The sequence below is a fragment of the Apium graveolens genome, chromosome 2 (genome assembly GCF_009905375.1).
Source record: "Apium graveolens cultivar Ventura chromosome 2, ASM990537v1, whole genome shotgun sequence".
NCBI classification, from domain to species: Eukaryota; Viridiplantae; Streptophyta; class Magnoliopsida; order Apiales; family Apiaceae; genus Apium; species Apium graveolens.
The window spans coordinates 150,896,955-151,041,133 of NC_133648.1; the positions used below are offsets into that span (position 1 = coordinate 150,896,955).

The 144,179-nt window shown below is 36.7% G+C and overlaps 7 protein-coding genes and 1 non-coding gene across 8 annotated transcripts; 2 read left to right on the plus strand and 6 right to left on the minus strand.

Annotated features, from left to right (window-relative positions):
• Positions 1 to 41,850: 41,850 nt before the first annotated feature.
• On the minus strand, positions 41,851 to 41,957 carry LOC141709524 (small nucleolar RNA R71). The gene has a single exon (XR_012570095.1). It is a non-coding gene; the product is annotated as a small nucleolar RNA R71 (small nucleolar RNA).
• Positions 41,958 to 56,232: 14,275 nt separating this feature from the next.
• Positions 56,233 to 59,653, minus strand: LOC141694519 (uncharacterized). Its single transcript, XM_074499223.1, has 4 exons — positions 57,907 to 59,653; positions 57,537 to 57,805; positions 56,497 to 56,661; positions 56,233 to 56,409 (listed from the first exon to the last, which is right to left on the minus strand). Exons 1-4 carry the CDS (start codon positions 59,651 to 59,653, stop codon positions 56,233 to 56,235), a joined length of 2,358 nt encoding a protein of 785 aa, XP_074355324.1.
• Positions 59,654 to 73,676: 14,023 nt separating this feature from the next.
• Positions 73,677 to 74,090, minus strand: LOC141694535 (heat stress transcription factor A-4b-like). Its single transcript, XM_074499224.1, has one exon. It carries the CDS (start codon positions 74,088 to 74,090, stop codon positions 73,677 to 73,679), a length of 414 nt encoding a protein of 137 aa, XP_074355325.1.
• A 2,181-nt stretch (positions 74,091 to 76,271) lies between these two features.
• On the minus strand, positions 76,272 to 78,712 carry LOC141694551 (protein trichome birefringence-like 43). Its single transcript, XM_074499225.1, has 5 exons — positions 78,432 to 78,712; positions 78,190 to 78,361; positions 77,078 to 77,253; positions 76,806 to 76,964; positions 76,272 to 76,723 (listed from the first exon to the last, which is right to left on the minus strand). The coding sequence occupies exons 1-5, from the start codon at positions 78,710 to 78,712 to the stop codon at positions 76,426 to 76,428; spliced, it is 1,086 nt and encodes a 361-aa protein (XP_074355326.1). The 3' UTR covers positions 76,272 to 76,425.
• A 4,640-nt stretch (positions 78,713 to 83,352) lies between these two features.
• LOC141694568 (uncharacterized) lies at positions 83,353 to 88,539 on the plus strand. The gene is made up of 6 exons (XM_074499226.1): positions 83,353 to 83,824; positions 84,146 to 85,119; positions 85,225 to 87,206; positions 87,345 to 87,489; positions 87,729 to 87,809; positions 87,880 to 88,539. Exons 1-6 carry the CDS (start codon positions 83,353 to 83,355, stop codon positions 88,537 to 88,539), a joined length of 4,314 nt encoding a protein of 1,437 aa, XP_074355327.1.
• An 8,287-nt stretch (positions 88,540 to 96,826) lies between these two features.
• On the minus strand, positions 96,827 to 98,251 carry LOC141694599 (ATP-dependent DNA helicase PIF1-like). The gene has a single exon (XM_074499227.1). The coding sequence runs from the start codon at positions 98,249 to 98,251 to the stop codon at positions 96,827 to 96,829; it is 1,425 nt and encodes a 474-aa protein (XP_074355328.1).
• A 10,524-nt stretch (positions 98,252 to 108,775) lies between these two features.
• LOC141694615 (uncharacterized) lies at positions 108,776 to 111,653 on the minus strand. The gene is made up of 5 exons (XM_074499229.1): positions 111,532 to 111,653; positions 110,629 to 111,431; positions 110,205 to 110,535; positions 109,098 to 109,415; positions 108,776 to 109,016 (listed from the first exon to the last, which is right to left on the minus strand). The coding sequence occupies exons 1-5, from the start codon at positions 111,651 to 111,653 to the stop codon at positions 108,776 to 108,778; spliced, it is 1,815 nt and encodes a 604-aa protein (XP_074355330.1).
• A 10,458-nt stretch (positions 111,654 to 122,111) lies between these two features.
• On the plus strand, positions 122,112 to 122,552 carry LOC141694661 (uncharacterized). Its single transcript, XM_074499230.1, has 2 exons — positions 122,112 to 122,333; positions 122,427 to 122,552. The coding sequence occupies exons 1-2, from the start codon at positions 122,112 to 122,114 to the stop codon at positions 122,550 to 122,552; spliced, it is 348 nt and encodes a 115-aa protein (XP_074355331.1).
• The last annotated feature ends 21,627 nt before the right edge of the window (positions 122,553 to 144,179 follow it).

The following is a 144,179-nucleotide window of genomic DNA, read 5'->3' on the forward strand; positions in this document are numbered from 1 at the left end:
ATGCCTGCCATGAGAACCACAGCTAGGAAACGGGTAGGAAATGGCCAGCTGTTCCGTAGATTGTTGGTGCTATACCTCAGGTAGTCAGAATAAGCTGGATTAGTTTTCAGTTGTTTATAGTTCGGCTTATTATAAGTATGGTTTATGTAAGATAAGAAATAAGAAACGTATATTTGGCTGGCGGACTAACCTTACCTAAAGGTCACTCCCCGGTAAGACTAATTATATTTGGGTTGTAATAAAATTTCTCTAGTAATGATGGTTCGTTTCCAAGACAATAACCTGTAAGTGTGTGTGTGTTAAGTTTCGGGTCGTGAAGCGTGAGTATTTACATATTGTAGTGTGAGTTGTGCGAGTTTAGATGGCGTGGCTTCCGAGACTCCTGACCCCGGGTTTTGGGGCGCCACGGAAATGGTATCAGAGCCTTAGGTTATCAAATCTTGGAAATGATAGGATATAAAATACGTAGACCTAAGAATAATAAAACAATCAATTAGAGCTCAAGTCGAGTTCATCGTCAGGCTACACGGATAGTCTTGACTGTTTTACCCTCAAGGGAATTCCAACTCTAAGTTAGTAATACCTTGCCTATTGTGTCAGGTACCAGTGGAGCCTAGGAGGGAGGTTGAACCTGTTAATGATGTCATGATTCCTGAGCGTGACCCTATTCCCGAACCAGAGAGCCCACCCATTGTTAATTCAGACGATGACCCTACTGAGGATGTCCTAGAGGAGGAAACTGAGCTTCCTGGCCCCGTAGCTAATGGCGTAGTATGGAGAGATGTAGAGATGTACCCACACCAGGCTATTCGCTCTCCTAAACCACCCCCAGGGATCCAGAGCCCTATGTGCTATACTGATGACGTTGATGAGGAGGCGATACGCGCACAGTTCCATGAGGTCCATGACATATCCTTTAGCGACCTAGATTCACCTCTACCACCACCGGCGACCATGCATGTAGTCGTACACGACTGGATAGTGGGTCAGCTTAACACTGAGATCACTGCGGCATCTGCTCGCATTGCTGAGTTATGCCAGGCACTGACAGCTGAGAGAGCCACCCGACTAGAATACCCAGGAGATTTCAGAGCTGCTTCTCCAGCCATAGCCCGTAGAGAGATTGATAGGATCGAGCTCCGTACTAGGGTTCAGATGAGGATGACATCAGTGGGAGGATACATCCCGGTAGTGGATGCAGATATGATGATTGCAGGAGTGATGAGGAGGGTGTGTGACCTCACTCGCAGTGATAGTGACTGAGAGATTAGTGACTAGATGTAGACCTTGAAGAAGGATGAGTGACTTGTCACCAATTTTAATAGGATTGCTAGTAGTAGATAGCGTTCCTAGCCTTTCAGGGTACACGTCTTATGTATTTTCATTTCAGTATTTAGAACTAGTAGTGATAGATTGTAATCAGGCATGTATGAACTCGGCTAGTTGTTTCATCCCCAAGATATAAATGGGAGATCTTATGAATATATATCTAAGCAGTTATTAAGAAATGATGTCTATATTGCTGCACTTTATAAAACCTGTTTAATAATAAATGACATGCTTACATATGAATAAAATAACCCAACTGGTATAATCATGTGACCAATTTTCTTTATCAGAATAATGCCACTCCGTAGAAGAGGAACCAGGGCACAGCCCGCAGAGTCTGTTAACCAACAACGAGGTGACCCAGTAGTAAATGAGGAAAGTGAAGAAGACCTAGACTATAATGAATATGATGAGGAAGAATATATAGAAGAAGAGGCTGAGGATACCCAACAGGGAGAGAACCCCATGAATGAATTTATGGAACTGCTAAGAGCAAATATGAACCAACAGCCTATTCCACCACAGCCCCATGCTGCCCAACAGACTGCAGCTACTGCCTTTAGAGCCTTCAAATCCCTCAAACCCCCAGAGTTTCTAGGATCTGCCGACCCCGTTGAAGCATGGGCCTGGCTCAAAGAAATAAAAAAATCCTTCGAGATAATAGGTGTTGAGGAACGACATAAGACCATTTTCGCTTCTTACATGCTGAAAGGAGAAGCTAACTATTTGTGGGAGTCCAAACGAAACCTAGAAACTGATGTTGTGATCCCATGGGATAGATTTACCCGACTGTTCTTAGACAAGTACTTCCCTAGGTTCATGGAAACCCAGATGGAGATTAGGTTTCCGGAGTTGAAACAGGATAAGATAACTGTGGCAGAATACGAGGCCAAATTTACTGAGTTGTCTAGATTTGTGCCTGAGTTTGTGAATACCGAAGAAAAGAAAGCGCGAAGGTTTCAGCTTGGTCTGAAACAGTGGATACAGAATCGAGTAGCAGTGTTAGAGCTGACAGACTATGCCACCTTAGTACAGAAAGCCTCGATTGTTGAAGCTGGCAGTGAGCAGATTGTGAAAGAAAAGGAGAATAGAAAGAGGAAGATAGGAAGCCAAGGAATAGGAACCGGGAGTAGGAACCTTCCAAGCAGGTTCATCAGGGGAGCGGTGTCCCAACCTGCACGAGGCCCCGGATTCAGAATGGCCCCGAGTGAGAGCGTTGGCCAGGGCGGTGGACAATCTAGGGAAACATTTCATAGCCAACCACGTGCCCCAATACCAGGGTCTCAAACCTGTAAGAAGAGGCACCTTGGAGTGTGTACCCAGACAAGAGCCCCTCTGAGATGTTACCTGTGTGACCAAATCGGGCACCTTGCCAACAACTGCACCCGGCCCAAAGTAACGTGTTTCCAATGTGGAAAGGCAGGACACATGAAGAGGGATTGCCCAATGTTGAAGCCCCCAGCCTCAGGAATGAGCAAAGCTGCATCCAACCGACCTCCAGCCGCTAGGACCTTCAACATGACTGTTCAGGATGCTGTCCGAAACACTGACGTGATAGTAGGTACCCTTTTGTTAAATTCCGAACATGCAAATGTCCTATTTGATTCTGTAACAACCAAGTCTTTTATATCTCAAGATTTTTCTAGAAAGTTAAAACTTAATGCCATACCCTTACGTGAGGTACTACGAGTGGAAATAGCAAACAAAGAAATAATCTCTGTAAATCAAGTATACCATTAGTGCAAGCTGAAATTAGAAGGGAAGATCTTCGAGGTCGACCTAATACCATTCGCATTAGGAGAATTTGATGTGATCTTAGGAATGGATTGGTTATCCAGTAACGGAGCGCAAATAGATTGTGAATAGAAGAAAGTTAATATAAGAGTGCAGAATGAAAAAGAAGTAGTGTTTAAAGGTCAACGACAGAACCAAAAATTTCTGACCATGCTTCAAGCAAAGAGATTGTTAAGGAAAGGTAACGAGGCCTATTTGGCTTATGTGATATATACCAAGAAGGAGGTCCCCAATATACAGGACATACCCATAGTAAACGAATTCGAGGATGTATTTCCAAAAAACTTACCAGGATTACCACCTGACCGAGAAATAGAGTTCGCTATAGAGTTAGCGCCAGGGACAACACCAGTATCCAAGGCCCCATATAGGTTAGCCTCAGTTGAGATGAAAGAACTAGCTTCTCAACTGCAAGAATTATTAGATAATGGAATGATAAGGCCCAGTGTGTCGCCATGGGGAGCGCCAGTACTATTCGTCAAGAAAAAGGACGACATCATGAGATTATGTATAGACTATCGAGAGCTGAATAAACTAACTATTAAGAATAGGTACCCTCTTCTCAGAATTGATGACCTATTCGACCAACTCAAAGGAGCTATACATTTTTCCAAAATAGATTTAAGAACAGGATATCACTAGTTGAAAATCAAACCGGAAGATATACCGAAGACTGCTTTTCGCACTAGGTGTGGACACTATGAGTTCTTAGTCATGTTGTTTGGGTTAACCAATGCACCCGCAGCCTTTATGGATTTGATGAACAGAGTGTTCAAAAAGTACCTGGATATATGTGTGATAGTTTTTATAGATGATATTCTGATCTACTCAAAGACAGAGCAAGAACATGCAGAACATTTGAGGATAGTCTTAGAAATCTTGAGGAATGAGAAATTTAATGCCAAGTTCTTGAAGTGCGAATTTTGGTTGAGAGAAATTCAGTTTTTAGGACATGTGGTGAGTAGCAAAGGAGTTTTAGTTGACCCTGCCAAGATAGAGGCTGTATCCAATTGGGAAAGACCAACAACCCCAACAGAGGTTAGGAGTTTCGTGGGTTTAACAGGATATTACCGAAGATTCGTACAAGACTTTGCTAAGATAGCCGGTCCACTGACTAGACTTACCTGGAAGGCAGAAAAGTTCGTATGGATGGAAAAATGTGAGGGGAGTTTTCAAGAACTGAAAAGGAGGCTGGTGTCAGCACCAGTGCTCGCTCTTCCCGATGGAAAGAGAGAGTTTGTGATATACAGCGACGCATCGCTTAAAGGATTAGGATGTGTACTAATGCAGCACGATAAAGTTATAGCGTATGCCTCTCGGCAATTGAATGAATATGAGAGCATATACCCTACGTATGATCTAGAATTAGCAGCCATAGTATTTTCCCTAAAAATTTGGAGACACTACCTATACGGTGAGAAATGCGAGATCTACACTGACCATAAAACCCTAAAATATATTTTGCTCAGAAGGAACTGAAAATGAGACAGAGGAGATGGTTAGAGTTGATAAAAGACTACGAATGTGAAATTTTGTATCACCCGGGTAAAGCCAATGTGGTGGTTGACGCCCGTAGTAGGAAGAAAAGACTCAAGATGATAATAACATCGGAGGAATTAATTAAGGAATTTGAGAAGATGGAAATTGACGTGAGAGTGACTGGTAAGGGAAAGGAATGATTATTTGAGATTAAGCTAGTACCAGAACTGACTGAAAAGATACGAGTATGTCAGGAAAAGAAGATGAGTGAGGAAAAAGGGACATTGACCGGTGAAGAAGTGAGATGCGAGAAGGATGAGAAAGGGATCATGAGGTATGTGTCCCGAATTTGGATTTCGAATATGCAAGAATTAAAGGATGAGTTGTTGCATGAAGGGCACATCTCTAGATATTCAATCCACCCAGGAAGTACGAAAATGTATCGTGACCTTAAGGAATATTATTGGTGGCCTAACATGAAGAGAGAAGTAGCAGAGTGGGTCAGCAAGTGCTTGACATGCCAGAGAGTGAAGGCGGAACACCAGCGACCTAGTGGACTGTTACGACCCCTAGAAATTCCGGAATGAAAATGGGAACACATAGCCATGGATTTTGTGACAGGCTTACCAAGGACAAATACTAATCACGATGCTATATGGGTTATCATTGATAGACTAACCAAGTCCGCACACTTCCTACCAATCAACGAAAAGTACACCGTAGACAAGTTGGTAGATATTTACTTGAAGGAAATTATAGTAAGACACGGCGTTCCTGTAGCCATAGTGTCAGATAGAGACCCGAGGTTTAATTCCCGATTGTGGAGAAGCTTCCAGGAATGTGTAGGCACCAGACTAAACATGAGTACCGCTTACCACCCCCAGACTGATGGACAAAGCGAAAGGACTATACAGACCCTAGAAGATATGTTGCGAGTGTGTGCCATCGATTTCAAAGGAAATTGGGATGATCACTTACCCCTGATCGAATTTTCTTATAACAATAGCTATCACGCTAGCATAGGAATGCCCCCGTATGAAGCTCTTTACGGGAGAAGATGTCGCTCTCCCCTGTGTTGGGATGAAGTTGGAGAACACAAGATATTAGGACCAGAGTTAGTCCAGCAGACCAGAGAAATGGTAGGACTCATCAGGAAGAGACTGGTAGCAGCCCAGGACAGAAAAAAGAAGTACGCCAACCAGACCAGGAAGGATAGGGAATATGAAGTAGGAGATTCTGTGTTATTGAAGGTATCTCCGTGGAAAGGAGTGATGAGATTTGGAAAGAAAGGGAAGCTGAGTCCCAGATTCATAGGACCCTTTGAAATTTTGAGGAGGATAGGACCTCTAGCTTACGAGCTCGCCTTGCCTCCTAATTTGCAACAAGTACACAACGTGTTCCACGTGTCCATGTTGAGAAAGTACCATGCCGATGCCCGACATGTAATAGAGTACGAGCAGGTAGATTTATAACCAGACCTGACCTACATCGAGCAACCAGTTAGGATAATGGACCAGAAAGAACAAGTGCTGAGAAATAAAATGGTGAAGCTAGTTAGGATCTTATGGAGAAATCAAAATGTTGAGGAATCAACTTGGGAACTTGAAGACACAATGAGGAATAGATATCCCCACTTATTTTTTAATTGATTCCGGGACGGAATCCTTGTTAGAGGGGAAGACTATAATAACTCGAATTTTTGAGACCTTGTAAAACGTTTAATGAATAGTAACCCTGACAGACGGGAAAAACTTTTGAGCCCACACTATATAGTGCATGAGAAAATGAGTTTCAGAATTGATATTACGACTATGCGTACCAAATGAGTGTATGTAAACGCTATTAGTTTTCGAAGAAAATGAACTTTGAAAAACGACCGTATTTACAACTTATCGAGGATTACGGGAATCACAATATAATTACGAGATTAAAATCCTACAGATTTATATTCAAGTAGGATAAATAAAAATATATGGAATAAATACGAAAGGAACTTCATTGCGAACCACTTACGAGTAAGTATTACGGAGAACGTTTAAGTAACCGAGCGAACGCGTAAACGATTAATTAAACGTAACGCACTAACTAAATCATGGTAAGGAAGTAACCATGGTTACTTCATCAAATAGTGAGCTAACCATAGGATGACCAAGCTAGCTAGCAAATAGTGTGCTAAGGAGCTAACCTTGTAGTTTAGCTTGTAAGCTAGCAAGCTACAAAGATATGTCCATGGATTTGGCAACAAAGAATAAACCTAGAATGCTATCCTAGAATCAATAAAATCAAGTTGCAAAGATATCAAGTCACCTTCCAAGAAGCAACCTAGAAATCATCCAAGAGAAGCAACCAAGTAATATAAATACCCCCCCCCCTCACAAAGCTTCCATTCGGCAATTTGAAGAAAAAAAAGGGAAATGGGAATTCAAAACTCCAAGCTCTAGTTCTTGTAAAATCACCCAATTAATTTCCAAGTCTCCTAGCAACTAAACTAAGGTAAGAAAAATCTTTCATCTCTTTTTATCAAGGTTTGATGGGTGGAATAAATTCAAGAAACTCACTAGTGAATAGTGTGAATAGTAACCTCTCTTTGGTTTCTTGATTTCAATGGTGGTTTTAGGTTCTAAAAATCATACCAAGCACTTCCAAGCCTCCACCATCCTCAAGAACACATCTCCAGCTTTCAAAAAAGGTAAAAAATCTTTGGCCTAACTTTATTTAAGGTTCATTTTTAAGATCCATTTAGTAGGTGTTAGTAAACCTAGCTTACTAAGTATTATTGATGAAATCTTGATGATTAAGTTAAGTAGATTTAAGGTTGGTTGTTGTTGCCTCAAGAACATGATGTTCTTGAGAGTAGTTTGTGTGTTGATGATGATATGATGATTGTTGGTGGTTGTGTTGATAGTTAAGGCGTAAACGAAACCCCGATCGTAAACGTAACTTCGTTAAAACCAACAAACCGTAACTTTAAGTTTCTGCAGAAAGTCCCGAAGTTGTAAACTGTAGATTCTTGAAAAGTAACCTTTTTTAGGATAGGAAATGTTATAAGGATCGTTTAGGCGCTTGAATCACTTGATTCCGATTTACGGATCAAAAGTTATGGTCGTTTTAGTAAAAGTGATTTACGCGATAAAAACTGCTATGAATTAAGAATTTTGAAAATATAAAGGATAGACTTAAAAGTATTAATAAATCATGAAATTTTTACAGAGAGTAATATATTGATTTTCCTAACTGTCATAAAAATTTCAAGTGAAAATAATTATTTTTCAATTTTATAAAAATGTCGGAGCCGAGATCGCGCGAGTAGAAACCGTAAGAATCTTTAAGCGGAGCCGACAACGATAATGAGAATGAACTCAAGATACTTAGGAAAATGAAGTGACCATAAAGTGATTATGACTTAAAAGAAATTTTAAGGTTAGTATGAGTTGAGAGGGTGTATAATGAGTAGCACATGAGTGCGAGTTACCGTAAGTTAGGACGGAACCTAACGAAATGAAATATGTTTATGGTTATAGATTTCCGAGCGGAACCTAGAGCATCCTCCACCTCGAGATACCCAGGAAAGTTTACAAACCCAACTCCATTTTTACTGTTGTGTTGTGAAAGGATTGTTTTACTATCATCGCTTAAATACCATGTTTGCAATGATGCGTAGTTTTTGAAATTTTCACATAATATAGCGATGTTGTACGATAAGTATATATAATGAAATGTTATTTCGCTTTAAGTATGACATATTATATAAGACCGAGGGTCGGTCGGGATTTAAGATAAAAACCCGAAAATCATTCTGGAGATATTGTAGGACGGGTATAAGTCCAAAATAGTATATTTTAAAGGGACTCATCGTCCATTTACAAAACATCAAAACACCTCGAACTTTTAAAACGATTTCCCAACGAGCATATTCCCTCAACTATATTTTATTGATTCGGATAATAAATATTATATACGTATTCCTTTATTATATGAGTAGTATACTTCAACGTTTATTTATTCAAACTCGATTAATCATTATAGATTATTAATTATGTAAACACAAACTAGTCGAGGAATATTATTTAAATAAATCTTTTAAAGAGTAAACTCATTCGAGGTATGATTAATATCAAGTATCATTTAATTAATTATAGACTGTTATTTATTTAATTATTATTTATTAAAGGATTGTTATTGATTTAAAGATCATAGATCCTGATATACTTTCTGATTTAGAAGTATTATTCGAATAATTTCAGATCGTCGGTGAATATTATCCCGACTTATTATTATATTGAATATAGTTTCGAGAAGAAACTTTTTCCCCTTATTAATTATCTGTTGACAACGGTCAACTCACATCCTTAGTACTTCGTCCGAAATTCTCGGAAGTACGTATATACATATATATACACTTATATCTTAAAGAGATAAACTATTTCTATCAATAAGAAAAACACTTGGGGAACTTCGATGTGGTTCGAGTTCTCGAGATTGATAGAATTCTTTTAAAGGACAAGGGAGGGGTAGACTCTGGTACTATGTGTGCTAGATGGGCTACCAAAGGTACCGCAGGAGAAGGTACTCAGTGTACTCAGGAACTTGTGAAGTATGTGCATACCCGAAAATGGGACACGTAGCCTGTATGCGGCAAGGGTGATACCTGAAAGATGACGGTTTCGTCCTTTTACTAGTAGAAAAGGTTACTATTTCCGTAGTACGACTGATCATCGTATGTGGTGGCTCCAGTGAATGTCCAAATTCTTCCAATTGGAATTGAGATGCAATACCGTAACCCAAGCCTAGGTGTTGGGATTACTACTAAGGTATTCGCAGGTTATAAAAACCCCTTAAAGAATTGTTTTCGTAAGAAGGTGTGTGACACCAAGGAAAAATTACTTTCGAATAAAACATATATATAATATATGATGTTATCATACAGTCATTTTCATACTGTACATTATTATTCTGAGCATTATAGCTCACACTTGTTTTCTTAAATTGACACAACACAACAGTGAATCAAGATGCCTGCCATGAGAACCACATCCAGGAAACGGGTAGGAAATAGCCAGCTGTTCCGTAGATTGTTTGGTGTTGTACCTCAGGTAGTCAGAATAAGCTGGATTAGTTTTCAGTTGTTTATAGTTCGGCTTATTTATAAGTATGGTTTATGTAAGATAAGAAATAAAAAATGTATATTTGGCCGGCGGACTAACCTTACCTAAAGGTCACTCCCCGATAAGACTAATTATATTTGGGTTGTAATAAAATTTCTCTAGTAATGATGGTTCGTTTCCAAGACAATAACCTGTAAGTGTGTGTGTGTTAAGTGTGGGGTCGTGAAGTGTGAGTATTTACATATTGTAGTGTGAGTTGTGCGAGTTTAGATGGCGTGGCTTCCGAGACTCCTGACCCCGGGTTTTGGGGCGCCACATAAAAGATAAGGAAGAAAATACCACACGAGAGATTTATCTTGGTTCACGATGGCGCGGCCTTTAATAGATTCGCTCACCCCTACTTCCAGTCCCCGAGCTTCTCTCCAGGACCCGAGTTTTTCCCTTAAAATAACCTTTCTCCTTACGTAGGCGGAGAAGCCTTTACAACCCCACAAATATCTGTCTTGGTGCGTAACTCTGGGTTACCACCTCAAAATAAATGTGCAAATCTACATAACCTATCTTAGATAATAACACTCTGTTATTTCTTTAAAGTTGATGTAGAACCCTTGGTGTAGTTTTTATCTTTCTAAGCTTTTACCGGTCTTGGATCTCAATAGTTGGTCTTGGGTCTTTCCTCTTCCTCATGGTGCGAAGACTACTAACTCCCTTTTAGTACGTCTAGGACTTGGGTCTTAGAACGAGAATCACCTCACTATAATTCACCTCACTGCAAAACGAAGAAAACAATATTTACGAAACAATGCCCGCTATAGATATAAAAAAATTGGACTAGTAAGATACTTAACTAGACCGGATGACGTACAAATATTCTTAAACGAATATTTGTGTATACTTTTCTTTAGATTAAATGAATGTTAAAGTATACTTGGTATTACTTCGTTTTGAATAATATATCTTATTTCCGAAGTAATAAATATATCAAGTCCTTTGTGAAGGGTTATAGCTTTCAGATCTTTGATAAAATAATTTCTCATTTTATATAGTCGTGTGTAGACTTTTATAAATCGAGAACGTTACACTTATTCTTTAACTATTTGTACTTATAAAATATTTGGCTGAGAGAATAAAATATGCTTAACTTAAACAAAATATATCACAAAATATAAGAGCAGAGTTTAAATTATATTAGCACAATTTATATGTGTATATATATAATATAATATAAGCTTTAAGTTTTTCCCACAAAACACTGAAGATGCTAGTAAGGGAAGTCGCTTAATTCTTATACGATTATATATATACTTATATTTACTTAAAAGCTTTAAAATCTTTCCACGAAACACTAGAGGTGCTGGTAAGGGAATCCAATTAAATCTTTTAACTAAATATAATAAATATGTTGTTGAGTGGCATTTATGACACTTTATAACGCTCCATTGAGCTTTGAATTGGTGTTATTGTACTCAATTTATTGGTGTTTTAATGTGTTTTCTAGTGTTTTTGCATTTCAGGCATTAATCCGGAATTCAGGTGAATTAGCATTTATTTGATGCTAATATGGTATTAGGATGGTGTCCAATGAATTAAACTCGTGAAGACCAACTCATTGCAGCAAGAAAAGAAGAAAAAGTAGATTTTCCAGAAGGTCGATGCGCCCGCGCTGTCATAGCATGGCCGCGCCCGAAGTATAGAAACACAGCGCGTCCGCGCTGACCAAGCGCGCATCCGCGCTGACCAAGCGCGCGACCGCGCCGGGTTGGGATTTCTAAATCTTGATTCTTATGGGCTTTTGATTGGAGGAATTCTACTATGCATTGGCTGCTATATATATATATATATAAAGGTCATTTTTTATAAGGAGACATACCAGAGCACAAGGAGAAGGCGTAAGAAGACTGTTTTAGCATAATTCAATGAAGGCGAAGAAGACCTAGTTTATACTTGTGATTCTTTGTTCTAAGTTGTAACTTTGGGTGCTAGTTTTCTTATTCGTAAACCTATACTCTTGTTTCGTACTTGGTTTATTAATTATTCAGTATAAAGACTATGTTTATTATATCATGCTTTCATCGGAACCCATATTGATGATGAGTCCGATTATGGGCTAATCGTTATTATGGGGTTCTAGCGGATTTATTTATGGATTTCTTTAGTTAATTTCTTTCGATGCCTTAGTGTGTGGTGATTGTATGATAACCTAGTTTTGGTTGTGCTTATTCGTCTTATGAGTGTCGCGAACTTATAAGATAGCGTGTTAATCTTTAATGAAGCGAAAGTGAATTTAAGGGTTTAGAAGTAGCCATGCTAGCATAGGTTCATGTGTTATTGATATGCATGATTTGTAGGTAATTTTACCCATATTACTTTCCCTATGTAATCACAATAGATAACTTGTGCATTAAACCATTATGTTGTCAAATTCTATAGACATATAGGGTCTCAATATAGTTGGTGTCTATTCAGCTTCTATCTCTTTTATGGATGTCTGTTAGTATGGTACTCGTACAATGAAAGTTGGCATTTATCAGTTTTGTGTTATCTGATTAGTGTCATCATTATTACATGCTAAGGTTAAGAACGAAAAGGCTATTGAATGAAGTATTTAATGAAGTTAGAATCCCATGTTTGTGTTATATATTATTCAACTCTCTTTAATCTCTTAGTTTATGTTCTCTATTATAATTCTCAATAGTTAATCATAGTATAATAAAAAACCAATTTGTTATTCGTCTTAGCATTGAATAATAGCCATATCATTGTTGCATAAGTGCATAAATCACAAAGTTAATCTAACCAGTCTCTGTGGGATGAACTAAAAATAATTCTATATTACTTGTGATCGCGTATACTTGCGTAAATTATTAGCGCGTGCTTAGCGACTAACATATGTATATATAGATATATAATATAAGCCTTAAGTTTTTCCCACGGAACACTAAAGGTGATAATAAGGGAAGTCGCTTAAGTCTTGTTAAACAATTATAACAAATATATCAATATATGGCCAAAATAAGTGCGTTTAAGTTTAAATAATAAAATGCTAGCTTTGTAATTTAATTCCCACAAAACACTAAAGCTGCTAGTTAGGAATATAAACCAAGCGTTGTATGAAATTATCACTTTGTGCTAGAAGTGTATAATTTGTAAAAAACAATCCTTGTACGGATTTATTTTTATTTAAGTTATTATATATAAGAGCTTGTAGAGATGAAGAGAAGGTGGTACTAAGCTTCTTATATGAATATTAAGTGTAGTCGGTTAAGACTCAGACAAAAGCTAAGAGGTTTACCACTTTTAAGAGATGAACGGAAAAGTTCATCGAAAAAATTCGTCGGAGGTTCGGCCGGATTTTGGCTTGTTGGTCGAACTTGGGCAGCCCTTCGGGAGGCAAGTAAGTGGTGTGGATGAGCTTTGCTTTGGTTGATGGAGCTTGGTTGGTGGAACTAAGCTTGAAGATCAAAAACCTTGAATATATGATATATATTTATGATAGAGAAGGTTTTTGAGATGAAGTATTTGGGTTTGGATTTATGATATATATTCTTTAAAATGCTTAGAAATTAATTAGCTCTTAGCTTGTGTAAAAAATGGTTGGGGTGGGTGTTTATTTATAGAAGGAGTTAGGTGAAGGGAGTGTTGAGATTGAGTTAAAATGAATGGTGGATGAAGAGAGTGGTGCGGATTGTTGAGGTGGATGATAAGGTGTGTTTGTTTGCAACTTGCATATAGGACAAACAAGAAAAATCCCAGCAACTATTAATTATAAAATAATGTGTAATATATAATTAATAATGTCAAAGATTACCGGAGATAACAATGTCATTAGCATCTCTGATCAAAGTATGAAGCAAGTCAAATGGACATCTGATCTGAGTAGAAGATTAATGAACAATTATTTTCAGTAATCAGTTAAGCTTGGGGTCAACCCTGAGTAAGTTGTATTGTTAACTAAATTTGTATTTTGTACTTGTAACACTTAAAGTCTGTTAAAATGCAAAGGAGCAGACTGGAGTCTTTTTCCTAAAACAGTATCAAGTCTAAGGATTCTATCTGGAAGAAGATCAAGAAGATCATGCCTCAGAAGAATTTTGAAGAAGCTTGGAGTTGAATAAATCTGTTTGGTAAAAAATACTCTAAGTCAAGATCTCTACAAGTCACAGATTTAATGTTATAGAGAAGTCATTCGAGAACTCTAGAATGGCTTATCGAGAAGTCATTCAAGTTGCACAGAGTACCGACGGATGAGGAACATCCATCGAAATAGTAGTTTGGCTAGCCGATGGATGACTGCTGTTAGGCACATCCATCGGGATACAATCACTACTCGACGGATGAGAAATATCCATCGGGATAGAAGAAATGAATGAATTCAGAGTAGAGAAGTCAGGAAAGCTACTAGAGAACTCAGGAAGATATCGACAAGAAAAATTGAAAAAATGAAGATTGGAGATATCGACAAGTCATTCCTTCACTAGAAAACGTAGAGTTATCGACAAGTCTACATTCAGTAGAGAACTCTGAGTTATCGATAAGTCAAAGTGAAGACTAGAGATCTCGACAAGCTGAAGACCTCTACAAGCCAAACTTAATATGGAGTGCTAGAGATCTCGATAAGCCTATGTACTTATCGAGATGTCAAGTGTTCTATTATTTAAAACTGGAGATCTCGAGGTACAGTCTCAAAGTACAGAATTACAGATCAGTTCAATATCCAAGATAAACAATCAACAAACAATCCTACAGTTGGATAGACAAATCTACAAAAAGCAGCTTGAAGAGTGTGCAAGATCAATGGTAAAGATTAATTGATAGAGGAAGATTAAAGTGAACACGGGATGCTAAAGATATGCTAAACCAAAAATGGAAGATTTGCTTTTCTATAAATAGAAATGATAAGTGACAGTTTAGAAAAGCTAATAGCATGTTTATTATCAATGTGTAAACTAGCAGTTAACTGAGTTATAAAGTTAACACTGGTCCTTTAGTTAGGTGTAACAATTTAGATCAAAACTCTTGTATCACTCTCAAGAAGATGCTGAGCTCTTTAACATCAAAGAGCTTAGAATTTTGTAGCAAAATAGTCTTAATTTTTAATATAAAATTAAGTGAGTTTTGAAGATCCGTGTTTTTTATTTTCTGCAAGTTTAGATTCTGCATGAACACTTTTCTATACAAGATTTAATTTACTTTGTTCAACCATTAACTTTCAAGAAAAGCCTGAAATCAGAAAAACACATTCACCCCCCCCCCTCTCTGTGTGTGATTCATTACCTAACATAATGGATTTTAGCTTTTTTAATTAAACATTAATTCCTTAATTAATTAAGTAATTAACACCATTAAATTTAACGACTTTGAAAACCCTTTAATAAATACAAGCAAAAATATGATAATTACCTAATTATCATAAAATGATGATCTGCAAGTTTTGGTCAATTTTGGTCAAAGGTAGCTTGGTCAAACGCTCAGTCAAAGTCTTGGTCAAAACCCCGAAAATCTCACCCAAACAAAGTTTCTTGAAAATTTACGAAATTTTAACCAGGTAAAGAAAATACCATTTAAGTGACAAATCCTAAGTTTCAAGATTTTCAAGCAAGTGGAAGTATTGTATTTGGAATTAAATCGATTTAATTAGGGTTCGGTTCCAAATAAAATATGAACGATCTTTTATTAAAGCAGATAGACTTTTTTGGCTCAGTTTGGGCTATAATAAATACTTAGAATATATTTCCTTAAATATAAAATATTTTGAGAGTGTGAAAAATAGTTTTAAGTAATTAAAAGTATTTTCTTCGATAAATAATATATTTGAGATACGAGAGAAAATTACTTTAAAAAATTTGAGGTGGGGGATAAAATGAGATATTAATATTCCTTTATCAATATTAATTTCTAAGAGTGTAAAAATATATCTTTGGATTTATAAATATTTATTGAGTGAAAGATATATATTTTCTCCCTTTAAAAACATCTGATTTTGAAATAAATTTAGCACGAGCCTTCTAAAGAATATCCAAGTTCTGATATTCCTTTTCAAACTTTTTGCATTATTAATCAAGCAAGAGAGACTAAGAAAGATCATATTCCGATAATTCTTTTACGATCTCATTGCTTTGGAGTATATTCCTTTAAAAGTATATATTTTGATTTTCAGCAAATTGGAATATCTCTTGTATTTATATCTAAAATATAAATATATTTTAAAAAACATTTTTGAAATATTTTGCTAGATATGGCTTTTCACTTTGATTATATCAATTAAATTTATGCCTATGTGGAGAGGATATGCGTGTTTTAAATTTTATGTTAAATTATGTAAATACCAAAATAAATAATTAGTCGAAGATGTCCTTTCAATGTTAAATAAGTAAGTACTATATTTAAATTAAAGTTATTAACTAACTTTATGTTAGGTAATGAATAACACACAAAGGGGGTAAATGCGTTTTAGTATTTTTTTGCTTTTCTTGATATGTTTATGGTGGTGAACAAAGTAAATTAAACCTTGTAGTGAAATGTGTTAAAACTGAAATTAAACAAGTAATAGTAAAGAACAAAGATCTTTCAAAACTCACTTAATTTTGTATAAAAATTAAGAATGTTTTGCTACAAAATTTCTAGGCTCTTTGTTGATAAAGAGCTTAGCTTCTTCCTTGAGAGAATACAAGATTTTTTTGATCTAAATTGTTACAACTTACAAAGCATCCAGTGTTTACTTTATAGAACAGTAAACACTGATTATTACATTCAGTAGAGAACTCTGAGTTATCGATAAGTCAAAGTGAAAATGTGAAGAATAGAGATCTCGACAAGCTGAAGACCTCTACAAGCCAAACTTAATATGGAGTGCTAGAGATCTCGATAAGCCTATGTACTTATCGAGATGTCAAGTGTTCTATTAGTTTAAACTGTAGATCTCGAGGTACAGTCTCAAAGTATAGAATTGCAGATCAGTTCAATATCCAAGATAAACGATCAACAAACAATCCAACAGTTGTATTGACAAGTCTATAAAAAGCAGCTTGAAGAGTGTGAAAGATCAATGGAAAAGATTAACTGACAGAGGAAGATTAAAGTGAACATGGGATGCTAAAGATATGCTAAGCCAGAAATAGAAGATTTTCTTTTCCTATAAATAGAAATGACAAGTGACAGTTTAGAAAAGCTTATAGCATGTTTATTCTCCACTGTGTAAACCAACATTTAACTGAGTTATAATGTTAACACTGGTCCATTAGTTAGGTGTAACAATTTAGATCAAAACTCTTGTATCACTCTCAAGAAGAAGCTGAGCTCTTTAACATCAAAGATCTAAGAAATTTTGTAGCAAAATAGTCTTAATTTTTAATATAAAATTAAGTGAGTTTTGATGATCTGTGTTCTTTAGTTTTTGCAAGTTTATATTCTGTATGAACACTTTTATATACAAGATTTAATTTACTTTGTTCAACCATTAACTTTCAAGAAAAGCCTAAAATCAGAAAAACACATTCACCCCCCCCCCCCTCTGTGTGTGATTCATTACCTAACAAGTGGTATCAGAGCAAAATCTGAAAGTAAACAAATTCAAGATCTTGGAAGAATGAATACACAGAAAATCAGCAGCATCAAAATTTATACCTCTGAAAAAGCTAATTACACTCTTTGGAAAAAGAAAATGATGTTGTTTATCAAGATGGCCAATCCACTCTACATTCAGATCCTCAAGAATGGACCCTTCATTCCTGTGGTTAGAGTTGAGGAATCTACAGATGGAGACATAGTTATACCAGCTCATTATGCTCCTAAAGATCTAGCTGAGTATTCTGACCCTGAAAAGGAGAAAGTCTCCCTGGATAGCAGCTTGTAATTGATATTGATTGAGTCACTTGACAATGTGATGTACAACAATATTGTTAACTGTGACACTACCAAGCAAATATGGGAGAAGATTGAAATACTCTGTGAAGGAACTGAGGAGTTTAGATCTAATCAAAAAAGGATATTGAATTCACAGTATGAGGGTTTCATGGATAAGCCTAAGGAAAGCATTACTAATGTGTTTGAAAGATTCAATAAGCTGATAAATGACTTACAGCTTCATGAAAAACACTATGAAGCTGAAGAGGTGTATCTAAAGTTCTTTCTTACTCTTTTTGATCATTTGGAACAGAAAATCTCGGCAATCAGGGAAGGGAGAGACTTGAGCAGAATAACTCTGGAAGTTCTATATGGAATTCTCAAAACCTATGAACTAGATATGATTCAAAGGCAATCATTGAGATCTGGCCAAAGACATGTTTTGGATGGCTCAAGTGCTTTAATAGTAAATGAAGGTCAAACATCTAATGATAAACCAAAATCTCATATTTCAGTTTCCTCAACAAGTGAGCAGAGAACAATTGATTCACAGGAGCAAGTCATACTAGAGTTGGAAAAGGATGAGTTCTATACTCTTGAAGAACTAGATGAGCTAGATCAGTCAATGGCCTATCTGGCTAGAAAATTCTCTAACATTAGAGTAAGGAAGCCAAGATACTTCAAAAGTAAAGGACAGTCCTTTAACAAAGATAGCAGCTGGAAGGAAAAAGGGAAGTACAATTCTGATAGCAAGAATGGCTACAAAACCGGATATGTTGTCAGATTTAATATAAGGTGCTTCAGTTGTGATGAACTAGGCCACTTTGCTACAGAATGCAGGAAACCCAAGAAGGCAAAGAAAGATAAAGCTTATCTTGAACTTGAAGCAAAGTATGAAGCTCTTCTGAAGAAACAGCAAAGCAAAGCTTATATTGCAGAAGGTAAAAGTTGGGATGACTCTGAAAATGATGAAGATGAAGATCTAGGAAACTATGCACCCATGGCCTTGGAGCAAGGAGAGTCATCCTCATCTAAATCACAGGTACCAACTCTTACCTCCACTGATTTAAATGTAAATCAGTATAAGAAAACTGTTGAAAAGATGAGCACAGAAATGTTTCACATTCATACAAGCATGGTTGCTGCTAATGAAGAAGTTAACAGATTAAAAAAGTTAAATGAGAAGCTTGAAAGTGAAAAACAAGAAGTTGAATTATTGACAGTGGAGCTTGAAGCCTTAAAATAAGAAAATGGTTATCTGAAAAATAAGCTCAAGTGTGCAAATGAGATTGAGGCTGTGCTAGGAGAAAAACTGGAGAAAAATGAAGTAAAGTTGAAGTCCTTCAAGAATGCATCTGAATTGGTTAGTCAGTACCATGAGAAAAATAAACCATGTGAAAATATTGCTATTGGTCTTGATTATGATACCTTAAACAGCAAGAAGAAAAACACTGGTGACAGAGGAAAAGCAACTAAGAGTGAAAATGTTCCAGCAATGCTGAAAAATGTTGGGTCACCTGTGTTTAAGACTTGTGAGGTAAACTTTAGTGAAGAAGAATTGATTATCAAGGAAGAAATTGCATATGAGGATAATGAAAAGAGGAATACCAATTCAATTCAATCTTCCAAGATCGAAGAAAATCTTATGGACAATCAAAGTACCAAGACTCTTGTCAAAGAAACCAAGATTGAAGATGTAAGAAAGAAGAAGAAAAATAGAAATGGAAGAATGGGGATAAACAAAAGCAATAATCTGACCTATGTTGCAGATGTTCCTGGAAAGAAGTGTGAAAAATGTGGCTATGCAAATCATCTAACTTACCTTTGTAAAAAGGGTGTTAGTAAGCTAACTAAAGGAGCATGCAAATACAATGAAGCAGATTTAAATGATTCCTACTCATTTGGTGATAAGTTTGATTGCATCCCTTGTAAATTGAATGTGATGAAGAGCTGTCACAAACTGAGAGTTGACCTTAAAAAATCAAAAAATTGAGTCTACATCAGAAAGGGATAGTGCACAACAATCATTGAATCCTATTTTATCTGAAACAAATCACTGTACTTCTGCTAAATCAGTTAACAAGAAGAAAGTACCCAACACTGTTTGGGTCACTAAACATACTTGAATCTCATTGTGTGAAGGGAAAAGTGAAGAAAGTCATATGGATCATTGACAATGGATGTTCCAGACATATGACAGGTGATAAGGCCCTGCTATCACAGTTTGAGGAGAAAGTTGGCCCATTGGTGACCTTTGGAGACAACCACAAAGGATTCACAATGGGATATGGCAAGATTGTTTCTGAAAATGTTGTCATTGATGATGTAGCACTAGTAGCTGGCCTTGAGGTGAATCTTCTCAGTGTTAGCCAATTTGTAGACAAAGGCTTTGAAGTTTTATTCAACAAAGAAGAATGCACATTTAAAGCAAGAATACTGGTGAAATTGCTCTAAAAGGAGCAAGGAAAGGAACCTTGTTTGTTGCAGACTTGGACTCAACAAATAAGAATGGTATTTGCTGCTTCTACACCAAGGCATTAGAAGAACAAAGCAAGCTATGACATAAGAAGCTGTCTCACTTGAATTTCAAGGCAATTAACAACTTAGTCAAAAAGAAGTTAGTGAGAGACATGCCCAAGCTGGAGTTTGCTCAAGTTGAAGTCTGTGAAGCTTGTCAGAAAGGAAATATAAAAAGATCTAGTCACAAGTCAAAAACTGTGAATTCTATTAGTGCACCCTTACAGCTTATTCACATGGACTTGTTTGGGCCAGTGAATGTCTTATCAATTTCAAGGAACAAAGATGCACTTGTGATGGTGGATGGTTTCTCAAGATACACTTGGGTAGAGTTCATGTCCTCTAAATATGAAACTCCACATATCATAATTGAGCACATCAATAAGATAGAAAAATAGGCTGAAGACTACAATTGTGTGAAAAGACTGAGAAGTGACAATGGAACAGAATTCAGAAATGTTACATTAAGTGAATTCTGCAAAGGCAAAGGCATTGTTCAAGAATTCTCAGCTGCCAGAGCACCTCAAAAAAATGGAGTAGTTGAGAGAAAGAACAGAACATTGGTTGAAGCTGCTAGAACAATACTGCAAGATGCCAAGTTGCCAACAAGTTTCTGGGAAGAGGTTGTCAACACTACATGTTATACTCAGAACAGATATCTCATTAACAACACACATGGCAAGTCACCCTACTCAATCATGTCTAAGAGAAAGCCTACTGTAAAGCATATTCATGTGTTTGGAAGCAAATGTTATATTTTGAAAGATAACTCTGAATATGTGGGAAAATTTGACTCAAAGGTTTTTGAAGCAATTTTTCTGTGATATTCACTGGAAAGAACAACCTACAAAGTCTATGTGATTGATCAAAAGAAGATCATGGAAAGCACAAATATGACCTTTGATGATGACAAGTGTCCAGGCTTAGAATGCCTTGATGGTAATGAAGCTGAAGCCCTTGCATTTGAAAACCTCAACATTGATAGTGATTCTGATGGAGAAGAGGAAGTTAATGCACAACAGTTGATGAATGAAGAGACTACTGAACAGGAAAATCATGGGAATGGAAGCTCATCTCAAACACCTGAATTTGATAGCACAAACTCAGGGGGAGAAAGAGAAGAAGGATCTACCAGTCATGCCAATAATGAAGAAAGTGATGAAGGCACAAGTCAACAAACTCACACAAGGAAGTGGGATATAAGTCACTCTAGCGAAGCAATTATTGGTGATCCTACTGCTGGTGTGAGGACTAGAAGTACAACTGCTAATGAGTGCCTAAATGCATGCTTTCTGTCTCAAGTAGAGCCTAAGAAAATTGATGAAGCTCTATTGGATCCTGAATAGATATCTGCCATGCAGGAAGAACTGAATCAGTTTGAAAGAAGCAAAGTCTGGAAGTTAGTTCCTGCACCAAAGAATAGAAGCATTATTGGAACAAAATGGGTGTTCAGGAATAAAATGGATGAAAATGGTATAGTCACCAGAAACAATGCAAGGTTGGTTGTAAAAGGCTACTCACAAGAAGAAAGAATTGATTATGATGAAACTTTTCCTCCTGTTGCAAGACTTGAAGCTATAAAATTTTTTCTAGCATTTGCTGCACATTCAAATTTTAAAGTATATCAAATGGATGTCAAAAGTGCCTTTCTAAATGGTGAGCTAGAAGAAGAAGTTTATGTGCAACAGCCTCCTGGCTTTGAGGATCCAAAATTTCCAAATTTTGTGTATAAGTTACTCAAGGCTCTATATGGACTAAAACAGGCACCTAGAGCTTGGTATGACATACTGTCAGATTTCCTATTGAAGCATGATTTTACTAGAGGAACCATAGACAAGACTCTATTCTACAAGAAACATGGTGAAGATATGTTCCTAGTTCAGATCTATGTGGATTGTAACACCCCCAAATCCGGAGTCAGGGATCCGGGTTGTCACGAGTTCCATTTCCCTTAATAACACCCAATCTTAATAAATAATCAACTACTCTGTACTGTGACCCCACAATAAACACACACACCACAAGTTATAGTCTCAGAGATGAAAACTCAAAAATAACACAAGTCCTTCTATTCCACAATTATAAACCGTTACACCTTAAAAGGGTTCTGAATAAATTTACATATTCCTTGCCATTATTACAATTCATATTATACATAAGTCTGGTTCATCAATAGTTGAAAACCTAGCCTATTGGTAGCTCCTACCTCAGCTACGGCGACATCAACGCTTCCAGAAGACTGCGGAACGTCTCCTAACCTCTTGCGAATCGGGAGCTTGGTCCGGTTCATCTTGTCTATCTGATGTTGTGTGATGAAAGAAGAAAGCAAGGGTGAGCAACAAGCCCACCAAAATAATATGTATAATGATTAACAATATATGAGCCTACTCATAATACTCATGAAAGTCTTGGTCAAAAGAAATGAACCAAGTTTGATATCTTAATGCGATAAAGTCGCAAAATATTCAGTATATATACATATATACTTTTCAAAATATTGGAAGTCCTCTTCCATGCATAATATACACAAAGTCCCAGTGTATAACTGTATAAAAAAAAATATCGTTGCAAGGTGATCTCATATATCTAACCTTGTCTCAACGTTTTTCTGAAAATCTTTGTCATTCATAAGACAATTATTAATTAGATATAAGTTTAAAAGATGAAGCTACAAGATACCCCAATATACTTATATCTTTCCCAAATACTACTTGAACTACCACCGTTCAAGTTATAATCAGTTTCAATAGTTCATCACATAGATGAGACTACAAGACAAGATTTGAATAGATTCAATCTTTGAATATCATTAAAGGAAATGAAGTTATGACATACTTCATTAAGTTCTGATATATATATATATATCCACATATACATCTTCCTTTATACATTTCCTGAAAACCTCTGTCATGATAAGTATGAACAGAGTTTGAAACATCCAATGAATTTTGGAAAGGAAAAGAATTTTGGCATAAACCAGATATCTTGCTGATCAGGCAAAGATACCAATAAGTAACCTTTTCTACTGTAGATGGATGAATTCCTCACCGGTCATCACCCTGGCCGCATTAGGACCTCGCGCTAGACCGTTACCCGGCCCCTCACGCGTTGATGGACTGCCACCCAGCCACTTACACAATAATAGACCGTACCCCGGCCTGTCGCTTATGCCGACTCAATTAGATGGGCTTACTTCCCGAACGTTGGGCAAGTAATCAATTCATTTACCAAAACTGCAACCTCGTTGCGAATATAAAATACACCACAGAGCCGGATTCCCCAGGTTTTGAGCGAGTATTTAAATCCCCTTAAAAGGAAGATCTTAAATATAAAAAAAAAAGAGTTTTGGGATCCACTCTGACTTTTAAAAATCATTTTGAAGACTCGAAAACACTTTAAAGAGTGTTTGGAGTAAAGCTGATTTAATGAAGTAAATCAGTCCCCAGAATATTTAGAAAATGACCGAATATTATTATTTAAATAATATTCCCATAAAGAATAGTCTTTATAAAAATAATTGAAGTAGAAGTATTAAAACTTATACTTGAAACGAGTATTAAATAACCAAAGATATACTTATATGAAAGTATTATCTTTATTTGAATAATCGAAAATAAGTTTGATTATTAACACCTTATTCTTTAATAAAATAAAGAATATATTAAGTAATAAGCGGAGTCATAATACCTCGAATGAATATTATAAATAATATTCATTAAATAAAATAAATGAGTCATACATCCTCAAATGAATATCCAATTAATAATCATTAAATAATATAAACTGAGTCATAACCCTCGAATGAATATTCAAATCATATTGAAATAATAAAATAAACTGAGTCATAACCCTCGAATGAATATTCAAAATAGTATTCAATTAATAAAATAAAAGGAGTCATAAGTCCTCCGATGAATATTCAAAATAATATTCAATTAATAAAATAAAAGGAGTCATAAGTCCTCCGATGAATATTCAAAATAATATTCAATAATAAAATAAAGCTAAAGTTATCGAATAAACCTTATTCGATTAATAGTTTGGAAAACTATAACCATATATATATATATATATAAATATATATATATATATATCCATATCCATATATACAAAATCTACTCGGGATCCTCGACTCCCGGTTTTAGAAAAATATTTTCACCTTTGGGTCCCTATACTAAGGGTATATGCAAATACCGCTTATCTCTAGCATAGGTATTATGCAACGAATAAGTATTTGAACCAACAGATATATAAATCAAGAATACAAACAGGCATGCATATATATACCATATCAGCATGCTTCAATATATCGCAACATTTGCTAATTAACCAACATGCATCTATCGCAAGATAATGCATATACATATATTCATCACAACAACAGTATAACGGGTAGAAAACTTGCCTGAGCGACTGGGGGTTACGAATGGCTCGGGACGAGTCTGGCAACCTATAAGCAACAAGTAAGTTGGAATTAAACCAAAGTCACTTGTAAATCTATACTCTAACCAACTCAGACTCTAACGCTCGTTTTGCGCTTACTGATTTGCTTAAGTCACCCGGGTACCCTCGGCTCCACCATTTTTAATAATTTAACCTTTACGAGTTTTAAGGTGATTCCTTCGCGAGTGTCTTATCAACTGCCTAACACACTCTACATAAATGTTTCATGCTCCGATTAGTCATTTAAGGGCCTTAACCAAGGTTTCAAAGTAAGGCGAGGGGTAAAGGTTCGTTCGCGAAACACCGTTACTTAAAATGGTCGTTTCTCCTAAACCGTGCATCGGAATCGAACGAACTACATATCAAAACGAAGCTTGAAACATGAACTATCCAATCATGGCAATGGTCAGTTCATGGTAGTTAGTGTTCGGGTGCAAAAGTCATGCACAAAACAGTTTAAGGAAAATTGGGCATTACGACGGCTATACCTTAGCGATTCCCAAATTTTACCAAATCAATTCAATATCAAATCACCACCAATCAACACCAAACCAACCACAACAATCCAAACATCAACCACAAACAAACCAACCTACCACTCCACCATTTTCTAAGTCAAAACATCCATGGATCATAATTCTAATACCAAGTATGATAACGGCTCAATAATTAACTACAATAACTTACATACATAACTAAACATGCTTAATCTCTCATTCACTAATTCAACCATTAAAACCTCCATTTACAATCCAAGCTCATACAAACTTATAACTTAAATCAAAGGGGAAAGCTTGGTTATACCTTCTTGGAGCTTCTTAATATCATCAAAGAGCCTTGAAATTCCTAAGAGAGCCCTGATCTAAGCTTAAACAACCTTGAACTTCCAAAAGAAATCAAGAAATCAAAGTTAGTTCTTGAAAGTTACTATTCATTACTATTCATCATCATCTTTGATGAATTAATTAGCTAAGAAAGACATGATTTTTGAAGCTCAAACTTCTAGGATAACTAAGTTATAATATCAAGAAGCCATGGGAATTACCTTGAGAATTATGAATGAGCCAAGCTTGGACTTTGAATTTCTAAACCTCCATTTTTCATGAAAAAGTCGAAGCTACAAGGTGGGGAGAGAAGAAATGAGTTGCTTGGTTGATTACTTGGTTAAAAAATGTGATTAGAATACTTGGTGGAGGTTTAATCTTGGATAAATATCTTGACTAATGCTTGCATCACCATGTTTACCTCACCATCTAGCCACTTGTCTAATTCTTATGGATTGATGATGTCATCTATTTTCTACTCCACTTGATTAATCTCCCTTGCTTCTCTTACAAGCTTGTTTCTTGACCGTTTATTTATTTTACGGTTCGCTTAACTTTTGTTCTCGTTTATCGTTTGAGGGATCATACCCGGGATCTTATTACTTGGGTTCCCTTAACCTTTCTCAATACATCATATTCCTTTTATGATCCTCTCTTATAATCCTTGAATTTAAATCCTTTTAATCATGTTACCTTATACTCAATTCTTTCGGTATCTGGTGGATTTTCGGGAAAAATTAAAGTGTTCGGATTTGGATTCTGACAATCTTTACATACACTTATATACCACATAGAGTACTAATAATATCTCAGAAGATCAATAAAAGAACCCCTACATAGTGTGGTATGAAAAGTTTTCTCATTCAGCAAAAACACTATTCATAAGGGTTTCAAAAATTTCCAAAAATTGGGGTTATTACATGGATGATATCATTTTTGGTTCTACTAATGAGAAGTTGTGTCAAAGATTCTCCAAGCTTATGCAAAGTGAATATGAAATGAGTATGATGGGGGAACTGAGTTACTTCCTTGGACTTCAAGTCAACCAAAGAAGTGATGGTATCTTCATCAGCCAAACTAAATATGTCAAGGATCTATTAAAAAAGTTTGGAATGGTTGATTGTTCACCTGCATCTACACCTATGTCTACTGCAACAAAGTTGGATGAAGATAAAAAGGGCAAGAGTGTAGTTATCTCAAGCTACAGAGGGATGATTGGATCATTGCTTTACTTAACAGCAAGTAGGCCAGACATCATGTTTGTAACATGTCTATGTGCAAGATTTCAAGCCAATCCAAAAGAATCACATTTGATGGCTGTAAAGAGGATTTTTAGATACTTGAAGGGGACTCCAAAATTGGGATTATGGTATCCTAAGGGAACTGTTTTTGAAGCTGTTGGTTACACAGATGCAGATTTTGCTGGATGCAGGGTTGACAGAAAGAGTACCAGTGGAAGCTGTCAATTTCTTGGACAAAGACTTGTATCCTTGTACAACAAGAAATAACAATATGTATCAACGTGTACTGCTAAAGCTGAATATATAGCTGCAAGAAGTTGTTGTGCTCAGGTGCCTTGGATTAGAAATCAGCTAATGGATTATGGCCTAGTGTTACACAAAATTCCTATCATGTGTGACAATACTAGTGCTATATCTATAGTAGCTAATCCAGTTAATCATTCTAGGACAAAGCATATTGATGTGAGGTACCACTTTATTAGAGAACATGCTACTAATGGTACCATTGAGCTCATTTTTGTAGCAACAAAAAAATAACTAGCTGACATTTTTACTAAACCTTTGAATGAAGCAACTTTCACTAGACTTGTAAGTGAAATTGGAATGCTTAATTCTTCATCCTAAGGCAAGAACTCAGCTAATGTTTTGCAGCAGATTAATCTCCAGTCAATCAAAATTAATTTGATTAAATTGGAAATTAACTGAAATATGAATTATATATATTTCAGAAATCTCTGCATATTTGTTTTTCAAATTCGAAATTAACTTGGAATTTTTTTTTTAATTCTAAGTAAACTGCTCAGTTGTTAATTTACATTATTAATATGTAAAATTAACACAAAACAGAATTACAATAACCAAAAGTATATAGAGAACTGAGTTCTCAATAAGTATAAATTGACTTCTCGACAAGTCATTTTAGGACTTCTCGAGTGAGTCCTCAATAAGTCAATTTACTGACTTCTCAAGTGACTTCTCGATAGGCTTAAAATGACATATCGATAAGTCCTTGTAGAGTTCTCTAGTATTGTTCTTTCACAGGGTTCTCTACAAGTACAATCTTTTGACTTATCAATAACTTAAAACTGAGATAATTTAAATTGATAAATTATTTTGGTAAAATACTTTTGGAAAATTTATTCTAATTTTATTTTGAATTTATTCAAATAAAAGTTAGAATTAGTTCAGTCCACTTTTTGGACAAATTGGGTATTTATTTGACATTTCGATAAGTCAAGTTTGAGTTCTCTAAAAGAGTATTTTATAATGACTTCTCGATATGTACTTTATTTTTCAAAATGACTTCTCGATAGACAAACTCCTAATATCTATTTTTGAGTTCTCGACAAGTCATCTACTTTTACTATAAATACCCAGACTTCTCGAATATTTTAACTTGGAATTTCTCGAAATTTTAAGCAAACTGAATATTTATTAATTTATATTCTAACTATATGAAGTTAATAAATAACAGATCAAAAGAAGCAAAAAGTATGAAAAACTGAAATAATTTAATTCATAAATTATGTTCAGCAAAATACTTTTGACATACCTTGTCTATAATTACTCTGACTTATTGACACATTTTCGTGTTTATGTGCTATTTTTTTTAATGTGGAATATGTTAATCTAATGTAAGTAGACTAGTACATTATATCTAATGTTTTGATAAAGTTGATAATGGTTAAATTTATTTGACTGTATGCTGATAGGAGGAGTTATCTTTTGTGTAGGGAGTACTTGTTTATTTGCATGGGGGAATAGTTATCCTAAATAGTGAACTAAGATTCTTGAGTACTTGCATGGGGAATAGTAACTAGTCTTTTCTAACTGTGAAGTATGCTTATATAATTATTACTCTTATTATCCGGGCAACTCAAGAGTCTCTTGGTTTCTATCTTTACTTCCTCTATAAATTAAAACGCTTCACTCTTTATCATTCATCACTACTCTTATTCTCAACAAATATCTAATTTCAAAACTCACCTCATGTTCATCTCTCTCTCTCTCAAATGGATGCCCCAGTCTTCTACAAACTTATTAATGGAGTTTATCAGCCTGTCCATCATCTGGCTGAAGACCAAATTTACTTTGATCCTTTCGGACTTCGTGTCCGTCTCAGGGGGGTTGTTTGCAGCCCCTTTGATATTCCACGAGAGATCTTTGACGAACTCTCGTGGGATGATCAACTCAGCATTCTTTTCTTTAAGATGGAAGTCTCTCTAGAGCTGAAAAGACGTGCAAGGGTAGCTGAGCAGCAACGCCTTCCTGCTCTGGAGTTTCTGGAGAGGATCATCTCTCTTGCACACTCCATGTCCAGAGCTTACCAGCGCAGGGCAGGGAGGTTGGAGGCCGAGAAGAAGAAGCCCAAAATTAGAGTAGTTAGGATTATGATTTACTTGATGTAATCTGAATCTTAATGTACTTTGTGTTTAATAGTAATGAAATTTCTCTTTTTCTTTATCAATTTATTTTTGTTGCTTGATTGTTTGTCATGATTGCCTTTTGTTCACAAATTAATTAATTACTAGTTTTCTTGTCATAATTCTTGCAACTGTATGTCTCAATGCTTATGCCTAATCAAAACTCCAGATATATTCAATGCATTACAGGTTCAACACAATTCACTCAGACAACAACAGGGAATTCAAATTTTCAATCAACAGGTATTTGTGTTAAAATATAGCTAAAACATCTATAAACCAAACTGCAGTTCTCCCAAATACAGCAACACAAACACAAACTCAAACACAATCCCCTCAGGTGACTATCAAAAGAAACATGTTTTACAAAAGGACAACAATTTCATAATGTTCTTCAGATTGTTTTGTTGTTTGAGAAGAGAAACCACCACAAACATGGAAAATTTATCAGTTTTTACTGAATATCCCATGAGTATTCCTAATGCACCTTCATGTGCAAAACAGTCTTCACAGACTGAAAGGTTTGAGGGTAGTACTCCTGAGGGGGAGCTATCTAAATCCTTTCCAATTCAATTGGAGGTTCCTAAAAAGGGAACAACTCCCCTCATAACTCTAGCACAAGCTGCCTTAGCAGTCAAAACTAGAAGTACAATTGCCTATGACAATGTCATGAGAAGGGCAAGTATAGCACATTTATGTGTCAGTGTGTTGCAAGACACACAAGGGTTTGAGGTTGGTGTACATGATAGTAACCTAGTCAAATCCCCTCCAATTCAGTTAGAGGTTCCCACTACAAGTGAGGAACAACACACTCTCAAAACCACAGAGCAATCTGTGAGTCAAACTGTGACCCTAGTCACAGGTGCTCTTAATGATTCACTCACCTCACAACTTCAAGCTAATATTTTCTTTTCTGATGAATTGAGTATGATTAGACCTATATGGATTACCCCTAATCATATGAACACAAACAACTCTTCTCAGCCACCTCTTATTTCTGTAAGTCAAACACAACTGAGCCTTTCATGTGAGAATAAGAGAAAAGATTGAGAGAAAAATAGAGAATAAGAGAGGAAGGATCCTTCCTGGAAAAAGGAGAGGTAGATGATTGTATGGATTTAGTAATCCTTGTGAGGGAACTCTGACTCTCAAAAGTCATGAGACTAGTGCAGTGAGAAGTAGTGAGACTACTTATTCAAAAGAATAGAGATTTTAGTTTTTTTTCTGACAGACTTTTTCTGCAGATCTAAGTGAAACCTCTATTCTATTTGATAAACTCATCACCACAAATCTCACTGAAGCTTGAAGCTGCAGACAGTGTTCTAAATGGACAATGACAATAGCTTGAACAATGTGCATCTAGCTGGATCTTTCTACCTGGAGATAATGTCAAAAAGGGGGAGAATATATCTAAATGCCTGCCAAAACAGCTGATGGATGTTGCCAGATAATAAAATATTCTATTCTTCATAGGGGGAGAGAAGAATAATTCTAAATGTAACTCAACAAAAGAAGACTAGGTGGGAAGATTGGTTTCTGCATTTAGTTAAAGTTTTGACATCATCAATCAGATATTGTGCATAATTTCATAATGAACAAGTTGGGGGAGATTGTAATATATAATTGATGATGTCAAAGATTACTGAAGATAACAATGTCATTAGCATCTCTGATCAAAGTATGAAGCAAGTCAAATGGACATCTAATCTGAGTAGAAGATTAATGAACAGTTATTTTCAGTAATCAGTTAAGCTTGGGGTCAACCCTGAGTAAGTTGTATTGTTATCTAAATTTGTATTTTGTACTTGTAACACTTAAAGTCTGTTAAAATGCAAAAGAAAATACTGGAGTCTTTTTCCCAAAATAGTATCAAGCCTAAGGATTCTATCTGGAAGAAGATCAAGAAGATCATGCCTCAGAAGAATTTTGAAGAAGCTTGGAGTTGAATAAATCTGTTTAGAGAAAAATACTCTAAGTCAAAATCTCTACAAATCACAGATTTAATGTTATAGAGAATTCATTCGAGAACTCCAGAATGGCTTATCGAGAAGTCAATCAAGTTGCAGAGAGTACCGACGGATGAGGCACATCCATCGAAATAGTAGTTTGGCTAGCCGACGGATGACTGCTATTAGGCACATCCGTCGGGATACAATCACTACTCGACGGATGAGCAATATCCACCGGGATAAAAGAAATGAATGAATTCAGAGTAGAGAAGTCAGGAAAGCTACTAGAGAACTCAGGAAGATATCGACAAGCAAAATTGAAGAAATGAAGATTTTAGATATCGACAAGTCATTCCTTCACTAGAATACTTAGAGTTATCGACAAGTCTACATTCAGTAGAGAACTCTGAGTTATCGATAAGTCAAAGTAAAGATGTGAAGACTAGAGATCTCGACAAGCTGAAGACCTCTACAAGCCAAACTTAATATAGAGTGCAAAAGATCTCGATAAGCCTATGTACTTATTGAGATGTCAAGTGTTCTATTAATTTAAAATGGGGATCTCGAGGTACAGTCTCAAAGTACATAATTACAGATCAGTTCAATATCCAAGATAAACAATCAACAAACAATCCAACAGCTGGATTGACAAGTCAATAAATAGCAGCTTGAAGAGTGTGCAAGATCAATGACAAAGATTAACTGACATAGGAAGATTAAAGTGAACACGGGATGCTAAAGATATGTTAAGCCAGAAATGGAAGATTTGCTTATCTATAAATAGAAATGATAAGTGACAGTTTAGAAAAGCTAATAGCATGTTTATTATCCACTGTGTAAACCAGCAGTTAACTGAGTTATAAAGTTAACACTGGTCCTTTAGTTAGGTGTAACAATTTAGATCAAAACTCTTGTATCACTCTCAAGAAGAAGATGATCTCTTTAACATCAAAGAGCTTAGAAATTTGGTAGCAAAACAGTCTTAATTTTTAATATAAAATTAAGTGAGTTTTGAAGATCTGTGTTCTTTATATTCTGGAAGTTTAGATTCTGCATGAACACTTTTCTATACAAGATTTAATTTACTGTTTTCAACCATTAACTTTAAAAAAAAAGCCTAAAATCAGAAAAAACACATTCACCTCCCCCCTCTGTGTGTGATTCATTACCTAACATAATGGATTTTAGCTTTTTCAATTAAACATTAATTACTTAATTAATTAAGTAATTAACACCATTAAATATAATGACTTTGAAAACCCTTTAATAAATACAATCAAAAATATGATAATTACCTAATTATCATAAAATGATGATCTACAAGTTTTGGTCAATTTTGGTTAAAGGTAGATTGGTCAAACGCTCGGTCAAAGTCTTGGTCAACACCCCAAAAATCTCACCCGAACAAAGTTTCTTGAAAAATTACGAAACTTTAACCATGTGTAGAAAATACCATTTAAGTGACAAATCCTAAGTTTCAAGATTTTATAGCAAGTGGAAGTATTTTATTTGGATTTAAATTGATTTAATTAAGGTTCGATTCTAAATAAATTATGAACGATCTTTTATTAAAGTAGATAGACTTTTTTTGGCTCAGTTTGGGCTATAATAAATACTTAGAATATATTTCCTTAAATTTAAAATATTTTGAGAGTGTGAGAAATATTTTTAAGTATTTAAAAGTATTTTTTATGATAAATAATATATTTGAGATACGAGAGAAAATTACTTTGAAAAATTTGAGGAGGGGGATAAAATGAGATATTAATATTCCTTTATGAAATATTAATTTCTAAGAGTGTAAAAATATATCTTTGGATTTATAAATATTTATGGAGTGAAAGATGTATATTTTATCCCTTTAAAAATATCTGTTTTTAAAATAAATTTAGCATGAGCCTTCTAAAGAATATTCAAGTTTTGATATTCCTTTTTCAAACTTGTTGCCTTGTTAATCAAGCAAGAGAGCCTAAGAAAGATCACATTCCAATAATTCTTTTACAATCTCATTGCTTTGGAGTATAGTCATTTAAAAGTATATATTTTGATTTTTAGCAAATTGGAATATCTCTTGTATTTATATCTAAAATATAAATATATTTTAGAAAACATTTTTGAAATATTTTGCTAGATATGGCTTTTCACTTTGATTATATCAATTAAATTCATGCCTATTTAGAGAGGATATGGGTGTTTTAAATTTTATGTTAAATTATGCAAATACTAAAATAAATAATTAGTCAAAGATGTCCTTTCAATGTTAAATAAGTAACTACTATATTTAAATTAAAGTTATTAACTAACTATATGTTAGGTAATGAATAACACACATAGGGGGTGAATGCATTTTAGTGTTTTTCTGCTTCTCTTGATTTGTTTATGGTGGTGAACAAAGTAAATTAAACCTTGTAGTGAAATGTGTTAAAACTGAAATTAAACAAGTAATAGTAAAGAACAAAGATCTTTCAAAACTCACTTAATTTTAAATTAAAATTAAGAATGTTTTGCTAAAAAATTTCTAGGCTTTTTGTTGATAAAGAGCTTAGCTTCTTCCTTGAGAGAATACAAGATTTTTCTGATCTAAATTGTTACAACTTATAAAGCATCTAATGTTTACTTTATAGAACAGTAAATACTGGTTATTACACAGCATGCAATAGCATGTACTAACCCCTATTTTTTGATAATCAAATCTTTCTATTTCTAGCTTAGTGTATCTTTGCTAATCTTGCATGCATGTGATGTTACTCTGTTAGTTAATCTTGGCCTTTGATCTTGTACTCTTCAAGCTGCTTTTTGTAGACTTGTCAATCCAACTGATTAGATCGTTTGTTGATTGTTAATCTTAGATATTGAACTCGTCTGCACTTTGTACTTTGAGTTTTACCTCGAGATCTTCAGTTTGATATATAATGAACTTGACATCTCGATAAGTATAATGACTTATCGAGATCTCTCCTTACTCTATGGTTGTTTTGACTTGTAGAAGTCTATGAGTTCTCTATAAGAGAATTTAGCTTGTCGAGATCTCTCATCTTCATGTCCTCACTTTGGCTTATCGATATCTCTGAGTTCTCTAGTGGCAAATAGACTTATCGATATCTCAGAGATCTCTAGTGATATTTTGACTTGTCGATATCTCAGAGATCTCTAGTGATATTTTGACTTGTCGATATCTCAGAGATCTCTAGTGATATTTTGACTTATCGATATCTCTAGAGTTCTCTAGTGAAGAAATGAATTGTCGATATCTCCAATCTTCATGTCTTCAATTTGGCTTATCGATATCTCTGAGTTCTCTAGTGGCAAGTAGACTTATCGATATCTCAAAGATCTCTAGTGATATTTTGACTTGTCGATATCTCAGAGATCTCTAGTGATATTTTGACTTGTCGATATCTCAGAGATCTCTAGTGATATTTTGACTTATCGATATCTCTAGAGTTCTCTAGTGAAGAAATGAATTGTCGATATCTCCAAATCTTCATGCCTTCAATTTGGCTTATCGATATCTCTGAGTTCTCTAGTAGCTTTCCTGACTTCTCTATAAGTCATTCTGGAGTTCTCGAATGACTTCTCTATAACACAAAATTTGTGAGTTGTAGAGATCTTGACTTAGAATATTTTTCCTAAAACAGATTTATTCAACTCCAAGATTCTTCATAATTTTTCTGAGGAACGATCTTCTTGATCTTCTTCCAGATATAATTCTTAGGCTTGATATTGTTTATAGAAAAAGACTCCAGTCTGCTCTATTTACATTTTTATAGACTTAAGTGTAACAATACAAAATGCAAACTTAGATTATAATACAAATTACTTAGGATTGTCAATTTGAGTTAGTCTTATTATTGTACAGGCATGTCTTGCACAACAATCTCCCCCAATTTGTGAGAAGATTGCTTATCACAAATTCATTCATGTTAACAAGACTAACCCCAAATTTTAATGGGAAATATGATTAATACATAAAAATTGACACAATTACAACATTTATACATTAGGAGATTTCTTGAGTTTAAATAGTTACAACATTTAGGTAAAGATAGTTTTTGCTTCTGTTTCTTCTCTAATGAGATCCCTTAAGTAAACAAGAATTTTAAGTTCTTCTATGATTGGTGTCTCACATAGAGCTTCAACAAGTTTTAGTCTGTCTATTTTTGGATAACCATTTAGCAAATCAATCCTAATTATTGTGAATTTGTCGGCTTTGATGTTTAAAAAATTTTCATCTTTAGAAATTCCGCTCATTCCTTTGGCCTTGAGTTCTTCTGATCTTTTGATGTACATTTTAATGTCCTCATTGTATTTCCTTATCCTCTCCTCAGATTCAGCTTTATTCCTTGCTCTTCTTTCCTCCCTTTCAATCAACCATTCAGCTAAAACAAATCTCCATGCTCTTGTAGCAGTATCCTTATCCTTAAGTAAACTTATCACTCTTTTAATTTATGTAGGAGAGAGTGTGTCCATTAAGGTATAGCCTAGAAATGTGAAGGATCCATCTTCATAGTAGATTCTTACTTCCCTTAGAGTTATAACCCAGTCTCTAACTATTTCACCTGCTAGTTGTTGAAAATAATCTTCATCTGAGATGCACCAGTTTAAAGGTAGAAAATCATTTTGCTTGAAACAATTTCAGATGGCCCTTTCAGTGACTTCCACTATTTCAATAGGCTTAGCTTTCTTAGGTTTCCTCCCAACAGACTTGTAGTTAATTTTGAGTGATGGCTTTACATAGGGTAGTTTTGAGATTTTCTTGAGAAATATTTGGCTTGAGGTGATTGGTATTTTTAGAAAGGTGTTTGCAGTTTGTTTGTATAGGAATTTAGGGTTATAGGTTTGAGGTGGTTTGATGATTGAGTTTGTTGGCATTGAAGGTTGAGCTAGATTTATTTGGATTTTTAGGGTTTGTTGTGGTTGTGATCCATCTTCCTTCTTCTTCCTTCTCCTCTCATCCCCTTTCTTCTTCTCATCATCCTTTTTGTTCTCTTCCTTATTCTTATCCTTGCTTCAATTTGCCTTAGAAGATTGACTTGAATTTGAGCCAGAAGGTTTTTGATCACCTTTCTTCTGCTCATCATCATCCAAGTTGTCCTTATTGATTTGAGTTTTAGGCAAATTGACTTCGGGATTTCTCAGATATCTCCCCAACAGCTTAATCATTTCTTCATCTTCAACAGTCTTATTTATCTTTACTTTCAAATCAGTCGCCAGAACCATGATAAGCTTTTTATTGGCCATGACACATTACTTAGGGATTTGGAAGTGTTTGCAATATTTGGTGATAGCACAGATGTATGCTACTCCCTTGCTAGGCTGTAGATAAGCTTCTGGAAAAGCAGCCACTTGAGCATTCTTCAATTCATTTAGCAAGAGAGTGTCTTCATGAATCACTCTTTGGACTTTATTTATGAGAATTTCCAGCTCAGATGCCCTTCTAGAGATAAGATAGTTAAGGGACACCTGCATTCACCTGTCTACCCCTGAGTCATTTATGTTGACCACAATCCTTCTTTCTTGAGAATTATCCCTTGTTACTAAGATTACTCTTATTGAGTTTATTGTCATGTCCAAAGCTTTCTTGTAAGAGAAGAAATTGTCATTGAGAGAAGCCCTGAGAGCCTTAAGCAATTCATCAAATTTCATGCTTAGACTAGGTCCCTCAGCTGCTCTAATAAGCCTCTCCATTCCAATATCAACTTCTTGATTTTTGCTCTGTTCAACAGCTTGGACACTTTTAGTAGATGATCTTAATAGCCTGCCCTCTATCTCCCCCTTAGTCTTGTTGGCAGGCATGAGAAGGGGAGTAGGAATTTCAGGCCTCACAGCTTCAGGAAGTGCAGGCAATGGTAAGTTGAGCTTGCCCATGATGGCTCCCAAAGCAATAGAATTTTGAATTTGGAGGGTGGGAGTCCACCAAGGCTTTAATGTCAGCCGGTTGACTCTGCACCAGTGTGGTGAGAGCATGCACTTGAGCTATGAGCTGGTCATTTGATGTTTGCAGAGTGGAGACTTGACCTTAAAGTGCTTGAATTTAAAGATTGGTAGATGTTGAAGCAGGCTGATGAGAACTTGTAGATGTTGAGGAGCCAAAGGTTGCTTCCACAGCTTGTTTGATGCCATCCATAAACAACGCAGAATGCTCATATCTGGTCTGGTGAAGCTGGTCCAGCTTGATCTTTGTATCATTTGAATTTGTGATTTACTGTTGGACTACTTCATGAAGAGCAATGAAAGATTGTCTGAGATTTTTGACATCTTTTTCAATAGAAGCCAGATCCATCCTTGCCATTTGATCAGCAAAATGTTTGAACTTTGAAGTGATCTTGACTTGTGATGGTATGATCTCATACATCTTCTCTTTCACTAGTTTCCTGATTTTGTCTTCATGACCAACCAGCTTGAGTTCTAATGCTTTTCCAAAGAGATGGAAAGTTTTGAATTGATCCTCGAAAATTTCATTAATTGCATCATAAACTTTATCAGGAGTCAGTGCTTTAGAATTGCTACCTAGAATAGTCAAATAATCTTCCCTGAACTTAGCTAAAATACCCTCCATCTCCAGATTGTTGTCCTTGTTCAGCCATGCATCACAGTTGCCATCCTATTCAGCCTCATTAACAATTTTGTCTTGTTTCTCTTAGATATCTGTTTGATAGGAGAGCAAAATGGCTTGATAGTCCTGGTTAGACATATCTGAGGTCAGCAACTATTGAGAGGTTTGTGCAAGTCCTGCAAACTGTTCCACCCTAAAATTTTCAAGATTTGATTGAGGTGTAACTTGATGTAGCCAGTTGGAGATGAGGTGTGATTGTTGAGATTGAGATGTTAAGGGTTGTGGAGTTGAATCAGAACCACCTGTGATAGAAGTCACAGTTTGACTAACAGTAGGTACTGTGGTTATGATAAGTTGTTGTTCCACACTAGTTGTGGGAACCTCCAATTGAATTGGATAGGATTTGACTGGGTTACTGTCATGTGCACCAGTCTCAAACCCTTGTGTATCTTACACCACATTGTCACCTAAATGTGCTATTTTTGCCTCCTCTATGACAGGATCATTGGCAATTGTACTCCCAGCTTCAATTGTCAAGGAAATCTCAGCCAGGATTTTGAGGGGAGTTGATCCTGGAATGTGAACCTCCAATTGAATTGGAGAGGATTTAGATAGCTCCCCTTCAGTAGTACTACCCTCAAACCTAACATCCTGTGAAGGCTGATTTGCACATGAAGGTGCATTTGTAATATCCAAGGGGTCTACAGTAAAAACTGATAAATCCCCCATGGTTTTGATGGTGTCATCAAGGTCTACCCCAGCTAGTAGCCTCTCACCATCTGATTGTAGTGTTTGGGTGGTGAGCAAGGTTTCTTGAACCAAGTCACTTGAATGAGCTTGCACTTGAGAATGGATTCAAGTGTCGTATGTGAAGAAGAAATTTGTGAAATTAAGAGTTGTTGTTCAGTAGTGAGTATTGACAGCCCCTCTGAATGGATGAGGGAGCTTCAAAAGATGTGCTTTCACTGTGTGTGCTATCCTTATTTCTTCTACCATACACTTGAATTTAATTAAGTGTTGGATGTGCAGACTCTTTACAAAATTCATTGGGGAGAATACTCTTTTCAATATGTTAGGTCCACTAGGTTAATACAGAGGGGGGTGAATGTATTATCGTTCCTTTTTCAAATAAATTCACAGCGGATAAAGATACTATGAAAAACAAACACAAACACAAGAGCTTCGGGGGATTGATCTTATATTATTAAGAAAAATCTCCGAGTGGGTTGCTTACAAACTTTGTTACAAACGTAAACAAAGCAACAATAACTCTACACACTACAAAAGATAACTTATCAAATGTGTGTATCACTATCATTCTAAAAAGTAATATAACCTATCGGATACAAGCTATCAATACAAGGCTTTAATGCTTTTCAGTGTTCTTATGTAAGACTAGAATTCTGTATAAAATTCAGCAGCACTTCACTTCACAAATTGATGATTTGATAGAATGAATCTCCAAAGGGCAAGAGCAACACTACTGTTTCTAATTGTGATTGATTTTTCAATTCACTGTTGAACTGATATATATAGGTAGGTGAATAGACTGGGAGACGTGGCAAGCTCTCATCCAAGTATTAAATCAATCAGGGTGCAGTAGTCGAATCCACAAGTTGAATTAAAGTTGCCTTGATTTTCAGTAGTCGAATTGGAGTTCAAGAGAGGAAATGACCTTGATTTATAATCTAACACCTCAGAAGTCGATTTGTACCTCAAGGAATTCGACTAGTGACTTTCTAGGCTTTCCACAAGTCGATTGAAATTTTGACTTTGATTAAAACACCAAATAGCCACTAGTCAATTTTTAGGATGCTAAAATTGACTAGTAGAATATGGTAGTCGATTTTTGCACTTCCCATGCCTTAATAACTTTTCTGCAATGCACTCCATTCGACTAGCATTTCCTAGAATCGACTTTTAGATGCATAAGTCAATTTCCAAGCTTGTAGAAGTCAAATTCTTGTTTCTTTGCCTTAGAAAAATCTTTACTTGCATTCCTTTCAACTTGATCTATGCAATCCCTGAGTCATACCACTTCATGTCTTCCTGTCTTCTGAGCTTCGTCTTCAATCTTCGAACAGTCTTCTTGAATACGAATCTCACTTGACAGTCTTTCGAATGATAGTACTTAGTTTCCTTTCACGGATCACTGACGCCTGGTGCAATGGTCTGGTTCACAGATGACTAGTTCTGCTCTCAGGCCTTCGTACTATAGACTATTGATAAGTGGCATTTTATACCACTTAGAACGTCTTAAAATGGCTTAAATTGGTGTCTTGAAATCAAGTATTTTGTGTATTTGATACGTTTTTCTAGTGTTTATGCATTTCAGGGTATTAGTTGCATTTCGGAGGAGGAATCATCAAGAATAAGCCTTGGCATGTGTTCACCATTGCGAGAGGAAAAGAACGGGCAGATTACGGCGAAGAAACGGAGCAAACCTGGAATTTTTCCAGTAGGGTCCTGCGCGCCCACGCAGCAATGCTGAGCGGCCGCGCAGCAGCCTTGCGCGCCCGCGCAGAAATGCTGAGTGGCCGCGCAGGGTCGGGGAAAAAGCTGAATTATTTTAGACTTCTACTTCTGTTTGGCTTCCAACTTCTATATAATCTGAGTTTTATGGGACTATTATATAAGTAGATTTGAGACGTTTTCATAGAGAATATGAAAGAGATTATGTTTTAGATTGTGTTTTGCGCAAGAAGCGAAGGAGATAAGGAAGAAGACCGATTTAGCACACCGCAACGAAGAGGAAGCATATATTCTTGTGATTCTTGTTTCGTTGTAACGTGGATGCTAGTTTTCTTGCTTTGACTTATTTACTCTTGTGACGTACTCTGTTTTAATATAATTAGTTTAGTTATTATTTTCTTGTGTCATTTATCATGATTTCATATGAACCCATGATGGCGATAAGTTCTATTATGGGCTAATCGTGATCATGGGGTTGCAACGGATTTATTATGAAATTCTTTAGTTAATTGTTTAATACTTTAGTGTGTGATGATTGCATGATATCTAGTATTGGTTGTACGTATTCGTCTTATGTGCGTCGCGAACATATAAGATAGGGTGTTAATCTCTTGTGAAGCGACGGTGGATCTTGAGATTTAGAACTTGCCATGCTAGCATAGGTTCATGTACGTTGTGCATGATTAGTGGGTAACTCTAACAGTTTTATTTGCCTTATGTAATCAAAAGGAATAACTTGTGCTTAAATCGTTGTGTTGTCAATTTCTGTAGACATATAGGAACTCAACATAATTGATGACTATTCAACTTCTATCTTAATTGTGGATGCTTGGTAGAATGGTATTAGTACAATGAAAGTTGGCTTTTATCAGTTTCGTGTTATTCGATTAATATCATCACTGTCACATGCTAAAGGTAATAACAATGGCTATAGAAGGAAGTAATAATGAAGTTGTGATCTCATAAGTGTTTTATTATTGATAAATTGAAGTGTTAGTTAAGTGGTTAATTAAGTAGTTAATTATAGTTAATATTTAATCAACAATTTTAAGTGTTATCTTAAAATTGAGAAGTAATCATACATTGGTGAGTGAGTTTAATTAGATAATAACTTAGTCTGAGTCTCTGAGGGAACGAACTAGAAAGTATTCTATATTACTTGCGAACGCGTATACTTGCGTGAATATTAGTGCGTGATTTCGCCCTAACAAGTTTTTGGCGCCGCTGCCGGGGACTCGGCGTATTTGTCTAGTTTATGTACTTACCATCATTGGTCATTAGGACTCAGTGATTAGGACGTAGTAGTTAATTACTCTTTTCGGTTGTGTTTCAGGTACTTTAGCAAGCGTTTATGCAAACTCGTTCTCGTGCTCGCAAGAGGACCTTAGATACAGCTGAGGAGAAAGACGAAGTTCTTGATACTCCGGAGAAGTTAGATTTTGAGGATTCGGATTCAGGAACTAAGCAGAAAGAACCAGTAAACATGGGAGATCGTATTGTTCAAGCTGATCCAGCTCTTATGGATTTTTCTCAGCCTAAAATTGATGACATTCAGTCAAGCATCCTTCATCCGGCTATTCAAGGTAACACCTTTGAAATCAAGCCGGGCACTATTCAGATGGTGCAGAATTCTGTTTCTTTTGGAGGAGCGGCAACTGAAGACCCCAACATGCACATAAGGAATTTTGTCGAGATCTGCAGCACTTTTAAGTATAATGGCGTGACTGATGAGGCTATCAAGTTGAGGCTTTTCCCATTCTCACTGAGGGATAAGGCTAAAGACTGGTTACATTCTGAACCAGCTGGGTCCATCACTACGTGGCAAGATCTTGCGCAAAAGTTTCTGGTGAAGTTTTATCCAATGGCAAAGACTGCTGCTATGAGGAGTGCTCTTACTCAGTTTGCGCAGCAACCTACAGAATCTATGTGCGAGGCTTGGGAACGCTACAAGGAAATGTTGAGAAAATGTCCACATCATGGAATGTTGGATTGGATGGTAATCACTGGTTTTTATAATGGTTTGGGGGCCCAATCTCGGCCCATGCTCGATGCAGCAGCTGGAGGCGCCTTATGGGCTAAAAGCTATACTGAGGCGTATAATCTTATCGAGACGATGGCTGCAAATGAGCATCAAAACCCAACTCAGAGGATGACGTCAGGCAAGGTAGCAGGTATTCTGGAAGTTGATGCAGCCACCGCTATTGCAGCCCAGCTCCAAGCGCTATCAATGAAGGTTGATTCTTTGGCTACGTATGGAGTTAATCAAATAGCTATGGTTTGTGAGCTTTGTGCAGGTTCTCATGCTACGGATCAGTGTTCTCTTGTCAACGAATCTGTTCAGTATGTGAATAATTATCAGCGACAACAGCAGCCTGTGCCAGCAACCTATCATCCTAATAACAGAAATCATCCAAATTTCAGCTGGGGGAATAATCAGAATGCTATTCAGCCACCATATCAGCAAGGAGTGAGTAAATAGTTTAACCCACCTGGATTCCAGCAACCACAGCAGTATGCTACAAGGCAATCATATCCTCAACAGGGAAGTGCAGCTACACCTACTAGTGCTGATTTTGAGGAACTTAAGCTGTTGTGCAAGAGTCAGGCGGTTTCTATCAAGACCTTGGAAAATCAAATCGGTCAATTAGCCAATGCAGTGCTCAATCGTCAACCTGGCACTCTTCCCAGTGACACGGAAGTACCAGGCAAGAAGGAAGCTAAAGAGCAAGTCAAGGCTATTACCTTAAGGTCTGGAAAAGTAGCTGATACTGAAAAGGCAAAAGAAGTCGAAGCTGAAGTTAGAGATGAAAAATCTAAGCAAAAGGAGAAAGTGGCGGAACCAAGGAAGACTACTGTTGAACACACTCTGCCTGAGGCTAATACAGGGGAGAAATAGCTCTATCCTTCACCACCTTTTCCTAAGAGATTGCAGCAACAAAAGCTGGATAGACAGTTCGGGAAGTTTCTGGAGGTGTTCAAGAAACTTCACATCAATATACCTTTCACTGAGGCTCTGGAACAAATGCCTAGTTATGCGAAGTTTATGAAGACTATTCTTTCAAGGAAGGTGAAACTGGATGACCTTGAAACCGTTGCTCTCACGAAAGAATGCAGCGCTGTTCTGCAGCAAAAGTTACCACCAAAACTGAAAGATCCAGGAAGCTTCACCATTCCTTGCACCATTGGCAATTTAACTTTTGATAAGTGCCTTTGTGATTTGGGAGCAAGCATTAATCTGATGCCCTTGTCGATCTTTAAAAAGCTGGATCTGCCTGATCCAAAACCCACATACATGTCGCTATAATTGGCGGACCGTTCCATTACTTACCCAAGGGGCATAGTTGAGGATGTGCTCGTCAAGGTGGATAAGCTCGTCAAGGTGGACACTATGCGGGTCCAAGATCAGGATGTGACCTTCAACGTATTCAAGGCAATGAAATTCCCTACAGAAGATGAGGAGTGTTTAAAAGTGGATGTGATTGATTCCGCAGTTACTTCGGAACTCGATCACATGCTAATGTCTGATGCATTGGAAAAGGCCTTAGTGGGGGATTTTGACAGCGATGATGAAGATAGCAACGAGCAATTACAATATCTGAACGCTTCTCCATGGAAGCGAAAGCTCGACATACCATTTGAATCTCTTGGTACTTCTGACCTTAAGAATGCTGAAGGGAAGCTCAAACCATCAATAGAGGAAGCACCTACCTTGGAGCTCAAACCATTACCTGAACACTTGAGGTATGCTTTTTTAGGTGATTCATCTACGTTACCTGTTATTATTTCAGCTGACCTTTCAGGTAGTGAGGAAGACAAGCTCTTAAGGATTTTGAGAGAATTCAAATCGGCTATAGGATGGACCATAGCAGACATCAAGGGGATAAGTCCTTCATATTGTATGCATAAAATTCTGTTAGAGGAAGGTAGTAAGCCAACTGTGGAACAGCAGCGAAGACTGAACCCGATCATGAAGATGGTGGTGAAGAAAGAAATTCTGAAATGGCTAGATGCAGGCATCATTTATCCTATTTCTGACAGCTCGTGGGTGAGCCCCGTGCAATGTGTACCTAAGAAAGGAGGTATCACTGTGGTCGCAAATGAAAAGAATGAGCTCATCCCTACTCGAACAGTTACAGGATGGAGAGTATGCATGGATTATAGAAAATTGAACAAAGCCACAAGGAAGGATCACTTCCCTCTCCCATTCATTGATCAAATGCTTGACAGATTGGTGGGACATGAGTATTTTTGTCTTCTGGATGGTTATTCCGAGTATAATCAGATTTGTATTGCACTAGAGGATCAGGAAAAGACTACCTTCACTTGTCCGTTTGGCACATTTGCTTTTCGTAGAGTTTCGTTTGGGTTATGTGGCGCCCCGGCCACCTTTCAGAGATGTATGATGGGTATATTCTCTGACATGATTGGAAATAACATCGAAGTGTTCATGGATGACTTCTCCGTCTTTGGACACTCATATGATGAATGTTTGAATAATCTGCGCGCCGTACTCAAAAGATGCGTGGAAACTAATTTGGTGCTTAATTGGGAGAAATGTCATTTTATGGTGCGTGAAGGCATTATCCTTGGGCATAAGGTCTCTAGCAAAGGTCTGGAGGTGGACAAGGCCAAGGTGGGAGTCATTGAAAATCTTCCCCCACCTAATTCGGTGAAAGGAATCCGTAGTTTTCTCGGTCATGCGGGTTTTTATCGGCGATTCATCAAGGACTTTTCAAAGATATCTAAGCCGTTGTGCAATTTACTTGAGAAAGATGTGCCTTTCAAATTTGATGATGAATGTTTGGCAGCATTCGAGACTCTCAAGGAGAGTTTGATCACGGCACCAGTTATTACAGCACCAGATTGGACAGAACCGTTTGAGATGATGTGTGATGCGAGTGACTATGCGGTAGGTGCAGTTCTGGGACAGCGCAAGAAAAATCTCTTCCATGTGGTCTACTATGCGAGTAAGACTTTAAATGGGGCCCAATTGAACTACACCACTACTGAGAAGGAGCTTTTGGCTATAGTCTTTGGCTTTGAGAAATTTCGATCTTATCTGCTTGGTACGAAAGTAACAGTATTCACTGATCATGCAGCTATTCGCTATCTGGTTTCTAAGAAGGATTCGAAGCCGAGACTCATTCGTTGGGTGCTTTTACTTCAGGAATTTGAGTTAGAGATCAAAGATAGAAAAGGTACCGAGAATCAAGTAGCTAACCATCTCTCTAGGTTGGAGAATCCCGATTCTACTTCACAAGAGAGGACGTTAATCAATGAATCTTTTCCGGATGAGCAGTTGTTTGCAATTCAGGAGGAAGAACCATGGTTTGCAGATATTGTAAACTATCTTGTCAGCAATATAATGCCGCTTAATTTGACATCCGCTCAAAAGAAGAAGTTTCTGCATGAGGTGAAGTGGTATATGTGGGATGAACCATATTTGTTTAGACAGGGAGCTGATCAGATCATCAGGAGATGTATCCCGTTCTGTGAGACGAAGGGGATATTACGAGACTGCCATTCCACGGTTTATGGTGGACACTATGGAGGTGAGAAGACGGCAGCTCGTATTCTGCAAGCAGGTTTTTTCTGGCCTACTTTGTTCAAGGATGCTCATCAGTTTGTTTTAAGGTGTGATCGTTGCCAAAGAGTGGGAAATTTGTCAAGGAAGGATGAGATGCCATTAAATGTGATGCTTGAAGTTGAGGTCTTTGATGTATGGGGAATAGATTTCATGGGGCCTTTTATCTCATCTTGCAATAATCTATACATCTTGCTGGCAGTCGATTATGTCTCAAAATGGGTCGAAGTTAAAGCTTTACCGACAAATGATGCAAAGGTAGTACTAAATTTTCTTCATAAGCAAATTTTCACAAGGTTTGGAACGCCTCGGGTAATCATAAGTGATGAAGGATCGCATTTTTGCAACCGTAAGTTCACTTCTATGATGCAGCGTTATAATGTGAATCATCGAGTAGCTACTGCCTATCATCCGCAAACAAATGGTCAAGCGGAAGTGTCTAACAGAGAGATAAAGCGCATTCTAGAGAAGGTTGTTTGTCCGTCAAGGAAGGATTGGTCTTTAAAGCTCGATGAAGCTGTTTGGGCTTACAGAATAGCATACAAAACTCCACTTGGGATGTCACCGTTTCAGTTGGTGTACGGTAAGGGATGTCATCTACCGGCGGAGCTTGAGCATAAGGCCTACTGGGCATTGAAGAAATTGAACCTGGATTTAGATGCAGCTGGTAAGAAAAGAATGCTTCAGCTTAATGAACTTGATGAATTTCGACTTCAAGCGTACGAGAATAACAAAATGTATAAGGAAAAGGTGAAGAGGTGGCACGATAGGAAGCTATATCCTAAGTTATTTGTGCCAGGGCAACAAGTTCTGTTATTCAACTCTCGGCTCCGACTTTTTCCTGGGAAGTTGAAATCAAGGTGGTCTGGACCTTTTATTGTCAAAACTGTGTTTCCACATGGAGCGATGGAAATTTTTGAGAATGATTCGGACCAAGCATTCAAGGTTAACGGTCAGCGGTTGAAGCACTACTATGGGGACATGGCAAACCGAGAGGTGGTTAGTGCCATTTTGTTGACTACTTGAGAAAGGTACGGAACGTCAAGCTAATGACGAAAAAGAAAGCGCTGCGTGGGAGGCAACCCATGAATTGTTGTTACAGGATCCCTTAGAAGTTAATAACCTATCCAAAAACATAAAAAAATCAGAAAAAAAGGGGCTGAAATTTTTTTTTCCAGAGACCCTCTGCGCGCCCGCGCAGCTATGCTGAGCGGCCGCGCAGCTTGCTGCGCGCCCGCGCAGAAATGCTGAGCGGCCGCGCAGGGGTCGAGTTCCAGAAAATTTCTTACAGTTCAGAAAAAAAAAACAAAAAAAAAACACAAAAACCCATCACAGCCCATAAACCCACGAATTCTTTTCCCATTACCCCATGATTTTATCCCTCAACCCCACTCCTAATCTAATTTAACCTACTCCACACACTATATATACATACACCTATCCTACATATCTCCCACAAACTTCCTACACTTAAACCCTCTCATAAATATCAAAAATCAGTTCTTACACACTTTTATTCACAAATTAATGGCACCCAAGAGAGCACGCACTATTGACAGCAGCAGCACAGTTCCTACTGCTGATTCATCAAGGGGTACTGCTGCAAGGCCTCGGTTAACTGACAGAGCTGTGGAGGAGGAGTACACTAGGCTGTTGGGGAAGCCGATTCTGAAGGAGAGGGGGTTTTTACCATCAGGGAGGGATGGTGAGTTGTTGCCCATGATTGCAGAGAAGGGGTGGATAGCTTTTTGTGAGTCACCCGAAGCAGTACCGATGAGTGTTGTTCGCGAGTTCTACGCGAACGCGAAGGCTGAAAAGAATGGGTTTTCTGTAGTTCGTGGGCTGACGGTTGATTATCATCCTGCGGCGATTCGCCGTGTGATTGGACAGCGAGAGAGGAAGCCCGAAGAGGAGAACTGGAATGAAAAGACTGCTGAGGATTTTGACTTGGATTTGATTTGTGCGACTCTCTGTCGACCGGGCACAGTTTGGAACCGCAGTCCAGCCAATAATGAGTATCGTCACTTTCCGGCGATCGCCATGAACAGGTATGCCCGTGCATGGAATGCATTTATATGTGCTAATATTTTGCCTTCTTCACATGCACACGAGGTCACAGTTGAGAGAGCACAGTTGTTGTGGGGAATTCTGAATGAGGAATACTATGTGGACCTTGGTGAGTTTATCTACCAAGGAATTCTGAAGTTTTTGAGGGGAGCAAAGCATATGAACATCCCTTATGCATCCACGGTTACGAAGCTATGCCGAGCAGTAGGAGTGAACTGGCCGACTCATGAGCAGTTACAGTTGCCAGCAGCTCCGATAGATTCTGGCACTCTGAATGGGATGCAGGAGTGGACCGGTGGTGAGCCTGAGGAGCATGGGCTGTGTTATCGTCTTCCAGGAGGGCGTCCAGCACGAGGTGCTACTATGGCTAGGCCAGGGCGTGGTGAGGCTGGTTCTTCGAGAGCTCAGGAGGGTGCTGGGATGGGTGATGCCCAGTAGAGGAGGCTTTCACGGCGGATGGATGCCATGTATGAGACGCAGAGCAGGTTTGCTCAGGAGCTCACCCTTGCGTTAGGGACTGCTTTTCGAGGCCTTGGAGCTGATATCCAGTGGCCAGTTTTTGGTGAGGACTCTGCATACCCGCCGCCTGATACTCCACCCACTGAGGGTGATAATGATGATGACTCCGAGTAGGTATACCCTGTGTTCCTTTCTACTACCTTCACTGGGGACAGTGAAGATTTTAAGTTTGGGGGTGGTAGTTAAGGAATATTTTGTGTGTGTCATATAGTTGCATATTCATGATAGTTAGTTCATATAGTTGCATAATTTTTGCCATATAGTTTTTTTATATAGCTTTATTTGTTTGTCATATCATATAGCTCATGCATATACCATGATCCCTTTTGCAATGATTTATCGACTGAATTGTGATATTGATGCGAGTGTAGTGATAGCATTAAAGTGTTATTAAGTTGTGTAGGTTGATATGCATGCTAGAAGCACTTGTATTTTCACTAAGTCTTAGAGAATGCTTAAGGGCTAGATTGTTGTTATGATCTGATTATTTTCGAGGATAATCTATTTATTATGCTTAGAATTTGATAATAGGTTCTTAGTGGTAAAGGCATGAAAAAGAAAAAAAAATGGAGTAAAAATGGAATTTGTTGCTAGTTGTGGCTAGGCATCAAATGGCTAGTAGCCGGCTCGCATGTTATGCGAGTAGTCTAGGGTTGAGCAAGATGGAGCGAAACGCACTTGCTCAGAAAAAAAAAAAAAATTTTTTTGCATAATTGATCAAGAGTGGGTTCTTTGGTATTCGAGTTATTAAGTTCTTAGGGGACTTTGTGCCTAGTGACCTAAGGCTTTTAGAGTCTGGGATCCGCTAACCTAACGCTCGTTACATGGATACCATTGTATAAGTCTTTTGTGGACCTCACTCATTGCACGGTCAAATAAGCATTTGAGTTGTAAATAAAAAGCACGATTCCGTAGTAAGCTCCAAAGTTCTTGTAGTGTTGTATATCACTTTGTGCCTAGAATTTTTATTCTTTGTATAATCATAGGATTGCCTTGAGGATAGTCTAGTCATAGTAATTGGTCTAGTTCCGAAGCATATCTGTTAAGCATTTGCACACACTACGTTTCTGGCTGTATGTCCGTTTGCATGAGTTTATTGATCTTTAGTGTCTAACTACATTCGTTAAGACGTGACAATTTGGTTGGTTAATTGTAGTAAGGGGGATCGTTGCATTTTCATATAGATTGCATTCATGCATATTTTTAGTTGTTTTGAGTCTGTGACGCTTGAGGACAAGCATCGATTTAAGTTTGGGGGTGTGATAAGTGGCATTTTATACCACTTAGAACGTCTTAAAATGGTTTAAATTGGTGTCTTGAAATCAAGTATTTTGTGTATTTGATGCGTTTTTCTAGTGTTTATGCATTTCAGGGTATTAGTTGCATTTCGGAGGAGGAATCATCAAGAATAAGCCTTGGCATGTGTTCACCATTGCGAGAGGAAAAGAACGGGCAGATTACGGCGAAGAAACGGAGCAAACCTGGAATTTTTCCAGTAGGGTCCTGCGCGCCCGCGCAGCAATGCTGAGCGGCCGCGCAGCAGCCTTGCGCGCCCGCGCAGAAATGCTGAGCGGCCGCGCAGGGTCGGGGAAAAAGCTGAATTATTTTAGACTTCTACTTCTGTTTGGCTTCCAACTTCTATGTAATCTGAGTTTTATGGGACTATTATATAAGTAGATTTGAGACGTTTTCATAGAGAATATGAAAGAGATTATGTTTTAGATTGTGTTTTGCGCAAGAAGCGAAGGAGATAAGGAAGAAGACCGATTTAGCACACCGCAACGAAGAGGAAGCATATATTCTTGTGATTCTTGTTTCGTTGTAACGTGGATGCTAGTTTTCTTGCTTTGACTTATTTACTCTTGTGACGTACTCTGTTTTAATATAATTAGTTTAGTTATTATTTTCTTGTGTCGTTTATCATGATTTCATATGAACCCATGATGGCGATAAGTTCTATTATGGGCTAATCGTGATCATGGGGTTGCAACGGATTTATTATGAAATTCTTTAGTTAATTGTTTAATACTTTAGTGTGTGATGATTGCATGATATCTAGTATTGGTTGTGCGTATTCGTCTTATGTGCGTCGCGAACATATAAGATAGGGTGTTAATCTCTTGTGAAGCGACGGTGGATCTTGAGATTTAGAACTTGCCATGCTAGCATAGGTTCATGTACGTTGTGCATGATTAGTGGGTAACTCTAACAGTTTTATTTGCCTTATGTAATCAAAAGGAATAACTTGTGCTTAAATCGTTGTGTTGTCAATTTCTGTAGACATATAGGAACTCAACATAATTGATGACTATTCAACTTCTATCTTAATTGTGGATGCTTGGTAGAATGGTATTAGTACAATGAAAGTTGGCTTTTATCAGTTTCGTGTTATTCGATTAATATTATCACTGTCACATGCTAAAGGTAATAACAATGGCTATAGAAGGAAGTAATAATGAAGTTGTGATCTCATGAGTGTTTTATTATTGATAAATTGAAGTGTTAGTTAAGTGGTTAATTAAGTAGTTAATTATAGTTAATATTTAATCAACAATTTTAAGTGTTATCTTAACATTGAGAAGTAATCATACATTGGTGAGTGAGTTTAATTAGACAATAACTTAGTCTGAGTCTCTGAGGGAACGAACTAGAAAGTATTCTATATTACTTGCGAACGCGTATACTTGCGTGAATATTAGTGCGTGATTTCGCCCAAACAACTATACAATTCACTGTCAAGTCTTCTACCATATTAAATCAGCTTCACCGAAACCCTTATGACCTTTACACCAATCCAGATTTCTACTTCGAATATCTTCAACCTTATTCCTTCGATGAATGAACATATTATTGAACTTCCTTCGAACTTCTGTTGACGACTTCTTCACTGTAGCTTTTTAGATCATTGTGTATATATCAAGTCTTCTATCTTCGTACTGGTTTCAATGGATATAGGATTATTTGCAAGTCATGTCTCTGTTGAGTTATCATCCTCTGCATTGTTGTCATAGATGAATCTATCTTTAATCTTCAACTCCTTCTATATCCAACAATCTCCCCCTATTTGGCTGTTAAACATGACAGTCAAATTTATACTAGGGAAGTATCAATTTGGAGGATAACTCAACTAACCATAATCAAAAATCTTCAATCAGCTTTCAACATTGATGTCCTGGACTTGGAAATAATATTATCTTATATCTTCTACACTCATACTCATTCAGCTCCAGCAGTGAACAACATATTCTCTCCCTTTAGTAGAAATGCAAAAGATACGTCTTCAAAATCTCCATATTTCTCCCCTTAGATAATCAACATGAGTAAGCAGGAAAAATATCTTAGGTGACCTATCCAGTCTTCTTTTAAGTTGAATAAGGTTGCTCCCCCTTAGTTGAATAAGGATATCCACCAGTTTTTGTTCCACATGTCTCCCCCTTTGTCCAATACTGGGAAAAATGCTTTTGTGTTATGCCATATCTATTCTCCTCCTTAGTTGAGTAATCCTTCAAATGTAGATTACAAAAACTAAATCTCCCACTAAGTACAATTCAGAGAGAAAAGAAGTTCCAGGATTCTCAACTCAAGAAAAGAACTACCCTTATATCACCAAAAATTCCCTTCCAGCTTCCTTATATCTCCCAAGAAACAGAATTCCATAACCAGAACCAGAAGAGAACCTCATACAGAAAAAGTCCTCAACCCCAGATCATCACAGCATTCTTGAGAATATTCCAAACAAAACCAAGCTAGAATAAGAACAGGTGCTACAAATTTCCTTACAGTGTAAATGTGTGATTTCTGTTTAGTGTCCTCACAGTGTGTTTCACTCCACTCTACACTCAAGTGTTTGAACTCATCCTCACAAGTGTTTTACTCCGCTCAGAGCTCCAGTAGTCCAACAATGAATGTACCTGCAAGAAAATCCTTTTCATAAAAAAGTTGCGTTCCATCTTCAAGGATGAAAATTCTCAGTCAAGAGATTCATAAATATTCCTTCTGAGAGGGGAAATTAGGATTCTATAAAGTGGCAGAATTCCTGATATCCCTCAACTTCTATGAAGAAGCATACCTTATAAACTCGTCAGTTGATATCTGAGTCCTCATTTACAAGTTTCTATTTTGACTTAGTCAAAATCATATCCAGATTTGAATTCTGGGAAGATAACCAGTGATCAATGATATGCCATTAGGGATCAATGATTTCTTCTTATGTCACTTAGACATGAATCAGAGATAATGGTCTTAGGATAAACCAGAATACCAGAATCTCATCAGAGTTAGAATCCATATGGATCTCAGATTTAATCAAAATTAAATCTCAAGTTCTATCAGTGACCTTGAGATGGTTTGATAAACTTGCTCCGTCAAAACCTTCCTTGTGTGTGAAACTCACACGTGCATTGAAATATTTGAGGTAAGGTAGTGACTCTCATTCAGATGCCCTGGCTAACAGGCGAATTTTCAATAGAAATACAATATGTTGAGAGACTGCTTCTAGTAACAGTATCAGTGCCTTTTTCAGCATTACATTCTTTTGAGAGAATATTAATGGGCTTTACAGTTGTCTCGGGATTTGAATACTCCACTACTTTGTGAGAGACAGAGTTGTAGGGTTGACCTTTCCTTCCTTATGTGGTGCTGCTTGGCACTATCTCCCTCACTCAACTCAACTCCAGTTATCAAGTTTAGAATGCAACTGATCATGTGGTTTTCATGTATCAGAGCAAAAGCTTTGGATAAATTCTGTTTGAGGAGTGTTTGGTTCTATTACTTTGGTCAGAACCTATTGGTTTGATAGGCTCATAGTCAGCTTCTTAAGCCATTGGGGGCAGTTATAAGTTTCAGAATACTAGGACTGGGCCTTAGGAATAATCCACAAAGTTTCAGAATGCTTAAGGATCAAGGAATGATACCTTAAAAGTAACCACGGAGAACACAGGATATGATCTACTACCAGAGATCATTTAGTGTGTGATTGTGTGGTGTTTCAACTTGAAGTACATTCGGAAAGATTGGTCATACCTGAACTTTACCTTAGCTGCTTTCTATGCTTGGATATTCAGCACAAGACTTAAATAGCAACAGAGTTAGTAGCAAGGGTAAATAGCATCATGTATTGATTTAAAATTGAGTAAGTAGAATAATTCTTTCTAAAGAATGTATCAGAGCCACATGGATGAAACATGTGATAAAGATGGAAGAAATACGCTACTCATTTTAGTTCTAAACCAATATAAAGGGTTATCTAGCATATAGCAATCATATTTTGTCAAGAATGTACACATGCATAAATATTTTAAGTATCAGAGCAAGAGCGAGCATACATACAGGACAAATAGACATTATGATTTGAGACAATTAAACACAATTCATGCTAGGAATAAATTTATCTGAGATAGAGTGTTAGGTCCAATACAGAAAAGGGGTGCTAACCTATCTCAAGTACATACAAAGCTCCAGATAAACTAACTCAATTACCACATAACATGTAACATGTAAGATCATGGTAATTAATTAGCATCAAAATCTCAAATCCAATTATCACTAAGCATACAAGCATACAAAACATGTGATAATCAATTTGCTTCAATCCATGGATAATGAATATAGGTAAATAAACTTTACAAGGCCTCAAAGCATCATTATAAGATTTGTAAAATTTATCCCAATCAAATTACATAATATGTTAACTTCCATTTTTAAGTGGACAAGTTTAACATGCCAAGTTCACTAACCAACTTGCTAAAAGTAGCTTCATCAAGTGGCTTGGTGAAAATGTCTGTAATTTGATCAGCTATGGGAACAAAAATTAGTTCCACAGTACCATTCACTATGAGCTCTCTTATGAAATGATACCTTATATCAATATGTTTGGTCCTCGAGTGCTGAACATGATTATTTGAGATTGTTATGGCACTTGTGATGTCGCAGTAGATAGGAATATGATTCAACTCAAGTCCATAGTCTCGGAGTTGGCTTCTCATCCATAGAATTTCAGAACAGCAACTTCCAGCAGCAATATACTCAGCCTCAGCAGTAGATGTAGAAACCGAACGCTGCTTCTTGCTAAACCAAGAAACCAATCTTCTTCCAAGAAACTGACAGCTTCCTGAAGTACTCTTCCGATCAATCTTACAACCAGCAGAGTCAGAATCTGTATAGCCAATAAGATCAAAGCCCGTGTCTTTAGGATACCAGATACCCAGATTCAGTGTACCCTTCAAATACCTAAAGATCCTCTTGACAGCTATCAGATGTGACTCTTTCAGATCAGCTTGGAACCTCGCACACAAGCATGTTGCAAACATTATATCTGGACGACTTACAGTCAAGTAGAGAAGAGATCCAATCATGCCTCTATAGTTAGTGATGTCCACCTTTTTACCAGACTCATCTTGATCAAGTTTTGTGGCAGTTGCCATAGGAGTCTTGGCAGGTGTTGAATCTTCCATCTGATATTTCTTCAGAAGATCCATGATGTACTTCGTTTGACAAATGAAGATACCATCTGGCTTCTGGCTTACTTGAAGTCCAGGGAAGAAATTCAACTCACCCATCATGCTCATCTCATACCTACTCTGCATAAGCTTAGCAAACCTTACACAAAGTGCATCATTCGTAGACCCAAATATAATATCTTCAACATAAACTTGCACAAGTATGGTATCATTTTTATGCTTTTTATGAAATAGAGTCTTATCTATGACACCTCTAGTGAAACCATTCTCAAGTAGAAATTCAGAGAGAGTGTCATGCCATGTTCTAGGCACTTGCTTTAGACCATAAAGAGCCTTGAAGAGAAGATACATAAAATTTTCAAACTCAGGGTCTGTGAAACCAGGAGGTTGCTCCACATAGACCTCTTCTTCAAGCTCACTATTCAGAAAAGCACTTTTTACATCCATCTGATAAACCTTGAAGTTTGAATATGCAGCAAATGCTAAGAACATTTTGATGGCTTCAAGTCTAGCCACTGGTGCAAAGGTCTCATCATAGTTAATGCCTTCTTCTTGAGAATAACCCTTAGCAACCAGTCTCACCTTGTTCCTTGTTACAATTCCATCTTCATCCAGCTTGTTCCTGAATACCCACTTAGTGCCAATAACAGATTTATCTTTTGGTCTAGGTACAAGGTTCCACACTTTCTGTCTTTAAAATTGATTGAGCTCATCTTGTATAGCAATCACCCAATCAGGATCTCCAAGAGCTTCATCTACTTTCTTTGGTTCCATTTGAGAAAGAAACCCAGAAAATAGACATTCATTAGCAGTAGCTCTTCTCGTCTGAACTCTAAATCCAACATCACCAATAATGAGATCTTCAGGATGAGATCTACTCCACTTTACAGCTCTAGGCAGATTTTCCCTTGATGATTCAGCTTGATTAACATTCTGTTGAGTTCGACTAGCAGATCCTCTTTCTTATTCTGCTCCCCCTGAGTTGCGGCCATCTTGATCTGTAGAATCTGACACTTGAGGACTGGTTCCAGAAACTGTCTCACTATGCACAATTATGTTACCACTATTGCCATTCATATCTGAACCATCTCCACCATTTCCATCAGAATCTGAATCACCATTATGATCATTGTGATGATCATCTCCATTGCTATCTCTATTTGGAACAAACTCAGGTTCGTCTTTATCATCAGAAAGATCTTCCACACTTAAGTGATCATTACTATCTTCCTTCTGAATACTCGGGAGCTTGGTGTCATCAAAAGTTACATTAAGGCTTTCCACAACTTTGTTGTCATCAATCACAAACACCCTGTATGCCTTAGACTCCAATGAATAGCCTAGGAAAATACCTTCTTCAGCTTTGGCATCAAATTTACCAAAATGCTCATCGTCCTTTAGCACATAGCATTTTCCTCCAAACACATGAAAGTAACTCACGGATGGTTTCTTGTTGGCCATTAACTTATATGGTGTCTTTTCAAACATCTTGTTGATCAGGGTTCGATTCTGAGTATAACACGCAGTGCTAACAGCTTCAGCCCAGAAATACGTAGGAAGATTGGCTTCATTCAGCATTGTCCTTGCAGTCTTAACCAATGTACGATACTTTTGATTCTACCACTCCATTCTATTGAGGAGTCCTTGGTGCTGAATACTGTCTTGAGATGCCTTTCTCCATACAGAAATCATTCAACTTTGCATTTCTGAATTCTGTGCCATTATCTGATCTTATGCATCTTACAGGCACGCCAACTTCTAACTCAATCTTGTTGATGTGATCAATAATCATTTCAGCTACTTCATCCTTTGAATGTAAGAATAACACCCACGTGTATTTGGAATAGTCATCAACAATCACTAAGAAATATTTCTTTCTCGACATAGACATTACATTGACTGGTCCGAACAAATCCATATGCAGTAGTTGTAAGGGCTCAGCAATGTCAGAAACTGTCTTCTTCTTATGTGATGCTCTCTTTGACTTTCCCTTCTCACATGCTTCACAAAGTCCTTCAGGACAAAATTCCATCTCGGGCAGACCTCTCACCAATTCCCTCTTAACCAAAGAATTCATGGTCTTGAAGTTTAAGTGGGAGAGCTTCTTATGCCATAACCAACTGTCGTCTAGAGAAGCTTTAATATAGAATCACAGAACTTGACCATCTTCAGCGGAATTCCAGTCAGCTACAAAAAAATCACCCTTTCTCACTCCATTGAGAGTAAGCTTCTCATTCTTCTGATTAGAGATCAAACACCTCTCCTTCTTGAACAAAACTTTTATCACAAAATTGGCTTATGCTGAGGAGATTATGCATCAAACCTTCAACCAGAGAAATATCTTCAATGATGACATTTCCAATTTCTAAACAGCCATATCCCGTTGTATAACCTTTGCTGTCATCTCCAAAGGTAACTTTCGGGCCAGCTTTCTCAACCACCTTTGATAGCAGGGCTCTATCTCCAGTCATATGCCTCGAACATCCACTGTCCAGAATCTAAATGACCTTCTTCTGCTTAATGCCCTGAAAACAAAGGAGATTAAGTTTTCTTTGGTACCCAAACTAAGTTGGGTCCAGGGGACTTAGAAGCATTTGAATATTTAACATTCTGCTTCACAGAATTGACAGGCTTAGTATGTTGTGCATTGTCTTTGACTGTCCCTTTGTCACTTACAGAAGCACCAGCAGACTTGCTTCTGGGCTTGGTGACAGGTGCCTCTTTCCTAACCTTAGGAGGGCTGACAGTCTTAGACTTACCAGTGTGTGTGTGTACATGCTTATCATGATTATGTGATGGATTGTGTGAGTGTGTGGAATCAAGATAAGTGTTCATGAAATTAACAACACATGGCATGCAAAAAAAATTATCGCACTTAGGAGATTTAGGCATGCTAGACATTTTATGCATATTAACATTCTTAACAATATCTACCTTAGCCTTCCTACAAGCATGAGTAAGATGACCAGCAGATCCATAATTGTTGCATAACTTTCTAGGGCCATTGTCTCCTATCCTGCCATTTCTATTCCTCCTTCTTTTAGTTATGGAACTAAAACCTAGTCCAGCCTTAGATGTTTCACTATCTGAGTCAGCTGACTTACTAGGTTCCTTTGCCTTTTTATCTTTTAATTCATTTAAGTCCTCAACAAGCAACTCATGTTCAATGAATAGTCTATCCTCATCAAAAGGATCAGAAGATGCTTTTTGTACAAAGGTTTCTTAGTATTTTTCAGAACGTGTGGTGTATTAGGTGGATTATCTACTTTTTTAACTTTTTCATTTTCCACCACATGTTTCTTACTTGACTTTCTAAGCTCATCATAATCTAACCCAATTCCAAGTTTACCACTTACAACTTGACTAGATATGAGTTCCTTCGCAAGATTAGCAAAATTGGCATAAGCTTGTAACTTAGCTTCTAATTCCTTTATCTTCTCATCTCTCTGAGCAATGGTCTCAACATGATTATTAGCCTTAAGTTCTAGATAGTGATGTTTTTGCCTAATGTCTTCAACATTAACTTTCTCAAGAACTAACTTATCAAGTTCTTCCTGTAGTTTCTTTACCTTTTCTTTCAAGTCACCTACAGTACCATTAGCATTTTTCAAGGAGACTATACAGTGATAATAGCTCAGATTTATGGAATTATATCTATCAATGCATGCTTTCTCAGTGTATTCAACTTTTATACTATCAAATGAAGATGCAGCAGGTATAGTGATAGACTTTCTAAAAGCAAGGCAGTGTTCATTCTCACATAGATTTTCGGTATGAAATGGAGGTGAGTAGGAGCAAAGGATTACCTGTCTTGAAGAGTGTGGAGTGTCAGCCATGAGTGCCAGATTTCCAAACTGCTTTTCCTCATCATCAGTATCATCCAAGCTTCTACCCTCAGCTATGTAAGACTTCACTGGATACTTCTTCGAACCTCCAGAATCTTTCCTTTGATAAGCCTTTCCTTTGTATCTTTCCTGTTGACTCCTTCTACATTCAGTGGCAAAGTGTCCCATTTCTCCACAGTTGAAACACTTGACATTCTTTCTATCCACCATCCTTGTCTTGTAGCCTGAGTCTGAATATGATGGAGATTTCTGACCCCTGTTGCTGCTACCAGATCCCCTGAAGGCTTGTTTCCTCCTGAATCTCAGGTTTCCAAACATAGCTACCATGTTGGCCATGGTGGGATCCTTCATATCTTGCAACTCTTCCATTGTATAATAATCCCTTGGGTCTCCAGAGAGATTTCCATCATCAACTTCAGCATCACAAAGCACTTGATCATTTGTCTTTGGCTTTTCAGCAGTTATGTCCAAGTCCTTGTGTTTACTAGCTACAAGAGCAGTTGTCTTTAGTAACTCAACATTCTTCACGTCCACTGCACCACTTCCATATATAATCTTTTTCTGTTCCAATTCCATTTCATGAGTCTTCATCTTCCCATATAACTTGTCCAGAGACATAGTCTTGAAGTCCAAGCGCTCACGAACTGAATCTCCTTTACTTATAAAATGTGTGGGCAATGTCAACATAAACTTCCTGTTTATCTCTTTCTGTTCATATCTCTTCCCATAGATGCTCAGTTCATTTATCAACTTGTTCAATCTTTCAAAGACTGAAGTTATGTTTTCTCCTGGGAGAGATTTGAATGCCTCGTACTGGGTAGTCAGAATATCAAGTCTGTTTTCTCTGACGTCTTCCGTTCCTTCCATTAACAACTCTATGGTTTGCCACATATGCTTAGCATTTTCACACACAACAATTTGATGGCTCATGTCATCATCCATGGATTCCATCAACAAGTGCTGCACCTTGGCATCTAGACTATCCAATTCAATATCCTTCTCAGTGTAGTCATCTGGACTCTTAGGAATTCTCTTCTCATCATTATTTGGATCCTTTATCTCAAATACAAATGGTCCTTTTTCGATGACCTTAATGTATCTGTGATCTGCAGCTCTGAGATAAAGAAGCATCCTCTTTTTCCATAGATTGTAGTTTGCCTTATCGAATTTCGGAACATTAAGACCGCCAATCTTTTGAGAACTCATTTTTACATATCTGTAAAATTTTCACAATACGATGTCTCAAACTGCAACTATCCAATCAGTCGCATAACACAACCAATCAACAGAAACCCAATCCACACAACCAGAAGCTATCCTAGTCTCCGTTCAACCAAAATCCAACACAAAACTTTGCTAACCTAAAAGATCTGATCCGTATATCGATCAACAAGCTCTGATACCAATTGTTAGGTCCATTAGCTTAATACAGAGGGGGGTGAATGTATTATCATTCATTTTTCAAATAAATTCACAGCAGATAAAGATACTAAAAAAAACAAACACAAACACAAGAGCTTCGGGGGATTGATCTTATATTATTAAGAAACACAAACACAAGAGCTTCTCATCTCCAAAGGGCAAGAGCAACGCTACTGTTTCTAATTATGATTGATTTTTCAATTCACTGTTGAACTGATAGATATAGGTAGGTGAATAGACTGGGAGACGTGGCAAGCTCTCGTCCAAGTATTAAATCAATCAGGGTGCAGTAGTCGAAATCCACAAGTTGAATTAAAGTTGCCTTGATTTTCAGTAGTCGAATTAGAGTTCAAGAGAGGAAATGACCTTGATTTATAATCTAACACCTCAGAAGTCGATTTGTACCTCAAGGAATTTGACTAGTGACTTTATAGGCTTTCCACAAGTCAATTTTCATGCCAAGGGAAATTTTGACTTAGATTAAAACACCAAGTAGCTACTAGTCGATTTTTAGGATGCTAAAATCGACTAGTAGAATATGGTAGTCGATTTTTGCACTTCCCATGCCTTAGAAACTTTTCTGCAATGCACTCAATTCGACTAACATTTCCTAGAATCGACTTCTAGATGCATAAGTTGATTTCCAAGCTTGTAGAAGTCGAATTCTTGTTTCTTTGCCTTAGAACAATCTTTACTTGTATTCCTTTCAACTTGATCTATGCAATCCCTGAGTCATACCACTTCATGTCTTCCTGTCTTCTGAGCTTCATCTTTAATCTTGGAACAGTCTTCTTGAATATGAATCTCACTTGACAGTCTTTCGAATGATAGTACTTAGTTTCCTTTCACGGATCACTGACGCCTAGTGCAATGGTCTGGTTCACAGACGACTAGTTCCGCTCTCAGGCCTTCGTACTATAGACTATACAATTCACTGTCAAATCTTCTACCATATCAAATCAGCTTCACTGAAACCCTTATGACCTTCACACCAATCCAGATTGCTACTTCGAATATCTTCAACCTTATTCCTTCGATGAATGAACATATTAATGAACTTCCTTCAAACTTCTGTTGACGACTTCTTCACTGTAGCTTTCCAGATCATTGTGTATATGTCAAGTCTTCTATCTTCGTACTGGTTTTAATGGATATAGGATTATTTGCAAGTCCTGTCTCTGTTGAGTTATCATCCTCTGCATTGTTGTCATATATGAATTTATCTTTAATCTTCAACTCCTTCTATATCCAACACAATAGAAACATGAGGATGTATCTAGAGTCTGTTTTATACCCATTTTTACAATTGCATCCTTTTGGGAGGATACAAAGGAGGTTTGAGTGGTCAACTCAATTTGCTTAGCCTTCTTTGTCTTTGTAACCAAGGGTGACTCAGTTTGTGTTTGATCCTCACCACTCTCATATATTACTGTGAGGGTTATCTCCTTTCTCTTGTTTTTACTCACTTCACCCTTTTGAGAGGATGAAGTGGTTGGTTTCCTAGCTGTTATAGGTATAGAAGAAAGAGTCTCAGCATTGGAAGGTCCCTGTTGGTGTTCCTGTGTTTGTACTTCCACAGGTTCAGGAACCATTGTTGTACTAGATTGAGCATTAGCCCTGGAACCTTAAGTGATCCAAATAAAATTTTGGACACTTGCTTACAATTGCCTATTTGTGATCTATCTACACCATTTAGCAGATGTATGTCATTCACTTTATAGTTTAAAACAGACATAATGAATCTCGGAAGAAAATTTTCATTACCTCTTGATCCAATGGCATAGTTAGCCTGGTGCTCAACTCCTTAAGTATGTAGTGTCCTACATTGATTTGTTTGTTGTGAGCCATTGAGTAGACCAGCTTCTGGATAACACTAGATATGTTGTCAAACCCTGACTTCCTGCAAGTGAAAGCCTTTATCACTGAATCAAACATGAAGGACCATTCTCTCCTCAGGTGCTTCTTGATCATGCTTGACAGATTGATCTTCTCAGAATAGTTGATGAAGTCCATAAATTCATACAGCTCATCCCGAGTTAGAGCCTCCACCATCTTGTCAATAGGTATTCCTAGAGCCATATTGACATTATCCTCAAAGATCTCCACATGTTGGTCCTTAATTGTGCAGTTTAATATAATTGATACACCCTGGTTCTCATGCATAATTGTCCTTGTTACTGTTGTGTTCTAAAACACCCCTAACACATTTAAGTAAAGCACAGGATTAGCAGTAAGATCCCCTAAAAAGTAAGTCTCAGATAAGAATTTGACAAAACTTTTGAAAATTTCAGGAGCTTGGTTTGCATCCAAGAATGCAAGGAAGTTAGTCTCCTTTGGGATGAAGGGTACAATAGTGTTGGCTGCCATTGTTATGAGTATGAAGTGTAGTGGGTAAGAAAAAAAAGGAGTTGAAATGAGATTTGGATTGAAAAAGCTAGGTCATTTAGAGTTCTCGAAGGTGTAAGTATGTATATGTATCGAGATGTCTGGGTATTTATAGTAAAAGCAAATGACTTGTCGAGAAGTCAAAAATAGACGTTTGGAGTATACTTATCGAGAAGTTATTTTGAGATGTGAAAAATATATCGATGAGTCATTTTATTTATTCTTGTAGAGAACTAAAAATTAACTTATGAAGATGTCAAATAAATACACAGTTTGTCCAAAATGGACTGAATTGTTTCCAATTTTTATTTGAATAAATCAAAATAAAATCAGAATAAATTTTTAAAAAGTATTTTTCCAAAATAATTTATTAAATTATATTATTTCAGTTCTGAGTTATTTATAACTCTAAAAGTTATACTTGTAGAGAACTCTGTGAGTTAACACTACTATAGAACTCTACAATGACTTATCGGTAAGTCATAATAAGCTTATCGAGAAGTCAGTAAATTGACTTATCGAGAACTCATTCGAGAAGTCTTAAAATGACTTGTCGATAAGTCAGTTAGACTTATCGAGAACTCAGTTCTCTATATACTTTTGATCACTTTGATTCTGCCTTGTGTTAATTTTACAGATCAAGAATGTAAATTAATAGCTAGACAGTTTTCTTAGAATTAGAAAAATTCCAAGCTGAATTTTTATTTTTGAAAAATAAATATGTAGAGATTTCTGCAGTATTTATAATTCATATTTCAGTTAATTTTCAATTAAACTAAATTAATTTTGATTTACTAGAAATTAATCTGCTGTAAAACATTAGCTGAGTTCTTTTCTTAGGATGGAAAATTAAGCATTCCAATTTCACCTACAAGTCTAGTGAAAGTTGCTTCATCCAAAGGTTTAGTAAAAATGTCAGCTAATTGTAGACATAGGTGTAGATGCAGGTGAACAATCAACCATACCAAAAAATTTCAACAAATCTTTGACATACTTAGTTTGGCTGATGAAGATTCCATCATTTCTTTGACTGACTTGAACTCCAAGAAAGTAACTTAATTCCCCCGTCATACTCATTATATATTCACTTTGCATAATCCTGGAGAATCTTTCGCAAAGCTTTTCATTGGTAGAACCAAAGATGATATCATCCACATAAATCTGAACTAGGATCATATCATCACCATGCTTCTTGTAGAAGAGAGTCTTGTCTATAGTGCCTCTAGTAAAACCATGTTTTGTTAGTCCCTAACAATGCAACAAGAATTACATAAGGGGGGTTGAATGGAATTCTTGAAACTTTTTCTCAATTATAAAGTGTTCTAACTTAAAACATATATATGTCGGTGTTTTGATTTGCAAAGTGCGGAATGACAAGTTAAATATGAATCAAAACACAAAATAATAAAAAATATATGTCTTTAAAACTTTCTGGTGGATTTGAATTTATCCACCAGATATATATATATATATATATATATATATATATATATATATATATATATATATCAAGAGAACCCTGTAAAGCTTGAATAGCTCACAGCTGCTTACAAAATAAGAACAACTAAACTTACAGAGAAATGCTAAGGATACAGCTTACAATTGTTTCTCTGATAAAAATGTATTGCTTAGTCTTCTTGTTGTTCTATTTTCTACTCTTGGTTTATATATCACCAAGATTACACAGTAATAAGACAAGATAATAAAACAAAACCTATCAAGTCTAATACTATGCTGCTTCACTACTCTATTCCAGCATCTTTGAATATCTTCATAATAGCATGGAAATGGCAATGCTTCTTTGTTCTCAAAAACCCAGTTGAATAGGCTTCCACATTCCTTTTGCATACACTCGACACATGTGATTGTGTTGTCACTGTCAGCAGATGTTTGAATTGATTATCCGCCGGGTACATGATCATCCGTCGGGTTGCCTTGTTGATCATCCGTCGGGTTGCCTTGTTGATCATCCGTCAGGTATCTATTTGGCACTTGACTTCATTTCATTTATGCAGAATTACAAGACATCATCTATGTACAATTAATCAACCTATTCTACATATCTAATTAAAGTCAACATGACTTATATGCTACTACATAATCTAAACAAAGGTGTTTACAGAAATGTGCTACATGACTTATTGTTACATAAGTTACTCACTCGATGGATGTCAAATCATCATCCGTCGGGACTATATTGTGTCATCCGTCGAGACTATAACTGATCATCCGTCGAGTGCTACATTTTTCACTAAGTTAAATCTACTAAGGTGTTTTATTAATGAAATCATCAAGTTCCCAACATATTCACAACATGTTTAAGTAAAAATTTTATCATACCAAGCTCTAGGTGCCTACTTAGTCCATATAGAGCCTTGAGTAACTTGTACACAAAATCTGGAAATTCTGGATCTTCAAAGCCAGGTGGCTGTTGCACATAAACTTCTTCTTCTAGCTCACCATTTAGGAAGGCACTCTTGACATCCATTTGATACACTTTGAAATTTGAATGTGCAGCAAATGCTAGAAAAATCCTTATTATTTCAAGTCTTGCAACTAGAGCAAAAGTTTCATCATAATGAATTTCTTCTTCCTGTGAGTAGCCTTTTGCAACCAACCTAGCCTTGTTTCTGGTAACTATACCATTTTCATCCATCTTGTTCCTGAACACCCATTTTATTCCAATTATCACTTCTCAATCTCTTTACACAATAATGATCTTCAGCCTTTTTTCTATCTTCTTAATGTGCTCAATTATGATATGTGGAGTTTCATCTTTAGAGTACATAAATTCTACCCAAGTGTATCTTGAGAAAATATCCACCATCACAAGTGCATATTTGTTTCTTGAAATTGATAAGACATTTACTGGCCTAAACAAGTCCGTGTGACTAAGTTGCAATGGTGCACTTATGAAATTCACAGTTTTTGACTTGTGACTTGATCTTTTCATTTTTCCTTTTTGACAAGCTTCACAAACTTTAATGAGCAAACTCTAATTTTGGCATGTCTCTCACTAACTCTTTCTTGACCAAGGTGTTGATTGTCTTGATGTTCAGATGTGAGAGTTTCTTACGCCATAAGTTGTTTTGCTCTATAGATGCATTGGTGTAGAAGCAACAAATACCATCCTCATTTGTTGAGTCCAAGTCTGCAACAAACAAGCTTCCTTTCCTTGCTCCTTTTAGAGAAACTTCATTGGTTTTCTTGCTGATGAAAATATATTCTTCTTTGTTAAATAAAACTTTAAAACATTTGTCTGCAAACTGGCTGACATTGAGAAGATTTACTTCAAGACCAGCTACCAATGCTACATCACTAATGACAACATTTCCAGAAATAATCTTGCCATATCCCATTGTGAATCCTTTGCTGTTGTCTCCAAAGGTCACCAAAGGGCCAGCCTTCTCCTTAAATTATGATAGCAGGGCCTTATCACCTGTCATATGTCTGGAACATCCACTATCTATGATCCATATGACCTTCTTCATTTTGTCTCGCACATATTGAGTTTTAAGTGTGTTTAGCAATCCAAGCAGTGTTCGGCACTTTCTTCTTGTTAACTGATTTAGCAGAAGTAGAATGAGTTGTTTCATAAAAAATAGAATTCATTGACTGTTGTGCATTTTCTCTGTCTGTTGTAAGCTCAATTTTTGTTTTTTTGAGGTCTACTCTCAGCTTGTGGCAACTTTTCATTACTTTCAAGTTGCAAGGGATGCAATCAAACTTGTCCTATAATTAGTAGGGATCATTTGCATCTGCTTTATTATATTTGCAGGCTTCTTCAACTGGCTTGCTAACAACCTTTTTACAAAGGTGAGTTAGGTGATTCACAGAGCCACATTTCTCAGATTTCTTTCTTGGAGCATCTGCAACATAAGCAAAATTGTTGCTTTTGTTTATTCCAATCTTCCCATTTCTATTTTTCTCCTTCTTTCTTGCATCTTCGGTTTTTGTTTCCTTGACAGGTGTCTTGGAATCTTGGTTGTCCATGAGCTTCTCTTCAGCTTTAAAAGATTGTGTTGTTTCTGCATTTTATTTTCATTGTCTTCATCAGCAATCTCTTGCTTTATAATCAACTCTTCTTCACTGAAGTTTACTTCACATGCTTTGAACACAGGTGAACCAACCTTTTTTAGAATAACTTGAACATCATCATTTTCATTAGCTTTCCCTTTTTGACCTAAAGTTTTCTTCTTATTGTTCAAGGTATCATAGTCAAGACCAATAACAATATTAGCACATGACTTGTTCTTCTCATGGTATTTTCCAACAAACTCAGATGCATTCCTGAAAGATTTTAACTTGACTTCATTCTTTTCCAGCTTCTCCCTTAGCACTACTTTAATTTCACTTGCACACTTGAGCTTGTTCTTCAGATATGCATTTTCTTGTTTCACAGCTTCAAGCTCTACCAACAACAACTCAGTTTCTTATTTCTTATTTCTTATTTTCAAGTTTCTCATTTATCTTTGTCAGTTTGCTAACCTCTTCATTAGCAGCAACCATACTTGTATGAATGTGAACCATTTTTGTGCTCATCTTTTCTACAGTTTCCTTATATTGACTCACATTTAAATCAATGGTGGTAAGAGATGTTACCTGTGATTTTGATGAGGATAACTCTCCTTGCTCCAAGGCCATTAACGCATAATTTCCAACTTTCTCATCTTCATCATTATCAAAATCATACCAACTCTTTCCCTCTACAATATAGGCTTTGCTTTGCTGTTTCTTCAGAATAGCTTCATACTTTGCTTCCAATTCAAGATAAGCTTTATCTTTCTTTGCTTTCTTGGATTTCCTATATTCTGTAGAAAAATGGCCTAGCTCATCACAGTTATAGCACCTTATCTTTCATCTGTCAATAGATCCAGTTTTGTAACCATTTTTGCTATCAGATGTGTACTTCCCTTTTCCTTTCCAGCTGTTGTCTTTGTTAAATGATTGTTCTTTACCCTTGAAGAATCTTGGCTTCTTTACTCTAATGTTAGAGAACTTTCTTGACATATAGGCCATTGACTGATCAAGATCATCAAGTTCATCCAGGGTGTAGAACTCATCTTCTTCCAATTCCTGTATGACTTATTCCTGTGAATCATTATTTCTTTGCTCACTTGTTGAGGCAACTGGAGTCTGGGATCTTGGCTCATCATTAGAGGTATGGCTTTCATTGAAAATTAGATCACTTGAATCATCTACAACATGCCGTTGACCAGCTCTTAATGATTTCCTTTGAATCATCTCTAATGCATATATTTTTAAGATTCCATATAGAACTTCCAAAGTAATTCTGCTCAAGTCTCTCCCTTCTCTGATTGCTGAAATTTTTTGTTCCAAATGATCAGGGAGTGTAAGCAAAAACTTCTAGTTCACTTCTTCAGCTTCATAGTATTTGTCATGCAGCTGCAAGTCATTTATCAGCTTGTTAAACCTTTCAAACACATCAGTGATACTTTCTTTTGGCTTAGCCATGAAACCCTCATACTGTGAAATCAATATCCTTCTTTGATTAGATCTAATTTCCTCAGTTCCTTCACAGAGTATTTCAATCTTTTCCCATATCTACTTAGCAGTGTCACAGTTGACAATGTTATTGTACATTACATTGTCAAGTGACTCTATTAGGATCAACTGCAAGCCACTGTCCAGGGATATTATTTTTTTCTCAAGCTCACTGTACTCTGAAGGATCTTTAGGAGCATAATGAGCTGAGATGACCATGTCTCCATCTGTAGATTCCTCAACTCTAACCATAGGAGTGAAAGGCCCAGTTTTGAGAATCTGAATATATAATGGATTGTACATCCTTATGAATAACAACATTTTCTTCTTCCATATAGTGTAGTTAGTTTTATCAAAAGTAGGGATTTTGATGCTACTGATTTTCTGTGTATTCATTCTTCGAAGATCCTTAATTTGTTTACTTTCAGATTTTGCTCTGATACCACTTGTTAGGTAATGAATAACACACAGAGGGGGGTGAATGTGTTTTGGTGTTTTTTCTGCTTTACTTGATTTGTTTATGGTGGTGAACAAAGTAAATTAAACCTTGTAGTGAAATGTGTTAAAATTGAAATTAAACAAGTAATAGTAAAGAACACATATCTTTCAACACTCACTTAATTTTATATTAAAATTAAGAAAATTTTGCTACAAAATTTCTAGGCTCTTTGTTGATAAAGAGCTTAGCTTCTTCCTTGAGAGAATACAAGATTTTTTTGATCTAAATTGTTACAACTTGGAAAGCATCCAGTGTTTACTTTATAGAACAGTAAACACTGGTTATTACACAGCATGCAATAGCATGTAGTAGACCCTATTTTTAGAAAATCAAATCTTTCTATTTCTGGCTTAGTGTATCTTTTCTAATCTTGCACGCCTGTGACTTTACTCAGTCAGTTAATCTTAACTTTTGATCCTGTACTCTTCAAGATGCTTTTTGTAGACTTGTCAATCCAACTGATTAGATTGTTTGTTGATTGTTAATCTTAGATATTGAACTGGTCTGCACTTTGTACTTTGAGTTTTACCTCGAGATCTTCAGTTTGATATATAGAGAACTTGACATCTCGATAAGTATAATGACTTATCAAGATCTCTCATTACTCTATGGTTGTTTTGACTTGTAGAAGTCTCTGAGTTCTCTTTAGGAGAATTTAGCTTGTCGAGATCTCTCATCTTCATGTCCTCACTTTGGCTTATCGATATCTCTGAGTTCTCTAGTGGCAAATAGACTTATCAATATCTCAGAAATCTCTAGTGATATTTTGATTTGTCGATATCTCAGAAATCTCTAGTGATATTTTGACTTGTCGATATTTTGGAGATCTCTAGTGATATTTTGACTTATCAATATCTCTAGAGCTCTCTAGTGAAGAAATGACTTATCGATATTTCCAATCTTCATGTCTTCAATTTGGCTTGTCGATATCTCTGAGTTCTCTAGTAGCTTTCCTCACTTCTCTATAAGTCATTCTGGAGTTCTCGAATGATTTCTTTATAACACAAAATTTGTGACTTGTAGAGATCTTGACTTATAATATTTTTCGTAAAACAGATTTATTCAACTACAAGCTTCTTTATAATTTTTCTGAGGCATGATCTTCTTGATCTTCTTCCAGATAGAATTCTTAGGTTTGATACTTGTTTACAGAAAAAGACTCCAGTCTGCTCTATTTACATTTTTACAGACTTAAGTGTTACAATATAAAATGTAAACTTAGATTAAAATACAACTTACTTAGAATTGTCAATTTGACTTAATCTTGTTGTTGTACACGCATGTCTTGCACAACACTATAGTTGGTATAATTGGATGAGAATGGTACTTAAAGATATTTTTAATAGAATCTGATTGGTCTATTTTTTTATTAGGTATGACATCTTAATGTTTAAAATTGAATAGAAAATAAGTGATTTATTAACTCAATGACGTGGTTACCTTATTAATTATAAAGAAGGGTTTAAATTAGAGTTATTAACTAATTATAATTAGCATAATCGGATGCGAATGGTAAATAAGGATTTTTTTTAATATAATTTGAGTTGGTCTATTTTTTAGTTATGACCTCTTATTGTTTAAAATTGAATAAAAAATACGAATAACGTGATTGACTAAAATATTATAAAGAAGGATTTAGTTAAGATTTAGGAGAATCATAATTTAAGGTGACAAAAGAGCGAACGTTAAACAAAATTTCTGAGTTTGATTCTCCACCAAATCCCTTTCCTCTCCGAGTATATTATGTACATGAATGTGCGTATTCTCCAAAACAATGGACAAAATGCAGCATAAAACGTGTTTTGTCAGCATAAATACTGCAGTTTGTATTTTAAATAATTTTGCATATAGTGGCGTATATACCTTTTTATTCTTTTACAAGTGGAATTAATCAACATGTGTGTACTAGAAGATGGTTGAACAAGGTACCCAGGTCGATTAGTGTTATGCCCAAATGTTGGTATAAACAATATTCAGATTAAGATTGATAAAATAGGTAAAATTGAAGGAGAAACGCCTAAAAACTAGGAAAAGATAAGATTAACTTTCCATAAACAGATGGCACGCCCTGAGAACGCGCTGCATTGGTTAAACAGTTGAGTGGCCCGTGATCGTTTTGCCTTAAAGGCGCGCCCTTGAACATGATGAGGCGCGTCCAATCGTTGAAAAAAGATAGATGAGTGGCTTAATTGGAGTCTGTCCTATAGAGAGCCTTAGGGCGCGCCCTAGGTAAGGAAGGCTCCTTGGGTGGATCATTTGAACATGATTACTTCGACATGTCCATACGGTGGCTTGGGCAGAATTAAAGTCAGCCCCAAAGATGAATAGTTTGGGGCGCGCCTTATGATGTAAAATGGTATGAGAAACCAAAAGTTGGTGATACAGGGCGGCGCCAACATACAGAGATGTTAGGGCGCGCCTTGAATTTCTACTTGGACATAAGTATAGCTTTTATGTGCTGATTAGGTGGATTCTCTAGAAGGCTCAAGGAAGATGGAGATTATTATTACTAACCTACTTGATGCAGGTACTCTATTGAGGAACTCCTTCCTGTAGCATATCTACAGGAAAGGCGGTGTCCGTGGTCAGAGACCTCCAGGGGTATGCCTGGACTGAAGGCCTCCTCCTGTAGTCAATGGGTGTCCTCATTGGGGATGTGAGGTGAAATCTGGTGTGTGCTTTGGGAGCTCTGTCTCTGTAGTCAATGGGTGTCCTCGTTGGGAGACTTCAGAGTATCCTGCACTTTGCACCCAAAAGCTTGGGATCACTTGTCCTGCAATCTGATAAGGGCTCCTTATCGGGGGACAAGGATGCGTCCAACATTTGGGGTGAACCACGGCTATACCTGCGTCCACGGACTAGAGAAACAACTGGTAGCGGAGGGTTATCCTTGGCCAGGGAGATGCCTTATCCGTGAAGTCTCGAAGCCGCGGACGAGCCTTGGGCCTTTGTGGTTGGGCCTCATCGGCGGACATTCCTAAAGCTAGTAGAAGACGGTTTCCAGTAGGTTTCCTATTGGGCCTCGGGATAAGAAATCTAAGCCCATTAGGTTTCTTGTTCCCCAAGAACTACGTGGGCTTGATCCCCTATAAATAGGGGTACGTAGGCACATTGTAAGGGGTCAGAAGCGAGAGCGCAAAGGAGCCACCACTAACCCTAAGCAATCTCAGCCCCCAATAATCACCACCACCAAATACTGTTCATCGAATCCACCGACTACTGCTCACGTTTCCAATAAAGAACCGCCATCACAGATCTTGTTTCCGGCTACTAACCTCAAGTTTTGTTGTTCCCAAATTCCTCCGTCAACAATTAGTAACACTTCTTAATAGTTGTGTGGGATGAAACGAGTCTTAAAATGGGGACATAGTAAATACCTTTTTACGCTAATAGCTCTATAAGATAATAGAACAAAATATATTTTTTATTAAGAAACAAGTACATTGTTTTATCAACTACCAATAAAAACACTCGTTTTATGATATGGATTAAAAAAGTTTTTTTCTAAAACGTCATATTAAAAGGACTAGAGGTAGGGGTGAGCATAAAAATCCGAAAACCGGATTATCCGAATTTCCGATCCGGTATCCGATTTAAAAAATCCGATAATTAGGATATCTGATCCGAATAATTCGGACCGGATATCTGATCCGGTTTTTTTGTATAGATTCGGATTCGGATCCGGACCACATTTTTTCATAAAACCGGAATCCGGATCCGATCCGGTTTTTACTTTTTTTAATAAAAATCAAATTATATATATAAATACATGATAAATTATATTTATTTTAGATTTTTTAAAAAAATATTTAGCGACATTATGACGGTTTCTCTCCGGGGCTTTCAAAATTTCAGCTTAATATCTAATTTACTCATCATTCCTTCATTAATATCATCAAAAAATTTGATATGAGTGTGTAATATCAATATTAACAAGTTTATATTGACCATGCTTGCAAATTTGACATAAGTGATGGTAAGAAATAATAATTTATGTTTGACAAGTATTCTAAAAAATAGATATGAACAAATTCAATATAAGTGTGCAATTAGAAATATGTTTATATTGATCATGTTCGCTAATTTACAATCAATATATATATATTGAATTAATTTACGTGTCACTATTTTTCTCAACTAATAATATGATGACAAAAGTATAGTTTCATGCAGTTTCAGAACTCGAATATGTATTACTTATCACGTAAATCATAATTTTTTAAAAAAATGGAAGTTTTAAATGGATCCGGATAATCCAATTTCCGGTCCGGTTTAATCGAATATTCGAATATCTGGATATCCGGTTAAATCGGATCCGGATACGGAATGTAATTTTAGCAATCCGAAAAACTGGATATAATTAAAACTGGACCGAATATCTGATTTTGCTCACACCTAACTAGAGGGAGCAGACGTCTTATAACAAGGATTATAGGGAGTAAAAGTTTTTTTAAAACATCCTATAAAAAGGATTAGAGGTAGTATAATTATGGGTCAAGTTTATAATTGCGAGTACCGTTCCATAAGAAGAATTGGGGCTATGTCAATATTTTTAGTAGGTGGCTTGACATGAGGTCATTAATGAATAACACATCTTTATACTAGTCGATCATAATCAAATCTGCCAGAGTATAACAGCCGAATCATGAGTTTCTCGATGTAAACCATATCTTTATTGAAAAAGTTTGGTGTCCAGGGTGTACCAAATTTTGTATATAATGATACGTATTGTGTTTTAATTGAAATGAACTTCCTGTATTTAAATTAACAAAATCAATTAAAACATCCCAGATCAATTGTCATATATTATGTACAAAATTTGTACACAATTATATACACCTACTCTAATCCATGTTTATAGTTCTCGATCATAACCAACTCGACCAAAGTATAACAGCTGAATCATGATTTACATTATAGTTTTTCTGTTCAAAAGAGCAAGCCTTGCCTTTGAATAATGGAGTTGCATACATTCCGAAACAGATTCATAATCGAATTGAACAGAGATCATTCCTGACGCCCACTCCTTAAGACTGAAGTGAAGATATGTTTGTCCAAATAAAAAATACAAAAAACCTCAGGAGAAGAATGCATATTATTACAGGCCCCTGCGACGACATTTTAGTAGATGACCAACTAAATAGTTCAGAAAGCATACAAATCTGAAAGGTCTAAGATAACAGTGAGATATATAAGTACTAGGATCATAAAATAAAGACATCTGCAACCCCATTTTATTGTTATACAGTAACTAGAAGGATTATATGTTGGAGACATGGTTAACCAACATTATCAAGTTCTTTCAGCTGGAGTGAGATGCCCCATCTGTTAGGTGAGGTTCTCAACGTTACTCGTATTGATCCACCAATTTTTATGCTGACCTTCCAATATCGCATCATTTTTTTTGCCATCTGTAACTCATTCCTCCAGCAGGACTTCTTGAGTGCCAGAGGAACTTGGAGTTGGATCTGTAAGAAATTGTTCCCAGAAAACATCGTTGACCCCAGTTGGTAGAGACTGAGTTGTCTCCTCTAATTCATCATTTGAAACAACAATATCAGAAACATTAGCAGATCTTGCATTTACATCTATTTCTGGGGATTTTGGCCTAGATTCTAAGTTGAGATGAACAGATGAGATGAGGGGGCTCTCTGCATGATCAGAAGAGGCAGCAGCTAACTCGAGGGATGAACAAATATCTCCAGAATGAGGTGAGGACGAATAGAAGCTTGGCGAGTTTTGTTGAACATCTATATCCGAGTGTCCAGATGATGCATCCATTTCTGTTATAGCAACCGGTGATGATTGCATTGGCCTACCAAAATCATACATCTCTATGCCTGAAGATAGGGCAAGACCATGCAGGAAACTCTCCCAAAACCTCAAGGATGACTCTAATTTTCTATTAGTTTGGACATAGTATCCTGATTATCTTCTTCGAAAGTCAAATGTTGGTTTCGGTTGGCTTCATCATATAGCTTGGCGATTTCCTCTTCGAATTCTTGTCTTTCTGAATCACTTAGCATTCCTGGTTGAGCGGAATGGCTATGAACTGGCTTGCGACGGTGAATTTTGGCTAAAAGATGTGTCTTACCTCTTATAAACTCATCATTTGCAAACTCCCACTGTTCAGGATCAATCTTTCTAAAACCCTAGATGATAAAAAAGGATAAAATTCTAAATTAGTTTGGACAAATCACGGGCCACAAATGTGTCAAATTAATAACAAAAGAAGCAGTTAAAAGCTCATGTTTGATAAGAAATCATCTTTTTATCCTGCAAACTTCACAAACCAGTTAGAAATCACCATCCATACTACCAAAGTACAACAAATCTTTATCACAGTACTCCACATTGTTAATCTTATTAGTAACCTTTCACATTTATGACTGTTCACCAATACTAAGCATACCAAAAACCAAAATTTGTGGTGTGAGTGTTATTCCTGTTTCTAGGAAGCTACTCTCTCACAGAAACACAAACACTCACAAAAGAATTTCAATTGAACCCTCGCCCCCTTGGTACAGAGCTCGTAGCACAAACCAAAAAATGTTTGTAAGCAACCAGACGAGGAAGTAATGTTGATATTCACACACATGCCTCTAAACAAGCATATTAGAATGTAAGAAACAGAATTTACTCATAACAAAAGCATAAAAGATAATGCACTTGCATATGTATTGAGTTGTCTGACAAAGCTGGAAAAATTGTTGTGCTTAAAATATGTTGGGAGCAAATCTCTAGCAAACTCAGGAGGATTCCACACAACGAAGCTATGTCCGCTAGGACTCCAAGACACTATCGAGTCAGGGTCTTGGATCATATCATATGTCTTAGGCTCTGTTTGGGATTGCTGTTAAAAATTGCTGTGCTGTTAGAAAAAGTGCTGCTGGAAAAAGTGCTGTTGTAAAAATCAGATGACTGTTTGGTAATTTTTTTGATTCGTATATGTTTTGATGCAAAAAATTAAAAATAATGATGCTTTTGGTAAGGTTTGATGGTGAAATCAGCATCTGCTTCCCGCAACAGCTGAAAATCAGTTTTTTCTCAAAGTATGGGGGACTTGCTTTCTCTAACAGCAGCTTTTAAGTTTAAAGCACTTTTCAGAAAAGCAGCTTTTAAATTTTACCAAACAGTTTTTTAACTGCTTTTCAAAAAGCTGCTCTTACTGTCTGTAACAGCAATACCAAACACACCCTTAATGAGAAAAGGGGCCGCTGAAGTCTAGTATCACCCTCCAATATAAAACAGCTGCAGAACTATAAACCACTCTGAATCACTCTAATTCCTTACACTATTAATGTAAACATCGCGAGCAAAAACCTCTTGTTAATAATTTTCAAAGTTGAGGTACACAAGGTGTCTATATAAACTAAAACCAAGATAGTGTAACTCAAGTTCAAAACACACGAACGAACAAACAAACCCAACGACAAAATAGAATGAGCAACAAGGAGAAGAAATTAGAATGAGGAAAGTAGAAAAGAGGGGTTGTATACAAATATATGAAAAGAAAATTGACAAAGAGACAGAATACGAGTTTGGACTCTGTCTAACTATACCATGTATAACATATAAACATGAAATTCAAGATACAAACAAACCAAAGATAAGTAGTACTAGAATGGCTGTATACACAAGGTACGTATGCAGCTGCCAGGACTTGTTACAACTTTGGACCTTAACGGCGTCCCTCATCCATTACCATAAATAATTCAGCGACTTCTTTTCAAAAAAAAAAAAACAAGTATGGTTTTACATTGGAGTTTAATTCATTTAGTTTCTAAAAACTTGCGCATAATTCCTCAACCTACGAAGCTATGATGTTACCAATGATGTCAACAACAACCCCGCACACCTACTTCAAAAATTTTATGGATATTTGTAAACTACTTACTCTCGTGTCGAGAAGCAAAATTGTCATTGATAGAAGAGCATATACAATAGAGAGTGTTATTGATACATTAAAAATGACAGTATAGAAGCCTTTTCCAGTAATAAATTGCTCCTACATTTATTAAATATTTGTATATCTATACAAAATATTCTGTTTTCTGTGACTGTTCCTGAGAGAAATGTGTAATGAATAGGAAAAAAATTAATACTAACATTAGTAGCTTAATTTGGATGTACTATTGAGAATGAGGTGGCCATTTAATTTCTTGGACTAATTTTGGAAAAGGGAAGCATAAAGTAGTTGATTCCAGGTATCAGGAACTCCAGGAAGGCACCAGTGGCTACAGTCTATGCCGCGACGGCCTCCGTAGCCAAACACTGATGGATGGCCATCTTTCCTCAACTGTGACAATGTTGTTATGTCAAGTAGATCAACCTTAGTTGACATCTTCCTTAATACCCTCTCTAATATAACCTGTGCTGGATGTGGACTACCTTTGTACTTGCTCCTTCCTAAGAATGCTTGCTTTTGCCCATTGCAATTCTTCCAACTTGGTTTTGACCAATCTCTGTAAACATTAAAATGCATTAACCTTGCACCAACCGAAAAGTTGAACGAAATAGTGCTATAAACAACATGCATTCGAGTACCTCAGATGATCTGGAGAAACGCCTTGAAAGATAACTTTTGTTTTTGTTTGGTCAACATTTTTGTCAATCCATGTTGCCCATGTAGTCAACGCTTTTTCATACGCTACTAACCGACCCATGTCTTTATAAATTTTGTTTCCAGTTTCAATCAAATCCCATCTGCCACTCAAACATCAAAATAGCAAATTTCATAACCACCAGTTTCTCTAACTTTAAAAAAATAATAATAAGAATAAGATACAGGTAGTAGCAGGACTGGAAGGTGGTCGTACGGCTGCTGTCTTCCGGTTAGAAGCCACCAGTGCCAGGTGTTGAAGATTAAAGTATTCATTCCTTTCCATGTGCTTGCGATATTAATTGAATCAAGCTTTAAAATTCGTCCTCTTTTATCGCGTACAAGGTCAACCAGAAACGCATTCCTTAGAAGCATCACAGACAGATCAAAACCCTGGAAATTTGCAAGTAATTATAATATTTGATGATAACAAAATTTTTAATATTATAGTAAATGCATGAGAATGATTACTACGACTATACATACTCTATAATATATTACTGCATTTTCAAATTCAATCGATTACCTTAATAAGCTGTACCTTCCTGGTGATTTACGTTTAGATCTTACCACAACCAGCTTTCATCTAAGTGTCTTTATTGTTTTTTGAAATAATACAAGCTAATTTATCAGCTCTCTCCGTCTCCGATTGAACAAAAACCATAACCACATCCGTATACGAATACCAACACCAATAAAAAAATTTGCGTAAATAAATAGGGGCCTAAGACCCCTTCCTAACCAAACTCATGGGGTAGGTAACTTGGTGTCCTCTTCAAATAAGCTAGCTAGGAGATAGACTTTAAATTCATGTATAATACTTGCAGCTTAATTAGACAGATACAAAAAAGTCAGATTTCATCAAAACGTATATATTTAGTATAGTTTTTCAAGATCGTAAGGCGTTGGAACAGTGCCCTATAGAAAATAAACTCATAGTTAGTATGAGTATATCTGTGCATACAAAATTAATAATAGTTACAGTGCAGCGGAAGCAAGCAAATTTAAACGTAGTAACAAAGATTACAAGGCCAGCTTTTGCAGACTTTCAAAAAAATCCATTGACAATGTGTACAAAAATGATATTACAAAAGATGTGAATGTTAATGTAATAAGGCAAAAAAGTTTATTATCGGCAATTCATTAACTAACTTCCGGCTAATCAAGTTCATTTTTTATGAGTATTATTTATGAAGTGTGGCTGTGTGGATAACGGCTCATGATTTCATGGCTAAATTCCTCAGTTTGATGCAATCATAATTCATTTATCCTATATATTTACTGCTTGCGTCAACACTCACACACACACACAGATGTAATTTCACGTACAGGAAATCTGAAAGTGGAGAGGCCTTTGTTCCTGGTTAAGGTGTAAGTAGCTTGAGGAACAGCAGTGTGAAGCATGCAATTCAGAGATTGCCACTGGTTCAGACCAATCGAATCCCCAATGAACATGATGCGCTTTCCTTTAGAACTTCGCAGAAAGTTTCTACCGCTGAACCTACATTCACATTTACATGTATCAGATCAATTGTTGTAAAAAGAATTAACATATACAGAATTAGTTGTACCTGGGTAAGTTGCATGCCGACGGCTGCCATCTATACTGGAGATAAAATTTATCAGGGCGACCATTTCTTAGACAAGTGAATGAGTTTTCTAAGAAAGGACATTTGTTTGGATCATACAGGGGATATGATTTATCTTTCACCCACCTTCCTCGATATATGTTGCACTTTTGTCTGTTAATGCTACTCACAATCGACTCTCCATTTATTTGATGAATCAAGAGACGAGGATACTGAATAATCACCAGGAGCACTGCAGCTAAAATGCTAGCAGCCACATCCATATGATCCGATCTGACGAGAGAAAGGCAATATCTTTGAAATTAGTTCGCTTTAATGTTGGCTCAAGACTATATACGTGCAGTCGTGCACTGCACTGGTCGGCAGAGTATTACTCCACCTCCATTTTTTATTGATGCTACTTTTCAACTCTGAGATGCACACATTATATATTTATTATATATTTATCTTTTTAATCTATATGATATATATAAATATAGGTGATTGTTTCATTAATAACATTCTCATATAAACAACTAGAGAGAACATGCACAAGTTATAGCGGATGTCATGGTATTAGGTGATATATGATTTTTTTTCATTGTTATTTATTTCTTTCTTTACTAATCTCTATAAGAATCCTGAGCATCGTTTTTGATTGTAGTGGTAAATTAAACTGTAGCTACAATAGATTAATGGCCAATTAAGACCCACAAATTTGTCAATTGCAACTAATCCTTCTTTATAATCTTTTGTTGGAACCAAATTTTTCTGCTCTAGACTAGGTGCATTCTATATCATTTGGATAGTAGCTCATTTGATCAAGAAAATTGAGCAAACAAGCTCAATTATGTACAGAAGTAACCTATTCAAGCAAATCACTTACATTGCCTAATCCCTCTGGAGGTTCAATATAGTGATGGATCTTGTATAAATCTTAAGGGGAACTTAGCGTAGAGGTTGATACACACTGCAATTTAGAAATCTTAAGTTTGCTAATTAATGACACAGTGTCTTATAATAAGAGCAGCTTCATGAAGATGTAGTATTAAGTAGTTTTTCTATAGAGGTGAAAATATTGCTCATGTCATGATAGAGGATGCAGCAAGAGACAACAAGGAAGTCGAACAACTACTAATTATCAGTTCTATATATGTTTAGTAAAATACGGTCATTTGAATCCTCATCCATTCTTCCTTACTTGGTACCAAATCATTCTTATCAGTTCTATGTTTAGTAAAATTTCAACTCTTAGACCGGAGGTAAATTTTTTCCCAGCCTGATGGAAACCATGTTTCATTGTCTTTTAAATTTGTCAAAGGCAAGTTCGGTGGTCAAATTTGGGAAGAATACAATTGGGATACTATATCCTTTTTTTCCCTTCCCATCTTGCATAATTTGTCCGTCTCTCTGTCTTTGTGATCTTAGCTAGTCACGAGGTCGAAATCAGACAGCTACGGAAAAATCTGGTGAAAAAGAATAAAAGGTATTGCATTCGATCTTGCTAATGTAAAGAATGCTAGCATGGATCGAATTAATTAGTTCCTTATTTAACAAAGTGTCTTTTTTGCTAAGTTCTTTGGTTAAATATCAAAATGTTCACTCTAACTGAAAGTTATATATCAGTTTAATCATCAAACTTATCATTTAAATCACTAAAGTAATAATAAATATCAAACAGATAACTTAAAATATGTGCTCGGAAATTAAAATTTATTTTATGGAGTTCTAAACATTTTTTTTAAATCTTATTACAACCAAATGAAAAATTATGAATTCATAGTATTTTAGATGATTTTTTGAGATTTTTAAAAATTTATCTACTAATTATTTTTTATTTAAATTAAGCAAATGACTACAAAATTAAAAATAAATAGTAGATAAATTTTAAAAAATCTTACTATATTATAAAAAATACGAGAATTCATACATTTTCATTTGGTTGTAAAAGGATTCAAGAAAAATATATAGAAATCCATAAAATAAATTTTAATTCTCGAGCACATATTTTAAGGTATCTGTATGATATTTATTATGACTTTAGTGATTCATATGATACCCCGTTAACTTTGATGATTAAACTGATATATGGCGTTCAATTGAGTGACCACTTTGATATTTAACCGAATTTATTAGTCCGGTGCTCAAGGAAGCCCGGTACGGTTTTTGGTAAAGGTGATGCTTGAAACCTCTCATATCATCTCCATTAGGGTTACCTAAAAAATTGCAAGTTTATATATATATATATATATATATATATTAGTTTTTTATCTTTATCTCTCCTCTATGTCATCTATAGCAACCTTTTTCAAAAATACAGACAACCCCCTATATGGTCCATACATTACTACAATAAAAATAAATTGGGAATTTGAAAATGAAAAAAAGCTGGATATCTTTTTTGGACAAAAGTTGCATTTAACTAAATGAGGAACTGAAGTTACCAAGTTTTGGAAATCTTGATCGACAATCTCTTGATAACTCCATAGTTCTAATAGGTTGACAAGCAAAATTTCCATGTTGCATAAGTATTGACAACCTCTTACAAACCCCCGTTAAAGAAGCTCTCAAGGCACTAAACTCTTTCTAAGGCCCCATTTGTTAATGGGTGAATGAGACCACATGAACTGAACGAAACTCATATTTGCTATTCACATTGTTTGACTTATCTTTTAAAATCTGGACGACTCCATAAAAAATTCTGGACGACACACCCTTAAAATTGGCGCTGAATGATTCACAATATTGTGTCTTGTTTATGTTATTACTCTTGTCCCTTTAAAAATCGAGCATTTATTTATTCCTACTAAAGAAATACAATTTTTTTGTTGTGCATACAAAAAAATATATTATTAATTTTTTTTAGAAGATTACTTTTCTAATTGTGTACCTATGTTAAGAAAATGGTTAATTAGGTTGATCTTTTCTTTTATTTTTAATTTAATTTAACATTTTTACCAAGTTATTATTGAAAAAATAGTATATATAGTAATATAACTTTGATGTTGAATTTTATTATTAATATTTCATTATGGTGAAAAATATAGAACCAACATTCAGAAGTTTTAGTTTTGTTAATCAAATGACGTTCTTTATTCATCGTTTAGATTTATTACTCATCCAGAATTCTAACTATCCAGAAAATAGTGTTCAGATTTAACAAATTAGCCCTAAGAAGAGACTATAAGTGCGTCTGTGCAAATGTGAAGAAGCTCTTTTGTATTTTGTAATTCAGTTTGTGTTGAAGATTCTTTTTTTCAGGGGGAGGGTTGGGGATAGGTGAGGGGTTCTTGGCATACTGTTACGCCCAAAAATTGGTATAAAAAATATTCAGATTAAGATCAATAAAATGAGCAGAGTCAAAGGGGAAGCGCCTGAAATCTAGGGAAAATATGAGATTGACTTTCCATAAATAGAAGGCGCGCCCAAAGATTGCGCCCCGTTGACTAAGTAGTTGATTAACGGTTGTAATTATCATGTATTAAAGGTGCGCCTTCAAATAGGTGGAGGAGGCGCGCCCAGTTATCGAGAAGGAGGAGAGAATTTTCTTAATTGAAACCTGTAGTGTAGTGAGCCTTAGGGTGTGCCTTGGGCAAGGGAGGCTCCTTGGACGGATTGTTTGGACATGATTGCTTTGACAGACTTGCTCATTGGCTTGAACAGAATTGGAGCGAGCCCTAACGATGAATAGTTTAGGGCGCGCCTTATGATATAGAATGATATAAGAAGAGACCAGAGGCTGGTGACACAGGGCGGTGCCAACATACAGAGATGTCAGGGCGCGCGCTCAATTGCTACTAGACATATAAATGCAACTTTTATGTGTTGTTTGGATGGATTCTTTGGAAGACTCAAGGAAGATGGAGAATGTTATTACTAACCTATTTGATGCAGGTACTCTATTGAAGAACTCCTTCCTGTAGCATATCTACAGGAAAGGCGGTGTCCGTGTTCAGAGACCTCCAGGGGTATGCCTGAACTGAAGGCCTCCTCCTGTAGTCAATGGGTGTCCTCATTGGGGATGTAGGGTGAAACCTGGTGTGTGCTTTGGGAGCTCTGTCTCTGTAGTCAACGGGTGTCCCCGTTGGGAGACTATGGAGTATCCTACACTTTGCACCCAAAAGCTTGGGATCACTTGTCCTGCAGTCTGGTAGGGGCTCCTTATCGGGGGACAAGGATGCGTCCAACATTTGGGGTGAACCACGGCTATACCTGCGTCCACGGACTAGAGAAACAGCTGGTAGCGGAGGGTTATCCTTGGCCAGGGAGATGCCTCATCCGTGAAGTCTCGAAGCCGCGGACGAGCCTTGGGCCTTTGTGGTTGGGCCTCATCGGCAAACATTCCTAAAGCTAGTAGAAGACGGTTTCCAGTGGGTTTCCCATTGGGCCTCGGGATAAGAAATCTAAGCCCATTAGATTTCTTGTTCCCCAAGAACTACGTGGGCTTGATCCCCTATAAATAGGGGTACGTAGGCACATTGTAAGGGGTCAGAAGCGAGAGCGCAAAGGAGCCACCACTAACCCCAAGCAATCTCAGCCCCCAATTATCACCACCACCAAACACTATTCATCTTTTCCGGCGAATATTGTTCATCGGATTCATCAGTTACTGTTCACGTTTCCGACGAAGAACTGCCATCACAGATCTTGTTTCCGGCTGCTAACTTCAAGTTTTGTTGTTCCCAAATTCCTCCGTCAACAAATTGGCGCTAGAAGGAGGGGTGAACAAGATCTACATCTGGGAGGAAGGATGTCTCAATATCACGATGGAAGTTTTTACGATGGAAGTTCTGAAGAAGATTCGGATCATGGCTACGAATATGAACCCTACGTTCCGCCAATGACGGACCGTCCCACGCCGGACGTTGGAGGACAACCACCTGTGCTCATCAGCAACGCCGACTTGTTGGAATAACTGTATCGCATGGGCGATGCTTTGAATGGTGTCGATTCGAGGTTGAGCACCGTGGAACGGCGCAAGGCCAGGAGGGGTCTTCGCCACAACCGAGCGGCTCAGGCACCTGGAAAAGCACCCATGACGGATAGGGATGTCTCGGCCTGCCATGGCCACACTGAAAGAGGGCGTGTGCCGATAACCCCGCGATGCCTGGACTATTCTAATGACACGTCCCCGATCATTGAGCTAGTGGAAGAAGATGCTGATGGACGGGAAATTCTGCGGACAAATACCCGGGGAGCCACCCATCTGCACCGCTCTGGACGTAGTCTCGAGGAATGCCGACAGGCGGAGTCGATACCGGAGAATCAGCAACGAGGCTTCGCAGCTCTAAAAGATCGCTTGGGGATTCTCCTGGGCGATGACGATTTGAGAATGGTGTTACTTGAATGGCAGAAAGAAGCTGATCGCGGAGATGTGACGCCCCATGATACAACGAGTGTGCCCCTGAATTCCCAGGAAAATCGGGAGCGGCACCGCGATCCAACGCGTGTGCCCCTGAATTCCCAGGAAAGTCGGGAGCGGCACCGCAATCCAACGCGTGTGCCCCCGAATCCCCAGGAAAATCGGGAGCGGCACCGCGATCATGAGAGAGCTCCTCCCCGCAGATCGCTGGATCAATATAGATGTGGGTATGGAAATGATCGATGGAGAAGGCCTCAATGGAGAGGAAGAGGTGGAGGCCGAGGCAGATATTTAGACGGATACCGTCGTGGCAACTACCGCGGTCAAAATGATTTCCGCTGGAATAACCAAGCAGATGGCTGTGACTATGCGGAACATGATAATCACAGAGATGTAGAAAACTATGATCGCGGTACGGTCCGGGGCCGCGACCAAGGTGGAGAAGGGAATCAAGGAAGAAACCAAGAACGAAATCCTGAAATAATCATAATACCCGAAGACGCCCAGAACACGAACCAGCAGCAAGCCCCTCCCGGGGGGAATCAAGTGGAAACACCTCCATTGCAACCCCAAGGTCCACAGCCTCAAATACAGACCATTCCTGGCGTAAGAACTTTCAATATAGGAGATCTAAAAAGGTTACTTAACCACCTCGAAGGCAGGGTGACGGCTACAGCCGAAATCCCTTCCCCATTCTCGGCAGCAGTAAGAGAGGCACAATTGCCGGCCGAGTATCGCAACACTACTAGCGATCTCCGTTTCCATGGAAACTCAGATCCGGTGGAATTCCTAGGTCGTTTTAATATAGAGATGGATGTGTACCAAGTCCCGGACTTGGTTCGATGTCGTCTCTTGGCAGCAACCTTTAGAAAAAGTGCCCAGCAGTGGTTTCAAAAGCTCAGGCCAGGGGTGATCACCTCGTGGGATCAGATGAAGAATTTGTTCTTAACCAAGTTCCAAGCTGCGGTGAGATACGCGCCCTCTGTCACAACTCTTGCCAACGTTAGGCAAAGGGAAAGTGAAAGCTTGGCATCGTACTTCAAAAGGTTCAACGCTAAATCTACTAGCGTGAGGGGAGTATCGGACGAAGCCTTAAAAAGCTTCTTGATCGCAGGATTAAGGGTTGGTTCAGATTTTTGGAAGCACTTGCAAGGAAAGGATCCGGCCACTCTCGCAGATGTCTTCGCTTTGGCAGAATCTTTTAAAGCCATAGAACAATCTTTGGCGGATGTACAACCGACTTCACAGTCGAGTCAGAAAAACAAAGGAAGGAAGAGGGATAGGTCTCCAAGCCCAAGATACCGAAGGGATAGTCGAAGCCCAGACCGGGTAAATACAGCAAGCACAAGGAGGGGATGAAGCCCTCCCTCAAACTATGACTATAGGACAAGCCGGTAAACGCCTTTGGTTGCATCTATCGATCATATCTACGAGGTAAACATAAATAAAGGGCTATTTAGAAAACCTGAAGCTTTATCATCATGGCAAAGCAAAGACAAGAAAAAATATTGTGAATACCATGAATCATCTGGACATAACACGCATGAGTGCCGACATTTAAAAGACGAAATCGAAGCGCTTATCAAGGAAGGATACCTCGGAGAATGGGTAGTCAAGGAAGTAAGGAAGCACAAGGATGACAGGACAAGGGAAGAGGAAAGTCAAGCGCCCCGCGGGACAAACAATGATATCCTGGTGGAAAATAAATTTATCAGGGATGGCAGTATCCGAACAATCTACGGGGGAGATCCCGGAATGGAATGCAGCAACCGAGCCTTGGCAAAATACGCTACGGAAGCCCGGTTCAGGCCTCTCATAGATATTCATAGGGTGGAAACCCGGCCACCCAAGGTGTTTAAGGGTGAGTCCATGGATATCACTTTCAGAGAAACAGATGCCCGATGGGTACATCACCCACACAATGATGCGTTGGTTTTTGACATCCAAATCGGAAGAAAGAATGTCCATAGAGCCTTCGTGGATAATGGGAGCTCAACAAACATCCTCTATTACAGCACCTTCAAAAAGATGGGACTGCCTGATCAGGATATGTCGGGGGAAGACTCGTGGGTCTATGGTTTTTCAGGCGCAGGAGTTAGAGTCACGGGGTCGATTCGGCTTCCATGTACACTGGGGGAAAGCCCATTGTCGGTAACAAAGATGCTTGAATTTAAGGTCCTGAATCAGGAATCATCCCACAACGTGTTATTGGGACGACGTTTTCTGCGAAAAATGAGAGTCATCACTTCAATTCATCACCTAACTATCAAATTTCCAACGCCGAATGGAGTGGGAAGTATCAGGGGTTCCCAATATGACTCACGGGAGTGCTACAGGAAAACAATGAAAGGTTTCAGAAAAGACTCCCACGCTGATGATACTCCGGATGTGGATCGGGAGAAAAGCATTGAGCAACCAACTGAGGAAATCCGAGTCCACTATTATGTTGAGCAAGAAGAAGAACATCCCTCTGAGTTGCCCCCGACAATTTTGTACTTGGAAGATGCAATCAGAATTGAGATATTGGAAGAAGAGGAGGCGATGGATACCATAGTCCAAGCAGATTTCCATGGGGAACGTTTAGAAGGAAGATTCGATGTCTTGCAAAGCCTCGAACAGGGTGATGCCATTCCTCTTGCAGGAGCACCCTCGCCCGCAAAATATACTGAAGAAGTCGATGACTCTACTACGCAAAGCACACCTCCTAAAAGGGATGCACCCTCTCTACAAGACCAGGAGATCTATAATCCCCCTGACTTGGATCCCCGGATACCAATGCCGACGGAAAAGATGGGGCCAGCAGAAGATACGATCGAAATCCCCGTTGATGAAAAAGACCCGAGTAAGGTTCTGAGAATAGGGTCCCAATTGGCACCAAGGTTAAAGGAAGGTCTTTCAATATTTTTGTTGGCAAACCTTGATGTATTTGCATGGAGCCATTCTGATATGGTGGGGATCGATCCAGAAATAATGTGCCACCGATTGAATATCAACCCCAAGCATAAAGGGGTTCGACAAAACCGAAGGGCCGTAAGCGGAGAGAGAGCTATAGCCCTGGCAGAGGAAGTAGAAAGGCTCCTAGATGTCGGACTAATTCGAGAATCTTTTTACCCAGAATGGCTTGCAAATCCGGTATTGCTAAAAAAGCCCAACGGCAAATGGAGAACGTGCGTGGACTTCACCGACCTAAATAAAGCATGCCTGAAAGATAGTTTTCCCCTACCAAGAATTGATCAGTTGGTCGACGCCACGGCAGGACATGCCCTGCTCAGCTTCATGGATGCATACTCCGAGTATAACCAGATCCTTATGTATGAGCCTGACCAGGAGCACACCTCTTTCATCACTGATAGAGGGCTCTACTGCTATATCGGAATGCCATTTGGTCTGATCAACGCCGGTGCCACTTACCAAAGGTTGGTAAACAAAATGTTCAAGATGCAGATTGGGAAGACTATGGAAGTGTATGTGGATGACATGCTCGTGAAGTCGAAAAGGGCGGAAGATCACGTCGCCGACCTAACTGAAATGTTCCATATCCTGAGAAAATATAGGATGAAACTAAACCCACAGAAGTGCGTGTTCGGCGTAGAGTCGGGAAAATTCTTGGGATTCATGGTCAACCACCGGGGGATTGAGGCTAAACCGGCAAAAATAAAAGCTCTGCTAGACATGAAATCTCTCACTAACGTCAAACAGGTACAGAGTCTAACAGGAAGGATCGCGGCCCTAAATCGATTTGTGTCGAAATCGTCGGATAGGTGCAAAAAATTCTTCAAAGCGATCAAAGGGAGAGGGAAGGATTTTCAGTGAACCCCTGACTGCGAAGAAGCTTTTCTGAAAATCAAAGAACAACTGGGAAATCCCCCGATATTGGCCAAGCCAGAAAACGGAGAAACATTAATTCTGTACTTGGCGGTGTCTGAATATTCCGTCAGTGCCGTCTTGGTAAAGGAAGAAGCAAGCCACCAGTGGCCTGTATACTATGTAAGAAAAAGGTTGTTGGACGCGGAAACCAGGTATACCAACATGGAAAAACTAGTGTACGCCCTTATTCTTGCGGTACGAAAGTTAAGACCGTATTTTCAGGCTCACCGAATAGAAGTTCGCACCGCTTATCCGCTTCGGCATATTTTACATAAACCCGAATCGTCAGGAAGAATGTTAAAATGGGCCGTAGAGCTAGGGCAATTCGATTTGGAATATTTTCCTCGCACGACAATCAAAGGACAAGCGCTGGCCGATTTCGTACTTGAGTTTGATGAAGAAGTTGATGATAAGGCCATAGTGTTGGCAGAACCAACCCCGCAAGAAAGTCATCAGGACAAAAAGAAGCAGGAACTCCCCCACCCTTGGTGGACATTACATGTGGACGGGGCCGTAAACAACAACGGGTCAGGTGCTGGGATAGTCTTGATCACTCCGGAGGGGCACCGCTTGATGAGTGCTATCCATTTCAAGTTTTATGCTACCAACAATGATGCTGAGTATGAAGCCTTGATCAACGGTCTGAAATTAGCTCTGGAGGTAGGGACCGTGAATTTGATAGTTCGGAGTGATTCCGAATTAGTTGTGAACCAGGTCAACGGAGGATTCCAAGCCCGGGGACCGCGGACAAAGCTATATATGAGATGTGCAAAACGTCTACTGGGAAAATTTTCAAGTGCCAGACTAGAAAGTGTTCCGCAAGAAGAGAATAGTAATGCGGATGTTTTGGCCAAGATGGGGTCACAGATGGACAACGTTTAACTTGGACAAATCCCTTTGGGAATCCAGGAAATTCCAAGTATCCCGGAGGTGGAGGTGTTTAAAACGCAAGAAATCCCAAAAGAAAACTGGATGACCCCCATCCATAACTATATTCAGACAGGGGCTGTACCAGAGGATAAACTACAGGCTCGACGCCTTCAGTACCAAGCTACAAAGTATGTCGAGTATGACGGGGTACTATACAAGAGAGGATTTAACCAGCCACTGTTACGTTGTGTGGATAGGGAAGAAGGAAATTATATCCTCAGAGAGGTGCACGAAGGGATTTGTGGCAATCACTCGGGGGGTGGTTCCTTGGCATTAAAAGTGCTCAGACAAGGGTACTACTGGCCGACTATGAGGGAAGATGCTTTCAATTTTGTCCGGGCTTGTGATCGTTGCCAACGGTTCGCCAACTATTCCAACGTCCCGACATCCACCATTACCTCATTGACAAGCCCCTGGCCTTTTGCCATATAGGGGATTGATCTCATTGGAGAGTTACCCAAAGCAAAGGGGGTGTGAAATACGCCGTGGTGGCTGTGGATTACTTCATCAAATGGGCAGAGGCTATGCCACTAGCCACGATCACGGCAAAGAAGATAAGGGATTTCGTGTTCAATTCCATAGTATGCAGGTTTGGTATTCCCTACAAGCTCATTTCAGAAAATGGAAAACAATTTGATAGCAAAGAATTAAGGAAGCTCTGTGAAGACTTAAAAATTAAAAAAGACTTCGCCGCGGTTTATCATCCGCAGAGTAATGGCCAGACAGAAGCCATAAACAAAATTATAAAACATACCTTGAAGGCAAAGTTAGAAGAGAAGAAAGGGGATTGGCCAGAAGAAATGCCCATGGTCCTTTGGTCCTACAACACGACACCTAGGTCGACCACAGGTGAAACCCCTTTTCTGCTGACCTACGGGTATGAGGCAATGGTTCCCGTGGAGGTAGGAGCAGGGTCTCTACGGAGAGATGCGTTCGTCGAGGAAGATGCGGAAGTTAACCAGAGGCTCCACTTGGATCTGTTAGATGAAGTTCGGGCAAACGCTCAATTGAAACTCGCTGCGTACCAACAGAGGGTCGTAAGGTATTTTAATAAAAAAGTAAAATCTGTACCGTTCAAGGTTGGAGATCACGTGTTACGAAAGGTTATGCCTAACACTAAGATAGCTCAGCACGGGGTGCTTGGAGCTAATTAGGAAGGACCATACAAAGTTAAAGCTATACTCTGGAAAGGGACTTACCGCTTGGAAGATCTGGATGGTAAACTTATTCCTCGAGCATGGAATGCAGAACATTTGCGGAAGTATTATTTGTAGGGTGTGGCTTTGTCCCCCTTATTTTCTTGTTTTGACTCTTATGTAATAGGCTAGTAGCAAATAAATTCTTTCTAGCCTAGGGGGGTAGTACATATGACTGCGAACCTTGGAACTAGCAGAAGGAAGAAAAATTTTCAAATAATTTCCCCATAGAGCATAGTAGCCATGAGACTGGTGTAATATACACACTAGAGCGCATTATCAATAAAAGAGAAAAGTTACTTCAAAAATTTGCTTGACATGAAAATTCTCATCTGAAAAACATCAATGGCGCGCCCTATGTAGAGGCGCGCCCTATCTGATAGCTCCTGCTTTATAATCAAGACAGACATAGTAGACGAGGATGAAGGAAATAAATGCACATGGCAGGCAAAATAAGACTAAGGCAAAAGCCCCCCAAACAAAGGCGCGCCTTTGAACTAATAAGTCAATTAAAATATCGCAAAGGTACTTATGGAAAGGAAAAAGTACATATTATCTGCAATATGGAGCGCCCTTATATCTGAACACTACGAAGAAAGAAACACAATGACAAACTTTGAGATCACACAAAAATTAATTACACTAAAAATATGTTAAAGGGCGCGCCATATAGTAACATACTCCATGGAAACATATGATTGCCAAGGGAAAAATCAAAGTGCCTTAACAAATTTTTGAGTAAAGATGAAATTAACAACGAGTCATACATGCAAGAATAAAAGAGTAGCAGAAAAACAAGTCATACAACTTTGCACAGCATCAAAAGAGGGTTGGCTCCTCATAAGTATTAGAAATTTAAAGCTGTAAATAATCAAGGCGCGCCTTGGGACTGGTCTGTTGGAGGAATAGATTGGAGAGGGACAGTTGGATCAACTTCAGGCGCGTCCTTGGAGACTTCCTCTTGTGGCGCGCCCTCCCCTTCTTCTTCCAACCCAAGTTCTATCCTCCTCGCCTTGATTTCAGCAGCATGCTCCTTTTTAAATTCCACCATTTCAGCAACAGTCTCTTCCCCAAACTTCTCAAAGGAATAATCTGGATCATTGGCCACAAAACCAACTCTGTAGAAATGAAAACCACTGGCAAATGCCCCATCAGATATTTCCCTTTTCTCATCAGGCCAGCCTAGTTTCTGCTGCTCCTCCAGATACTCAACCCTCAGGTTGGTTGCACCAAGCTCAGTATGGAGAGAGGTGGCCTTTTTGTTGGCAATCTCTAGCTGAGAAGAAAGGTTGGCAACCTCATCTTTGAGAAAAGAAATCTCAGAATCCTTGGCCTTGATGTCCTTAGCATGCAAAAAATCCTTGTCCCTGAGGGTATTCCTCAAAATATTGTTGTCCCCCTGCAGCCTCTCCAGGCGCGCCCCCTCTTCCAGTAGCTTGTCCACCACTCGAGTGGAGTGGGTAAACAATTGGAAAGATGCCTTTATTGAAGCACGAGCTGCATCTCCCAAATCCATGGCTTGCCATTGCTCCACTTCTTCATCCGAAATATGAAGGGAACCCATGGGGCCAAGAGCATTCAAGGCAGCAGAAGAGCCGGGAGGCACGCCCTCTGCTCTTTGCCTCTTAGGCGCGCCCTGTTTCTCTGTAAGATCAATTATGGGCCTTTTTGGAGCAGGTGCTATTTGAGGGATGGGGGCGGAAGTTGGAACAGACGCCTGTGCTGCAGGAGCATCCTTCTTTGCCTTGGGCCTAGGCTTGTCACCAGGGCGTGCCCCAAAAGACTTAGGGATTCTTGGAGGTGCCATTTCTGCACAAAACATAAGACATGTTAGTTAGGCATGACAGTTAAGTACGTTGAATGGAGCACTAAATAAAAGCAGTTGATAAAGACAACATTGGTAAACATGTGTAAAAATGCTACGCCTAGAGTAAAAGGGCGCGCCCCATGAAGACGCGAAAAGATTAAATGAACGAAAGTTTTTTATCCAGTACGGCAATGAAGAGTTAACAAAAATTAGAAGTAGGACGCGCCAATAGTGAAAAGGCGCGCCTTTAGATTCTACAATGATTGAACCTGAAGGATCTTGGCTTTGTAAGGAGCCATCCTCTGTTTCTTCCTCTTCTTCTTCAGCTTCTTCTTCACTGTCTAAGTCAATAACACGAGAAACAGGAGCACCCTTCCTAAATTTTATGTATTTGCACTTCACTCCTACTTGGTCAGAAAGGATCCCTACTCGCATCAAGTTGGTTCGAGTGACTAAGGTTTTCAAGTTCCACCTGTCAGTAGCCGCTCTAAGGAGGGCTTCAGCTCATTTTTTGGGCTCGCCTTTGAAGGGTTTGGACGCTGGTCTGTCTGAAAAAGTATAAGGATGAGAAAAGAAAGAAAAAATATAGAAATAACACAAGGAAACGAAAAGGCGCGCCCTTACTCGGTGACTTGTTAAATTTTATCCTTATTCTGGGAACGTCATACAGGTAAAAGAAGTTTTCCTTCCAACCTTTCTCATGGCTAAGCTTGCCAGAGGAAAAACCCTTCTTATTATGCTGCTTGTCCACCACCAGATAGTAGTACCCATGGTCAGATTTCCTTAGGTTGAAAAAATAAGCAACCTCTGCCATTGAAGGTTGAGGAAAACCCAAGTCCATATAGAGGATAAACAGAGCCAGGATAAACTTGTAGCTGTTGGGAGAAAGTTGAAGTGGAGCCACATCATACAGTTCTATCACTTCCCTAAGGTAGGGATGTAAGGGCGCGCCTATACCCAAAGATACTAGCTTGGGGCTGGTCACCATTCTGGGGATTTTAAAGTTCCTCCCATAATTAAAGATATGGAGCCGCATCATGCTTAAAGGGCACGCCCATATGCCTTCCATGTCATAAAACTCCATAAGCCATCCTAGTTGCTCATCTGAACAGGCTAAAGACAGGCCCACACAGAAAAGCTTCCCATGCTCCTTCCTGAAACGCTTCTTCACAGCTTCAGTGCATGGTTCAAATTCATCCCAGTCAAAATCCAATTCACTATCAGAAACTTCCCAGTGGTGAAAAGGGATTGGAGAAGGTTCAGGAGAGGTGGAAAATTGGAAGGAGTCTTCATCAAAGAAATTTTCTTTATCACGAAGAGGGGACGCACTTTCTTCAGGCGCGCCCTCAGGAACGGGAGACGTAGGCGCGCCCTCTGTGTGTTGGGGAGACGAACTTGGGGACACAGTCCTGTAGGATACTTTAGAGGGTCCTGCACCTACGTTGACGCCCCTCTCAATACCCCTATATCTATCAGCATTCAAACTCTCGAACCAATCATCATCGTCCAGTTCTGTCTTATCTGGGATTGGAGATCTATCCTTTTGGACCAGCTTCTGTTTGCCTTGCCTACGAGATAAAAGAATATTGTCCGTGGACGAATTATCTGAAGGATCTGCCATCAAGGTACCCTCTTTAGAATCCTGAAGAAGGCGCGCCACCCGGTTCAGAAATTCAGGAGTGTGGTGGGCGTTTGGAGGTTGAGGATCGAAGTAAGTATTTGGGGGCGAATAAATCCCCAAATTGGTGAGAAAATTCTTGAAAGGGTGAAAAAAAGAGGACGCGCCCTCGTTTTCCAGCTGTCAAGAAAACCAAAAGAAATGTTGAGGGCGCGCCCAATACGAAAGAACGAGATACGAAAGAATGAAGGAAACAGAAAAGGTAGGGATAGACTTAAAAGAAGGGCAAGGCGAGCCATATACTAAGAAGGCGCGTCCTATTCTATTAAACAATAATAAGTAAAAAATATCTATAAAGACTAGCAAATTAGGCGACAATGGCGTGGATAAAAATAAAAGGGGACGCACCTCGTATCAACAAAGAGGCGCGCCTTACCATAAGGCGTATACTTTTGGGGGATAGACGTTTGGGATTCCCAGAAACATAAAATTGAAAATTAGACCCAATGATTTTGGATCTAGAACTACAAATCACGCATATACAATATACATACACAGATACATACATCATTTTGTGTAAACCATCAAGAACAGTTAATGAAGTTGAAAGGATAAATGGGACATGCAGTATGGTTTATGCGGTGAAATCGAGAGAAGAAAGAAGTTTTACATACCTTTTCAAACGGGGAAGAAGTTGACTGGAAGAGATTGGGAGTGTGATAACAGGGAAGGCTGGTTCTGAGCAAAAGTCCGTCGCCGGAGTTGAAGTTTTTGGTAAAGAAAGAGAAAATAAAAAGGAAAGGGAAATTAAAAGTAAAAATGAAAATGACTGACGGTGACTTGTATTTATAGGTGAAAAGGACAGCTGTCAAAACTATCATGTCAGTCACGATTCCCGAAGAATAAGGAAAACCGTTTCGAATTATTTTAAATTTTAAGACGCGGCCTCTTGAAGGCGCGCCTTATAAGGTTGGCATCAATCTAGAATGCATGGAAAATAAGAATATTGAGTATATAAAAGCCCTCTGCTCTTCAAGGCGCGCCCTGTAAAAAGTATTGGAAGATTTGTTTATACGGATTTTAATAAAGGTGAAGAAAAATTCCAATCCCATTTCAATGACATATGGAATTTGGGGGGTAGTTGTTATGCCCAAAAATTGGTATAAACAATATTCAGATTAAGATCAATAAAATGAGCAGAGTCAAAGGGGAAGCGACTGAAATCTAGGGAAAAGATGAGATTGACTTTCCATAAATAGAAGGCGCGCCCAAAGATTGCGCCCCATTGACTAAGTAGCTGATTAACGGTTGTAATTATCATGTATTAAAGGCGCGCCTTCAAATAGGTGGAGGAGGCGCACCCAGTTATCGAGAAGGAGGAGAGAATTTTCTTAATTGAAACCTGTAATGTAGTGAGCCTTAGGGCGCGCCTTGGGCAAGGGAGGCTCCTTGGACGGATTGTTTGGACATGATTGCTTTGACAGACTTGCTCATTGGCTTGAACAGAATTGGAGCGAGCCCTAACGATGAATAGTTTAGGGCGCACCTTATGATATAGAATGATATAAGAAGAGACCAGAGGCTGGTGACACAGGGCGGCGCCAACATACAGAGATGTCAGGGCGCGCCCTCAATTGCTACTTGACATATAAATGCAACTTTTATGTGCTGTTTGGATGGATTCTCTGGAAGACTCAAGGAAGATGGAGAATGTTATTACTAACCTATTTGATGCAGGTACTCTATTGAAGAACTCCTTCCTGTAGCATATCTACAGGAAAGGCGGTGTCCCTGGTCAGAGACCTCCAGGGGTATGCCTGGACTGAAGGCCTCCTCCTGTAGTCAATGGGTGTCCTCATTGGGGATGTGGGGTAAAACCTGGTGTGTGCTTTGGGAGCTCTGTCTCTGTAGTCAACGGGTGTCCTCGTTGGGAGACTATGGAGTATCCTACACTTTGCACCCAAAAGCTTGGGATCACTTGTCCTGCAGTCTGGTAGGGGCTCCTTATTGGGGGACAAGGATGCGTCCAACATTTGGGGTGAACCACGGCTATACCTGCGTCCACGGACTAGAGAAACAGCTGGTAGCGGAGGGTTATCCTTGGCCAGGGAGATGCATCATCCGTGAAGTCTCGAAGCCGCGGACGAGCCTTGGGCCTTTGTGGTTGGGCCTCATCGGCGGACATTCCTAAAGCTAGTAGAAGACGGTTTCCAGTGGGTTTCCCATTGGGCCTCGGGATAAGAAATCTAAGCCCATTAGGTTTCTTGTTCCCCAAGAACTACGTGGGCTTGATCCCCTATAAATAGGGGTACGTAGGCACATTGTAAGGGGTCAGAAGCGAGAGCGCAAATGAGCCACCACTAACTCTAAGCAATCTCGGCCCCCAATTATCACCACCACCAAACACTGTTCACCTTTTCCGTCGACCATTGTTCATCGGATTCATCAGTTACTGTTCACGTTTCCGACGAAGAACTGCCATCACAGATCTTGTTTCCGGCTGCTAACCTCAAGTTTTGTTTTTCCCAAATTCCTCCGTCAACACATACCAATAATTTTGTGTTGTGATGACAATATGATCGAAACTTTTCAATATCACAGACACCTGCAATAAACAGTTAAGAAGTTCTGTGCAGTATATTGTCTGGGTTGTGGAGAATTTCAAAGTAGTTATTAGGTAGAAACCACCCTATCTCTGCAACTAGCAAACTAATATCATACTGTTAGCAGTTAGTAAGCTAGACTATGCCAACCTTTTTGATGGAGTGAGCTGAACTGACTGCTGGTTCTCTCTTGTGATATGTACTATTTATAACAATGCAGTATCCAAGTTGTATATAAACCATTTTATGATGATTACTAAACATCAAACATTAATCTCGAGCCTATAAAACACCCACAAGTTGGTTCCCATATATCAAAGGTAAGAAAAGAAGCACAGATAGGTTTTTTGCAGATGAAACAAGGTAGCAATTAGAGAACTATCACCGCAGACATAAAAACGAAGAAGACAACTGATAGTGTTTTTAATTATTTGTTTGGTTATAAATGGATTTACTCAATGTGAAATATATCTTCATTAGTAAAACTAATTTATGTGTATATACAAAAACTCCGATTTTATAGCAATCCATCTGTAACATTTCTAAAAAATTACACAATCTTGTATCAACTATAAAGCCTTTATAAATGCCACACCAAAAATAGCACCTGTTTTTCAGAGTACAGATCAACTTCTGCACACCATAAACTAGAAAACAGAAAGAACTCGTCAGACTACAAAATCTTTTATGCTTTCATTCAAATCATAAACAGATTCAAGTTTCAATAAACAGTCACAGGCTTGGTTGGGCTATTAGCAGGTAAAAAAGCAGTCCCAGTTTCAACATACTTAATAACGATTTACATTAATCAGCCGTAAGCATAAACTATTAATCCGTTACGAGATGTTATTGGAATATAAGAAAATCAACCAAAACTACCCAAACTGCAAATGTTGAAAGCTGCAAAATGTTTCACTTCACTCTGAAAAAATGGAGACATTTCACAAAGAAATATTCTTTTCTTACTTGTCATGTTAGCTACACTCCTATAATTCAATGAAATAACTTCATTACTTCAAACTTTGCTGGTGACATCACTCTCGAGTCTGACACTCCCATCTTCCTCTTTTTTAAACCTTTCACAGAACTGCAAAACTTTTGGGTGTGCCTTGATCTTTGAAGGAGTGAAACCAGATATATGAAGGCCATCTAAACTTCTGACTCGTGAAAGTGCTACATAGACCATCCCATAACCAAATGCACGAGAAAGATCAGTATGAATGCGGTCAAGGGTCATGCCCTGACACTTGTGAATGCTTAAAGCCCATGACAGCATGAGGGGCATTTGCTTTCTTCTAGCAACAGCCACCTCTCCGTTCATCACAACCCATTCTTCTGGTTCAATGATCCAATCACCAGGCACTGAATCAAATTTAACTATAGGTAATATATGACATTTGCATATATCTTGTAATGACGGAACATTGTCTTTAAAACCTACAACTGTACCAGTGGAACCGTTGACAAATTTCCTTTGAGGGTCAAGATTCTTAGTTAACATCACCCTCGCACCTATACAGATTTCAAGCTCATCCGGTGCAATTACATGTTTAAGCTGTTTCTTCCATTTGTCAGCACCCTCATCAAGAGCACGAAATACATAAATTTGCTTACCTAAGCTTTCTAAACGGTTCTGGTTCACCTTACATACATCGTCATTCCTCGGAAAGAAACGGGCAATAGACGGATCTGGCTCTGTTCCAACCGAACACTTCTCTAATAGTTGCAAGTCATCCTGATCAATCTCTCCTTTTCGTATACCCTGTAGTAACTTTATAAGTTGAGCATCCGACTGCCTAAAAACAGCGGTAAGCTCAAATTGCACATCAAAGCTCTGATCCCAGCATTCGGCTTCAAACGCATACTCTTCCACCTCCAAACACTTACTATTAACTGGTGGTAACTGAAAGAAATCTCCGCTCACAACTAACTGTATCCCTCCCCACATTTTAAATCCACCTCTAACCTCTCTAGCGACAAATTCAAGCCTGTCAATAAATTTAGCATCAATCATACTAATTTCATCGATAACCAAAGCCTTAACTTTATTCCACCTCCTGTACGCATCTCTATTACCAACAACATTATTAATCAAAGACTGACAATCACCGTCTCCCAACCCAAACCCCGCAAAAGAATGAAGGGTCTGGCCACGAATGGAACACGCTGCCACTCCAGTAGACCCCGTGACAGCAACACGAGACCGGCCATGAATTTTCTTTAACTGTTTAATAATTTGCTCGAGTAAAACTGTTTTACCAGTACCAGCTGAACCAGATATAAACACGGACTGGCCTTTCGAAACACAATCAAGAACTTGTTTCTGCTGATGAGTCCAGTTTATCTTTCTTGTACTAGGCCTTTTAACTTTTGGGTTTAGAGCTTTGGTGCTTATACACCTATAGCTATATGTTGCTATAGCAGAAGAGATTAACTTCATGATTACCACAAAACAGTTGTTCACATTCTCACCAACCCATTTTCATATTTGTCAAGAAAGTTAAAAACTTTGTGGCATTTGGGTATTCAAACTACTACCTCTTTTTTCTTCTTTTCTTTGATTCGGGTATTCAAGATTTGGGCAAATATTATAGGGTTTAACAAAATATCAAATGATAATGGAAGGCAATAAAAATGAAGAACACTTGAGGGAGGCGTTAAGGTTGTACCTGAAGCTCCTCAAATTGGACCATTTGTGCACCTAAAGAATATGAATTGCCCATGCTTCTCTATGAATATATACTAGGTTGTAACTTGTGCGATGAACGAATTGTTTTTAACATTCGATAGTTTTTAATAATATATTTTAAAATATAATTTTCAATAGTTGAAAAATAAATCGAATAATATAATAAATTATAACAATATATGTTTTATAATAATTTGAGACTTTACTGATAATAAATAATATAATATAATATATTGTTGAACCGAACTGGTTTCAAAAAAAGACTATTTAAGTAAGTCAGTTACAAAAAAAGATGGGGATTGCGTAAATAAAGAATATAAAAGTTTAAATATAATAAGCTGTTGACGGGGTTCGAACCCTGAATCAATGAGAGCAGTTTAAATATTAATATATAATATTTTATTATTGTATCCAATGGTTCTCATTTTTCTGATTTTAGATCTGACGGTTGTTATTTGTCGTACCAAACAACTGTACCGAGCAACTACCAAACAACGTACCGAGCAACTACCAAATAAAGGGTGTTCTGCTTATAATAGTATAGTATAGATAGATTTGTGTATATTTTAGATGATATTTGTTCTCATATTGATTATGTTTTACATTTAATTGGACCTTTATTAATTAGTTTGTAATATTTTATTGTAGGAAGCAAAGAATTCTAAACCGGAAAGGATTGGAGCTAAATTAGAAGAAAATTCGGATTTATTGGACTAGACGCGCCCGATTTATTGTTTGGGCCGTATATTAAGTTTCGTTCGTCAGATTTGGGCGATTCAACAGCCCACGCGAATATAACGAGATTCTATTTAATTAGATAATTGTCTGCGCTTCAAAATACACTTTGATCAGCCTAGTAACAGCAGAGAAAACTCAACTACGAATTTTGACTTTAAAATCCCATTCAATTTGGAAACTCTTGTTTATTCCTAAAAATAATAAAAATACTTTTTATATTAGGTATATATTATTAGAGATAGAGATATTCATAGACACCGAGGAGAGAAGAAGACTTGAAGGAAAATATTGTGTGCTTGGGAATTTCGACATATGGATTTCTCTTTTACATCTTTACTTTGTATTGTATTCTCAACTTTCTATGATTTTTATGTACTTATTCATGACTATGGTAGGCTAAACCTTCTTTGTTGGAGGGCTGTTTTGAAGCCCTAGACCTAATGACAATTTTATGAGTATTAAACTTGAATTCTTGAGGTGTGCTTGATTATACTTATATGTTCGTCAATACTTTTAGAGATACTTGAATTAACAATGGTATGTGGTCATCCAAGTTTGTTATGTGATTTTTATCTCTAAAAAGTCAATTAATCTTTCTATGTGGTCATGGGATTAATTGTATAAGTGTGTAATTCATATTAACTTTTCTATGTGGTCACGCGGTTATATGAATAACAAAATTTATTTCTATATGGTCATGACAAGTTTTTTGTAAGTATTTAGCATATCGAGGATAGAATTCAAGACTTGTATGTCATGGGTTTAGTGGTGGATTTACATGCTTTCCAACATCTCTCTCCAATTGTTTACACACAAATTTTTCATTAAGTTATATTTAGTTTAGTTAAAAATAAAAATCAAACCAAATCATATTCTTAATTTTTATTCAAGATAAAAGCAAAAGCAAACCCTTGATCCTTTGCGTTAACGATACCCTTACTTATTCTATATTACATTCGACACAAAAAGGGTCTAAGTTGAGTCACATCAATTTTTGGCGCCGCGCCGCCGGTGATTGAATTTGCTTCACTTTTATTTTGTGTTAGTTTCTGTTAGTTAATGTGGTTTAAACGTTTTGTGTTTGCAGGTACATGGTCAATACCCGCACTTTTGGTGAACATCTTAAACCGTTTGAAGACAATCATGTGAAGCTCTTTCGCAAGAAGAATGATAATTCAAGTGAGCAAGTAGATAAAGAAAGTGAAGGAAAAATTGTTTTAACTAACATGGAAATAGTACAAACACTTCGTGATGATGTCGCTGTCTCGATTGCTAATCTTAGCCATTCACGTATGGTCTATCAGAATCCTGCCACTGGGAAGAATGGAAGCTTTGAGATACAAACAAAATCTACTCATGAGGTTACCTATCTTTCATGATTTTCCAACTGAGGAACCTAATAAACATCTCTCTAGGTTCATGACTATTGTGGAAAGCATGGGGCCATATTTGGCAGATCCTCAAATTTTAAAGATGAAGGCATTCCCATTTTCTCTTGATGGAGCAGCTTTGGACTGGCTAGAGGAATTGCCTATGGGGTATATTACTTCTTGGGAGAAGCTAGCCTAGGAATTCTTACAGAAATTCTATCCAGCAACTCGGGTAATGAACATGAGAAGTCAAATAGCTGGACTTCGTCAGAATGCTACTGAAACTTATGCTGAGTATTATGCTAGATTTCAAAAGTTGCAAAAGATATGTCCTCAACATGGTTTCTCTAAAGGGAGTCTGTTGCATTTCTTTAACCAAGGTCTTCTTAAAGGTGAGAAGAGACAGTTGAATTCTTCCGCACAAGGTGCTTTTATGGATATATCTCATGATGCTGCTGAGAAACTTATTGCTAAGGGAGCTGCAAATGAACTTCAATATGAGAGTCATGCAATGTCAGGTGTAACTCAAGGAGCTGGTTCTGATACAAGGCTGTCAAAGATTGAGGAGAATATTGAGAAGCTGAGTGCATTAATGTTGAGTGGTAAATACCGAAGGCTCAAGATTGTGGAATTTGTTCAACTCTTGGACATTTTACTGATGCATGTCCTACGTTGATGGATCCTTCTTATGACGATGTTAATGCTGTCAGATTTGTATTGAAAAGATCTATAGAGATAGATTGAAAAGATTAATCGACCTAGTCGGAGTACATACATTGATAAAGTATTACATCATTTTATGATGAAAGAGACAAAGAAAGGATATGTTTCGATGTCTCATTGGATAGTGATCTCAAAAGATAATTGCCCCATAAATCATTAGATGATAAGGGCCGTTTGAGAAAGTTCCAGATGCGTCAGCAATTGGATCTATAATGTGTACAATGATATGTATTTATCCTGATGTTTCGTATGCTTTGAGCATGACGATCAGATACCATTCTAATCCAGGTGAGGGTCACTTGATAGTTTTCAAGAATATTCTTAAGTACTTAAAGAGGACTAAAGATTTATTTTTTGGTGTATAGAGAAGATAGGGAAGTGGTTGTAAAGGGTTACACTGATACTAGTTTCTGAACCTAATTTTTGGACAGACAAGGATGATTACGAATTTATGTATGTTTTGTGTTTTGTCTAAATATAATTGATGTTAGCTTGAATAGTTCACAGCAAGAATATTGATAATTCTATGGAAGCCGAATATATTGATATTTTTTTGAAACAACCATGAAGACTATTTAGGCATGTCCTTAGAAAATATCGTCGTATTAATGAGATTAATGATTAAGGAGATATAAATGTAAAGTGAATAGTAATGATAGTGTTGCAGACCCACTGACTAAGGCTTTGTCGCAGCAGAAGTACGATGATCATACTAGTTCCATGAGTATTAGATACATGGGTGATTGGCTCTAGTGCAAGTGGGAGATTGTTAGTGTCTGTGCCCTAGAGACAACACTATGATGTTTTAGTTTAAGACATTAGGATTATTAATGTTTATGTTCTATCGATTATTCTATTTATAATTTATTAATTCTTAATTTACTGTGATATAAATATTAGATTAATAAATGTCCTTGGAATATGATATGCAATTCTATATCTCTAAGTACGTGACTTAGAAATGAGATTATGAGAATAGTATCAATATTCCTAAAGGTCCCTAGTCAAGTATTATTATTAAGGGACAATAATAATGCATTAAGACTGGTGTATTTGTTGACTGATCACATCTCATTGATCATAGGTATAGTGATACTAAAGTAAAAAACACAGGCAGATGTATATGTACATGGTGCTGGACAGACCCAATATGAGATTCTACATGTCTGTTGTGTCATAAGTAATTCTCACAGTGATAATGATGTAATGGTCCTTAGACCTGAAGTCATTATATTTCTATATGAGAATTAATATACATTGATTCCATTAAAAGTTATCCTTGATCGGGTAATGATAAAAGTGGACATTGGATATATTATGAATCGTATGAGAAATATGAATGATCTAGATGGGATTTAACCCTCCTATTTTAGGAGTGATATTATTGGCCTCTTGTGTGAGCTAGACTATGAAATGCGTGGTCACGCTCAAATGTTGATTTGATATGATAGTCTACTCATTGATCAAGGAAACTTGGATTAAACTATAATGAGGATGACACATTGCATGCCTCTAGTTTAATCTATAATATTTGGTTAAAGGGATTATATTACATTGTACATTATTCACGAAAGGTTTAATCGATCACCAATTTAATTATTATTACTTGGGTAGCAATGATGTATTACTAGATGTCGCTCATTGTTTACGATTTTAAATTAGATTTTAAATTCGTTTCCAACGTAATAATAACCTATAGGGTCACACACAAAGAATGCTTGAAGGATTATTTAATTTAAATTGGATTTAAATTAAACTAAAGTAATTCGAATTATTTATAATATTAATTAAGCATGACTTAATTAATTAGATAAATATTGATATTCGAATTTACTAATATTAATTATGAAATTTATTTGTTAAATAATTAAGTGAGACTTAATTATAATACAAATAGGATTTTCGAATTAATAATAACTCCTAATTAGTTAAGAGTTATAATTCATTTTTCTACTCTCTATATAATATCTCTTGTGTGGCTGATTTTTATTATGATAAAGACTTTTACTAAAACCCTAGCCACCAAGGGAGAAGATGGAGAGAGCGAGAAGAAATGAGTTTGTGCTAGTACATATCCAATCCTTGAGTTCAAGAATTCGTGTGGATACCGATAGAGCGTAGATCGCGAGAGCGGGATGCGTCACTACTAGAAAAACGTCAATAGACATCGGCTAAAAACCGATGTATATGAATGCAAAAATCCGATGTCTTCGTGGGTGATGTGAAAGACCTCCTATTTAACATCAGTTTTAAACTGATGTTAAAAACAACATATAACATCAGTTTTTTGGTTAAAACCGATTTCTATATCTTGATATTAAAATTCTTATGCATATCTAATCTTCATATATCATCATAACATGATATTTTTATCAATTTAAATATATGTGAGCTAAGCAAAATCTTTCAATTTAACCAATACATTGATGTTAGTAGTACCAGTAACAACAGTTTTCATCAAACAACCGATGTTAATAGTACCTTTGACATCGGTTCTTCATTGGTAACTGATGTCTATTTGTGACAAACTGATGTCTATAATGCTTAATAACATCAATTTTTTGTTTCAAGTTTTTTTTGTTGTAGTCTTTAATATCAATTTTTACTGATGTCAATGGTCAACTAGAACTGATGTATCAAGCTTTGATAGACATCATTTTTTTATTTTGTAGCAGATGTTTATAGTATTACATTAACATCAGTTTTATGTCAAAAAAATGATGATAAATGGCTTTGTTTTAAAATCAGTTGGTTTGTATAAAATGATGTCTGATCACCTGTTTTATCCATGCAAAAATCAGAAACACAGATGCCAAAAAATTGCCAGAAAACCAAGCAATTGCCATTTAACAACCAAATTCAGCTCCAATATTTACCAAACTATCATTCAATCTCCAACCATCCAAATTAACATCCCAATCTCCAAACATCCAAATTATCATCCCTACATACTAGCTACATAGTTTCAAATCTAAACCACCAAACATGAAGTACTAGACATTCATCCATAATCTTTTCTAATTACTAGTTACAATCCGAATACATGTAACAAAAATAAAGGTGTTTTTCAGATTATAATATAGGTACCAGTACCCAAGCTAGAGTCGCCAACAACTACATGATGGATTGGATATAATCAAGCGTCTCATAGAAAACGACGTCAAGGTCCTCCTCTGTATAGGACTTGCGACTCTTGGAGGCCCACTGGAACACAAATAAACCTATGTCATTCCTCAACCAATTGAAAAGTAATATTTATAGAATTAAGAAAAGTAAAAAATGTACCTTGTCTAGCAGCTTCATCTCCTGGTCCTCAATTAAATCTTTCATATATCGCATGACCACATATCCACATTATGTGCCACCTGGTTGTTTAAGACATCCCTATACATTCCAATAAATTGTTGACAATTAGTGACATCGAAGATTAATCATAATTCCATATTTTACAAAAATGAAAAATTAAAAAATCGACTAAATACTCACAACAAGGTTTTTAATTTTGGGATTCTTGTTTACCCGTCCTTTCTGAGCATTATAAGATCTCACTGCCCTGTAAATGTTATAATTATAAAATACAGTGTCAAATCCGTCAATTACCGATTACATTCAATATATAATTATAAATTGAAGTAAAAAAATTACCGCATTAAAGCCTTTTCAAGGTCCTGGGGATGAGGATGATGAGGCAATGGATTAAGGATGAAAATTTCTGATTCCCAAAACACAATCAAAATCCAATGTAAACTGTTTTCATTATAAACAAATTAAAGTGAGCAAAATGCAATTTAAAAAAATACATATCCAACAATTTTACATACATTATAATTAATTTACAAATAAATATATGACTAATCAAGGCCATACAATATTTTAAAACAGGACGCACAAAAAGAGACATAATTGTAGTTATAAGGCATAAAGTTCATCCGAAGAACTCCATCTTTCAGCCTTTGCACAACATATTCATTAAATTCATCATTCAACTTGTATGTGGACGGATGAAGAAAAGCAAACATCGCTGACAAATCTCTACTCGGCGTATCCCGAAACACTGAATACAAATACCTAAAAAATAAAAAAAATAATTAAAAATTACATTTCTGTAAATAGATCATTACTATATAAAATGAGACCAGATTCTAAAAAAGTATAAAAAGAAGCTTACGCCATGTATGTTGATATAGCAGACTGTCCAATCATTTTAAACTCTAGCAATTCAAGTATGTTCTCATGAAGCAAATATATAGTTCTTTCAATTCCAAAGATTTGAAAATCACATGAAACCGGTATCGAGTTTCCACTTTCCTTCATCACTGTCGATGCAAATTTGTACAACAGCCTAAAGCGAGGAGGCACATTGTCCTTTGGCTTCACAAAATTAAATGTATTATGCATTCTTTGCACCTCACTCACATTCCGCGTATTTTTCTTTTTCTGTAAATAAATATTTAAGCATATAACCGGTATTATTCACTTTAGTGCAAATTTGTACAACCTCCTAAAAATAATGACACTTGGTTTGTAATTAAATTATATACCTCGGAACCAGTAGTGGAGGTGTATATGATCATGTCTTTGGGCCATGCCAAATGAGAACCGATGGCTTGCTGGACGGTTTCTATCTCACCAACCATAGGAACAGGCACCAAAGCATCGTCCCGGATGCTTCCGTCCACCCCAATACGAACAAATCCTAGTTCTAGAGGCACTCCATGAACCGCTCTACTCATTCCATCTCCGTCATCAAAAACAACACCAAAAGCTACCTTGTTATCAATGCTCTCCACTGCCATTTCACATTTGCGAGGACCCTATAGTTTATAATTATAAATCAAAATAGACACTATCGGCTCAAACAATTTAATAACATGCAATATTATCATAGAAATCAATCAAGTATACACTGTAATTGTATACCTTTTATCCCGGTGGTCTAGGAGGAGGAATAATAACAATAAAATATGCACCATCTTTATCCTCATCGGTCATCAATTCATCTTCCATCAAATCTTTTGCAACTTTCCTTCTGTTCTTTTGTTCTTGTTCTTGTTCTTTTACCCCAGGACAACTTGCTTTTTCAAACATTGGTGAATGTAGATTGCCCCCAGCAACCAAAGCTTTCAACTCAGCAATTTGCAACTCAAGATTATGAAACTGCTATTTGGTAATATGATTTCTTGTCTGTTTCGGTAAATCGAAGTACAATGTTGGAGGTATGAAGTTTCCAACCCCACGAACCCTTTCCGCATGCTCAGGCGTTTCCAATACAGTGGTGAGTACATCATTAGTTCCATCCGGCTTGAATTCACCATTTCTTTGCTTTTCGAGTAAGGAATCATGTTAAAACCATGAGAGTAATTAGGTATGATTGGAAAATTAAAGAAGCAAAAAATTATAATAAGTCTTACAATTTGTTGAATTTTTTCTGCCAGTTCTGGGTCAAGAGTCCCATCTTCTGTCATACGGGCTTTTTTCCACATAATTGCCCTATCTGGCCTTTCTTCAGGCTCCAACCTCCCCGAGCATTTCTAAAAAAAATTAAGATACATTCATAAAATTGAAAATGTGAATACTACAAGAATAATGATAAGACTCTTACTTCTTCTTCTTCCAATCCGATGTATCCTTTTCTTGACACTCGGTGTGGATATTTCCGCTGTCCCACTATTTCACTCTATTTTTTACTCTCTTCCTGTATACAAAATAAATCTTGTTGATAATTGTATTCTTAAAATTAAATCTACTCCCAAAAAACCAAAAAAAAATATGGTCCTAAATTTAAATATATATATATATATAAGTAATGCATACCTCCCACTTTTTTGTGACTCTAGCTGCAACAAATCGTCTCCACGCTTTCTTCCCGACAAAAGCATATTGCTTTGGTGGCTTCTGTAACTTCTTCTTCTGCCCAACAAAAGGCATCACATGTTCCGCTGTCAATTTAGCCTTAAAATTTCTCCATTTTGCGCCTGCCGACTGTAGAATCCTCTTCCGACTTTCAGGAATCAGTTCGAACGTATCCCGAAGCACAAATTTAACAAGTTCAGACTGTGCAAATTTTTTTAATAAAAACCATGAGATTAATGTAAATTGCGATTGTAAATGATATACCTCAAGATCATTCCATATTTTTTATTTCAGTTCAGGCTCAACCTTTGGCCAAGTCGGAATGTCAATTGGCACCATTGTCCTTGCCAGCATACCTATGTAGGACTGCAGTTTGTGCCGTTCGTCTCCAACTGGAACTGCAACTCGATTGAACCACAAATTCAATTTCTCTTCCCGCGCTTTCTTCATCACCACTTTGTGCATAGCACAAATGCCTCGTGCTGCTCCAGATGTCCTACTTTTGGTAGATTGTGTAGTATTTCAGTGGGTTGTGGAGCTGTCTGCTGGGGAACAATGGTGTCCGCTGGAGCAACCGGGTCAGGATCTGGTACCACTGGAATAATGGTGTCCGTTGGAACAATGTGATTTTCATCCAATGATTCTTTAGACTGTTTTTTAGATTTTTTTCCTTTCTTTACCATCTTTCCTGCATTAACCAAAAGGAGTAGGAATAAGAGATAAGATTATCATCATACTAGGATTATCATAATCATTCTACCACAACACACGTCTAATGCAACATATATAATTAACTACATAATAGCTTTTTCAACGTATAACAACATACAGCAGAACACATAAAGCATTTACATATTTTTATCAGTTGCTTCTATAAATTCTAATACTTACACTCATAATAAAACTCCAAGTAATTATATCATACATTTCTACAATAAAAAGTTGATAAATAAACCCCAAGTTTTTTCAATACCATCCATAATTCTACAAGACAGCACTTAATTTTACATAAATCTGAGAAGCCTATTTTTAAACAAAACTGTAAATCAAGTGAATATAATTTTTAATCCTTGGATCGCTTCTTTAGCCAGATTCCTTCGCCATCCTTTCTTTTATTACCAACATTAGACTCTTCGTCGTCATCAATACCAGAATCAACTATGGGGATGTTAGAGCAGAATGGAGGGTTTTCTAGAATTGTGTCTCCAAGATCATCATCATTGTATATCTCGTGATAGTCTCTGGTCGTTGAGGTCAATACGACTGACCAGTTAGAATCAACGGGATCTTCGACATAGAAAACTTGTTTCACTTGATCAACGGACACATATTTGTCATTTTTGTGGCCTTGTCGACTAAGGTCCACAAGTGTGAAGCCAAGTTCATCAGCCTTGACGCCTCTGTCACAGTCTGCCCATTTGCACAAGAACAACGGGGCTTTAAATGAGTGGTAATCCAATTCCCATATTTCTTCAATCCTCCCGTAAAATATCATATCACTCTCTACGAGATTTAAATCCTTAGCACTAGAAACTTTGACAGTCTTAGCAACTAACGAGACTCCACTATTTTGAACAACCCTAGCATCGTCTCACTCCTTTGTGAAGTATCGGATTCCGTCAACTAGATAGCCATCAAAAGTCAAAACAGTAAATGATGGTTTTCCTGCTAGCCACCTTATCATTTCAGAAACACCTTTGACTTTCTCGTTCAATTCAGTCATAACTTTATTCTCAAACCAATCAGCAAATAGCCTATTATGCTCCCCAATCATCCACAGAATAGTCTTTTTTTTTACTTCATAAATTTTTTCAAGCAACTCCTTATGCATCCTTTGAAAATACATAAATTTTTTGGTTACAAACTAAAATAATGCTTATACAAAATTAATCAATAAAACAAAAGTGACTTACTTAATATATGGAAACACTTCACTGTTGTTTAAGAGGACGTGTAAATGCGCCTCATTTCGTTCTTTCTCTTCAACAGATTTAACTGTTGTAGCCGATAATGGACCAGAAAGTTTGCCTTGGTCCTTCGGAAGACCGACAGTTTTGAAACTAATTCTAGAAAACTCAGCGCAAAATTCTACAGATTTTTCTTTCAAGTATGCTTTGGCTATACAACCTTCTGGAAAATAACGGTTTCGCACGTAACTTTTCAACACTTTATTAAAACGCTCAAATGGATACATCCATCTATAGAAAACCGGTCCACATAAACGCAATTCCCTGACCAGGTGTACTATGAGATGTATCATTATATCAAAAAAAGAAGGCGGAAATATTTTTTCGAGCTCACATAAGGTTAATACCACATCGGCTTGCAATTTATCAAGTTTTGATACGTCAACAATTTGGTTGCACAAAGTGTATAAAAAGAAGCAAAGTCTTATTATGCTAACTCTAACACTCTTCGGAAGTACAGAACGAATTGTGACCAGGAGTAATTATTGAAGGAGTACATGACAGTCGTGAGACTTCATCCCAAATATCTTTAAATCCGCTATGGATACACAATTTCTGATGTTTGAGGAATGTCCAAATGGCAACTTCATTGATGAGAGTGATTTTAGCACTTTTCTTTTTTCAGCTTTTGTTAGAGTAAAACTGGAAGGAGGCAGATAAGTTCTTTTTTCTCCTACTTCTGGAGCTAAATCAGTTCTAACCCCTATTTTCATCATATCTAGCCGAGATGCTTCACTATCTTTGGACTTGTGTTTTAAATTCAGTAACGTCCCAACTAGACTATCGCACACATTTTTCTCAATATGCATAATATCGAGGCAGTGACGAACGTGATGGAATTTCCAGTATTCCAACTCAAAAAATACCGACTTCTTCTTCCAAGCACAGTCCACCTTCTTCGACTTCTTTACTTCCTTTCCATAAGAAAATTTAATGTTTTCTTGTTATGCCAACACCTCTTGTCCGGAAAGGGGTTGCCTTGGCTGTCCAAACTCTTATTGACCATTAAAGGCTGCCTTCTTCTTCCTGTATGGATGATGCCTAGGAAAATACCGACGATGACCTTGGTAACATATTTTCCTACTATAAGGTAAATAGTTAGCAATGGTATCATCACCACACACTGGACAACCCAAATAACCCTTGTTGACACAGCCAGACAAATTATCATATGCCGGGAAATCGTTAATCGTCCATAACAAAGTTGCCCTTAAAGTGAAAAAAGTTTTTGTGAAGGCATCGTATACATTCAAATCATCAACTAATGGTTGTAAGAACACATCAAGGTTGTTACCGGGTTTATATGGACCGGAGACCAATATAGTTAACATCATAAATTTCCTCTTCATACATAACCACGGAGGAAGATTATATGTTACCAATACTACCGGCCAACAAGAATACCGATTAGTCAGCCCATTGTTATGTGGGTTAATACCATCAGCCGACAAAGCTATTCAAAGATTTCTTGGCTCACTTTCGAAGGCAGGCCACCTGTAATCGATATTCCGCCAAGAAGGAGAGTCGGCAGGGTGGCGCATCTGGCTATCACGAATTCTTTGGTTGGAATGCCATATCAACAACTCAGCTGTCGAAGAAGATTTAAACATCCGTTTAAATCTCGGGATGATCGGAAAGTACCACATAACTTTTTCCGGGATTTTATACCTTTCTCTACCATCCTTACCCACCTTCCAGCGAGATAGCTTGCACTTTGGACACTCCGAAGCAGTCTCATTTACACCCCTGTATAGAACATATTCATTGGGACACGCGTAGAATTTTGTATACTCGAGGCCTAAATTCGAAAGAGTCTTCTTTGCTTCATATGCGTTAACAGGTAATGCATTATCCTGAGGTAAGAATGAGCCAACTGTAGAGAGAAGATCGCTAAATGCGCTATCACTCACACCGAATCTCGCTTTCCAGTTATGTAATTTTAACACCGAATCTAATTTTGTGCAGTCACTACCCTCAAATAAAGGTTGTTGAGCATCAGCCACAAACCTCTTAAAATTTTGCGAGTCTTTATCGTAGTCATCGCCCCCTGATTTACCCCCCGGATTACGATATGCTGCTTCACAAACCATAGCAGCTTGTGAAGCACCAGCAGCCGCCGCTTTTGATACAGCAGCCGCCGCTTCCGATGCAGCAGCCGCCGCTTCCGATGCAGCAGCCGCTTCTGATGCAGCTTCAAAGGCTGATTTAAATGCATCTGCATTTTGCTCCTCTTCATGAGGAGGCACTGTGCTACCAACAGACGACCTACCAGTCTTGGATCTGTGCCAAATCCAATCAATATACCCAAGACTAAAACCATTCTCATAGAGATGACACCTTATTACTTTGACCGGAAATTTCTTGAAATTAACACATTTACAACAGGGGCAAAGGTATTTTGTTAGGATTTTTACAATTTTCTTCAGCGTAAATCAAAAACTTTTTAATCCCGACTTCATATTCTAACGAATCCCTCTCTTTTGAAATCCAATCTTTCTCCATATTCGTAGGATAACCTATTTCCTACCTAATTTTTATATCAAATATTTCAAAAAAAACAACGTACAATTAGTAATATATATGTATTACTATGTATAATTACCGACAAAGCAGAACACGACACTGATTGATTAAAATGATGAAACGAAACACAGAACAAAGCTGAGCACGACACTAGACAATAAACATAGCAAATTAATATAATTTGTAATGAGCTGAATCAACCACCACCCGACGCCGATGCTCATAAAGAATTAGATTCTATAGGCCAAGAAAACTCTATTCACATGCTAACTATCATTTCTCAAACAAGAATCAGAACTTTTAGTGGGTTTATTAAGTACTTGCTCAAAGATTACATTCCCAAACCAACCACTTCTGCTTTTCTAACTCCTCCCAGGTGACCCTTCTTCTCTACCAGGTAATTATTTTCTTTATAAGCACCAGATGTATGTGTTAGTGAAGTGTTCTTTTATAAATTTTTTTATTCCAAGTATGATATCAAAAATCAAAGTTGATTTTTATTACTAAAAAGGTAATGCCATTATCCTTTTCAGTAATCTGCTTGTATCGATTTGGTAGTACAAGACAGGGCATGCATTTTAATGTTTACATTATACTATCAATAGATGAAAGATATTTACATTATACTATAAATTCTACACAGAACCATCTTCCTGTCATTTTATATGTAAAATATATGCTGTAACAACACATACAGAACAAAAAGCGAATTTCGTCTATCATCCCCTTACTATAAAATAATGTTTACATTATTTAACTGAAAATAACATGCATTTCCTAGAGAAAACAGAGAAAAGAGCAACAAAAATCCTATCATTTAAACAAAATAAAATAAATAAAGACACAGGCATAAGCAAATTAGGGTTTGCTATATGACAAACAACTAATTTCCATACTATAGAATATGTAACAAACAACTCAAACAAGCAGATGCAGATAGTTTAAGCTTAAAGTAATTAAAAATTAAAAAATTAGGGTTTCAAATTGAAATCCCCAATTCTGAAATTAGGGTTTAAAACTTACCTAATTCAAGCTTTAACCTTCAACTTAGCTTCAATCTTCGACTTGAACTCCAACCTTAAACTCCGAGTTGAACTTCAACTCCGACTTTGACTTAATGCAATGAAACCCCCAAATCTACGAGAGCAATGAGGGAAATGAGAGCAACCTTGATGAGAGCAGCAAGGTGAAATCTACACAGGAAGGTGAAATGAGAGCTGAGAGAGGGATAAAATGAGAGATGAGAGAGTGATGAACTGAGAGATGAGAGAGTGATGAAAGGATGAACTGACGAATACGTTTTTTGTTTTTGTTTTCAGTTTTTTATTTAATTTTTATTTTTTTTAATAAAAAAGAGGGGGAAGATGTGGGTGAAAAAAGGGGGAAAATTTTACTAAGTCAAAAAACAAGGGGGGGAACACTTCGAGGGAATGAATAATTTGGTTAAGGGGGGAACGGGGAAGACGCTTTGATTAATTTTTTCAAAACAGACATATAACATCGGTTGGGCTAAAAAACTGATGTTTATAACAACAAAAGACATCGGTTGCCAAAAACCGATGTAGAAAACACCTTTTATATCGGTCAAAAAAGCAACTGATGTCTAAGAGGTGATGTCTATTCTACTTTTTCTAGTAGTGCGTGGTGATTGAACAAGTTTTGGATCTCCATTAGTCAGCCAATTTGTAAAGCTTCTTAAGGTAAATAATCTGATCTATGAATTAAATATCTATTTTTCGCATAGATCCTGCGGTGGGTTTCGAAAATTCTTGTTTTTACGTTTTTAATTACTATTTCCGTTGCGTGTATGTGATCGAAACCCTTCAATGACATCAGAGCTACTTGTGAAAAGTATTTAATTCGTTTATATGTTTACTGGTTTTATGATGATAACATGTATACAATATTCCATGACTGTTATGTATGCGATTTTGTATATTTTACATGTTGTTATGTTTATATAGTGTGTATGTATATATATATTTTGAATATATGATATTTATGAGAGTTGTATAATCATATGATGATTATATAATCTGTATATATACTGATATATACATGTTTTATGTTTGTTCTTATTATAAGAATCGTATTTGGTACGATTCTGAATCGGACGCAGCGGATTTCCTGAAATCTGGGTCTGTTATCCGATTTTGGCGAACGAATATGCTATTTCATATGGAATCGAGCGTCTGAACTAAACTGATTGCAAAAGCTATCATCGACTGATCTGTAAGGCGTTTGACGTCGTTTCGACCCTGTAATCTGCGATTTAATGTTATCAGATTTAATTTCGAATTTTCTGATTTTTTCTATATTTGGTTTTTATGATTAGATCATGATGGGTATGATACGTTAAGATCATACTATGTGTTTTAACATGTTCTTATGTGTTAATTGAGCATGGTGGATGGTTATGGCTTATAACCTTAGGATAATGATTTTGGTTTTTTAAATACGGCTTGCATGTCGTTTGATCTTGTAATTATTAAATCTCGAATGTAACTCGAGTTCTTATTGTAAGTACATTAGATTAGTTTTTATTTTTCATTCGTGTAATGTACATGAAGACATGAAGATTTGAAGATCAAGGAAGGGTAATCTCATATGGAGGTCATCCAAGGAAGCAATACAAGAAAGAAGACATGTAATAGTTAGCCTGTATTTATTTTTCACCTTAGATTGACCTAGATCTTTGTCATTAGCTTGATGAAGATCATATAGGATAAAGCCATAACCAACCACATTTATTTATTGCACTTTACATATATATGAGCATATGATGAATGTATGTGTAGAGTAGTTTATAAATATACATGCTTAATTAGATTAAGGATGTATGTATTAGATACGACACCCATGCCATGCTTTCTAAACAAGATAAAATCTGTAACAACTCAAGGTTTTAAAATGAACAAACGATTATGAGATTCTCGTGTTTATGAAACAAGGAATAAAATACAAATATTCTTTATTTCTGATATGGGGCGATTTTGTCAAAAGCAAGTTCATTAAACTTGTAAGGTTGTGGGTTTTAAGCGAGACCGTTGTGACTCCCTCACTACCTGGAAATCAAACCATTGACGAATATTTATTTGAAGTATTTTATTCAAGGAAAAATTGGGAATCTCTTTATGATGGGATCATGATCGTTTTAAAATTAACAAAACCCTAAAGTTAATATTAAGTTGATCAGATTCCTTCCAATGAGTCCAATGCGTTAACCCCTAGATCGACCAGGAGTGGGTTCGCCAAAATGAAGTACTCCTATCTATCGTGGAAGATGTGTTGAAGTATATTGATACCTTTGATTATTGGGTTTGACTTAACTAAGTTATTACAATAGGATTGTGAACTTAGAGGCATAGAGTTTGGCGAGATTTATTAGATAAATATGAACAAATGTTGTTCCACCAAGCTATCCAAGAGTTATATAGTTGATATAATTGACAAATGTTGTCTACCTAAATAATCATGTTTTAGGAGAAAAGCCAAAGCTGACCTAACACGTGGTGAAATATGGATCTTGGCTCACTAGAAAGGATATTGAAGATATTTTTTCCGAATTAATAGTTAGGGCTATTGATTTGATAAAAATAGTGGGAGATATATATTATGAATATATATATGAATAATCACTTGAACATAATTTAATGATCATCTGTAGACTAAGTCATTTTATGCACTTTAATATTGTAGATATCAAATGACAAATAACACAAATAACTTCTCTATATAATAGTCCCTGAGAAGGACAAACTGACATGAAATAATTTCCTCAATTGACACGGGAACTTGAGGATTGTCCTCAGGTTCAAGGATGTCACTCAAACCCCTCCCTTATTTATTCTAGCTGAGAATGAAACATGTGCTGAATAAAATGCTTACCAGAAGCAAATTGATTATGCAACTGATGTTTCATGTCTCATGCTTGTAATTATGAGTGCTGAGCTTTAAAAGCAACAAGAGCATAATGATGCTTATGATATGATTGAGCACCTTTAAAGGATGTTTGAAGGATAGGCTCGTCAGAAATATTTGACAATAATAAGGCACCATACTTTGCATTAATGGGAGAATGATATCCGGTTGGACCACATGTTCTAAAGATAATAGGTGTATGTACCTTGATATTTTGGGTTTCAAGAATAGTCTAGAGACTCAGCTTGATTTGATCAAACAATCTTTGAACAACTTCTATTCTTAGTTTGTTAAGAACAAAAGGAATGAGATAGACAGAACACTCACTGAGTTGTTAAGCATGTTTAGAACTGCTGAAAATAACACGGTAAAGGCATGAATTACGTCCATATTGATTATGTACACATGGAATGCAAATGGGAAAGGAAAGTGGACAGGCAAGGTGAAGATTTGATCTTATTCGGTGCCAAACCAAAGTCCAATCCCAAAGGGCTTTTGAAGCCTAATAGTGGTGTTGCTAAAGGAGATGATTATCATTTCTGTGGAAATAAATGGATGAATGGAAGTTAAATAGTCGAGCTTATTTGGAAGATCTAAAGAAGAAGACTAGAAATGGTCAAGCTTCAGGTATAGGGTTAGAATTGGAGCAAAAGTTGTTATTTTAGTTGAAGGAACTCGATACCTAATTTTGCCCATAAGGCGAGATTGATAACTTGATAAATTATTATTACGTGCCTGCTTTAGCGGATATATTAAGTCAATTTCTTGTCAGGACAAGAAAGGTTTTCATTTTAATTAAATAAACAATAGTTGTTTATTCTATTTTAATGATAAGGCTTGTAATGTTGCACAATTAGTTAACAATTTATATGTTCTAAGATGACTCAAATCAAACATTACCTCTACCATTGTCATTAAGCCATATTAATGAGAAACGCATTTCTGAGTTACACAGGGATGGATACTTGGATAAGTTTGATTTTGAATCATATGGAAGATGCGAACTTTGTCTCATTGGCAAAGTGACTAAAGCTTCTTTTACCTAATCAGGTGAAAGGGCCACCGAACGACTTGGACTTATACATAATGATGTATATGGCCGAATGCATATGATGGCAAGGGGTGGCTTATACAACTTTATAACATTTACTGATGATTTCAGTAAATATGGATATATGGTTCTTATGTAGAACAAATACGATTCTTTTGAAATGTTCAAAGAATATAAGGCCGAAGTAGAAAAGAAAACAAGGGAAAAGTATAAAAGTTTTACGATCAGATCATGGAGGAGTATACTTAAACCTCAATTTTAAGAGTTTCTTGAAGGAGTGTGATAGTGTATCATAACTTACTCCTTCTGGAACACCTCAATGAAATAGAGATTCTGAGAGGAGAAATCGTATCTTGTTGGATATAGTGTGATCGATGATGAGTTAAGCGGATCTTCCAATCAGTTTCTAGGGTTATGCTCTAGAAACGGCTGCATATACACTTAACCAAGTTCCGACCAAAGCGGTTCAAAATACCCCGTTTGAGATATGGACTGATAAACGTCATAGCATGTCATTTTTGAAAATTTGGGGACGTGAAGCGTTTGTAAAATGTTTAGCCTCTGACAAGCTTGGACCAAAATTAGATAGATGCTATTTTGTGGGATACCCAAGTGAGACTAGGGTATAGTTTTTATAATCCTTCCGAGAACAAAGTGTTTGTTGCTCGAGCCGCTGTATTTCTTGAGGGAGAACTACTTTCTAAGAAATCAGTGGGAGGATAATACATTTCGATGAAGATCGAGAACCATATGATAATATTGAACCAGAGTTGGAATAAGATCAGGATGTACATCAAGAATGTTGAAAGTAATCCTGTCCAAGAAACACAGGTTATTCGTAGATCTAGTAGGATTCACCATGAGCCCGGGAGAAATTATGAATTTCTTTTGACTCAAGATGGTGATATGATGCTTACGGATAATGATAAGCCTCTTACCTACCAAGATGCTATGAACAGTTCAGATTCCAAGAGATGGCTAGAGGCCATGAAATCCGAGATGGAATCCATGTATCAAATTAAAGTACTGACTTTAGTTGATCCACTCGAAGGGGTAAAACCTATAGGGTGCAAGTGGGTTTTCAAGAAGAAAACTGACATGGATGGTAAAGTACAGACTTATAAGACCCAACTAGTGGCAAAAAGGTTTCAAACAAATTCATGGTATAGACTATGATGAGACTTTTTCATCAATTACTATGGTCAAGTCTATCAGGATTTTGTTAGCAATAGTTGCTTACTTTGACTATGAGATTTGGCAAATGGATGTCAAAACTGTTTTCTTAAATGGGAGCCTTGAACATCATGTATATATGATACAGCCTGAGGGTTTTATCAATCCGAAGTTTGCTAAGGTAGTTTGTAAGTTGCTTCTATCTATTTATAGATTGAAGCAAGCCTCAAGGAGAATGAATATTCATTTTGATGAAACGGTCAAAGAGTCTGGTTTATTCAAAATGAAGATGAACCATGTGTTTACAAGAAGGCTAGTGGGAGCCATGTGACATTCCTAATATTATATATAGATGACATATAACATATATGGAATGACATACCTTCTCTACAGGTTGTTAAGACTTGGTTGAGAAATATTTTCTCGGTAAAAGACTTAGGTGATGCTACCTATATATTAGGGATCAAGATCTATAGAGATAGATTGAAAAGATTAATCGACCTAGTAGGAGTACATACATTGATAAAGTATTACATCATTTTATGATGAAAGAGACAAAGAAATGATATATTTCGATGTCTCATGGGATAGTGATCTCAAAAGATAATTACCCCTAAATCCTTAGATGATAAGGGCCGTTTGAGAAAGTTCCAGATGCGTCAGCAATTGGATCTATAATGTGTACAATGATATGTATTTATCCTGATGTTTTGTATGCTTTGAGCATGACGATCAGATACCAGTCTAATCCAGGTGAGGGTCGTTTTCAAGAATATTCTGAAGTACTTAAAGAGGACTAAAGATTTATTTTTTGGTGTATGGAGAAGATAGGGAACTGGTTGTAAAAGGTTACACTGATACTAGTTTCTGAACCTAATTTTTGGACAGACAGGGATGATTACGAATTTATGTATGTTTTGTGTTTTGTCTAAATATAATTGATGTTAGCTTGAATAGTTCATAGCAAGAACTTTGATAATTCTATAGAAGCCGAATATATTGATATTTTTTTGAAACAACCATGAAGACTGTTTAGGCATGTCCTTAGGAAATATCGCCTTATTAATGAGATTAATGATTAAGGAGATATAAATGTAAAGTGCATAGTAATGATAGTGTTGCAGACCCACTGACTAAGGCTTTGTCGCAGCAGAAGTACGAGGGTCATACTAGTTCCATGAGTATTAGATACATGGGTGATTGACTCTAGTGCAAGTGGGAGATTGTTAGTGTTTGTGCCGTAGATACAACACAATGATGTTTTAGTTTAAGTCATTAGGATTATTAATGTTTATGTTCTATCGATTATTCTATTTATAATTTATTAATTCTTAATTTACTGTGATATAAATGTTAGATTAATAAATGTCCTTGGAATATGATATGCAATTCTATATCTCTAAGTACGTGACTTAGAAATGAGATTATGAGAATAGTATCAATATTCCTAAAGGTCCCTAGTCGAGTATTATTATTAAGGGACAATTGATGTGCACTGCTCAGACAAGGATTAATGTGGCAATGGGAGAGCTTAGTATGGACTTTGACAATGAAACTATAAAGTTCAACATATTTGATATGATGAGGTATCCCGTGGATACCGAGATGTGCTATGCATTGAGCACAACGGGAGATATTGCACAAAAAACTTCGAGTTAATGAAAGAAGATGAACTAGAGACAATGATTTTGCATGGCATTGGTATTGACAAGGAAGGAAATTTGGAAGTCATTGTTGAGGGTTCAGGTATTTATACCGATAGTATCATGGAGCACTACAAGGATCTATATGGAGTCGATTTTGTCAAAGATGTGACGAACTTGGTACTACCTCTTAAATCCACTGAAAAGTAGTTGTTGTCAATTGTTCAAGCACCTGAACTAGAACTCAAATCATTGCCTTATCATCTTAAATACGTGTTTCTAGGGAAGGAAGAGACATTGTCTATCATAATTTCATCAAAGCTCACATCTGAACAAGAAGAAAAAGTGGTGAAGGTAGTTAGCAAACACATGAAAGCTATTGGGTGGAGCTTAGCAGATATTCGAGGAATCAGTCCCATATTATGTGTTCATCATATTCACTTGGAAGAAGGTGCAAAACCTGTGAGAGTGCCTCAATATCGACTCAATCCTCATACGATGGAAGTTGTGAAGAAAGAAGTCATCAAGTTATTAGATAATGTAATCATTTATCCTATCTCTAACTCAAAGTGGGTTTCTTCCGTGCATATTATTCCCAAAAGGTCTAGAGTTAAAGTTGTAGCGAATGAGGAGAACGAGTTGGTGCCTCAAAGAACCATCACTGGTCATAGAGTTTGTATTGATTACAGGCCTCATAATAATGCTACAAGAAAGGATCATTTTCCCTTACCATTCATTGATCAAATACTGGAGAGGTTGGCTGGCAGTGCTTATTACTGTTTCTTGGATAGATATTTCGGATATAATCAAATCGCTATAGCCCCGGAACATCAAGAGAATGCAATATTTACATGCCCTTTTGGTACTTTTGCCTTTAGGCGCTTCTCTTTCAGTCAGTGCAATGCGCCTGAGACTTTTCAGAGATGCATGATGAGCATATTATTTGATTATATGGGAAACATTATCGAAGTTTTCATGGACGATTTCAGTGTCTTTGGTGATGATTTTGATGGTTGTTTGAGGAACTTGGGATTAATTTTGCAAAGGTGTGAAGAAACAAATCTAGTGTTGAACTGGGAAAAGTGCCACTTCATGATGACCCTAGGTATTGTTCTTGGACATATGATTTCTTCAAGAGGCATTGAGGTGGATAAAGCAAAAATTGACTTGATTCAGTATTTATATGCTCCGACAAGTGTACAGGAGATTAGGTCATTTCTTGGACATGTTGGTTTCTACAGAAGATTCATTTAAAACTTTTTAAAAATTGCAAGACCCCTAACTAATCTTCTTCAGAAAGATGTTTCTTTCGAGTTCAATGATGAATGCAAGTTAGCATTTGAGGAGCTGAAATCAAAGCTTACATCATCCCCCATCATACAAGCACCTGATTGAAATTTGCCTTTCGAGATAATGTGTGATGCTTCAGATTATGCTATTGGAGCTGTACTTGGGCAACGGAAAGACAAAAGGGTGTATGCTATGTATTATGCTTCGAGGACCTTAAATGATGCACAACTCAATTATGCAACCATTGAGAAGGAGCTCATAGCTTTTGTTTTTGCTTTAGAGAAATTTCGATCATACTTTCTTCTTACAAAGGTGATTGTGTACACCGATCATACGGCCTTAAAGTACTTGTTGGCCAAGAAGGAGGCAAAACCAAGACTCATTCGTTGGATCTTGCTGCTACAAGAGTTTGACATTGAAACTAAGGACACGAAAGGATCTGAGAATGTTATAGCTGATCATCTGAGTCGCTTGGTGAGGGAGGAAGAAGATGTGCCTATAACTGAGACGTTTCCGGATGAACAACTTCTCCAGATTGAGGTAAGTGCTCTAAAAAACTTTATTCCATGGTATGCAGATATTATAAATTACTTGCACACTAGAATGTTACCTAATACTTTGACTAGTGCACAAAAGGATAAAGTTAAACATGATTCAAAATTTTATATGTGGGATAACCCATATCTTTGGAAGCATTGTCCCGATCTAGTAATTAGAAGGTGTTTTCCTGATAATTAATTTGAATCTGTGTTAAGGTTTTGTCATAATTATGCATGCGGAGGGCACTTTGGACCGAAAAGAACAGCACATAAGGTCTTAGAGTGTGGTTTTTATTGGCCTACAATCTTTAAAGATGCTAAGGAATTTCGTAGCACTTGTGATAGATGCCAGCGATTAGGGAACATAAATGCTAAGAATCAAATGCCCATGAATCCTATTTTAAATGTTGAGTTATTTGATGTTTGGGGCATTGATTTCATGGGACAGTTCTTGAATTTAAATGGTTTTCTTTATATTTTGTTGGTTGTTGATTATATGTCGAAGTGGGTGGAAGCTAAAGCCACCCGCACTAATGATTCTAAAGTTGTTTAAGAGTTCTTGAGGATACATATTTTTTCTAGATTTGGAATGCCGAGAGTTGTTCTTAGTGATGGAGGATCACATTTTTGCAACCGGACCATTGAGGCGTTGTTTCGCAAGTATAACATCACACATAAGGTTTCTACACCTTATCATCCATAAACCAATAGACAAGCAGAGGTGTCTAATAGGGAAATTAAGAAAATCTTGGAAAAATCTGTGGGGTCAACTCGAAAAGATTGGAGTCAACACCTAGATGATGCACTTTGGGCTTATAGAATGGCATACAAGACACCCATTGATATGTCACCTTATTGCATTGTCTATGGAAAGCCTTGTCATCTACCAGTGGAACTCGAGCATAAAGCATATTGGGCAATTAAAAAATTCAACATGAACTTGGATGAAGCTGGTTTGCATCGCAAGCTACAATTGTCGAAATTAGAGGAGTTACGCAATGACGCTTTTGAGAGTGCTCAGATTTATAAAGAAAAAATGAAGGTATTTCATGATAAGATGATTTAAAGGAAGCAATTTGAAGTTGGTCAGAAAGTGCTCTTGTATCACTCCAGGTTGCGTCTTTTTTCTGAAAAGTTGAGATCAAGTTGGATTGGTCCGTTTGAAATTATAGAGGTATTTTCACATGGAGCTGTGATAATTAAAAAAGATGATGAAAATACATTTAAGGTAAATGGGCATCGTCTCAAACCATACTTGTAAGACCCTTCGAATCACATTAAGGAAAGTGAGGCTCTTCAAGATGTGATCATTTTTGGTGCTTAAAATCTGAGACACATTGTCTAGCCAAAGACAAAAAAGAAAAGCGCTTATTGGGAGGAAACCCAAGATTACTGTGAGTGTGTATAAATATTATTATAGTTATAGTTATATTATTATTATTATTATTATTATTATTATTATTATTATTATCATCATCATTATTATTATTATGACTCCCACAAGGTGCCTTGACAATTTTTGTATGAAGTGTTCCAGGATTGAAGCTAGTATTTGGTATTTTTGAATTAAAAAAACAATTAAAAAATTAGTGCACGGTGCAAGAATTCATTCCGTGGTGTGCACAACTACTGTAAGTTGACAAGAAGGACTCAATTTCTTTACGCAGGGGGTTAGGCGCACTTACTTGCGGTGGGTGTAGTTAACAACTTCCCGCTCGCTGGTGCAACCTCTAGTGCACAATCTCTCTGGACTTGGGTTTTGATCCCCTGACTTGGGGCTATTGGAAATTTTGGTTGCCACTCTCAACCAACTATTCTAGCCAACTACTCATGTGCAATATTGGACTTCAGTTTTAATATACTGACAAATTTCATGGGATTAAATCTACAAGAGACGCCATTTCCTGAGAGGCGCTTCATTCAAATGGAGAGGGAGTACTTCTAACTTTATTTGTAAATTATTATTCTTTATTTTATTATTTTATTTTTTTAGATTAATTTTTTTCTTTCATAATTAGTATATTATTATATATATTATTATTTTATTCATTGAGGACAATGACCAGTTCAAGTGTGGGAAGGTGTTCTCAATATTATTAAAAATTAAAAAAAAAGTATTTTTAGTGTTGTAAATTAGTTAGTGCATGACATGTTAGAATAAATAATAGCATATTTCATAATTAATTCATATAAATTCATGAAATCATATAGTTGTAATATATATTAGTTGCATAATATTGCATGCTCGATTAGTAGTAGTACAAGTCAGTGACCTATGGTGATATTATGTGTAACTTGTTTTAACTAAGTCTTGATATGATCACTTGATGTTACAATGCGTATTGTCACTAATGTAGAACTTATTCTCACTACACAATTTAATAATGCTCTTGAACTGAGATTCAGATATTCTTGTTTCTTGAACGGTAGCTCCTTGTTGATAATTAGAATTTTGACTATTCATTTTTTAGCTTAGTACGTAAATGCTAAAGTTTGAGGGAAACTATGGGATATAAATGTCTTGAAAAAAAATAAGAAAGAAATAAAAAAAAATAGTAGTAATAAAGTACACTTAAAAAAGTGGTATAATTGACTAGGTTGGGCTCATTAATACTCGAGTAATTAAATCTGAGGGGACTTTGTTCCTAGTAACCTACAGCCTTTATGGTTTGGGATTGTTGACCTATCGCTCGCTACATGAGTATTAATGCATAATATTTAGGGATCTCGACCATTGCACGGTTAAATAAACCACTTAATACAGATGTGTGTATAATATGATTGGCGAAGTCTGAGAGTGGTCGTTTCGTAACTCACTTACCCTGAGAAGCCACCCGGCCTTGGACCTAGCTTGTAAAGTCTTATGATGATCGTAACTCACTTACCCTGAGGAGCTTTCTAACCTTAGACCGAGCATATAAAAAAATCATATGTGTATAGTTAGTAATATTGTAGAAATAAAAGAAGACATAAAATTCCCTTGCTTAACTTGAATGATGGTTGGTTCAAAGTAACGAAGTGTTTAAAATCTATTTTAATGATCAACTTGGGAGCTATTAACTCATGTGACTTGTCATGTTGAAACTTGTGTGTCTCTGTTCTTGGTTCAATAGAGAACATTTTGTTAATCTAAGCAAACACACGCACTCTGCACTTGTTTATTAAGTGGTGATATTTTAGTGTGAGCTTGATGTGTTTATTTGTTGCATATCCAGGAGGTTATTGCTGACTTAGCGTATACTATTATATTTGAGACCATTTGTAATCATATAATTGCATTCATGTAGGTAGTTATAGTCCTCCATTGCTGAGGATGACTGTATCGCATGGGCTGGGTAGATTTTGTGGGTATATCTTCTATAAACCCTCACGAGACACAACTCGTCCTACTAGGGCTGCCTAGGGGTTTAACGGCTTGTTGTATATGCTCAATGCAATCGTGTCATCTACGAAAGTGGAGTTAGTTAATTAGATAATTTTATTTCTCTTATTTGCCCAAGGACGTGCAAAATGCTAAGTGTGGGGATATTTGATAGAATATATATTTGTGTATATTTTAGATGATATTTGTTCCCATATTGATTATGTTTTGCATTTAATTGGACCTTTATTAATTAGTTTGTAATATTTTTATTGTAGGAAGCAAAGAATTCTAAATTGGAAAGGATTGGAGCTAAATTAGAAGAAAATTCGGATTTATTGGACTACACGTGCCAAATTTATTGTTTGGGCTGTATCTTGAGTTCTGTTCATCAGATTTAGGCGATTCAATAGCCCACGGAAAGATAACGAGATTATCTTTAATTAGAGAATGGTGTCCACTTCAAAATATACTCGTATCAGTCCAGTAACAGCAGAGAAAAGTCAACTACAAATTTTGACTTTAGAATCCCATTCAATTTGGAAACTCTTGTTTATTCCTAAAAATAATAAAAATACTTTTTATATTAGGTATATATTATTAGAGATAGAGATATTCATAGACACCAAGGAGAGAAGAAGACTTGAATGAGAAGATTGTGTGCTTGGGAATTTTGACATAGGGATTTCTCTTCTACATCGTTACTTTGTATAGTATTCCCAACTCTCTATGATTTTTATGTACTTATTCATGACTATGGTAGGCTAAACCTTCTTTGTTGGAGGGATGTTTTGAAGCCCTAAACCTAATGACAATATTATGAGTATTAAACTTGAATTCTTGAGATGTGCTTGATTATGCTTATATGTTCGTTAATGCTTTTAGAGATACTTGAATTAACAATGGTATGTGGTCATCCAAGTTTGTTATGTGATTTTTATCTCTAGAAAGTCAATTAATCTTTCTATGTGGTCATGGGATTAATTGTATAAGTGTGTAATTCATATTAACTTTTTTATGTGGTCACGGGGTTATATGAATAGCAAAATTTGTTTCTATGTGGTCATGACAAGTTTTTAGTAAGTATTTAGCATACCGAGGATAGAATTCAAGACTTGTATGTCATGGGTTTAGTGGTGGATTTACATGCTTTCCAACATCTCTCACTAATTGTTTACACACAAATTTTTTATTATGTTATACTTAGTTTAGTTAAAATCAACAAATCAAACCAAGTCATATTCTTCATTTTTATTCAAGATAAAAGCAAGAAGCAAACCCTTGATCCTTGGCGTTAACGATACCCTTACTTATTCTATATTACATTTTGACACAAAAAGGGTGTAAGTTGAGTCACATCCGCTTCCCAGTTCTATTACTACACAACTCATCGGGGTTGGATACTTTCATGTCCAAATTAGCTCAATAAAATTTTACTTAGATGTGGTTTACCCGGTTTACCTTGGTTCACGTGATGAGGTGCACACCCAAAGGCTAGCGGATGCGGGTTACCTACGATAAAAAAAGCCTAAATTAGAAAAAAATGACAAAAATAATCTATTTTTTTAAAAATTAATAAAAATAACTAATTAATAAAAAATGATTAATTTTAACCTATTGAATACTAAAATGTCAGTTGGGTATCCTAATTTGTATAAGATACTTCATGGGTATTTTATATATAGTTGGGTATCTCATACAAAGTGAATACTTCACTGACAGTTGGGTATCCCATAGATTAAAGTTAGACCAACATTTTAGTTATCATTCATTTTTGTTAATTTTATATAAAAATTGGCTAAATTTGTCTTTCACCCCCTAAATTACTTGGATTTTTTTGTCAAAATTAGGTCAATAAAAATATATTATTATAATTATTATTATTAATGAGACTGATTAGGCATATTATTTAGTTCCAGATATTTAATTATTAGTAATAAATTTTATTTAATTATATTATACCATTATTGGGAATCGAAACCAAAATTATAGTAAAATTCAATAAGTGAAACTAAATAAATGAATTTTATATAATTATGTAGTTACGGGGAATCGAACCCGAATTTAAACTGAAACTAAGTATTGGTGCCTTATAAATTATTTTAGAAAAATAAATAAAGGAAATATATTTATAATATTATATAAGTTAAATATACGTAAGCAATAAAATAAATATTTATATTTTTTTATTATACCGATTTCATTTACGATTTTTTAGATCGAGAGTCATTGTAATTAAGCAATACAGAATCATTCGAGCTGATGGATATCTAAATATGATCTATTCCAATTAAGATGGATATTGTGAAACCACAAATTTAGACTTATATTATTTTTTAACCCGGAGTAAATCAAGCCAATGGGCAAGCGGAAGTGGAAAATCGGATAATCTTAGATGGATTATAGAAGAGAATTGAAAAGTCCAAGAATAACTGGGTGGATGAGGTACTTCCAATACTTTGGGCTTATAGGACCACATGTGGAGTCACGACAGAAGCAACACCCTTCATGTTAGCATATGGGGCACAAACGGTTGTTTCAGTGGAGATATCACATTCGTCTTCAAGAATCTAAGCCTACAATACTGAGGAAAATGAGGAAGGGCAAAGATTAGCCCTGGATTTGATAGATAAAGTGCGATATGAAGTACAAGCATGGATTGTGGAATATCAAAAGAAATCCTCTTTCTATTACAACCAGAGGGTGAAAGAAAGATTCTTTAAACAAGGTGATTTGGTCTTAAGAAAATTGGAAGCCTCTGGAGTGGGACTGAAATCTATGACAAATTTCAGTTAAGGACTCATTGTCCCTTGAGTGAAAGTGCTCATATTCTTGAGTAAGTACCGTCCTCCTGTTCTTCTTGATAGCGGTTGTACCTTGACACTTTACTTCTAAAGCATCCCATATCTCTTTTGTTGTCGTACATCCAATGACTTTATTGGACATAACACTATCGAGATTGTTGTGCAAGATGTGTCTGACCTTAACATCCTTCATGATAGATGAGATATCTTCAGGAGAGTAGTCCTTCCTGTCTTTGTCTATCATATTCTCTGGTTCTCCTGCAAGGGAAATAGTTACCTTCATAAGTCTATGAGGTGAAGGGTTTTTAGCACATAAACGCAACGAAAACGTAAATTTAAATATTAAAAAAAACTGAAACCCTCCGCAGGATCCATGCGAAAAATAATATTTAATTCATAGTTCAGTATGTTTACCTTAAGAAGCTTTACGTTAATGGAAAGATGGAGGTCTTTAATGGCGATCCAAAAATGATGAACGGAGATCCTTAGCAGCTGCTCCTCAAGTGTGAAGCACTCCACCCGTATCCACCAAGAAAATAATGTAATGAAGGAGGAGGAGATGGAGAGAATTAGGGTTTTTGTAAATCTTTGGGTTGAGGCAAAAATAGGGTTTATAATGGTATATTTATAGGCAAAATTTTAATCTGAAAAATTCCCATAAAATATTATTATTATTAACCCTTTATTATTCTCTGTAATAATTAAAACACCTTTTAATTATTAATTCTTTTTCTAAACACTTTAGAAATAATTCTCTCACTTGATTTAATTTCCAAAAATTAAATTCTTAATTAATAATATTAAGAAATTTTTCTTAATTAATTTATAATCAATTAAATCTCATTTAATCAATTATTAAATTTTTCAATTAATTATTTATTTCATAAATAAATAATTATCAGCCATTATTAATTAATTTCTCCACCATTAAATCATTCTCTTTTATGGTGTGACCCTATAGGTTCAATATTAAGCCGGTAGTAGAAATAAATAATAATAAAACTATTTTATCATTATTTATATAAATTCTCTAATTCATTAAATATGATTAATTAATTAATCATATTTATTCTACATCGTGAGGGATACTTCTCAGCATATCGCGACTATCCGGATAATACGAATTCACTGCTTAGAATACCAAGAACCTATTCAGTGAGTAGTTACCGTACAATTAATTCCTTCTACCCTGCAATGTCACGATTAAATACAAGGCATGGAACTTGTGTCAAGCCTATCTTATTTAATCACTTGCTTTCCCATTCACTATGCTTAGTTCTATTTAATGTAAAATAGAAACTCCTTTCTAATTTCATTCACTCTGGCCAGAGATTCCTGAACTAACATAAGTGGATCAGTATTGAACATTCTCTTCCTACACTGGAAGGGGTAGATCCTTTATTGATCATACACTATCTTCATGTACAAATTCCTATACTCAGTAGAGCCCTTATAATTGTCCCTTGAGACTAAGAACTAAACCAAAGCATAGTTCAGTGTACACAAGATGACTATGATGACCTCAAGTCTAAGGATACTTGTAGAACTATCACTATGTGAACAACTGCTGACATGTGAGTGAACTCCATCAGTTGTTCAGCTGTGTGAGTCATGTTCAGTGAACTTATTCTATAATAAGCACCTACATACTAGCTATAGTGTCACCACACAAATGTCTATGAGAACAGACATCCTTCATAATGAAGCAAGCATAGTATGTACCGATCTTTACGGATTATTAATTACCAATTAGTAATCCTACGACCATGAACTATTTAAGTTTAGAGTTATCATCTTTAGGTCTCATTATTATGATCTCATCACAATCCATAAAAAGCTTTACTCTAAACTGTGGTATATCTTATTTAAACATTTAAATAGATAGAGCCCGCAATAAAAACAAAATAAGTCTTTTATTAATATCAATGAAATCAAAACAGATTACATAAAAGTTATTCCTAAATCCTCATACATGATTGGACTTAGGACATATCTCTTTCAATCTCCCACTTGTACTAAAGCCAATCACTCTGGTATCTAATACCCATCTTGTCTTTATGACGATCAAAGTGACTCTGAGAAAGTGGCTTTGTGAGTGGGTCTGCTACGTTGTTATGTGTGTCAACTCTCTCGACGTTGACATCTCCTCTATTTTCAACTCAGATTCACCACCAAAAACAAGAAAAATGTCTTGAATCCTTCGCAAGTACTTAAGGATCTTTTTCACTGCTTTCTAGTGGTCTTCACCTGGATTGGACTGATATCTGCTCGTCACACTAATTGAATAAGCAACATCAGGCCTTGTACACAACATCGCGTACATGATAGATCCTATTGCTGAAGCATAAGGAATCTTACTCATACACTCTCTTCCCTCAGGTGTCTTAGGAGACATTTTTCAGAAAGGGACACTCCATGGCTCATCGGTATGAGACCTCTTTTGGAGTTTTCCATGCTAAACCTTTTAAGCACTTTCTGGATGTATGTACCCTAGGTAAGACCTATCATTCTTCTAGATCTATCTCTATAGATCTTCATACCAAGAATGTAGGATGCTTCTCCCAAGTCCTTCATGGTGAAGTTCTTTGATAGCCATACTTTGACTGATTGTAGCATCGGTATATCATTTGCTATAAGAAGTATGTCATCTACATACAATACAAGAAATGTTACCGCGCTCCCACTAACCTTCTTGTAGACACATGGTTCATCTATGTTTTTGATAAAACCAAACTCTTTGATTGTCTCATCAAAACGGATGTTCCATCTACGAGAAGCTTGCCTTAAACCATATATGGTTCGCAGCAGCTTACACACTAGGTGTTCATTTCTCTTGGAAAGAAAACCCTCTGGCTGTGTCATATACACTTCCTCCTCAAGTTCCCATTGAGGAAGGCCGTTTTCACGTCCATTTGCCAGATCTCATAGTCATAGTAAGCAGCAATCGCAAGCAAAATCCGAATTGATTTTAACAGGGCTACAGGCGAAAAAGTTTCATCAAAGTCAATCCCTTGCCTTTGTTTGAATCCTTTTTCCACGAGCCTGGCCTTATAGGTCTCCACCTGGCCATCTGTTCCAATCTTTCTTTTGTATACCCACTTGCACCCAATAGGCTTAACACCTTCAGTCACCTCAACACAGAGTCCATACTTGGTTGGTATACATAGATTCCATTTCGGATTTCATGGCACTATGCCATTTCTCTGAGTCAACACTACTTATAGCCTCATTATAGGTCACAGGGTTGTCATCATCAATGATTGACAACTCATTGTCATTCTCAATGACAAGGCCATAATACCTCTCAGGTTGGCGAGACATTCTCCCCGTCCTACGAATGGACTGTTCCACAGAAGGTTGTTCGGTCTGAACAGGTGTTTCCACTTGATCCGTAGTAGTTTGTGCTTCTTTAACTTCATCAAGTTCAATTTTGCTCCCACTGTTTCCTTTAAGGATAAACTCCTTTTCCACGAAGGTAGCATGTCTGGAGATAAACACCCGATGATCGGTGTAAAAGTAATACCCCAAAGTCTCTTTAGGATATCCAACAAAATTACATTTTACGGATCGAGATTCCAGCTTATCTAGGTCAACTTTCTTGACATAAGCTGAACATCCCCAAATCTTAACGTGTTTAAGACTCGGTTTCCTTTCTTTCCATATCTCATATGGTGTTTGAGGAACAGATTTGGAAGGCACCTTATTCAGTAAATATGCTGAGGTTTCCAATGCATAACCCCATAGGAATACTGAAAGATTCGCATAGCTCATCATGGACCGAACCATGTCTAACAAAGTTCAGTTTCTCCTTTCAGATACCCCATTCAACTGTGGAGTATATGGAGGAGTCCACTGGGAGACTATACCATTTTCTTTGAGATAAGCTAGAAACTCTCCATTCAAGTATTCACCACCTCGATCTGATCGAAGAGTTATAATACTGTGTTTGGTTTGTTTCTCCACTTTATGTTTATATTCTTTGAACTTTTCAAAGGCTTCAGACTTGTGTTTCATCACACATATCCGAATCTAGATCTATCATCTATGAAAGTAATGAAGTATGAAAATCCACCCATGGCTTGCGTAGATATTGGTCCACATACATCTGTGTGTACCAATCCTAGCAAATCTGCAGCCCTCTCATTATGTCCACTAAATGGAGATTGGGTCATTTTACCCAATAGACAAGACTCGCATGTAGGATATGATTCAAAATCAAAGGGGTCAAGTAACCCTTCCTTATGCAATGTCCGCAATCTATTTTTACTAATATGACCTAGCCTACAGTGCCATCAATAGGTCAGATTTTTATCATCTCATTTTCTTTTATTAGTTTGTTCAATCTGAAGTAAATCATGCTCTACGTCACATACATACAGACCATTATTTAAAATTCCACGTCCAAAAAGAACATTATCTCTAAGGATAGAACATTCATTATTCTTAATAATAAATGAAAAACCATCCACATCCAACATAGGAATAGAAGCAATATTCCTCACAATAGAGGGAACGTAATAACAATTATTCAAAATAATAGTCTTGCCCGTAGGCATATGTAAACTAAATGATCCTACAAATATGGCCGCAACACTTGCTCCATTGCCCATACGTAGAATCACCTAATCTTTTTCAAGAGTCCTACTTCCCTTTAGTCCTTGCAATGAATTGCAAATATGAGAACCACAGGCGGTATCTAATACCCAAGTAGAAATTTGACCTAGAGACATATTAAATTCGATCATGAACATGCCTGAATCAGAAGCGGTAGTCTTACTACCCTTCTTCTTTTTCAATTCTGCAAGGTAAACTTTGCCGTTCCTCTTCCAGTGTCCCACCTTATTACAGTGAAAGCAAACAGCTTTGCTCTTGGGGTCTTCAGCTTTTGGTGGAACCCGCTTTTTCTCACCTACTTTTTTCTTCTTGGAAGGGTTCTTCTACCTTTTCTTAGGATTGGAACCTTCACCAATTAGAAGAACAGAACTCTTCTTAAGGGAAAAATTCAATTCCGCACTCTTCAACATGTTGTGGAGTTCAAGAAGGCTGACATCCAGCTTATTCAAGTGAAAGTTCACAACAAACTGCGAGAACGAACTCGGAAGTGATTGCAAGACCAAGTCTTGGCTCAGCTCCCCATCCATGGCAAAACCAAGTTGTCCAAGACATTCAATCAAATTGATCATCTTAAGTACATGGTCATTCACAGATGATCCCTCAGACATCCTACAACCGAACAGTTCCTTCGATATCTCATATCGAGCCGTCCTCCCTGCTACATCATACAACTCTTGTAGATGCATAAGGATAGTGTGAGCATCCATATGCTCATGTTGCTTCTGTAGCTCAATGTTCATGGAAGCTAGCATGATGCATTGAACAACATTTGCATCATCTATCCACTTACGATACACAAAATGTTCATCATTATGTGCATCGCTGGCAGGTTCAGTAGGCTTAGGTGAGTCAAGCACATATTCCAGCTTCTCAACCCTAAGAACAATTCTCAAGTTTCGAAGCCAGTCAGCAAAATTAGGACCACTCAACTTGTGAGCATCTAGTATACTCCGGAGTGATAGTGTAGAAGACATAACGTATATAGTAAATCTGTAAATGATGAACACATAACAACACTTAGCAAATATTCAATTTCATTTCAAAACACTATATGAATCGGGTCTTTATTCATAAGTGTCTCCCACTAGTTTATCTAATTTTTTCAACCCCCTAAGTGAAAATTAAGCATTCATAATGCTAGTGGGAATAGGGATCCTACATTCCATCACACAACCTTGGCTGTGGCACGAAACGTCATGTGATGTTCAATAGGCAGACAACTCTTGTCAATTACATCTTATGTTATTCCCTAATATAAGTTTAGCCTCTTGAATAATTGAGTCACGGCTGTGGCACGACAAACTCAATATTCTAAGTCAAGTCTAACCCAACATTTTGTACAATTGAATCAGTCTCCAACGGCCCACGGCTGTAGCACGTACCGACCTTTAGATTCTAATTCAATGTACACATCTCTATGTAAAAGACAAGTATTTCTTATTTCGAAATCAAAGCCCTCGGCTGTAGCACGAAACGACAATGATTTAAAAATAAGAACCACTTTCTACCATGTTGGAAGGCTATGACCGACACAAGCCCGTTGTGTCATTGGCCAATTACTACTTGATATTATTTAATTTTAGAGGGATTATATTACGTTACAATCATAATCATATTATAAAGAGATTCTTCCTTTTAAATTAAATATTTCAAATCAATAATCGATAATCAGATGATTCCCAGATCGGGTGGAGCATTGTCAAGAGGCGTCACTTAATAACCCTTTCTTACAGATAGAAATCTGTTGTTGACAGAATCATCATTTCTCTCAGTATTGAAAATTCATATTCAATTACGTGTTTCATAAACACAAGAATCTCATGATCGTCGTTCATAATATTTATTGTTAAGGCAAGAAATGATTCATATTCTAGATTTTCTAGAGCACGCCTTATATTGATTTAAGTTCACCTAAATCTATCATCGCATGGTAAACATAGGCATATATCTCATATATAAAACTAAATAAACAAGTAAATGTAAAGTGCAATAAAGTAAATGTGTTTGGTTATGGCCCCATCCTATGTGATCTTTATCAAGCTTATGATAAAGATCAAGGTCAATCTAATATGGTGATGGAAATAAATACAACTACTTATTATATAAGTCTTCTTCTTTTTTAGACTTCTTGTATGCCTCGTCTTCTTCTTTGTATCACCTCCATTGGATAGCCTTTTTGAGTCTTCAATTATATTACATGATTGAAAGTAAAACTAATCTAATGAACTTACAAGAATAACTCGAGTTACATTCGAGATTTATGATTACAAAGATTGACGACATGCAAGTCGTATTTAAAACCAAAACCAAAACCATTACACTAAGGTCGAAAGGCCATAACCATCCATCATGCTCATACAACACATAAAAGCATGTTAAAACACATAATCTGATCTTAACATATCATATTATCCATGATCTAATTATAAAAAAAATATGACAAAAATCAGAATCATAATCAGAAAAACAAAAATCACTATTTACGGGTAGTAAACGACGTCAACCGCCTTACAGACAAGTCGTTGATAGCTATTGCTATCAGTTTTATTCAGACGCTCGTTTACCTATGGACTAGGGTATTCGTTTGCGTAAATCGGACACCAGACCTAGATTTCAGCAAATTTGCAGCAGGCAATTCAGAATCCGTATCTAATATGATTCTCATAATTAGAACAAACATAAATCATGTATATATCAGTATATATACAGATTACATAATCATCTTATGATTATACAACTCACATGAATATCATATATTCAAAACCATACATATATAAGCATATTATATCAACATCAAATCATGGCGAATCACGTACATGCTCATATATCGAAAACAGTTAAACACATAAATGAATTAAAAAAATTTCGCAAGTAGCTCTGATACCATTGAAGGGTTTTTAGCACATAAACGCAACGAAAACGTAAATTTAAATCTTAAAAAAAAACTGAAACCCTCCGCAGGATCCATGCGAAAAATAATATTTAATTCATAGTTCAGTATGTTTACCTTAAGAAGCTTTACGTTAATGGAAAGATGGAGGTCTTTAATGGCGATCCAAAAATGATGAACGGAGATCCTTAGCAGCTGCTCCTCAAATGTGAAGCACTCCACCGGTATCCACCAAGAAAACAATGTAATGAAGGAGGAGGAGATGGAGAGAATTAGGGTTTTTGTAAATTTTTGGGTTGAGGCAAAAATAGGGTTTATAATGGTATATTTATAGGCAAAATTTTCAGCTGAAAATTTCCCATAAAATATTATTATTATTAACCCTTTATTATTCTCACTAATAATTAAAAGACCTTTTAATTATTAATTCTTTTTCTAAACACTTTAAAAATAATTCTCTCACTTGATTTAATTTCCAAAAATTAAATTCTTAATTAATAATATTAAGAACTTTTTCTTAATTAATTTATAATCAATTAAATCTCATTTAATCAATTATTAAATTTTCCAATTAATTATTTATTTCATAAATAAATAATTATCAACCATTATTAATTAATTTCTCCACCATTAAATCATTCTCTTTTATGGTGTGACCATGTAGGTTCAATATTAAGCCGGTAGTAGAAATAAATAATAATAAAACTATTTTATCATTATTTATATAAATTCTCTAATTCATTAAATATGATTAATTAATTAATCATATTTATTCTACATCGTGAGGGATACTTCTCAGCATATCGCGACTATCCGGATAATACGAATTCACTGCTTAGAATATCAAGAACCTATTCAGTGAGTAGTTACCGTATAATTAATTCCTTCTACCCTGTAATGTCACGATTAAATACAAGGCATGAAAATTGTGTCAAGCCTATCTTATTTAATCACTTGCTTTCTCATTCACTATGCTTAGTTCTATTTAATGTAAATTAGAAACTCCTTTCTAATTTCATTCACTCTGGCCAGAGATTCCTGAACTAGCATAAGTGGATCAGCCTTGAATATTCACTTCCTTCACTGGAAGGGGTAGATCCTTTATTGATCATACACTATCTTCGTGTACAAATTCCTATACCCAGTAGAGCCCTAATAATTGTCCCTGGAGACTAAGAACTAAACCAAAGCATAGTTCAGTGTACACAAGATGACTATGATGACCTCAAGTCTAAGGATATTTGTACAACTATCACTATGTGAACAACTGCTGACACGTGAGTGAACTCCATCAGTTGTTCAGCTGTGTGAGTCATGTTCAGTGAACTTATTCTATAATAAGCACCTACATACTAGCTATAGTGTCACCACACAAATGTCTACGAGAACAGACATCCTTCATAATGAAGCAAACATAGTATATACCGATCTTTGCGGATTATTAATTACCAGTTAGTAATCCTACGACCAGGAACTATTTAAGTTTAGAGTTATCATCTTTTAGGTCTCATTATTATGATCTCATCACAATCCATAAAAAGCTTTACTCTAAACTGTGGTATATCTTATTTAAACATTTAAATAGATAGAGCCCGCAATAAAAACAAAACAAGTCTTTTATTAATATCAATGAAATCAAAACAGATTACATAAAAGTTATTCCTAAATCCTCATACATGATTGGACTTAGGACATATCTCTTTCATGAGGACCATCATAGATCTTGTTCAGATATTCAGGATCTGTAGCTTCCAAATACATGGTCATCCTGACTTTTCGGATTGGATATTCATGTATCTTCAGGATAGACACCTTGATTGCTTCATACATACTCATGTTGCTGCTTATATGTGATGTGGTTGGGGGTGGTGGCTTCAGATTTGGATTCTTTGTTTCTTCTTTTTTTGTCCGACATTGTTGATTGATTTTCAGATCTTAAACTGTTTGTACGTTAACAGCAAGCTCTGATACCAATTGTTAGGCCCTTATTCAACTGTAGAGGGGGGTGAATACAGATAATTCAATCAATTTGACAAAGTTTCAGCAGAATCAACAGTTTTATATTGACAAATAAAAACTTATTACAAATGTACTCTCTCGAAAGGATGAACAAATATCCTTAAGAGCTGCTAGGTTATGCGAAAGATATAACAATATCGCAGTGCTTATAGCATAAATCTAATATGTGCTTTATATAGAGCACAGCTACACAATGTATAAGGAATCCTATTTTATCAACAACAAGGAAACCTATACAATGCTTCTGAGATAAAGTCCTTCACCGCCTTGAGTTCCTGTTTCCTTTTCCTTATCGAAGATCAACTGATGTGATAAATACTGATTGTATTATCCGTTGATATCATCATCCGTCAATATCCTTATCCCTCGATATCATTATCTGTCGATGTCATCATCATGCGTTAATGTAAGTTCTGATATGAACTTCTGATAGTTTTTGCTTGATATCATCAATTGCTCATTCATCTCATCTTCCTTGTTGTTATTCAGCTCAAGAGACATCAGTAGAAAGATCATCAAACTCATCTTCTTTAAATTATGATGAGTCAAACACTAATAACAATGTGAACACTGATTCAGGGGGAACATCAGGAATTAATAGTGGTACTAATCAAAGAAATAACAGAGAGTTCATGGATCAAGAGGGAGGTTTATCTTCAAGGCGTCAACTTCCATCTGCAAGAAAATGGTCTAAGTCATACACACCTGACTTAATCATTGGAAACCCTGAGAGTGGTGTAAGAACAAGAAAAGCCACTCAGAATGAATGTCTCTACCATTCTTTTCTATCTCAAATTGAACCTAAGAAGGTTGAAGAAGCTCTGCAAGATGTTGACTGGGTTACAATAATACAAGAGGAACTCAATGAATTTGAAAGGAACAAAGTCTGGACTCTTGTGCCAAGACCAAAGAACAGATCTATAGTTGGCACAAAGTGGGTGTTCAGAAACAAAACTGACAGTGAGGGCATTATTACAAGGAATAAAGCAAGACTGAATGCAAAGGGTTACTCACAACAAGAAGGCATTGATTCTGATTAGACATTTGCTCTAATTGCAAGGCTTGAGGTAATTAGAATCTTTCTTGTTTATGCTGCTCACAAGAAGTTTAAGGTGTTCCAAATGGATGTGAAGAGTGCATTCTTAAATGGAGAACTCAAAGAGGAAGTTTATGTTGAACAGCCTCCAGGGTTCCTTGATCCAAAATATCCAGATCATGTCTACTTACTGGATAAAGCACTTTATGGACGGAAGCAAGCTCCAAGGGCCTGGTATGAAACACTTGCTCTATTTCTGATAGAGAGTGGTTTCACAAGAGGTACAATTGATAAAAATCTCTTTTATAAATACCATAGTAAGGACTTGTTATTAGTACAGATATATGTTGATGATATTATTTTGGATCTACTAATGATAAACTCTGTGAGAGATTTGCAAAGCTAATGCAGTCCAGGTATCAAATGAGTATGATGGGAGAACTGAGTTACTTTTTGGGGTTACAAGTTAAACAGACTGATGAAGAAATCTTCATAAATCAATACAAATACACCAGGAATCTACTAAAAAGATTTGGAATGCAGGACTTCTCAACTGCATCAACTCCCATGGCCACTGCAACCAAGTTAGATTTAAATATTGGTTCTTCTGTAGATATAAATAACTATAGAGGTATGGTTGGCTCACTCCTATATCTGACTGCTAGTAGACCTGATATCATGTATGCTAGCTGTCTCTGTACAAGGTTCCAAGCTGATCCTAGAGAACCTCATCTACTAGCTGTGAAAAGAATTTTTAAGTATCTCAAAGGCACCATGAATCTAGGATTATGGTATCCTAGAGATTCAGACTTTAAGCTAATTGGATATTCAGATGTTGATTTTGCAGGATACAAAATAGACAGGAAAAGAACTTCTGGAAGCTCCCAATTTCTTGGTGGCAGATTGGTTTCTTGGTATAGCAAGAAACAAAAGTCAATTTCCACATCAACTGCAGAAGCAGAATACATTGCTGCAGGAAGCTATTGTGCTCGAATTCTATGGATGAAGAATCAGCTGCTGGATTATGGGTTAAACTATTCTTATATTCCTATATATTGTGATAATCAAAGTGCTATTATAATGACAGGAAATCCAGTGCATCATTCAATGAATAAGCACATCAGTATCAGATACCATTTTATAAGGGAACATGTGGAAGCTGGCATAGTGGAATTGGTCTTTGTTCCAACAGATCAACAAGTAGCTGATATATTCATCAAGCCTCTCCGTGAAGCTACTTTCACAAGACTAGTGAATGAATTGGGAATGATATCAGGATAATTCTCAAACTTTGATAATTAAGACTGCTGATATTTTTGAAGCATGGTATCCTATTATTTGTCAGTACTTGTTGGATACTGATTCTTATGCTAAATGTTGATGCCATGATAACATGCAAATTGTGCTAAATGATCTTATGTGAAAATTGCATGTTGAACTACTGATTATGCATACATATTTTGTTATTAGTTAAACTTGCTTTGACTAATAGTTTATGTCAGTAGTTGATAAATCCTGATAGTCATAATTAAAATACTAATAATAGTCAAAACATGATTGACTGTTCTACTTTATTGATTATTTTGAAATTAATCAAAATAAATTGTTAAAAAGTATTTTTAATTAATCAGTGAGTGAGTGGAATATCTTTTAATTGCTTAAATGGGTTAGCTACTGATGCAAGTATCTAGTAATACTTGAGTATTTACAGGGAATAGGAATCTGAAGAGAGAGATTACTTTTTATTTGCTTAGATACGCGTAATCGTGTATTCGCATTATGGATAATTATTACATGGTTAATCAAAGAGTCCCTTCAGTTTATAATCTCTGTTATAAATACAACCCTCCACTCTCAAAACTTCTCACTGTCTTTTCATATTCAATTCATCATCTTCTCAATATTTCATTCAAAACTTCACTCAACAAAATGGTTCAAACCCAGTTTTACGCACGAAGCGGTGGATGCTATCTACCGATCTTTAATCGTAGTAGTGAAAAGATGTACTTTGATCCATACAGACTTAAGGTTCAAATTGGTGGTGAAGTCTACCACCCAACTGAAGTTCCAAATTCAGTCTATGATCATCTCATTTGGGATGATCAGTTGGAACTACATTTCTTCACTGGAGAAGTTCTTCTTAAAGAAGAACTCCGTTCTGAACTAGCAGAACGTGCTCGCCAATCAGCTCTTGAGCTGCAAGAGAATATCATCTCTCTTGCAAACACCGGAGTAGGATTTATCATCGCAGGGCGATGAGGGAGGAGCAAGCAGCAAAGAGGCAAAAGAAGTCCGAGTAGATAGATTGTATTAGGATTTTATTTTTAAAATTCTATGAAATCTTGTACTTTGCTTCTTAATGATTAATGAAAATCTTTAAACTTCTTTGTTTCTTTATGTGAATGAATATTTGCTTACTATCTTATGTGTGCTTAAAAGCTTTTTTAATTACTGATATCCAAATCAGTACTGCATGCTTAAGTTGAGATGTTTTTAATAGAGCATGTGAATAAACTAATCTATGTTTAAGTTCATGTGATCACTTCAGTACAGATTGAGCACACTATAGGAGGTAACTATTGTTAAAGAAGATATTTATGAAAGGTTTAATTCTTAGTCAAATAAGGATTATTATCTTTGAGTGTTGCATTTTATTCAAATTCTTTGAAACTTTCTTTTTCTCATCACGAAAGTTGTTCACACTCATTTCTTAATATTACACATCTTATATCTTAAATTTCTTCTCACAATTGAAACACTTGAATCCATTTCTCAAATGTTGCCAAATATCAAGTGACATAATTCTTGAATTATGCTCACCACTCAGAAACAACATTTAGTTGGTTAGAGACTACTTGCTGAGGTAGGTATTAATGATACTAAAAAAGACACAGAGGTTTCATCAGTTTTTACTTAAGATTCTGTGATAGCTTTCAAAAAAACACATTCAAGTGTTAGTTCTTTGCAAGAAGAACAAGGTTTGAGATCATGGTATATGACAGTAACCTGATCAAATCCTCTCCAATTCAAATGGAGGTTCTCATTATTGATGAACAACAATTGTCATAACTACAGTTTTAACTATGAGCTTAATTATGTATTCATAAGGTATAAATACTGTTATTACTTTATCAGCATTTATTTTAAATATTGATTCAGTCTTTTCAACATTTATTTTTTCATAAGATATATTATGTTGGTATGATTACATCTAGACCTTATTTAAGGACTACCTCTAGTTGTATGACCACAAATAACCCTTCTTTAGCCACCTCTTATCTCTGTGGGACAATATTTCTAAGCCTTTTTCCTGTGAGATGTGTGAAAATATTGAGAGAAAAACAGAATTTAAGAGAGGCAGGATCCTTCCTGGAAAAAGGAAAGGTAGATGAGAGATGGGATTTAGTAATCCTTGTTAGGAAGCTCTGACTATTAAAAGTCATGAGATGTGTGGTGTGAGGAGTAGTGAGACTACTTTAAAAGATTAGAGAGATTAAGTTTTATTTACTATATGTTTGCAGGTGCTCAGAGTACTAATGAAACAGATGCTGAACAACAGTCTGTTGAACATCAAGAAAACTCTGATGTACCAAGGGCTATTAATCTCCCTGCAAGTCTAAGTAATGATACTTTCTTACAGTCCAGACATTCTACTATTCCACCACATGAGACAATCCCTGTTTTTGTTGAAAAACAGTCCATTTACTCTACTTTTCCATCACCTGAGGAAATCTCTATTGTTTCCGAAGATGTAGTAGCACAAAAGTCAATTCATAAAGTTTCATCCATTTCATAATCACCATAACATGTTACAGGAACTAAGTTTTTGGAAGTTAATCTCGAAGCTTCAATTCATTTATCTACAATACATGAAGATGTGGAGTTAACTGCTGAAGGTGTGGAAGCTTCTGAAGCTACTGGATTATATATTGCACCAATTTCAAATTCTATTCTACATGCTGAAGTTGGTGATGAAGTTCAGCAATTAGTGCAACATCCGGTTGCTGTTGAAGAATCTAATGATGGTGAAGAAGCTAATATTTCTAATACTATTATAGATCCTGAGGATGATATTTTCTTCCCTGAAGATATGCATGTGCATGTGAGACAACAAAAATTGAAAGAGTTAAATGCTAAGAAGAAGCAAGATTATTTTGATAATCTCTGGAATGCTTATTGGAAAGATGATACATATCCTATTCCAGAACACAAGCTGTTGCACATCTGAAAACAATAGAACATAAGATTAAAATCCTGATATGTTGAATCATCTGAAAGTATCAACTTTAGTTGTCAGATCCTTACATACAACTCATGAAGCAACTACTACTAAAATCAATCTGATTAAAGAATCATTGATTGCTTTAAAGATGACTACTCATCAGGAAATTCAGAAACAAATTGCACCAATAGTTTTCAGACAAACTGCAATTGAAGCCAATCAACCTAGATTGGAAGCTAAACAAATTCAAATGTCTGATCAACTTACATAAGTAAGGAATTCAATGGAGCTGATTCTTCCTCTACTGCTTGGTGATGATGATAAAAAGGGGGAGAAAATTGTTAAATCTAAATGCAAGCAGCTGACATTGATAAGTACTGATGATGGAAATCCTGATGGAGGAAATAAGGGGGGACAAAAGGAAAGTAAAAGGAGAAGAGGTGAAGAGCTAGTTGGAGTTAGAGGTTCATCAAAAGCGATCACTAGATTTCAATCTAGACAAGGTGGAGAAAGTAAGAGGAGTGAAAGAAAAGTAAAAGATTTGACTGTGACTATAATATGCAAAAATCTTCACAATCTGTAATTGTTGCTGATGAAGACCAAGGTATTCTGGAGATAAAAGTTGGTGCTGAAGCAAATCAATATCTTTAAACTATGAAAGTTAAAGGAAGAAAGATAAATCTATTCTACAATAATCCAAAGATTCAATTATTTGACTCTGAGGTGAGTAGAAGAATATTTGTAAAAGAAAATACCGGAGTTGATCTTGAACAACTAAGGCAAATGGAGGAAGACTTGAAGAATTCCATAAAGACAGCAAATGCTGATATTGTTGTTATTTCTCAAGTACTTTATGAAGATGATCCTTCTAACAGACCAACCAGAGGTGTAGTTATAAGGGAAATTAGTCAGGCAGAAGATCTCAAATCACAAATTACTGTAACTCTTGACATGAAGCTTAAAGGAAAAGAGAAGATATGAGAGAAGTCAAAAGATTTCAAAGTCTAAAGCCAAAGCTGTTGCAAAGAAGAAAATAGTATCTAAGGGAACTAAATCTCAAATACTGATAGATCCAATCTATATTGTAGTTCAAGCTTATAATACTGAAGAAAAATGTGAAGAAGAAGAAATCAACCAAGCTCATCAAAGAAGGAAGATTTACGGAGCTTTCTGAGCTGAGGAACTGGAATTAACCTCTGACATTGCTCAAGTTAAAGAAGCAGTTTAGGAATAAGAGTAAAGTATGATATTCACTAAAGCAAGATTGAATATGCATATTTGATTCCTACATTTAGATAGTTTTGACATCATCAATTGAACTTGTCCATATTTTCATAATGAACAAGTTGGGTTAGATAGTTTTGACATCATCAATTGGAACTTGTTCATATTTCCATAATGAACAAGTTGGGGGAGATTATTAGGAGCAATTGATGATATCAAAAAGAAACTATCAGAAGTTTATATCAGAACTTACATCAACGGATGATGATGACATCGACGGATGATGATATCGACGGATAAGGATATCGACTGATGATGATGTCAATGGATAATGCAATCAGTATTTATTACATTAGTTGATCTTCGATAAGGAAAAGGAAACAGGAACTCAAGGCGGTGAAGGACTTTATCTCATAAGCATTTTATAGGTTTCCTTGTTGTTGATAGAATATGATTCCTTTTACATTATGTAGTTGTGCTCTATATAAAGCATATATTAGGTTCATTCTATAAGCATTGCGACATTGTTCTATCTTTCGCATAACTTAGCAGCTCTCAAGGATATTTGTTCATCCTTTCGAGAGAGTACGTTTATAATAAATTTTAATCTATCAATATAAAAACTGTTGATACTGTTGAAGCTTTATCAAATTGATTGAATTAACTGTATTCACCCCCCCCCTCTATAGTTGATTAAGGGCCTAACAGATGTAAAGAG

Excerpts from the sequence above, each read along its gene's own strand:
- LOC141694599 (XM_074499227.1), bottom strand. The coding sequence starts at position 98,251 with ATGAAGTTAATCTCTTCTGCTATAGCAACATATAGCTATAGGTGTATA.
- LOC141694615 (XM_074499229.1), bottom strand. The coding sequence starts at position 111,653 with ATGGAGAAAGATTGGATTTCAAAAGAGAGGGATTCGTTAGAATATGAA. Across the intron at positions 111,432-111,531 it reads AAAATACCTTTGCCCCTGTT|ATCCAAGACTGGTAGGTCGT; the intron begins GTAAATGTGTTA and ends GATTTGGCACAG. Across the intron at positions 109,017-109,097 it reads GAAGTGTTTCCATATATTAA|GATGCATAAGGAGTTGCTTG; the intron begins GTAAGTCACTTT and ends GTATTTTCAAAG.
- LOC141694568 (XM_074499226.1), top strand. The coding sequence starts at position 83,353 with ATGGGCGATGCTTTGAATGGTGTCGATTCGAGGTTGAGCACCGTGGAA. Across the intron at positions 85,120-85,224 it reads ATAGTCGAAGCCCAGACCGG|GTAAACATAAATAAAGGGCT; the intron begins GTAAATACAGCA and ends CATATCTACGAG. Across the intron at positions 87,810-87,879 it reads TTGTTGGACGCGGAAACCAG|GCTCACCGAATAGAAGTTCG; the intron begins GTATACCAACAT and ends CCGTATTTTCAG.
- LOC141694661 (XM_074499230.1), top strand. The coding sequence starts at position 122,112 with ATGGCATACAAGACACCCATTGATATGTCACCTTATTGCATTGTCTAT. Across the intron at positions 122,334-122,426 it reads TTTATAAAGAAAAAATGAAG|TTGAGATCAAGTTGGATTGG; the intron begins GTATTTCATGAT and ends TTTTCTGAAAAG.
- LOC141694551 (XM_074499225.1), bottom strand. The coding sequence starts at position 78,712 with ATGGATGTGGCTGCTAGCATTTTAGCTGCAGTGCTCCTGGTGATTATT. Across the intron at positions 78,362-78,431 it reads TCGGCATGCAACTTACCCAG|GTTCAGCGGTAGAAACTTTC; the intron begins GTACAACTAATT and ends ATGTGAATGTAG. Across the intron at positions 77,254-78,189 it reads TCTCCACTTTCAGATTTCCT|GGTTTTGATCTGTCTGTGAT; the intron begins GTACGTGAAATT and ends GCAAATTTCCAG.
- LOC141694535 (XM_074499224.1), bottom strand. The coding sequence starts at position 74,090 with ATGTATGATTTTGGTAGGCCAATGCAATCATCACCGGTTGCTATAACA.
- LOC141694519 (XM_074499223.1), bottom strand. The coding sequence starts at position 59,653 with ATGAGTTCTCAAAAGATTGGCGGTCTTAATGTTCCGAAATTCGATAAG. Across the intron at positions 56,662-57,536 it reads ATGCTTGTAGGAAGGCTAAG|AGGGAATTGGTGAGAGGTCT; the intron begins GTAGATATTGTT and ends TCTTTGGTTAAG. Across the intron at positions 56,410-56,496 it reads ATTTGTTCGGACCAGTCAAT|GATGAAGTAGCTGAAATGAT; the intron begins GTAATGTCTATG and ends TTACATTCAAAG.